Raw genomic sequence first — 144,179 nt, 5'->3', positions numbered from 1 at the left:
TTTTTGGGGTTACCGGTCTTTTCGTCGTTTCACGTTTTTGTGGGGGTGGGGGTATCATTTTCATACAAACTTATGATCCCCTCCCTTATGACTGTGCTTATCCGTTTGGTATATTTTATACCAAAAAAAAATATTGTCCAGCGTTGAAAAGAATTAATTATTCTTCTTCACAATTGCAGACTTATACATCATAAAAGGTTTAGATGCCTGTGAACCACATCATATAAGTAAGTATTTGTATTAGTATATAGTGATTTTACTTAATCAAGTTATGTGGTGGTTGTAGTTTTTTTGATGATTACTTATACATTTTTAATTTGAAAGGCTCTTTTTCGGCTATTCTATAACGTTTTGAAATGGTAAAGGTTTGAGTTCAACACCTAGAATCTGTATTATGGCAAAGAACATTGTTTTTCGAAAATATGAAATTGCACAGATATTGTTTATGGAGGAATAATTATCAAAGGTACCAGGCTTATTATTTATGCAGTCAGACAAGCGTTTTGTCTATATAAAAATCATCAGATCAAAATAGTTAGAAAGCAAAAACAAGTACAAGGTTGAAGAGCATTAATGACTCGAAATTCCCAAAATATTGTACCAAATACGGCTAAGGTAATCTATGCCTGGAATAAGAATATCCCTAGTATTTCGAATAATTCTTTTCTTACCTCCTATACATTTCTAAGAAAATTATTGGTTAAGAGCAGCCGCGTGGAGAACGTTTATATTCCATATTAGGTTAGTAAGGTTCCATATTAGGTTAGTAGTGGAGTTGAGTCCCTTTATACAAACAAGACGGCGGTGATTTCAACACACAATTAAACGGATAATGAACCTTCAATACATTTAAAGCTAACAAGTTGTTATTGTTGGCATATGATTTTGAATAGACCTATGGAAGTTGGTTCATAATAGTAACAGTATTGAAGACTTGATCACTTTTATAGGCCACTTGTCTTAATATCACATGTTAAGATACTCGGTAAGATAGATTCGTTAACTAGTGTGCTAGTGACCTAATACGATATATATTTGGTCAGTAAATCCCATATGGGAATTCTAGCTACGGTCGCACCCCATATGGAATTTATTGACCCCAATGTATAATAATATTAGGTTACTAGCGCACTATTTAACTAAATATATTTTTGCAACAGTACATTTATAAAAATTACCATACAGTTGATACTCATGTCAAATCCGAAAACAGCAAATACAGCGGATAAATGTATCAGATGGTCTTCAAGCTGGCCTTTATAGTGTTAAGTGATAAACTACTATTACAAAAAGGAACAAATTTAGAACAGTATGGGAACAATTAGTCCAAAACACATGTTAATCTTTTGAATGTTTACGTCATTTTGGAATAGAAAATAAATATAAGCATAATTATATTGGTACACTTGTGATATAAATTTGAAACTATTTTGAGACGTGTTCATCGACAACCTTAATTACCTTTTAAAACTTATAGTTCGGTAAAAAGTAAAAATCACAAAATTATTAAAATTCCTTAATCAAATGGCAGAACCAAATGTTCAAACATATCAAACAAATGGAAAACAACTGTCATATACCTAGCTTGGTACAACCATACAAATTCCAAATGTTTTTATCCAGCTCATTACGACATAAAACGACGTTACATACAGTTACTTTTGGAATGCTTTACATTATACCTACAAAAATGTACATTCAAATATTTTTTTGAAGAACAAAAAATCTAGTTATTTTATTTTTGCTTTCGTCCTTCTGTACTTGCATTGCAGGTGGTGGTATTATGGTATCTTTATATACTTTCTCTATCTTTAACAATGATATTCTGTACCAACATCATCACATAAGTTGTACTGAAGCGACTAATTATTCTACAAAAAGCTGAATACAAATCAGTATTCAACATCAGCATATTAAAAACAAGTTTCTCTTTGTCATCTTTTTGTTTCACCCGACTCTTCTATGTGTTTTGGCTCTAACAGACAACCGTATATATTTTCACAGGTTGGCATCATCTGCAGGAGTTAACCAATACCAACTGGCGTTGTCGAGAGAACATAATCAACGTAATGTCAGGTACACTGTCAAACAAAATCTTTGTCAACAACATAAAGATATCGTGTTAATAGATTGTAAGAAACAGATTCTATCAAATAAAGTAGGTCGTTATCTTATAATTACACAATCGAACATTTACTTTCTAAATTGTTTTATGTGCTGTAATACTATTTGTATCGTCAAATGAAATTGTTCAGTAAAATTCATAGCATTTATTAAACCAGTATGTGTGTTTAAACTATGTGTCTTAAAGCAGCTCATTTTGACACAATTCGACAAATAGCAACTGTAGATAATTTTTTGGTTAATTATAAATCAGTCCAACTAGTTAGTTAACGAATTTTCTCTTCTCTTTGTTAAACATTTTCGGCAATCTGAAATTTAACCTGATCGATTTTGATAAAAGCTCTGAATGCTTATCCAATAATATATAAATAAAGGCAACAGTAGTATACCGCTGTTCAAAACTCATAAATCCATGGACAAAAAACAAAATCGGGGTAACAAACTAAAACCGAGGGAAACGCATTAAATATAAGAGGAGAACAACGACACAACACCGAAACGCAACACACATAGAAACGGACCAAGCATCAGACAAAATCCCACGAAAATAACACATATAACATCTAAACCAAATACAATAGTGTATTATACAATTTTTGTTTTGTTTTGCCTCGACGTTTTTTTATTGGTTAGTTCGAGAGAGAAGCATAAACAATTGTTACCAGCTGAGTAGAATTGAACCCTCATATTTACCTATAAAATCTGTCATTTTATTATGAGGTATAATTAAAACCACGTATATAATTGGCTATTATAGACAGATATGACCAAGGCAGTACGGTATCACAATACTGCAGTTGTAAACCCTATGTGTGGTCAGACAATGGACAACTAAAAGGTAAGCAACTAATTAAAATTATAATCTAGTGTATGTAATTCATTCTCTAGCTGTAGATGTGGAAAAATAGACCCAACATGCACAATTATTCATCAAGTAAAATTTTTTTAGAAAAGTATACATTTGTAGTAATTTTATCTTAATTGTCACATTTTGAAACCCGTCTACCACATAAGTCAGTAATGGTGAAACGTAATATATAGGTATTTAACCGAAACCAAATCAAATTATGCACTGGTGGACATTTATTCAAACTATCTCATTGAACACGTTTGTATGTAAATTTAATCGAGCAGCTTTGAACTTGAGTTAACAAGTGCAACCATACAGGTAATATGGTTGCAATTGCCTGCAACGTTTATAGAGAGGGGTGAAATATACCTGAGGGACATTCAAACTCTTAGATCGAAAATAAACTGACAACGCCATGGAGAATAATTTCAGTTGTAGTCTTTTATTTTACATTATTGCTACCAAAAAATGTTAGAGAAATCGATATCAAAACCTTGTGACAAACAAAATTGGACATGTGAAAAAAGAAACATATTATTGCGTTATGGTTGTAAAGATGTATGGTTACACCAAGATAGAAATTGTAAATAGAATGAAAGGTAGTTTTGTCAGTGAAATGAATGCTTGTTTCAATGAGTCATCAAAGTGTAATTTTTATAGATATATACACGATCCAGATACATTCATGCTTTACAATTTGCCTACAAAAACCTGAAAACTATGTGTTTAAGCCATATATTAGTAGATATAGATTGTCTGCACACTGCCTTAACATTGAAACCGTTAGATTTTGTAATATTGAAAGAGGAAACAAATTATATAATATGTGTGATAAAAACATGGTTGATTTTTTTTTATTGTTTTTTGGGGAAGTTTTTATTTTAACATTAACAATTTATTTTGCAGTATCTAGTTGTTTACTGTCCTATATATTATTTCTATTCTATATATGTTTATCATCTGGGTTAATCGTCAAATAAACCAAGAAGAAAGTGTGTATAGTCTTCTTTGGTAGAGTAAATTAGATTTGCATTATTACATTTATTTCACGAATATCCTACAATTGCTTTATCATGACAAATGTTTCCTTTATATTTCTTCTGCTGAGTGTATAGAAAAAGAATCTCCTAACATATTGAAATTGAAAAAAAAACAAGTTATCACAGGAACTTCAAGAAATGAATCCATGCATTTATTATATTTTTTTCTAATTTATTGGAAAATACAAAATTCGACCAATAGCGTCGAACTATTAAAATTTTCGGAAAGTTAAGCAGCCACCATTTGATGTATTTATCAGTTAGTCGTCATAGACACAATTGGTAAATATAGATAGAACAGATTGTTTTTGTTTGACATCATATATATAAACATAGTTTACCATTTCAGGTGCTTCGAAAACAACAAAGAAAGTGTTGGAAGGAGTAGCACCAGGTAATGGATTTTCTTATTGTAACTATTAATGAAAGAAGCACCTAATGCTGCACGTCCAAAACATATTTATTAATACGTATCTTAAAAACAAGATTAACAGAAACAATATGAATACCTTTTTATTAAAAACAACACTCTAATTCAACAATGCTGGCGAATTGATTTTCTTGAACTAAAGTTTTTCGACATTTTCTAAGTTATTATTGTACAAATAATGAAAAGTGATAACATCAGATACGATTTAACATATAATATATATATTGAAATAACCAAAACGTTCTTATGTCGTCTTTACCATCTTTATTTCGACTACTGAAAAAATGCTGATCCAAGTGTGCTTTTATAATTTTGTAGAAAATCCTTAAAGACAGGTTCATTTGTTATGCCAACATGCACGATCGGGTCAAATATTTATCTCATATTCATTGTTCTCTCTATAATTTTCAGAATGTTTTAACTACAAAGGCTGCCAAGGTATGATTCTATATATTTGTTAGTAACAAATGCTACCCTTTCAACATTTATGTGTAACTGACAGAGGAAACAGAGTATATCTAATGTCTATAGATAATTTGCGTAAAACTGTTTCAACATATGCATTATATTATTTTATAGTAAAAATACATGCTACTAGTGTGACAAAACAAACCCCAAAATATATTGAGCTTCAAGGTATTTAAAAAGGATAAATCCTTACAACTGTCTAAATCAAACGTTTTTAACCAACGGAACGAGCCATACGCCTGACATGATACAGTCATGTTTGAAGAAATAGGTACAAAAAAACAGTTGTTAAGGTTAAAAACCCACATAAAACACGGAGTAAAATTCTCAGCTTAACCAATGACAAAAGTCAGCCAGATAGACCTTGAATTGAATATTCAACTAATCAGAATAAAATATTATAAAAAAAAAACATCTGAATTTTTCCAAGGATTGCTGGAGGAAGGAGCAGAATCTTGCCTAATTATTGACCTGTCTTATCTAGTAAGAAATACGTCTGTTGGATTAAAGTTAATATTAGTATATGTTAATCCAAACAGAATTACACAGTTCAAACTTTCATATCTGCAGCTAACATAAGCAACATCGATAAGAAACGAATAGATATTTTTCAAAACAAAATTTAAGCTTGATTGGTATTTACTAATCAATCACGTACATCTAGAAATTGACAATGAGGGTCGGTTGAAAACAAAACTTTACGACAAAAGAGATGACTTCAGCTTAACGATTGCGAACTTTCCATATCTAAGTAGTTACATTCCAGCAGTACCTGCATACGGGGTATATATTTACCAATGGATACGATATTCCGGTGCATCCATTTTCTATCATGATTATCTTGATAGAGGATTGCTGCTCACAAGGACGCTTTTAAATCAAGAGTTCCAAATGGTGAAGTTGAAATCATCCCTTCGTAAATTTTATGGACGCCATCACGAGTTGGTGGACCGTTATGGAGTGACCGTTTCACAATTGATATCGGATATGTTCCTTACGTCGTAACTACAATCCCCTTCCCTTTCATGAATGTGACCTACCGAATTAGACTATAAATTTGTTATCACATAAGCAACACGACGGTAGCTCCTGTAGATATACATAAACATTTAGGTATTATTTTTAGTAGTGACTGTAAATGGAATAAACATGTTGATAAACTGATAGAGAAGACGTCAAAACAAGTAAATGTACTGAGGAAACTAAAATTTAGACTAAAAAGGGAATATCTTGAAAAGATTTATATGATTTTTATTCGTCCTATTTTGGAATATTCATCTGAAGTTTGGGACAACTGTGGGCAAATTAATTCCGAAAGGTTAGAAAAGATTCAGATTGAAGCTGCACGTATAGTTACCGGTTTACCATGTTATGCTAGTATCAACTCTATTTATAGAGAGACGGGATGGGAGAAATTAAGTGTCAGAAGGGAAGTTAAAAAACTGACCATGTTTTATAAAATTGTAAATAATCAAACACCGGATTATTTACAAGAATTGGTTCCTCCGTATGTATCAGATACTAATACTTATAACCTTCGAAATAGACATAACATTAATATACCATTGAATCGTCTATCAGTTTATCAACAGTCTTTTTTTCCTTCTTCTATTACATTGTGGAATGAATTAGATTTGCATATTCGTCAAATTCCTACATTCTTTTCTTTCAAGTTACAATTGCAACAACTGTATTTTCATAATGTAAAACCTCCTAGGTACTATTTTTATGGAGATAGACTGCTATCTGTATTACATGCAAGGCTACGCAACAAGTGCAGTGCACTGAGCGCAGATTTAAACAAGGCCAACTTAGTACATGATGCATATTGTGCATGTGGGTACACTAGTGAAAGTGTTGAACACTATTTATTATATTGTAATAACTTTGCATCGCAAAGAAATGTTATGCTTACTGAACTGACCCACTTGGACATTCCTGTTACAATTGATTTGTTATTGTTTGGTAATGACAACTTAGATACAGAAGACAATTTTGTAATATTTTCTGCAGTACATAAATATATAAAAGAAACTCAACGTTTCTCACTCTGATAACAACCTTGCTGGTTATTGTTTTATTTACTAGTCTAAAGTACAGACGATGCATTGTTCGAATGATTGATTTATTGTTCATAACGGTAACATAATGTTTCGCCTCAATGGATTTCAATTATTGGAGTTAAAACAAAAACGATACTTACATTAAATCTTTGTTCTTGTCATCCTTTTATCCGCATTTTTAACGGCAGAATTTAATGTCCGTATCACAATTATATATATTCACAATATTGCATGTTACTTTTACAACTTATACAGGTAAATAGTATAGAAAGTCATTTAAAACACACACTAATAACAGTAGGTGTTTTCCCTTTAGACTAATCGTTTGGGTGTGTTTGATTATTTAAAAGAAGAACGTTTGATATCCATTGAGCCGTTTCTATTATTCTTTGTGTATAAATGTTATAGTAACAATAGTTTTGATTTATTTAATTATTTTTCATGCCTTCATGCTTATTAGAAAAATACAAATTTATGTAATGTGCTATATAAATATAATGTATATTCATGTATATTATGGAGAAGACGGAACTAAGTTGGAAAACTTGTGTCTAATCCATTTGTTTTGAACAATAAAATATGTTTAAACTAACACGACGGTTGCCACATGTGGAACCGGATCTGCTTACCCTGCCTTTCATGTTGCTCAGTCTTTAGTTTTCTATGTTGTTTCTTGTGTACTATTATTTGTCCGTTTGTCCTTTTTATTTTTAGTCATGACGTTGTCAGTTTATTTTCGATTTAAGAGTTTGACTGTTCCTCTGGTATCTTTCGTCACTCTTTTAAACTAAATACCAGGTCATTATCCACAATGAACAGATTTTATATTGACTGAGTTACGTGTTAAGTTAAAGAATACATAAGTAATCTGTTATTTCAACAAGTCGGAAAAGCCAGCAGATTAACCACACAGTATCATTGAAAGTTTATGTTTTGATTTTTTTTCAGAACTAAAGGTGTTATATGAAAACGATACATGTGCTGTTCACGAAATAGGTCTGTATGAATCAAATTTGATTAAACATTTTCGGCTGGTTTATGTTTGTTTTCTTAAATTTTATGATTCGCTTAAAGGCAAAATCTGAAGGCTGTCTTTATAGTATAAATTTAGTTACTAGTAACACTTGTTGATTTATTTTAATCAACTCCCATCTACGATGAAAACGTAACATACGAGTTTATTATAGTTTTAAGGGATAGTAAAAATCCTATCTGTATTAATTTTCAATTTATAATTTATAATTGTAGTGTGGGAAAGCTTGAAAAATTGTCCTTCAGACATTGATGTGGAAGGACAACCCGTATCATGTCAAGCGACGATCGTGAAAAAGATGTATGGTAGGTATAAAACTAATGAACTTTTTTTACACAGTTGTCCAGAAAAGTGCTTCGCACGCATGAAATTATTAAGCGTGTTGTTTTCATTTTTTGTCAAATGTATTTTTACCGTTGGTATTTATCAAGAACATAATAACATAAGTGGGTTGGATCTATATTTGTCATTTTATCAAGATGTAAAGATAAGCCAATGTGTACTGCACGACAAACGGGATTCCATGAAATAGCCTTTTATAATTTAATCAGACTTAAAGTAAAGATGTGTGCATACATAGGAAGCAAAGAAGACAAAACGCATACACAAACAGTAAAAAAAGAAATTCAACGATCCATCATACAAATGAAATGCATGATGGGTACATTATGTTATTTTAATGGTAACTTAGTTTCTTACTACGTTTTTTTTTAAAACTGTTATAATAACCTTATTGCTACATCTTTTACTAACTAGATAACGTGGTATATAAATATATTTAAGATCAGGGTGTCTCAAAGACAAGATCACTTTATGATTTTTAGTTAACTACATAATTTAATACAAACATATATAAAACTTAGAGTTAATAAAGAAATAAATTACAATTCTATTATGCGTTGGACTGGAAATGACAATTTTATTTTGCGTGTTCTTAGTATTTTCATAATTTATGCATTTATTTAAAAAATAATTTCGATTAAAAAAAATGAAAAGTATAATCACGATTTCGGGTTTGTTTTTCAGATAGATTTAATGGTTCTTTAGAACAATACGAGAACGACAAATGTTTCTGCTATCCGTCTTTCGGACTCAAAACAGGTATGGCATATTTTTTTCCCAACACAAAGAGAAGAATTTACAACACCAAGACCAATCGTAAAACTCAAATGTAGAAACCAACATACCCTTATTTGGCTTATGGTCCTCTTTTGTTAATTAGTTTTGTAACAAAAAAAACCCCAACAAACAAACAAACAAACAAATCGAAAAGACGTACATTACAAAAATATTTTTTCAATAAAAGGAAACATAACCAAAATTTTTATCAAAAATAAAGTAAATGCATTTACTCTCGAAACTGGAATTTCTGAGCAATGGTATTCCTCAAAAGGGGCTTGCACACTAATTATACAGCAAACGCCCTTTTAGACTTTAAAGTTTTCAATTGCATACACAAAGACAAAATCGGCCTCACAAATACATTATCGTTCACATTGCAATATTAATCCAAACAAAGACAAGGACATTTCATCAGCGACAAGGTTTTTTAACGTACATATAGTGTGCCAGTATCCAACTATTTATATGACTGTTTTATTATAGAGATATATGACATTATTGCTTTATCATGTTTATGGCATGTCCATTTCTACAATTTTTGTGAATTCATTATTCATTAGAAAAATTGTTCTTTTCTCCATTGTAGTTCCAGCCGATTGTACTAAATATGGTGGTTTTAGCAGTAAGTATATGCACATGTCATACAACACTCAACATTGTACACGAACGATAACGATGTTACTTTCGCACAAATTCTTATTTTCTCATCATTTCATAGTCTGTCCGTTTGTCAATACGTATTATGTCGAAAGTAGTTTTATTTCCTTATTACTTAACTATACTCTTAAAAACACTTTATGGAGAAATAGTAGGCGGTATATCCGATTTTACGTTACAACGGCAAAATAAGTCACGGGAATAGTATAATATAAGTACTAAAACTCGTTTTAAAAGCCACTGACCATACTCAGTCTCTTAAATGAAAATAAAACGGAAAAATATAACTCGAAATTTTTATACAAAAAAAACCCCCACATATTCAAAACAATAAAACAAATTTGAGCTCGTATGAGATGTCACTGGAATTACAACTGACAGTTACATTTTAGATGTCATTGTCTATGTCATTTAAATTCTGTAGATAATCTGACAAATCACTTTTACGTGAACAATATCCCTTCAACAGTTTTTTTTGTTAACACTTTTTACTTATTACATAAATCTGCGGAACAAAGAACTTAAAAGTTCGTGTATTATAACAAACTCACACTTCAAGAAAAATACAAACCAAAAAAAACCCTCCAAGTATTAATAATTACGTAAATAAAGGCAATAGTGATTTCCAACTAAAAACTAACTGTACTGTATTTTGAACTAATTATCCTAATTTACACAATTTTTTAAATCCTTATTGATTTCAATCATTAACTTCATTTGATCTGAAATAACGTCATTAAGATTTTGGTGATACATTCGATGTTTTACTGAATCACATAAAAATTATATTATTATGCATATTTTAGGGGCCACCTGAAGGACACCTACGGGTGCGGGAATTCTCGCTACATTGAAGACCCATTCGGCTGTTGTCTGCTCTATGGTCAGGTGGTTGTCGCTTTGACATATTCACCATTTCTTTTCTCAATTTGATTATATGACAATTTCACTTTTTGAATTGCTGACGAAAGTTAACTTGAGATATTGACATTTTATATTAGCTACCAATGGGTACAGTAAAACTTCACTATTATCTTCTTTCTCTCCACAGGATTACATGTTAATGGATTGATTCCAAACAACTGTATGACACATTTTTCAGGTAATATTGTGTCAAAGCCATTTGCTTTTAGTGACAGAAAAAAAACACTTTTATTTAGAAAAATATGGTTTGAACATGTATTTACACAGATTTGAACACTTACAGAGTTAACAATCAGAAGTTTATTTCGTTACACTATATATACATTTTTTTTTATATATGATGTTGATAGAATTCATGTACTGGACGATCTGTCACCATCGAAGCTAAATTGTCTATGACAATTTAAATCAAACTCACGATCCCTGTTAGTGGAAGAACAATTTAACGCGTCAAGACATCTTCTTTACAATCATGATGAATAAAAAACGTATAGCGTACGCTCAATCCATAGTCAACTGTCTTCAAATACCACGACAAATAATGTGTGAAGACATAATTTTCCTTCATAATTTAATAACAGATGAAGCATTGGGAATTAATCTTGGATTATTTAAAACCAAAAAGTTCCACTTTGGTACAAAAAGAAAATCAATGTTCATACGTATATCAAGTTATTATTGTATCATGTGAAGTAACCTCTTTAGAAATTTGTTTTTATAAACTTTTTTTGTTTTATTTTGTCACTTGCATATTAATGGAGAGTGTCTTTGTTCTATTCTCAAATTGTGAAATTATTCATGAAATTTTTAAACAAAATTTTTATAACATTTACAGTGTGGAAATATCTAGCAACACAACCAGCCGTCTGCCAGGATTGGATTATAAACTTCATGTTAGGTAGGTTGGTGAAAGATGTTCACAATTAAACATACGTTACAAAGATGATTACTGATGATTCCCAGCTGGAAAATCGGAATCAATTACTCTGTTGAAAAGTGTTTTTTTCGTCATTGTAAATGTGTATGTATAGAGCAATTTAAAAATTTGACTTATCTCATTATCTTTAATATACATGTATAATATTCTATGATATATTTTTTTTACATAAAACAATGCAAAAATTGTTATGACTTATATTTTATGGACCATAACAAACGATGTACACTTTTTTCAGATCAGTTAAACGACGATTTCAGTTGTGATTGTCATTACTATAAAGAACCTCCTAAAACTGGACATGGAGTTAGTTTTGTTGGTCGATCTCTAAATAAAAGAGGTAACAATCTATTGTGTACAATTAAGAAAGATTCACTGTTTAACACCTTTTGAATTGCAAAATAGCTGTACACAAATGGTTCTATTCTTAAATCTGCACATTTTGAGACGAATTCGCTATGAATGTGCATGTTTTCACAAATACAAAATACATTTTTTTTGTTCTTAAATATTTCAAACATAGTCGTTGAAGGGAAGATGGTTTTTTTATTTGGAAATATTAATGAATTGTCTATTTTTAATTGTAGAAAGAGAAAAAGTTCAATTTAATTTCTATTTCCAAAAGCTTATCATAAAACTTTTCTCCTCATATTTTATTTCAAAATTCTATCTCACAGATTACTTTTTGTTTACAAGCTAATGTTTTTCCTCTGAATATAGAGTAATTCTGGGTAATTATGCACAAATTGTTGACAGAAAATAGCACGGTGATCCATATTATCTTTTTGAAAAACAACAGGGTTCAATTTGAATTTTGGGAAAGTATAAAAAATTCCCATCTATATAAAAATCCATCGATGATCTGATTTCACCTTGACAAGTTTGATAACATGTGACATAATCATATGACAAGGAAGCAATTCAAACATGACATATGATAAAAAAAAAAGTATTTATTCAAGTCATTTATGCTTGACATGGCTATAGTCTCCAATACTTATAAGATCAATGATATGCTGTTATCATAAATTTTGATTATTACAAACATACTTTTACTTTGGTGAATAACAGCATCATTCATATATATTCTGTTTAAATTAGATATGACTTTATTTTTACTACAGACACACCTTTCTTGCCGTCATGTGAACACGATTCTCAGGGATGGAAAGGTAAGTCAAACGATTTAACAAATACAAAACATTACTATTTATTAAGTTTTTATACACTGTGACTGTCTTTTTTTATTTTGTTTTCATGAAGTACAGATGATATCATGTTTGACAGCATGTTTAAACTTTAAAAATGAATAAAGAAAAGTGTTAACTTGTTCAAGGTATACTCAGATAAGTTTGGTAGTTACTAGGTGGACCCTAAATCAACAGTTCCTACATTTACGGTTTACTTAAAAAGTAACAGTTATAATTACAAGCTACGCAATCATATGAAGAGAAATTGAAAACAAGATTTGTCGAACAAAACGTCTGAAACCCGGGATCTCAGTATTTAAAGTAGAGTTTAAAAGAATGTACTTCATTTTATCTAAGTATAGGTCTTGCTCAGGTGTACGTTATTGTTACAGTTTAAAAATATGCATTAAATGACAATAATGAAAAAGGCATAGTTATTTTGCTGCAAAGCTATTTTGCTTCCTTACCTACTAGATCTGTTGACTAGTGTTCTTAACTATTAATTGTCAAACCCTGTAAAGTGTGGAATTTAATTAAAGATCAATGACGTGTTCTTGTTTGACTAGTTAGTTGAGTTTGTTGTGACTTCTTGTTGTATCAAAATGGAATTTCGATTTTTTTTCTGGTGTAAAAAAGTAAGTCGAATAAAGTGCTGTTTGGCTAAATTTTGTTTAAATTTGGTGTTTTAAGGTATCTCGAGCTCCAAAGTGAATACAATTTATTTCTGTTAATCATTACCCATAACTTTTTTTGTATTTGAATTCCTTTTGTGTTTGAATTGTTTTTGCTGCTTTTTTGTCAAATGAATACTCTTTATTTGCCTTTCTCATTTCAAAGTCGAGCCTTGTTTTCAAAATCCAGGTATTTACTAGGAGTTATCGTCTTTGGTAATGAAGTGCCAAACTGAAGACAGGTACCAGCGCTATAAAATACACACAAGTCTGAAAATTTCATAATATGAATCGCAGGTTTTGAAATAAACTTTTCATTTGGTGACACTATTAGTATATTTTAGGTCTTATCATGTAAATACTAGTTGTTTTGTAACAACATTTGAACATAATTCAATGTTTAATTTTTCAACAGTGATGCAAACTGACTTCCTGTCAAATGTATGCCGTTCTCATTGGTACAGTAAGTTTCGTCTTTTTTTTAAATTTAGAAAGTCTTCTCAGCAGTATCTTCTCTTTTAATAGTCATCTCCCACTCCCTGGTCGAGCATATCAAGGTGTTCTCGAAGTTTTCAAAATCGACATCGACTTTTAACTTCTTTTGGGGGTTGAACAATGCAGTGTTCCTATACCATGTATACTAAATAGTACATCGAGTTCTTAAAGACTTGAAGTTTAAATTTCTTCCTTTCTGAATACGTGTTAGAGTTTGTATTTCAAAATATTTTCATGAAAGTCAAACATTAAGTGTCCATTTCTTCTGCTACATTTTTTTTTCTCAAATAGTACTTATAATTTTTATGGTCATAACTTGTTTTGTTCTAGTTTGGAGACATCTTGCAGACACTCATGGTCATTGCAGACGATATTTGATTAACGAAATGTTTGGTAAGTTTAACGTGTAGTTTTAAAGTTTCTACATAATTGCATGTAAATTAGTATTGGTTGAAGATCTTAGATATAATATAAGATGCTTGTTAATAGTTATGTTCTGACAAAAGTCATAAATATCACTTCTTCTAAAGATTTCATCAAATTCAAATATTTTTTGGTTTATCTTTATTTTATTTAGCAAAGTTTGCGTCAACCACGCCACATTGTAAATGCGATTCGAAAATGATGTCAACGCCTACACCACTACCTACTACTACAATGCCGCCACGTATGTATTTAAAGAAAAAATAAATCAAAATAATAGTAAGGGTATTGTTGAGGGAAAAACACATTATTCCATTCATAAAGAGTGGATTTTGCAGACTTGATCTTCTCGTTCTATTAAAATTAATATATTATATCTTTTTGTAAATTTATGTATGAACATTGTCTAACTGTAGTCCAACAATATATAGTTCTGTAAAGTGTCATCAAATGTTATTTTCCTTCACTGAGATTCGAATTACTGCTTCTGGATTAAGATGTGAGCTTAACATATAGCTTTCGTTTTTCTAGTAACGCATTTCCTAGTCAGCTTTATCTAACTTTACCAAAACTCATCAAGACACGTAATTGTTTACACTAAACGAACATTACGTATACAAAAGACTCACCAGTGCTCGAATCAAAACAGTTGGAAGGTCAAATCAAATACAAATTAGAAATCGACGATTCCGAAAAGTTGTGCAATACAGCTTAGGGAGGCTATGTATTGGGAGTAATAAGGACAGTTTAATAAGGTGACAATGTTGAAAATCCTTTACGTTTTTGGGGATGATATTCTTTTTTTTACAATAAATATACCTCCGTTTACAGATATGTGCAGCCAATGTAATGGAACCAGTTGTGACACAACTAGTGGAAGCGTCACGTGTGGATCTAACCAGAACTTCTGCATGACATCTATAATTGATTACAATGATAATAATTCTGGAAAATTGGAGAGACTGATTGAGAGAAAGTATGAATTGACGTGTCATACATAATTTTCAACATAAAATGTAACAAATGAAAAATATTCGACTAAATTAACGATTTACGAATTTTGAAAAAAATAAAATAAAATAACATTTTAAATCTTTTCGTAAAAAAATCATACTTGAGATTCAAGTTTCATGTCTGCATATAAGAGTGTTCTTAATGTCTTAAAATTGAAAGGACATTTTTAATCTATAAAAAATAACGCTTATTCCTTACAATTCTAATACAAATGATGTTACTCTTAGTTTTTTTTAAAACCCCATTTTGATTCTAACTTCATGTTCATTCTGATGATTCATATAAACCTTTTCTCTAGTTTTTAATAATGACTTTTCTTTTTACAGGTGTGCATCGAAGCAGGAATGTACGGACAAAGATCAGTCTGGTAATATGTTTTGTCTTCAGTTACCTCAGGGAAATCTTGGCTTCCCATACACATGCAGATTTTGTTGTGTAGGATCAAGCTGCAACAACCCGCCAGCTCTTATACCGGCACTATCAACTCGATTTTCCTCCAATTTTCCATAGACAAAAATATGAAAATAAATATCAATTCACAAGCGTTTGACTGCTGTATGTCCAGTTAATGTTATTAAACAATATAACCTAATATCAGGAAGTTATTATGGGTTTTATTGTTGAAAAAGGTTTGTTTTGCTTCTTTTGAAGCTCTGAAAGATTTTTTTATCGGTCCGGGTAAATCATTTAGGAAAAACCAAAATCGACTGCTTGTGATTTAGTATTTTACCACTTGTCGAAGAAATTACAAAATTGATAAAATCATGTAAAAATTACATTATTTTTTTATTCAACTTTGGCCAAAATTACACCAAAAAGAGTTACACTACATATATTGCTTTCCGTTATGGTGGCCCCAATTCAATGCTTTGATTTTGATTCGTCTTCTAATTTTATCCTTTTTTATTTTTACATTCTCTATTAAAATATATTAAAAGTGGCGCGCAGTAGCAGTCAAGCAGACAATATTTTTTTTCAGGGGTAAACAGGATACACGTTACTAATATTAGTGCCAACTTCAAGGTTCTTATAAGCAAATTTATGATTGCGTACACGTTTTATCTAAAGCTTTATGTCTGATATTGTATTCTAATTCTAAGTATTTCACCTATTAGTATGTCACTATTAGGAAATATGTTTTGAAGATTCCATATACAATAATGTTTAATGGTCGTTTTGATTCAGTGTCTAGTTAATTTATATTATTTAGCGCTATCTGCGAGAAATAAATCATTTTTCTGATAAAGTAACTAAATTCAAAACCAATATAATTATAGTTTGCATATATATTTTATTTAACCATAGAAGTTTATCAGAATGTGAATGACAACATATTTGTTTCTCTTTCCAATGTTAATAATTTCACGTTATGTTACATTACGAATCTAGTATCGTCAGAACTGAAGTAGAGAAGGGCCTTACTAGGTCTAGGGAACAGACCAGGTAAACTGGTCCGACATCCCATCTTAATCTCCGCACCGAAGTAACGGGTTGTAGCCAATGTCACCTCGGCATTAATTGGACCAGTCGTACAAATTCAACGATACCATACGAAATTTACCAATTATATTAACAAGAACTTTTGACAACTTGATCTTATATGTTAAAACAAGGGATGTCAAAAGATCTAAAATTTAATTCTCGGATACTCGGTTAAGATATTCTCGAGTTCTCGAGTACTCGGATAAATCTTAAATTGATAATCATAAGTTAAAACTTAAGGTGGGATGCGAAGTTTTTGTTACCACCTTTTATAGACTTATTAATGAAGACAAACGAATTACAAACATAACTTGACTCTGTGTCATTTAATATTGATTACCGATGGCCGTTTCTACAAAGAACCTATCATAATAGCAAATACTGTGTATGAACGTGTTCATGAACCAAATTAGAAACATGCCCATAAACCATAATAATTGCATATATTAGACAAGAAACCCTGTTATTGCGACACTTTATGCCATGTACTAGTTTTTTATCTAGAAAAAAAGGAGGTCACAACAACGTTTTTTTTATAAATCATTCAAATTTCTGTAGAAGGCCGGAGAGTTATTTTGTAGTGCATTTCTTTAAGACAAAAAGGTCGCACCTGATCTATCCTACAACTTTATCCCCACACCAGAACCAGTACAAACGACCGTATGATTGCATATTTAATGCAAAAAAAAAGGGAAGAAACCGACCTTAGCAAAAGTTGGTGTATCTTGTTTATAAATGTTTAAAATAAAAATACTGTAAATCAAATTATTTTCGCGAGCGTTTGATCTCGACGTTTTCGCGTTTAAAAAAAAAGCGCGAATATAAATCATTTTAAAATGCGTAAAATTTGAATCTTGTAATGTTCATAAACAGATAGACACTACCTCAATACAGTGTGAAAATTTATGAGTTATTCCATTTAAAATATCATGTTTCTCTAAACACAATGTCAGTTTTTGACGGGATCACCAGTACAACATAAGATGCGTGTACGACGGTCTTCGTAACTTAATCACATCTAAAAGTATCTCGGCAAAGCTGATGAGCAACGACCAAATCAAATACCACAGTACCGTTGATAACTAGTGAACATTTGTTTCGAAAAGTATTTTGGGCAAAACTATTGGAGAATGTCAAATTTCATTTTGAATTATATTTTAATGTACTTTGTAAGAATTTCGTTTGATCATCCCTGTGTTACCTATTAGAGATCAAATTATGAAGATAATTTGTATTTTTCTAATAAAAATTCATCATGTACTACCAAGATATTGGTTTGCGTTGTTTGATCAAGCAATTGTAAATGACATAAATTCATATCAGTTTAATTGTTATTTTAAAAGTTTACAGTAATAGGAAATTATCAAATAGTATGAGGTATTTTTCATCTTGCACATTGACACAATTGCACTTAGTATCATGTTATTTAGTGTTATAAAATGAACCGTTGCTGAACGATAAACAACCATCAATAAGACGTCCGAATACCGTATACTAAAATTCTAATATCACATGCCTTAAATCATTTCAGGTTTGAAATGTTTTAAACGTGATTTATATCAACCGTTGTTATGTCCCGTCTATGATCATAAGATAACATTTGGTTTTCTTTTCTGTGTTTTCGTTTTCCCATTATTCCATCCATCGCTTATTTCGTTCATTCTTCTAGTATCCGGTTACAGGTTTTGGTTAAGTTAGTTCAAATTAGTTATGGTTACAACAACTAGAAGCGTAAATCATATTCCTAATTACTATTGTGCGGTTAACAGAGAATTAAAATGGGATAGAGAAAGAGATACCGGTGTCGCACGGATTCATATTCGTGTTTTCTCAATATTTGTCAAGTTATATACATAGCAAGGCTCTTACGAATTAAGATTTTTAATGCATCGAAAACGCGTAGCGTTTGAGTGCATTAAACATTTTAATGAGTAAGGCGTGACTATATATGGTTTGTAATATGACCAATGAAAATGATATATTATACATACATTAAATATGTTAAATATTAAGGCGTGGTTAAATGACGTTATTCCCGCTAAAATTTTGCACGAGCTCTTGTTTGTCAAGAAGCTTCAAATGTTGGAGGCAATGGTTGAATTTTTAGGCGACGATGAAGAAAACTTTATCCTCTCTCAAATCTCCGAACAAGATGCTACTGGAAGATTTATAAGATTCGTTGGTCGAAACAACACGACGTTCAAAGGAGGTTCAGGCGATTTACGACTGGATAATAAAGATATCAAACACTATGCAAGAGGTAAGTGTATACGTATTTAAATTATTTAAAAAAAAACCAATGTTTTTAAAACGGCAATTAGCATATTACGTTTTATGTATTTTTGAAACAAAAAGAATGACAAATCCGTGACTAATTTGTTTCAGGCTAAATCGTATAAACTTGTAGAAATCTGAAGACTCCAATATTAAAAGCACGTGGTTTCTCTTTTTTCACTTTGTCCATCCGTCCGTCCGTTTGTTTGTCTGTCCGTCCCTCAAAAGCTGGTTATTGCGGGCGCTTCATCTCGAGAAAGACAGGATGGGGTTGCTGACTGGCCTATATCATTTGCTGAATCTTCAGCTGTTTCCCATAAAAAAAAATTGCCGCTTACTTATCAATTGAATTTCTAGTTTTTATATTAATTTTAAACTTGTTAAATAGATACCACTTGTTATTTCTTTCTGTTTCTATACATGCAACATAAGTTTAGCGGAGGAAAATACATTTTAAAGTTCATAATTCTTCTTTTTTATGTCCAAGATGCATAGTTGTACTATCGTAAACCACTCATATCTGATGTCCAAGATAAGCATCGCTACGGAACGTCCGCGTTAGGAGTGAACAAGTTGAATGGTTGAATGCGTGAAATGTGTGAAAAGTGAAAAGGGGGGCTTGGTTTGCAACTAGCACTTGGGGGAAAAGAACATGTGCTACTGCGCTATATCAAGCAGGAATAATGAGCAACAGATTATGGAAAGGACTGGGCACCGCTCTACGAAAGACGTTCGTACATACAAGACCGCTAACAGAAACATCCAAAAGCAAGTATCGGATGTCTTGAACCCCCCGTCCGTTCGTGATATGAATGACAGTTTACAGGAATCCGATCAAACCAAAACTGCTGTGGCCGAACCGTTTGAAAGGAATTTGAACGAGAAACACTTTCTGTGTGATAGTACAAATACATGCCGTTTGAATGATTCTGGTGCCATTACATTCTCAGATTGTAACTTTAATTTTCATTGAAAATATGTTGCCGAGTTATTGACTGACTAACTTTGAATTTGTTTCATTTAATGTGACGCATAACGGTGGGCTTTTATATATTTTCACTTGAATGTATAAATTACAGTACTTGTCTATTAATTAAAATTTCATTTTATTCAGTTTTTGCTATTTTCAGAGATATTCCCTGTGAGGTTCTACACAAGAGTTTAATTTAGTGCGAATCTTAGAAAAAAAACCCACACTATTCTCTTCTTTCAAGTAAAAGAAGTTTGTTTATGTAAAAAAAGAGGTGGAGTCTTACTGTGCACTTCCAGTGAAGTAAATGCACTGCTTTTTGGCTCCTCCCACCAATGGTTTTCTAATGGGAGATTGTTGAATAATCATACGACAGTTCAATAACGTTCTAATCGGGAAGTTAATGCACTCCTTTCCAAAACATCAAATTTTAAAGCACGCAAAAGATCAAAGAAATTAGTAAAAATCATATTACAACTTTATATAAGAGAGGCAACAGCTCTTAAGAGACATTTAAATCATATGTCGAAAATAAACTGTAAACGTCAAGGTTAAATACAAAAAAGACCAACAGTCAACCAACAGTGCACAAAACAAAACTTAGCATATAAAAGTATTTATACTGCACTCGTTCCATTTGAGCGGTCAAAATGCATTGACTGTATATTTCTTTGTCATATACAGTCACTGACCCGATGTCACTTTTCCTCATGAATATTTAAATATAAATTTCCGAAATAATATTGAATAATGCATATTACGATGCGTGGAACGACTCCAATTTGTTTCTTTTGCAATTATTGGAAAAACATATTCAATATGATATTTTTTTTTGTTTGTAACCTATAACTCATTATGTTTTATGCATATGGTTGATAGTCTAGTCCATACTCAAACGATTTCGTTTACACTCGAGTGTTGGTTTCAACAAGTAAATGTAAATTTCATTGTTTTATTAATTTCTCCGCGAGCATAATGTGAGGCCTTTTTAAAGGGGATTTCCCCCAATATTTAAATCAAATAAATAACCTTAACGCATTAAACAGCAATTGAAAATGCTTTTTTATATTGCAGTATCAAAATTTTTCTTTTACTGGGGGGGGGGTGTCACACAATGAAAGTGTTTATGTCTGTCAAGTAAATAAATTGTTGACGATATTGTAAGCAAGTGTGCAATCTCTTTGATGATTTCTGTCATTTTAAAATCTTTGATAGCACCAGCAGGATGCCCAATCTCTAATTTGAAGTGTATATAATCACTCTTTGTTATGGTTCATTATCCATAGGATGTGAAAATTTACAACCAATTCATAAGATTAACAACTGAATAAAACATAAAAAGTTTCTGAACATGCAGTGGAATATGTTTATTTCAACTTTCTAAAGTGTTAAAATCATGTTGATGATATTTATTAGGATAGATGTAGGACTGTTACAGGTGTGTACATTCTAAAATCATTTGATAATTACATAGATATTTGATTTTGTAAAGCATTTCCACATTGAAATGAAATTGAATGTTCTTATAATAATAAACCTATATACATGATATATATATATAAATATAAGCTCCAAAATAATGTTACTGTATATTCATATTTGAAGCAGGACGGACCAGAACCATAAGTTGCACTCCCTAGAACTATATGATTAGAAAATTAAAGTCCACGAAACATTTATAAAACTTTAAAATTAAAAAAAAAGGCATTTTCCTTCATTCTGTACACGAACATTTGAGTTAAATTCTGATCTATATTTTTTTCATTTAAATGCTTATTTTGTCTTTTTTTCTTCTTGCATGTGCATGTATCAGAAATTCGTGTTTCAGGTAAAAAATCTGAAAACAAATCGATGTGATATTTCATGAATTCAGGCTGTTTTATTCAAAGTAGAATTAAACTGAATAATATTAACCAAAATCAGTTCCATCAGATTCAAAACAAAGAACATTGAAGGTCATGATGAACATAAAGGGAATATAAAATTACCTTATAGTTTTTTTTGCTTTATCCAATAAAAATATTTCAAAATAAAGAATATCAGTTATTAATGACTGCTAACATGCAGTCAAACTGAATTATCTTTATCAAATTAATAAGTTAAAGCTATTTATACTAAATAATAGAAAAGAGGGACGGAAGATACCAGAGGAACTTATAATTGTAGAATGTAATATAAAAAATCTGTACATAATCGAAGAAAATGACTGCAATCAGGGAAAATCTCTATCTGCCATGCATACTCGGTAAGAGATAGTGTCAATGTCCAAATTCTTCCCATAGTTATTTGCCCACTGTTTATTAATAGGGATTTTTTTTAGTAGGGGGGGTCATACTTATGAAACATCATTTTAAGGGGGGGGGGTCATTATGTGGTTCATAAAAATTATGGGGGGGGGGGGGGGGGGGGTTGCCAACATAAAACTTTTTGATGTGAAAATTTGAACGGACCCCCTCAGCTGATAAATAATGACTGTTCCCTAATAGAACTTGAAATGTAGTTGGTTTTGATACGACATTATCGATATCGAATCGATTCGTTCTCGTGATGTCATAGTATAAACGTGTCATTTTTAAACTGTATTTAAAGACAACAATGCATTTGCTTTACAACTCAAGTAACTGTTTTTGTTCAATTGAATATGGTTATTTATACACCAAACACTAGGTAAGTTGTACTTAATAGACTGCTTACATTGATTAGGAATTCAAGGTATTGTAACGTTAAAAAAAATCACATGAAATAAAAAGCGAAACAACAAAAATACCGAACTCCAAAGAAAATTAGAACGGAAAATCCCTTAACAAATTGGCAAAACCAAAAGCTCCAACACATTAAACGAATTAAAATAACTGTCGTTTTCCGGTCTCGGTACAGGCATTTCCTTATGTAGAAAATGGTGGATGAAACCTGGTTTTACAACTAGCTAAATCTTCCATTTATATGACAGTCGCATTTGTGAGCAAAACAACTAAGTTCATTTATTTTAAATAAGGATGGAGCAATCAAACTTGAGTAATAATCTTGAGCACTATAAAACAAACAGCTTTTTCAACAGAGAAAAAAAAAGTTGCATGTAGACACTGTAAAAACAATGCTCCTAAGCAAATATGAAAGCCAATAATGCAAAAATGACCATTACACAATAACACAATGACAGGATGTATAAATATCGAGCCACGCCATAGGATATTACCAAAAAATGGACCAAACAATAAATGTACAAAATATACAAATACAATTTTTTTTTAACTATAACACGTGCTGCTGTACCACTGTGACTGTGAATCCCGATTCTAGAATGTTTGCTTTCAACAAACAGTGTTTATAGAGAAACGGGTTATTTTGTTGGTATACAAAACAGTTCATATGAAACAAAAAATAATGCAAATAATTGCATTTTACTTATATTACAAAAGGATTATTGAGTTTTAGTAATAAAACATCAACCTCAAATACACATTAATTTTGTTGTGTAAGATCTATTTTCTTTCTTTTCCATTATCAGTAATGAATCAGTAGATAGCAACGTGTTGCATTTATTGTCAATAGTTAATAGGAGTGTAATTTCTTTATTGTAATATGCTTAAGGAGGCTCGAGGGTATAAAAATTTGAGAAAAAAATTAAACCTTTGTTTTTCATTACAAATTTTATTTGTTACCTTTTGTAGTTGTTACTTTATCATATGGTACAAAAATCATTTAAAACAATCAATTCGTGTTGGCCCCAGATGACTTTTAAAATGTATACATCATTGAAAAAGTTCCGAATTATCTCCCTTTGGTGGAAAAATGCCATTTTTAGGCTATAAAACTGAATATCTTTTTCAACTCATCGGTGACCTATATTTTTTAATATAATTTCCATATAAGCTGTACTTAAACTAAATTATTGTAAAATTTGAGCGATTTCTGTTATAAATTTCTTTTTTTATTTCGATGTTAACTTTATTTCTCTTATTACTTCAACAGAAAAAAAACACTTTTGCAAAAATGTATGCTTCTTTCGAAGGCAAATTGTGAGCGCAAATGAACGGTGACCCCACTTTTTTATTTTATTTTTCTATTAACTTTAAGATAAAGTTCATTTATAGAAAAATATAGAGAAATCCTATATAAATGATTTAGACCCGCGAACCCCCTTAACAAAGACAATAAACTATACTAACATATGTTGTAGAAATGAAGTATAAAAGCAGCGCAGCATCATCCTCTTCGAAACTTATAACAGTCTTGGTGTATTTAAGTATACTTTTTTCAATATCCAGCGTCTATCATGAAAGTATTTGCAGCCTTGTCGATTGTGGTTGTGTTAATGTTTAATAAGCAAGTCTTAGGTGTCTACGGTGAGTAGTGGCTCTTGTTATTAAAATGAGTAATGCTTATTGAATGCATAACTTCTTTCATTTAAATGAAACAACTTGTCTTTTACTTAACATCGTTACTTTATTTCATTAAGCATGGATATCAAGTCGCAATAAAAAAAAAATGTACGCATAATTTGTACAATAAGGGACTAACATCTGATTATTTTATTTTCACAGAAGAAATAGAGGAAATCCCTACGGCAAATTGTGTCAGAAAATGCGAGGGTAAAGGTAAATTTCTTTTCTATCACGTACAATTATATATTGTATTTCATCATCGGTTTGTGTTCAAACGTCTGTAAACCAAATCAATTTATAAAAAAATTAAGATGTTAAAGAAAAAGAATTATAACGGAATTCAGGAAGACAAATCTGGCACACAAAAACTTGTATGTGCGTATTTGTGTGCTTCTTTAAAACATGCCTTAAATTAAAAGGAATTTTTGAATGAAGTAACTTATGTATACATAGTTTTGCATTTGAAATGTTATCTCATGCAACATGGTTGTTCATCAACCAACAGATGTTTATATTTGCATGTTACAAATGAAACTTTTATCATATTTATCAGTGTTTAGAACTTATTAATTATTTTTTTTCCCCAATTATTAAGACATATAGGGGTAAATTTGCCTATCGCTTTTGCAGGACGTGTAAAGGCCGAATGTATTCGTATGTGCGATCGTAAGTAAATTTCTCGTTTAGTTTTGTTAGGTTTTGAAACTTGTTATTTTATTCGTAATTATTCTTTGCAAAGATCCAGTTGAATGATTAAGAATAATTAGACTAAAAGAAGAGCAGCACAATTCATTGTTTATTATTTCAATCTGAATTGATTCTTTGAGTCTTCCATAACCTTTTTTTAATTTATAGAAAAAGAAGTATATAAACATCTCATTCATTTATCAAATGGCATAGATGTTAACAATATTAACACACATGTTTGATTTCACTTTGATCTGTTTCTTAGAAATGTATTGATAATTTTGAAACGTTTAACCTGTTATAATTGGATAATCCTGGTGAATATGATTTGAAAACAATGCGGCTTTGAAAGATTATACGTTTTTTGTTACAACAAAACTACTATATTGTCTTACTCGTTGAAAAAATGCTGCAATGTTGACTATATTAAGGTGGTATGGGTGTCTTTCGCCATCTTGGATTGTAAAAAACAGGGAATCTAAGGTCCATATTTTCTATCTAGTTAGCAAAATTTGATGCAGGAATGCAATATTTAATGTGAATTCTCATTTAAAAGAACCAATTTATAAGAATATAACTTAGAAATATTAAATTTTTACAAGTGTAGATTATTTTTGGTTGTTTTTTTAATATTTTCAAATTGGCATTTTAAGGGGAGGTAACTCTAAAACAGTGCATTTTCTGAAGGACTCTACATGAAATTTTCCTATTTTGTCTTTTAGCCGGAAAAAACGTACGGTGACCCTATCTTTTCTTTTGATATTCTAAAAGCATTGTCTGAAAGCTTTCTTTTCCTAATTTATTATACCATTCTATCATTTTGTTTAGTTTCTATTCACAAAATGGTGCTTTTTCCTGTATAATCCATACAAAATTTGTCATTTTGTCACAACCTGTAGCTTGAGAAAATGCGCGGTGACCTATCATTTTTATAACATTTTTGAACATGTATCAATAGATACTACATTTTGACAAAGTATGAACAAATTCTATCATTTTTATTTTAGACTCCCATACCACCTTAAATCCATTTCAGGCATTCAAAATTTGGTGCAGAGTTGTCTAATGAACACTTAAATGCAATTATTAAATCCATTTCATTCAAACTTTGGTGCAGAGTTGTCTAATGTACACTTAAATGCAATTATTAAATCCATTTCATTCAAAATTTGATGCAGAGTTGTCTAATGTACACTTAAATGCAATATCTTATTATATATTACATAGTTTACATTTATGTTGATGTATGATGACTAATAATTAAATATAATGTGTTTTTTTTAAGCTGTTCCACTGAAAATGTGCGCAGAGAAATGTAAAGAAAACGGTTTTACTGGTAAGCGATAAACTTTTTTTTTACATTGTTTTTTACTTATGGTATTTTTTTTGACTCAGTATGTAGTAAAACAGATAGAAAATGATCTCACTGAGCACGATATGTTTAAAACAAATCGACGAAGGCGTATAAGTGCAGGATAATTTTGATTTATTGTAAGAGTTTAATATTTTAAACTGATGAAATAATTTTGGAATAAGGAATATATCTCCCTCATGCACAGCTCTGATTTGTGTTCATGCGTTGGCTATACTTTCGGTTCCTTTCGTAAATAATTGTTCTGAACGTTTATATCATGTTTTTGATTTCGACATGTATACCACAAGTATCACTGGGAAGACACTAATTGTCCAAAAGAACATGTTGTGCATTTATTACAGTCTAAAGCAAAATACGATGTGCCGTGGCAATTGAAGAAGTAACCTGGTCATACATTTTCCTGTGACAACTTCAAATATTTTTAGTACTATTTGCATAAAAAAAAATTCATTGAAATTTTTAAGGCTCGGGGAAAAGCAGATAGATTTACATTGATATCAACTTAATTGCAAATAAAGACAATATAATGTAAATTTCAGGAAAACATCTTCACGGTTGCACTGAAGATTGCATGCGTAAGTTTCTTCTATTATTAAATGTCCTGTCAGCTCGTGGATATTTTTTTTAATGATCGCTATAGTGTTCAATATATGTTTCAAAATAATATAATAAAACTACATGCCATTTGAATATTCTGATATTAAAACGGTGGTTGTCAGTGATAAATATGCAAATTATAAATTATAATTTATACATTGTTTCCGGATTTGTTACATCGAATTCGTACACTAATTTTTGTTAATGTTACAACCAATCACCGTAGCTAAAGGAATTAAGTAAAGATAGTTAATACTTCCCTTTTGATGGACTCACTGTGGCATTGAGATGAAGACAGCAATACAATCATAAATTGATACACCATATCCTTTGTTTTACTCTTAATATAGATTTAAAATGCCAATGTGTTATGATTTCGCAGTTATAATTGATTAACAGTTTACACCTCTTATTGTGATAATGTATTCCGTAGATCTTTACAGAATATCAAGGAGGTCATATAACCTCCTTCAGAAGACGTGCGGTTTAAAAAATTCAGACTCGTATAACAGTTATGGTACCCACTTTGAATTCGTTAATTATTGTTGTTATTTACGCCTAATATTTCTTTTCAAGCATTTTAAAGAGTTCTTGTATAAACAGTACAGCAACATAATTGTCTCAATAAACTCATCATAGATATCAGGATTCAAATTTTGTATTTGCGCCACACACGGAAATATACATTTTATTTATACCCACTCTCAACAGGATAGTGATGCACATTTTAAAGACTTTCGTATTTTTACACACTGTACATTTTTCCTCGAGTTTCCCCGTTTTTACATATATAAAGCTACTATCATTGTTATAATACATTGTACAGTTTTAAAATATTTTGTTTGATTTTAATTCAGTATATTTTTTTCCAGTTATAGCTATCTACTTTTTATCTTTTTAGCTACCCCAACAGATACCATGATTGATGACAGTGGAGATGGGTTTTCCTTTGATATGGCTTTTGGCGCCTTTTGTTCATGTTCGAAAAAATTATCAACAAGAAAATAATAAATGAGAATAAACTCTCCATATGAAACATTTTAGTGGTTGTCGTTTTATACTTTTTGTTTTTAATTTTTGAGAATCAAATAACCTTATCTGTTGAATAGTTTTAAAAAAAAAGTACAGGCGGTATATCAACACCTTATCTTAAAAAAGAAAAGCAGCAATTTTTAAATGGCATGCTTCTGAAGCGTTATTCTGGATTAACCTTCTTCCAGAGCGTCTCGGTGTAATAGGTGAAAGTTAAGGATTGATTATAACCGAAAAATTAGTTACATTAATGTTTCTCGTAAACAAGTATAAAAACATAGAATTAAAATCACAAAAATACTGAATTTAGAAGAAAATTCATACTGGAAAGTCAGTCCCTAATCAAATGGCAAAATCAAAATCTCATACACATCTAACGAATGGATTACAACTGTCACATTCCTGACGTGGTACAGGCATTTTCTTATGTAGAAATGGTGGATTAAACCTGGTTTTATACCTAGATAAACCTCTCACCTTTTTTACTGTCGCATTGAATTCCATTTAATTGACAATAGTTATTTCTCACAATGGCTTATATTTCAACGTTGATAATATAGCTGAAACACTGTAAACATTGTTTTATCTCGAAAATTTTCTAAATCTTAAACGTACGGTATTGTTTGGTCATGGACTTTAGAATCGAATAAAATGGTTTTCCATTCAAGGTGTGACGAAATGAATACCTTTAGTATGGCGTTCATTATCACTGAACTAGTATATATTTGCTTAGGGGCCAGCTGAAGGACGCCTCCGGGAGCGGGAATTTCTCGTTACATTGAAGACCTGTTGGTGACCTTCTGCTGTTGTTTTTTCTATGTTCGGGTTGTTGTCTCTTTGATAAATTCTTCATTTGCATTCTCAATTTTATTTAATGAAACTTCCTTAAGTTTATCCTTGCATTTTTCTTTATAAATTTGTTTCAATATTTATTTTGTTTGCACACTTTTTATTAAAAAAACAAAGACCCATGCGCGAGATCTAGAAGAGAAAACCCCTACACACTCAGTACAATACTGTTGATAAAGTTGCAGTAGAAACTGATTTTTCTCTTTATCTTGTCTAGATTGCGGTGCACATTCGCCTGTACATTGTACTTTTATATACATGTATGTTGTTGTTTGCAATTTGATGATAGTATCAAGAAAAACGTAAATAGCTGAGTGACAACTATAGATTTACTTTTATTTCCATGATGACCAAAGTGAAAATATATATACATACAACTTTAATATTAAACCAGCATAAATTAATGCTCGTTGTTTTAGTATTATTCAACTAGGAAAGTTTTCGCTAAAATGGGCTACCGAAAATACAGCTGAATGGATTAATCAGGCGCTTAAATGGGCTCTAATTTCTGCGCTAAAACGTCCCCTAGTAGTTTTTCGCTAATATTATCTGCGCCCATCTGTTTTCTTGTTCATAGTTGAGATTAAATTTATTTTATGAAATTGGCAAATTTGATTAAATTAATTTTATTGTGATTAAATTTTGAATTTGCTTTCAACTGTTGATTCTTTTAACATTTAATACAGGCGATGAAACAAACGATTCAACTAATAAAAAATTTATTCGGAAATTATTAAAAGCGGCTAAAAGTCTTGACACCATTTGCGAGTATGATGGTCTTGTGAAACAGCGAAAGTCCGTCGGAAGGGGGCGATAAATGACTGACCCGTGTTAAGAGAGAGAGCAATGTCTCTTGCACATAAAAGTGAACCTTTTAGATTTCGAAAAGAGCAGGCTAAGGCTACAAGGTCGCACTCGAACCTTCAAAGTGGAAACGGATTAATATAAGTTGTAATAACTTGTTTCCCAATCCACTATAAATAAATATGTTAAAACTAAAAGAAAAAGCAGCAGAAACTATATTTGCTCCAAGGGGATACTAATTTAAATGAATATCATGTTTCCGTTTTAATTTAACTGTATTTTTGAAAAAAATATATGTACCGCTTTTGCATTTCGGTTCTATACGTAGCAAGTCAAGCAAACCGCTCATGCGAGTTGTGCTGTATGATTGAGCTGCACGAAATAAAAAAAAAGTACGACGTTATTTATACAATACATGAAAAACAACGTCAAAATAACGTTACCAAAACTAACACCAACACTGTACGCGACGTCTAAATGAAAGCATTTATTTAGTCAGAAAAAATACATCAAATATACTATGATAACTTTCTTTGAAAAATGTTAGAAAATTTGTGTCTGACTGGAGGAACACATGTGTCCACATCGGCTGTGACGGAGGGACATATGTGTCCACATCAGCTGCGCTGGAGGTACACATGATATGTCCATGTTTTAATGTATGCAAGCTTCTCATCATTGCTGTATTTCTTTGTATTAAGAGATCGAAGATTAAACGTCGTAATATTTTTGTTCAATGGGTCCCAAATGTAACGGTCATTATGGCGTGACGTCATATGTTGAATGTCTTGGACATGTGACGTCACATAAGTCTCGAGCTGTCACATTTTCTTGCACACGAAATGCATCCTTGAAAAACTACTGGCAGCAATCAACAGCTGTCACTTACTTAGATAGCTTCCTGTCGCAACACTTTTGACCTGTTTTATAAATAATGGGACGTTTTGTATTTCCTTGTATATATTAATGGTCAGTATGTTGGTTAAATATTTGGAAGTCATTGGAAAGGACTTGATACTCAGTCGGAAAGCAAGCCCTTAGAAACGACCGTTGTTGCTACTTTCTTAAGACAACAATGGAACTGATATTAAAACCCGCCATTCTGAAATTGCGTTAATTTCGCGGATTTTTTTTGGCGCCAATTTGGTGGTTTATCCTTTTTTCAGTTTCCTACTTGCCATTAGGGTCTGAAATAGATTTATTTCGATTTGTTAAGCATGGTTTTTATTATCAAAAGCCGGGGAAAAAAATTCTCAAACATGTCAAATTGGCCGTCTTTTAAAATAACGATCCCGTAATGCCGTTGATCGTCGTTTAAAATTATTTTCTTCTATTTTCATATTTTATAACAAAGACTTTATGTACTATACAAACAATTAATAATACGTATTTCAAAATAAAAAAAAAGCATCAAGTATATCGTTCTATCACCCCTTGGGAAACCCCGTTTGAACTAAATTCCAAAATAAAGACATTTTTTGACATTGTAGTTTTTCGGTCTTACACATTGATGTCACCTTGCAACTAAACACAGTCAATGTACACATATTTAGTATGTTTGTTTGAAAAAGTAATGGCGAGATCAGCTGTGAATATTTGACTGGATTAATTATTCTCTTTAAGTCAGTGAATTGTATGACTGAACTAAAACAAGGTAGGGAAATCTTATACTGTCTTTGCACAACACTAACTGCTTTAGATGACCGACATAAAACTCATTTTGTGATATTAAGGAATCCTGCAAAAGTAAATGAAAAAGTATTGTCCTAAATTTGAACTTAGGCAGCCAACAACCATTTCATTTGCTGGTGGGGGTAGGGGGTGGTGGCTATTGAGTATTGATTGTTTTTGTTACCAATTTTTGGATAAAAAATAATTTGTTTTTGACCCTGTGAAAAAAAAATTGTTTGTTTTACCCTCAGCTGCCATTTAATGAAATGCTAAAATTGAAAAGAGAAGAATTGTTTTCAACTTGTCAGGGGAAAAATCCATAGTTCCCCCCTCCCTGAAAACAAATGGTTGCTGCCCAAACAATCTCTTTCAGAGTATCATTTTAATCAATCTTATTCAAAGCATTATCATACTGACATGAAGTGTGACTTAATTTTGACTAGTGATCTAAAACATAATTGTTGACTTAGCACCCAGAAACAGCTCTGAAATACTTTCATATAAATAAAAAAATGCATAGATTTTTTAATGTTTTTATTATTTTTTTCAAATAGAAAAAGAAAAATATTACTGAGTTTATTTTAATCTTATTTATTTTCAAGTTCATGATTAGCACCATTTATTTATTGGTTTAGTGTGTTATTTTTATAATTTGAGTCCATTCATTAGAACTATAACTTGCATGAAATCAATGAGACAACATTTATTGTTATATTTAGTTTGTTCATACAAGGATTGCAAACTAATTTTCCTTTTATTTAAAACAATGAAGATTTTACATTCAGAATGCTTTCATTATGATCTCTTTTAAGTATAAATGAAAAAGGTAGGACCTACTTGCAAGTGTCAGTAATGAAAAGGAACTCCTGTTTTTTTTTTATCATTTTGAAAATGAAAGGCAATATGGAGAAATCATGGGTCTCTGTGAAAAATGTTAAAATATAGAAAAAAAAAGGTTTGGCAGGTAGGTGAAACTAACATATATGAAAAGATAAATGAAAAATGAAGAGATTGATGCCCGATTTATATAATTCCAAGGCCCTCAGTCGGCTCCAGAAGCGATGAAGTAGCGCATCCATTTTGGGTGGGCAAATATCCACTTTTTGATACGGGACAAGCTGCCCCAGCTTGTCTGGCATAACAGCCGTTGGACGTCAGAGTAATCTCGGACTACAAGAATAGGTATTATGACATTGTTTATAACAAAGTTTCCAGTGGAACTTCTGTTAGGGGAACAAATATACGTTGACACCCCCCCCCCCCCGGATCCGCCAATGCTTAGATAGTTTTTGCTCCTGTGTTTGTTCTTTCAAAATAAATAAGAGCGAGACAAACAGAACCCCTAATTGAGCTTTCAGCTTTAAACTTTGAATTTCTAAACCACATTGTAAACTCACCTTACACTGACTTTAGTCCATAAAATATAAAAATGATATTATAACGGGTAAACATGGTAAAAGACTGGTGAATCACTGGTTAAATAAATCAGGTTTTCTCCCATCTCACTGTTGATACTATAATGATCTATAATATTAATTTAAAATATCAATGATAACAAAGAATCTTTGACAAGGCATATCGAATTATGAGTTGTTCTAACCATAATTGTAAAAAATAAATTTCTTTTTGTGAATGTCACTGAGACTAAAAGAATTAGAAAAAGGCCCCCATATATTGATATACATATCATATATGTTAACTCAAAACTGACAGATGATTTTTCAGTAAATTTAAACTAAGTTCCTATTCCCTAGCAAATGAAACAGGCGTTATAGACCTACCAACATTGAAAGAGGTAAACGCATTTGCTTATCCTGTTATACACAAGAAATTGAGGATGAATACCGAATACCATTTTTTCAGTCTGTCCGGGCTGTCCATGCTATACATCATTAAGGGATACCCATTTAAAAAATATTAATATACCGTATATATAATTTAATAAAAATCTTAGTTTCAATTTTATAAAATTGCAGACAGCTATAACACTGAGGCATAGGACCACACTTTTAAATAGCAGTCTGCCAGTCATTATAAAAATCATCAAATAAAATACATTAACGATTGATTTTTTTATTTTGAACATCGGTATAAAAGAGGGACGAAAGATACCAGAGGGACATCCAAACTCATAAATCAAAAATAAAATAAAATAAAACGCCATATATGCATGACAAAAAGGAAAAAGACACAGACAAACAATAGTACACATGACACAACATAGAAAACTATAGAATAAGCCGCAACACGAACCCCACCAAAAACTAGGTGTGATCTCAGGACTGAGGTGCTCCAGCCGGGTAATCAGATCCTGCTCCACATGTGGCCGACTTAACTGTATCTGCTGTATCCATTGTCTCTAGTTCGATGGGATAGATGCGTTAAACATAGTCACCAAATTTTGAATTAGCGGAAAGTAGAGTTAAGGGATGTTGCTAACTTCTTATCTTTCTTCCTAAGGGAGCTACCATTTAATTTTTATGGGGGGGGGGGGGGGGGGGGGGGGGGGCTAGGACGGATGAAATTTGAAAAAAATAGGCAGGACAGGAGTTCTGAGTAAAAAAAAGGCAGGATGCGACACTTGCTAAAAAAAAAAGTCAGGATAAAAAAAAAAAAAAAAAAGCAGGACCGGATAGAGTGAAAAATAAAAAGGCAGGACAGAGATTACAACTAAAATAAATGCAGGACAAAAAACTACTCATTTAAATACATCATAAAATATCTAAATGTAAAAAAAGTGCTTGTTATCACTGAATGGTAAAGATTGTTTTAATTTATCAGTTGGTAGTAAAAGTAAATATACATTGTATATTGTATAAAACAATGATTTAAATTGATTCAACTACTATTCTGGACGAAGAAAGATAACTCCAATTGAATATTTCTTGCTATTGCACAATATTGTGCAATTAGATATTTCTTGCTATTGCACAATACTATGCAATTGAAAATATATTTGCTCTTGCACAATACTGTGCAATTGAAGATTTTTTTGCTACTGCTGAATACTGTGCAATTGAAAATTACTTGCTATTGCACAATACTTAATATAATAATTTTGGATCATGATTTGGACCAACTTGAAAACTGGGCCCATAATAAAAAAATCTAAGTACATGTTTAGATTCGGCATATCAAAGAACCCCAAGAATTCAATTTTTGTTAAAATCAAACTTAGTTTAATTTTAGACCCTTTGGACTTTAATGTAGACCAATTTGAAAATGGGACCAAAAATTAAGAATCTACATACACAGTTAGATTTGGCATATCAAAGAACCCCAATTATACAAATTTTGATGAAATCAAACCAAGTTTAATTTTGAACCCTGATTTGACCAACTTGCAAACTGGGCCGATAATCAAAAATCTAAGTACATGTTTAGATTCTGCATATCAAAGCAGCCCAATAACTCAATTTTTGTTAAAATCAAACTTAGTTTAATTTTGGACTCTTTGGACTTTAATGTAGACAAATTTGAAAATGGGACCAACAGTAAAGAATCTATATACACAGTTAGATTTGGCATATCAAAGAACCCCAATTATTCAATTTTTGATGAAATCAAGCAAAGTTTAATTTTGGACCCCGATTTTGACCAACTTGAAAACTGGGCCAATAATCAACAATATAAGTACATTTTTAGATTCAGCATATCAAAGAACCCCAAGGATTCAATGTAAGTTAAAATCAAACCAAGTTTAATTTTGGACCCTTTGGGCCCTTTATTCCTAAACTGTTGGGACCAAAACTCCCAAAATCAATACCAACCTTCCTTTTATGGTCATAAACCTTGTGTTTAAATTTCATAGATTTCTATTTACTTATACTAAAGTTATGGTGCGAAAACCAAGAAAATTGCTTATTTGGGTCCCTTTTTGGCCCCTCATTCCCAAACAGTTGGGACCTTAACTCCCAAAATCAATACCAACCTTCCTTTTGTGGTCATAAACATTGTGTTTAAATTTCATTGATTTCTATTTACTCAAACTAAAGTTATGGTGCGAAAACCAAGAATAATACTTATTTGGGCCCTTTTTTGGCCCCTAGTTCCTAAACCGTTGGAACCAAAACTCCCAAAATCAATCCCAACCTTTCTATTGTGCGAAAACCAAGAAAATGCTTAATTGGGCTCTTTTTGGCCCCTAATTCCTCAAATGTTAAGACAAAGACTCCCAATATTAATCCCAACCTTCCTTTTGTGGTCATAAACCTTGTGTTAAAATTTCATAGATTTCTATTTACTTTTACTAAAGTTGGAGTGCGAAAACTAAAAGTATTCGAAAAACGACGACGACGTCGCCAATTTTTGCGGACGTATAAAAACAGTGTTAGTGAGGTCATTCAAACACATTATTGTCAATGTTGTCTAAATTACCCCCAAGACAATCCTTACCATCCCTTTGTGGTACATAAACTTGTGGTATAATTTCAGCAAGATCCATACAACATTCCACAAGTTATTGTCCTGAAACTAGAAAAATGCATATTTGTGCACCTTTTTTGCCCCTGATTCCTGAACTGTACGTACAATAACCCTAAAATCAATCCCAACCTTCCTTTTGTGGTCAAAAACCTTGTGTGTAAATTTCATAGCTTTCTATTTTCTTATACTTATATTATTATTCAGAAACCAACTGTCTTCGTATGATGCGGACAACCACAACTATGTGATACCAATATAAGACCGCAACATTTTTGCGGTTTTATAAAACTCAGCTTTCTTTTATAATACAATGATACTCTTAATATCATTTACATCAATTTTCTTGTTGTGTTAAAGAGCCCATTGGTGACCTTGGGCTAGTGTCTGCTCTTAAATCTGCATGTCCACTCATTCTTCATTTTCATTCTATATTCTATTGCTATTTTGTACAATATAATAAGTATTATCATTCATAGTTTTGTTCCAATAATTTGGTTAAAATTATATTGTGGATTTCTGTTTTTCAGTTTTTGGTGGATTTGTGATTAAAGATGACAAAAAAAATTAAAAGTAAAACTTACATATAATTTTAATCTTCGTGTATACAAAACCACAAAATAAAACATATACAGGAATACATGATTTCCCCCCAATCCATGAAAATAGTAAGATCCACAGTATATGTATTTATTATTTTGAGCAGTTAAAAATGGATTAGAATTGAGTTGAAATTTTTTCTTTTTATTTCCTGAAACTTGATTTGTTAGAAATTTTATAATTTATTATACAAAATTTACTATAACCTTACATGGCAGTCCTAATCATTTGTTTTCAAACATGAGGACCAAATTTATTTGTGTCACTTTGTGTTAGCATCATAACACAGTCATAGGCAGATCCAGGGAGTAATTTGTTGATTATATTTAGAATCTCTGAAGCATGACTACAGCACCCCCCCCTTTTTTCCCCTTATGAAAAAGTTCTGGATTCGCCACTGTGAGACAGACACACATGTTCCTATCAATATCAACTCTCCTTTTTGACATTTCTGGAACAAAAATATCTATAGGGTTAAAGAGGGAACAGTACCAGTATGAAAAATAGTCTTCCATACAAATTTTGTCAGTCCTAAATTCCAGATATTTTGAATACCTATCACTTTTACTTCTTTTCAGAGAGGAACAAAATACAAGTTGAAAATGGGATTAAATGAGGATTCAGTGAGAAAAACTGCTTCATTGGCAGTGTTAATTGTCATCTGTCTACTTTATATGAGGAACCTATATAAAAGTTCTATGTGTCATCAGTTATGTAAAGTTAATAATTATAATGATCTTAGACAAGTTGATGAACATTTTAATAGTTTTACAGATTGTCAGAAAATGGTATTTTTGTTTTCGAATCAAGATATTATAAGATTATGTGCCAAAACCTGTAATTTTATTTTTAAACGACGCCGAGAAGTTTTAAATTGTAAATAATAATTAAATACTTTTGTTGTATAATTTTACCATTCAGGTTTAATATTTATTATGTACATATACATATGCTTTTAAGTGATTATCGTCTCTCATAAATCTGTACAGATTGGCTTATGTATACAAAATGTATCTTTTATAAATGTATTGTGTAATTTTATACATAAGGTGAGACGTATTAAATAAAATAAAATATTGTTAAAATATTGTCTGGTAGCTAAAAAAGAAATCTGAAAATCTATCCAAGATTCTTTTTTGTGTGGCTTTAGCAGAAAATAAAAGTTATTTCAGATTCTATCACAATTTTTAGCAGAAAATAAAAGTTATTTCAGATTCTATCACAATTTTTACCTATCAAGTTTTATTTGATTGCAAGTCTGTAAGGCAATGATGAAAATGTTTCAAATAACTGGAACACCATGTAGTGATGGAAATATTTCACTCTGTTCAAAGAGATAATTATGTTTAAAATCATGCCAATAGAGCATTACTGAATAGTTTAATCATAATACATTACTATGCTTAAATCTTCATCATTTGGACTCTGGTAAATAGATGTCTCATTGGCAATCATACCACATCTGTTTTTTAATGTTGAAATAGAATAATTACTAATTTAGTACTTATTCATTAGAATATTAAGTATGACTAGGGTCTATCAACCTAGTTGTATCAATAATATGAAAACAACAACAACAACAATACTAACCCTATCAACCTAGCTGTATCAATAATATTAAAAGCTGATCATGTCATCATGTTTATTTGTTTCATCACATTTTATCAAGTTGTATTGAACATTATTATCATACTTGACTTTTTATACTAATGTATGCAATGTATATGTTTGAATTTTGTTTGATTTCTCATGATTAGGGCCTCAGGGAAGATTAGTTATATAGCTAACTGTGTTACCCTCTTAAAATAAAGTATTGTTGTTGTTGTAATAAAATGTATTCATCATTTTCATACCTATATTTGAACAATAAAAGAAAAATGCCAAAAATAAACAAGAGACCCCAAAGAGCAGGTGTCTCTCCCCTGCACGTTCAGCAATGGCCATTTTTTTTAGTAAAATTCAGCATTAAAGGGGAACAACTCCATTAAAAGTTTACTGACAATTTCAGTGATAATGACACAGTTGTATAAATTATTCTTTTCCAAGATTAAATTTTCTATTAAACTTTTCAAGATATAAGGCAAAATAAGTTAAAATTTATCATTAAAGGGAAATAACACCAATATGAGTCGACTGAAGATTACATCATTTTTAGATCTTGTCTTGTTTATCACTCAATTTTGCTTTGTACTGTTTTTATCTATCTATTTGAAATTGTAGTTTTTAAGATACAATAACAGCTGCGCCATGAGCACATGATACGCCAAACGTCTTGTGTGGAAGTTTTAGGCAATAATCATAAATAGTTTCTGAGAAAGTTTTAAGCAATAACCAAATGTTGTTTTTGAGACACGGCGGGACATGTGAAACCCCCCACCCTGTACAAAAAACTTAATATCACTAAAACAAAATTTAGAATCAAAACCAAAAAGTATACAGATCTTTAGATTAATATATCAAACAAGTGTGTAAAGTTTTAAGCAAGAGATACAGTGTGATATGTTAAAAACAAACTCCCCTGTTTAACAAAATACTCAATAACTCAAAAATAAAATTTTGAATCATCACCAAAAAGTATACAGATCTTTAGTTTAATATAACAAAGAACTGTGTAAAGTTTTAAGCAACATCATAAATTGTTTTTGAGATACGGCACAACATGTAAAAAAAAACTCCCCCGTTTTCACAAAATACTCGATATCAATAACTCAAAAATGAAATTTTGAATCATCACCAAAAAGTATACAGATCTTTAGATTAATATAACAAAGACATGTGTTCAGTTTTTAGCAATAATCATAAATCGATTTTGAGATATGGTGCGACATGTAAAAAAAAAACTCCCCCTTTTTTACAAAATACTCAATAACTCAAAAATGAAATTTTGAATCATCACCCAAAAGTATACAGATATTAAGATTAATATAACTAAAAAGTGTTCAAAGTTTCAAGCCATAGTCAAGAATCGTATTTGAGATCCAGTGTGACATGTGAAAAAAAACCACACCCCCTGTTTTAGTTACAAAGTGTCGTAACTCAAAAAGTTTAAATCTTATTTTCACCAAAAAGTATACAGATCATTTGACCATCATCAGAAACAATATATTAAGTTTCATGAAATTTTGATAAGTTGTTCTAAAGTTACGGTGCGACATGTTTACGCTGGACAGACAGACAGATGGACGGACATGTGTATACATACACCATAATTTTGAAGGGCGTATAAAAACAGACCAAAACCTAAAAAAAAATAACATTGACTAATGAACCATAAAAATGAGGTCAAGGTCAAATGAACTGAAATGATTATGTACCCATTACTTTCATCCCATTTCCACATATATTTATCCTACTGTTATTATTTTTTAAAAAGGGGGTTCCAAACCCAGAGTAAAGAGGGGTTCCAACTATATGCTCTCATTTAAATGCATTCATTGTCCAAAAAAAGGGGGTTCCAACCCCAAACCCCCACTCCTGGATCTGCAAATGAAATATAAACTTGACACAGAGATTTAAGTAATTTTGGTGGTAAAGAAAAAAATTAACTTTTTATACTTTGAGGACTGAGCGAATAATGCTGAGTGTGTGAGTTGGTATGTTTTATTTTGTTATATTTTATTTTATTATGTTTAGGGACAGTTAACTTTCTGGTATTAAGCCCCGTCATGGCCTGGCTGGGGAATTGGATAGGCAAGTGCTCACATTAATCTGTACCGATACAGGCTCCAAATGCTTCCTTTATACGCCATAACTTATGGTGGTGATCCTTACAAAGGATGCTTATAGGGAGACAAGAAGAAGGTATACTGGTAATGTAAATGTTGAAATTAAATTGCAATATTAAAACTTGTTATCTATGCAATGAAGCAAGACTAACAGATCAGGGCAAAATAAAAACACCATGGAAATGCTAATGCTTATAAAACTGTATACCCAACACCATTGACTTATCAATTGGTTCCTTGTTTAACTGTGAAAGTTTCAAAGTCCATGAACCATGATAAGTGGGATCAAATAATCTCTATGAAAATGAGACTTGCAAAGTCAATACAACTGCATACCAAATAATAGTCACTCATCTTAAAACTGATCTTATCATAAATCACATGTAAATAATGCTAAACATTCAGTCAATAAACCATGACTGAGGCTGGAATTAACCATGACGGAGGCTGGAATTAACCATGACGGAGGCTGGAATTAACCATGACAGAGGCTGGAATAAACCATGACTGAGGCTGGAGCTGAACAATCTCTATGAAATGAGATTTGTCAATCCTTAAACATCTGTATACCAAATATCATTGGTCTACCACTTATAGTTCCCTTTCACTTAATGACCTACTCACAAACTTATACATGTATAGTAAACTAATTAAAAGTTTTAAGGCGACTATGACTGAGGGAGAGATGCAAAATAATCTCCTTAGAAATAAGATGTTTCAATGCTTATATAATTGCATACCAAATATCATTGACCTACCACTAGTTGTTTTCTTTAACTTGAACTTATCAAATACATTGGTGAAGCTGCTGCTTATGGAAAAAGCATTACCAAGTCTTGTTTTTCAACTTAGTCCATACCATACAATAAATCAGCTGTGTGTTACCCTCAACCACAGAAACCCCTTCCCCCTTTTATTTGTCCTTCAGACTCAAATAAAATATAAGATAGGTTTTCTCAATTAAATTTTTATTTACTTATCTATTTAATATCATTATCATGCATCATAATATAAAATACCCAAATGAAACCAGACCCATTCTGCTCCATCAAGTGTGTACAAATACCAAAGATATTGTGATAATAATTTTTTCATAGTCCCCTTTTAAAGTAAACAGATGGAAAAGGATCTGCATCATGGGTAAAATATCATTGGTTAAATATTCCAATTATACAAAATAACTGACAGTGCTGAGGTTTCTTTTAAGTTTCTTGATACTCGAGTTCCCAGACTAGCTGTTTTAGAATTTAGAAAATCAATTCTGTTCTAATATACATTTCTTAAATTTTTATATCCTTAAGTCTTAAAGGAATATTGTTTTTGCTCAAAATTAAACCTGGCGTTAAGTATTCCATTACTTTTAAATACCAAACTTTAAAAAATTATATAATTCCATAAAATAAATGAATCCTCAGTTTGTCACATACAAATAGGAATTTACAAATATAACAAGGAATACAATGGTAAATACTAAAATAAAACATGCATAAAAATACATGGATCAAATTCATTTATGAGGTGTACTCAAATTTATTTACTGGGTTATTTAAATAAACTAATATCATGATCTGTGCAAAAATTATTAGATCACCAAGAAAATAGTTAACTGCATTTTATTCAACATTAACCACCCCAAGCTCTTATATTATATAAAGTTTCTTTATAATTCCTCCCAATTTCTAATCAAAGCCAATTCTTTATATCAAAGTAGTACAGTTATTTAACAATATAAAAAAGAAGATGTGGTATGATTGCCAATGAGACAACTGTCCACAAGAGACCAAAATTACACAGACATTAACAATTATAGGTCACCTGAAGCATGACTAGAGCGACCCCCCTTAGGTCAGTCAGTGCCCCCCCCCTTATGAAAAGTTCTGGATCCCCCACTGATAGAAAGCAAGTATATATCATCTGTTTGCTCATTCGTCTACAACGTGTACTTTGGCTGTCTCCACAAATACAAATTTACAGCCAAAATAATACTAAAAGTTATGTTAAAAGGGTGTTTATCACCAAAAAAACAACCAATCCAATTTCAACAAGATGTTCTTCAAATAATACCTTTTGTAAAATTATTCTTTCAAAATAACACCTTGGTTACAAACAAAAATCAGCTAAAATGACAAAAAAATGCAAAAAATATATTTCTAACTTATTAACTTCATAAATTCCTCTGCATTAGCGCACCCTTGTCACATATCTTAAAGATATTAAAATTAACATGAAAAAAAAAGGTTGTAAGGGGATACATGAAGTGCAGACCATACACCTTATCCCTATTTGTCCGCCATTACTGGATATCACACAGGTTCCTGTAAAATTTTGACGTCTAAGTGTACACTAGAGAGGCATTTGCTATGGTAAGGTATTTTGAAACTTTTTGCCAAAAAAAACCCAAATCAGTAAAAATTTTGCTATGAAATTTAGTGAGAATATTTGCATCGGCAGATTTGATTGCATCAACTACATGTACAAAGTAATTTATAAAATTTGAAAGTATCTCAAATCCTAAAATAACAAAAATATGGCAAAACTATATATACATTAAAATTTGCAAAAAAAACCATTTCAATAATTGAACATTTTTTTTCTTTTCTTTCTTTCTTTTTTTTTTTTTTCTTTTTTAGATTCTCCATTCCTGCTGGAAATGTTTTGACTAGACATGAGTATAAATGGAAAATAGAAATTTTTGTAATGCCAAATACATAAGTAAACCTTCAACTTCCAATAGTGTTGAAAATGGAGAATCTTTACAATTTTTTTTTTTTTTTTTTTAAATTATAATTTTTTTTTTATCATACACAAAAATAGTCTGAATTACATTCTTTGCTGTTGCAGTTATATAACACTACCATCTTATGCAGCCACAGTTATCTGAAAAAGAAATATATATTACTCATAAACATTGAAATAATATTTAATGCAAAACAATTATAATGTATAGAACATTTCTTTTTCTTTTGTTATAAAGTGATTTGTTGACATAAATTTTATCATTGTAACATTGTTTTAAAGTATAACAGGCTATGAACATACTTGATTGAATAAACATTTTGTCGTGGTGAACTTTTTAAACGAACTATACAATATAGGTTTTGCTCATTGTTGAAGGCATAGGGTGACATTTAGTTGCATCCACATCATTTGGTATCTGGTCAATAGATGTCTCATTGGCATACATACCACACTTATATGTTTTCATATATATGGGGACAACTGAAGATAACAAAAAAACTGAAATCCCAAGAATATACATTATACATTTGACATTAATATATATGCAAGATTTACATCTTTGCCCGACAAAAATATTGGGCTTTATATTGCTCTTGGATGAAAAGCGCATAAATCTATGTATTGATCCGTACCATAAAAGTCGTCTCCAATGCCCACTCCCAGCTTCAATCCTTACAGACAAGCTGTGATGCTAACCTGAAAAATAAAATAATTCATTAAAAACTTTTTAAAAGGTTCTTTGTTGGTAATATGTATGTATATTGAAAAGATTGAATGATTGGTTGTTGGTTGCTTTATTTTAGGTCCAGTGGCAAATCATTAAATAGAAATCGTCTTAAAATGTTATATACATATATGTCATGAACACATGGATGACAGCAGGCCAACAAGCCAACACGATTTTATGTAAACAATTCAGATCCTTAACTTTACTCTTTTTTGGTTTAACTGTTATAGTAATAAGAGTAGATTCCTGTAAAACATCTTTTAAGGGGGCTCCTGGGTATAAATGATTTTTTTTTCCTAATATAGGATTTTGCTATATTTTTTCTAAAATGCACATTATCATATACTTAAAGAAAAATGAAAAAAAAAATGGGGTCACCGTTCATTTAAGCTAAAATCTGCCTCTCGAAGAAGCATACATTTTTGTTACTGTCCTTTTTTTCTGTTGAACTAATAGGAGAAAAAGAGGAAATATCAAAATAAAAAAATAACCTAATATAAGAAATTGCTTAAATTTTACAATTATTTAGTTTATGTACAGCTTATTTGAAAATAATAATAAAAAATATAGGTCACCGATGAGTTGGAAAAGATATTTCAAATTTTAGGTAAAAAAATGGCATTTTTGCACCAAAGGGAGATAAATTGGAGCTTTTTCAATTTTTAAAGCCATCTGGGGCCAAACCAAATCATTTTTTGGGGTTGTTTTTTGTACCATATCATAAAGTAACAACTAATAGTGTAATAAATAAAATTTGTAATGAAAAACTAAAGGTTTAATTTTTTGCTAAAATTTTTGTTTCCACCAGCCACCTTAAGTGTTCAAATCTTGTTTTCCCATTAAACAGGACTAGGGTTTTTTGTGTGCCTGTCCCAAGTTAGGAGCCTGCTATTCAGTGGTTGTTGTTTGTTTATGTGTTACATATTTGTTTTTCTTTCATTTTTTTTAAAATAAATAAGGTTGTTAGTTTTTTCGTTTGAATTGTTTTACATTGTCTTATCAGGGCCTTTTATAGGTGATTATGCGGTATGGGCTTTGCTCATTGTTGAAGAATGTCAGGTGACCTATAGTTTTTAATGTCTGTCATTTTGGTCTCTTTTGGACAGTTGTCTCATTGGCAGTCATAACAGATCTTTTTTATATACTAACATACTGGTACATACCTTTGTATTAGCTGTATTAGACCACCAAGTCTTATTCCCACACCATGAAAACATATCACAGAAGAACCTAAAAAGAATTTATAATCAACACATTATACATTTTGTAAATTAATTTATCTGTAACCTATAATTTACAAAATATTGTTCAGATTTCTTAAAACGGGTAGACAATTGTTATAAATCATTTTTTCTAAATCAATAGAAAAGATAGAAAAGTTTAAAAAAAACTTACATTTAAATTTAACTGCATAAAAAAAATTCTGAATATTTTACAGTAATCTCCCATTAAATGCAAAATTGTGTTTAAATTGTACTGGTCTTTTCTTGAAGTTTACTGACTATTTCAAGGATTTACTATTGATATTTTAATAGTAAATCTTGTTCATGTTCTGTATCTTTAAATACTAAAATAGTAAATTAATTCATCAATGATGTTTTAAAAGCAGTATTTCAGAAGGGTCTGTTATCTTAAAAGATCTGGCTAAAATAGACTTGCCTTTTCTATTTTCTTGGTAAAGCCTCAGACTTGGTTGAAGATTTGATTGACCATCTTCGTAAGAGCTGCTATCCTGGCTGATAAGGTGGTTCTTCTCAATATCTTATTGTCAATCTATGTTGTGTCCATTTGGTTTTAGAAAATAACATAACATACATAAAAGTATCAGATGTACTTTCAATTAATAAACTTTTAAAAAAAAATCATGTAATTATTTTAAGTGATACATAATTTTTCCTAACCTAAATTTCTATATCAATAAAACATCTGATATGTAAAAAATATATGCATAAACGTGAGTATTCCCATAAATAAAAATCTAACATTGAGGGAATTTCAAGTATTTGAAGTTAAACACAGTACAATAAATTACCTCCCTTTGACATAAATTTCACCCTGTTAGAACTCCAAATCTTTGTTTTACATAACAAAAAAAAACAAAAATAGTGTACTGGTAATCAAAAAAAAAAAAAAAAGTAAATTACAAATATTCAACATATATATTTCAATAACATTTTTAGTGCAGATGGAGTAATGGTGGCTGAACGGTCAAAGTAGTTCAACTACTGTTTCACTAGTCTGTTAATTCTCTGTACCCTCACATTCGTTGGAGGATCCACCAGGGGGTTCTGGGGGTTGAAATCCCTCCTCTTTTGGCCTATCAATGCATTTGAATGGGGACATATAGTTAGAACTCCCCTTTGTCCTTAGTTGGGACCCCCCCCCCCCCCTATAAAATGCCTGGATCTGCCCCTGACATGGTAGGTGTGTTTAACATCAATCTTAATTGACAAGAGTTGCCAGTTTCTCTGTTAAAGGGAATGTTTTTACCAGGCTGTTTCCACAAATAAAAACTGGCAGCCAAAATATAGCAAATCATTCTCAAATAAGGTTAAATACCAAAAAGTCAATCAATCTACTTTCATCAAGATATTCTTCAACTATGCTCCTTGTAAAATATTCTTAAAAAAAATATATCCTTTTTTATGAACTCAGCTAAACATGACAAAGGTGAAAAATATATTACAATTTGCTAAAATGAAGTTTGTAAAGGTTCTGTCTAGCCAACTGTTAATCTCAGCCTCAACAAAAAAGAGGGAAAATATCAATAAAATATTCCTTCTCTCCATACTATCTTTTGATTGTAAGAAACTTCTGTCCAAGTTTGGTAGAAATCCACCTAAGGGGAATCCAGCCCCTCCCCTTTTCCCTTGAAAAAATTGGTTGATTATATAGGGAATCATTGAAGCATGACTAGAGAGTCCCTCCCCCCCTTTGTGAAAAGTTCTGGATCTTTTGAGTTTGATAAATGTTTGCAGACTAAATAATATTAACTGGAAATAAAACGAAGTCCATTTATAAGTAAAATACAGATAAACAGGTACACATTTTCCTGCTAGATACGTATTATTATCTCTTGATCATAAACAAGGTTCAGTCCAAGTTTGGTACAAACCCAGGATAGTTTAAGAAAGCTATTAAAAAAATTGAAAAACTTTAACCACAGAGTGAATATATTGTTTCCTGGCAGAAAGTCCAGTTATAAGTAAAAATATTTTTTTTTTTAAATTACAAAATTTACTTCTATTATCTTATGATCATAAACAAGCTTCTGTCCAAGTTTTGTAAAAATCCAGGATAGTTTAAGAATATAATTAAAATTTCAAAAACTTAAAACTACAGAGTGAATATTTATCACCGCCGCAGCAGCCAAAAGGATGAAGAATTGCTATTTCTTGTTTTTTCAACTACATTCGAAGGCTTGACACAAAGTGAAATAAATAACCAGCAAAATGCAAAGTATTTATTTTTATTTCAATGGTCTATAAAAGATTCATTTATGATAATTCTTATAATAATACTTCAGGGATTGTTGGAGTAATTAAACTATATTGGCTTGTTTTAATTTCTACAGCACTTTGATCAGAATAAAAACTTAGTGACAAAAGAGTACAAAATGGTGAAGTGATAATTTGCACTTAATAATTAATGTCAACAGGGGGAATAATAATAAATAAAAAAATAAAAGAAGATATGAAAGTAAACTTTAAAAGAATGTTAAATAAAATTTGTTGAATATTATTTGATCAAATTTTGCAGAGGTACATGCTTCCAATTGGCTTCGCTCAGAGTTACTGCCTCTAATTGGGACCCCTTAGCCAAGGGTACTGCTTCTAATTAGGTTAAGCAGACAGAGGTGTATATGAGCTGCTTCCAATCAGCTTCGCAACAAGACAGAGGGTATGTACTCCCAATTAGCTTCACTAAGAGGTACATGCTTCCAATTGGCTTCGCTCAGACAAACGTACTTCTTTCAGTGTTGAAATGGTACGTTAAGCAAGTCTGTACTACATCCAGTGTAGAAAATAGTACATAATTGCAAGTCAAATGTCGTCCAAATTTACAAAAACATTTTATTTAACATTCTTGAACCAGTTAATTTTCACATCTACCTTCACACCCTATTCATAATGTATCCTGATGGTGACATTGTGAAATATAAATTATCACTACAGGATTTTGTACTATCTTGTAGTTTCAATCCTGATAAAGGTGCCATAGGAACCAAAATATATCTTATTAAATAAACTCATCACAGATACCAGGACCAAATTTAGCATATACACCAGACACGCGTTTCGTCTACAACGCTGACATCAGTGACGCTCGATTTCCCAAAAAGTTAGAAATGCCAAATAAAGTACGAAGTTGAAGAGCATTGAGGACCAAAATTCCTAAAAGTTCTTATTAAATCACTGTAGCAATCCATAAAGTCTTGTTCTTATAAAACATTTAACTCTGTGTTTTATTGAAACCCTACTCTTGCATACATAATCCCTGGATCCACCTTACAGATTACTATATGTAATTGTAGTTTTGGATGGAAGACAAAGATGGGCAAATACAAACATTTTCCTCTTAAACATATCATTACAAATTAAACAAAGAAAAATCTTATTTTGCAGGTTCCTTTAGCTTATATTTTTGTGGGATCTGAAAATTGAAAAAGAATGCCTTAAAAGACCTGACGAAACAAAAAAATATATCACACACTCTGCATAGAGTATTAACCAATATCATTTTTTTTAACCTTTTAATGTAAATTCATATGAATAATTTAAGCAATAAACGATTGGTTGTCCAGGGGAGAGAGGGACTGTTCAAATCACACCAGAACAAGAATGTGTCCAAAGTACACAAATGCCCCACCCGCGCTATCATTCTCTATGTTCCATGAACCATGAAATTGGGTAAAAATCTAATTTGGCATTAAAATTAGAAAGATTATACTATAGGGAACATGTGTACTAAGTTTCAAGTTGATTGGACTTCAATTTCATCAAAAACTACCTTGACTAAAAAAAACTTTAACCTGAAACCCCCACTTTCATTTCCTATGTTCAGTAGACAGTGAAATTGGGGTCAAACGTCTAATTTGGCTTTAAAATTAGAAAGGTCATATTATAAGCAACAAGTGTACTAAGTTTCAGGTTGATTTGACTTCAGCTTCATTAAAAACTACCTTGACCAAAAACTAAGTTCAGCTTATGCAAGTAAGTTACTGAATATATGTGAGGGGGGATAGGATCTTTATTGGGACTCCAGGATCTGGTGTTTTTAAGCTTGGGATTTCAGGATTGACCCTTTCGGGATCTGGGATTTTTTTTTCTTCCAATTTCGGGATCTCAGGATTTCGTGTTTTTAAGCCCTGGATTTCAGGATCAGGACCCCTCCTATTCCCCCTCATATGTGGAGGCCGTCAGACCAAGCAAATAACAGAATGTAGGATCCTTATGTCTCTCTCTCATTTTCGACTAAAGCCAAAGGCTGAACAAAAACCTTTCAATAATTGAACATTTTTTTTCTTTTTCTTTTTTTTTTAGATTCTCCATTCTTAAACTACTGGAAGTGGTTTGCCTAGATATGAGTATGAACAAAAAATAGATTTTTTTTAAATTGCAAAGACCTATTAACCAACTTCTTCCAATCTTGTTGAAAATGGAGAACCTGTACATATTATTTTTCTTTATATGGTAAAAATTATAAACATTTTCTCAAACATACACAATAATAGTCTGAATGACACTCTCTACTGTTACAGTAAAATCTCATAGCCCTTTTTTGCAGCCACAGTTACCTAAAAAAGAAAAAACAGAATTAAACATTATGGTTAGAATTGAAACAATATCAAATGCAAAATTATTTTATAATAAATAACTGGTCATTAAAATCATGATTCATTAAACATTTCTCTTACTTTATTTAAGGAGGCTTGCAGGTATAAAATATTCAGCAAAAAATTAAACATTTGTTTTTTCATTATTTTTTTTATTTATTACACTTTTAGTTATTACTTTATAATTTGGTACAAAAATCACCCAAACAAATCGATTTTCTTTGGCCACAGATGACTTTAAAAATGGAAAAAGCTCCAAATTATCTCCCTTTGGTGCAAAAATGTCATTTTTTTTAAATGTTTAAATTGAAATAGCTCTTTTAACTCAACAGAGACCTATATGTTTTATCATTTTTTTCAAACAAGCTGTACATAAAGTAAGTAATTGTAAAATTTAAGCAATGTCTGTAATTAAGTTCTTTTTTTATTTCGATATTTAGGTACAAGATAAAGTTTAATCATAGAATACAATTGCAAAATCCTATATTAGAAATAAAAGTTGATTTAGACCTGTGAGCCCCTTACAGTGATTTGCTGAAATTTTAATATTAGCAGAAAAGGATGAAAAACAAGTCAATGATATATGTCTAACATATTTCTTATTTTACACTTTCTTATATTTGTATTGGTTCTTACCATAAAAGTCAGCTCCAATGCCCACTCCCAGCTTCAATCCTTACAGACAAGCTGTGATGCTAACCTGAAAAATTAAATAACATAATTAAGTCATTCAAGATTGTTTAAAAGGATAATTTTTGGTATACTGTATGTTCATTCCATATTTTGAATGATGATTCATTTGAGTGTTGGTTGCTAAATGTCCAATGAAAAATTAAATAAAAGTCTATAACTATGTAATAGAAGTTGAGAACAGCAAACCAGCATCCCAACAAACTATCAGATAATAAAATTAACTCCTTTAAAGGCAATTAAAGAAGGAAAGATTCTTACCAAACTCCTACAAACCTTCACGCTTAGAGCACATTTAAATTTTATAATACTTTTTTTTTTCAAAACAGGACTAACATTATACTGGTACATACCTTTGTATTAGTTGTATTAGACCACCAAGTCTTATTCCCACACAATGAAAACATATCACAGAAGAACCTAAAAAGAATTAAAAAGAATTTATGATTTCTTACAAAATGTACAAAAAAGTACTATCAACACAACCTTGTAAGATAAACTGTTGACAGAGATGTCTCGCCTAGCAGTGGAAAATGAAAAAAGCTGATGTTTTATAGCAACATTGCTAATTAAATCAATAATTTGTTAGTAACCCAGATAAATACAAAATGTCATTGTTCTCTATGAATAAAGCAGATAACTTGACATAAAAAAAATAAAACAAGTCATAGTTTTTTGTTTGGAATTTAACTTCACAAAAGTGATGTGCAAATTAAACAGTTAATTATCCATTGAATGATCAAATCTTGCTGTTAATTGTTCTTCTCTCCCCTAGAAATTTTAAATATTGATCGAAAATCTTGTTCAAGAAAATGGCAATTCAAATTATAAAACTTGTTAAAATTAATACATCAATGCAGAAGATCAGAGCTGGCGTGTTGTCTTAATATGCACTTCTTGTCAAATGTTACTAGAAAATGTATACAAATATTTGGCTTAAATAAACTTACCTTCTTAATTTCTTGGTAAAGCCTCAGACTTGGTTGAAGATTTATTTGACCATCTTCCTGAGAGCTGCTATCCAGACTGCCTTCAAAGGTTTTCCATCATACTTTTTTATGCTAATCAGTCCACTGAATTCATTTTATCTAAGTAATGAAACGTCCTTTCCATTGTACATCATTATTAGTCATCAGAATGTTCCAAAGCATCTCACATTATTTTTACAATCATGGAAACTGAAGAAATTCTCAATTTAAAATACTAATAATTTATTAATTCATTTAAAAAGTACTGTAAAAATTACACCAGACATGATTTTGAACAGGTAAAGGGGTATTTTGATAATTTAAAAAATGTATTCTGTACACCACAATTTCTTCCACTCATTAAAAGTATATTCTAGAACTATGTTTACATTTTTTTTATTTACAGAGCTCTAGATAAAAGATTTTATATAAGTTATCAGACATCTGATATGAAAATATTTATACAGATGACTTTTTGTAAGAAAGAAAAAAATACAGTGTAGTAATATTTATACAAATGTAAGAAAAAAAAAGTACAGTGTAGTAATATTTATAAAAATGTAAGAAAAAAAGTACAGTGTAGTAATATTTATACAAATGTAAGAAAAAAAGTACAGTGTAGTAATATTTATACAAATGTAGAAAAAAATTTACAGTGTAGTAAAAGTATAATAAACACATTAAATCAACATTTATATAATATTTTGAAGAATTGTTTAATAAAAAACATCTCAATTTTAAGGTTTACTACTCATGTTCATAGTAGTCATATTTAGTCCCAAAATTTGTAAAAGCCTTCATAGATTTGCAAACTCTCTGTGAATTCAAAAAGATATGGGTTTTTTTACCTTTGAAGAAAAATTACTTAGTTCCCAAGTCAGGAAAAAAATGAAGTTGCTAAATATTTGTACAATCATTGTGTGAAGTTACAAATATTGAGATTGAAAACTGCAGCAGTTAATGATTACACAAAATTAGTACCATCTTTGAAAATTTTGGAAAACAATTTTCAAGATCAGAATTAACAGAAAAATGGGGGGAAATTCCTCAAACAATTCCATATAAGCAGGTACACAACTTCAAAATGTACACAATTATTCTGTGAAGTTTCAGTGGTACAAGTAAAAAAGCTGAAATGAACAAAAATAATGTGATGGAAAATTATATTACATGTATCAAGCATGTTCAAAAAGAAATATTAAGAGGATATATAAATACTGATTCTTTATAATGACACTTTATTTCAATACTTTATAATTCAAATTAATTTCAAAACTCAAATGGCATGTAATACTTCTATAAAATATATTTTTACTTTTTACTTTACTTATACATTGTACTTGAAAGAAAAATAGTAGCAAAATTTACAATTGAAAAAGTAAAAAAATTTGTTCCCAGATTATTTATGAGAGCAATTTTGATAGGTTATACATTGTATCAAAATTTGTTTTATGTAAGATTACTTCCAATGGCTTTTGTCAGAAAAAAAGAAAATCACTGATATCTTGACAATAATGGACTGAGGCAAGGTAAATGCACTATCTGGAATCAATGCTTCCTTAAATGCATTTGAATTGGGATTTATAGTTGGACCCCTCCCTTTTTTTAATGGCTGGATCTGCCCCTGTGGTTCCTTAAATGGATAAGAACCAGAAGCAACCAAATTACAGACAGGAATCAGCTCTTTTTCGCTATTGGGAAAGAAAACAGATTACCAGTTAAATCTAAAAAATTCTGGTTATCTTTAACTTTTTTAGTGATTAAATACCCAAAGTCTGAAACAGGGTCTTATATAAATCTAAAACTGCTTGGTTAACAGAAATGATTGTATGCTGTCACTTAGGCAAAAATAATCACATATATAATGCCGTAACCCATGTTAAAACTACAATAAAGTATAGATTTCAACAATTATGGACTAATGGAAAACTCTTTTGAACTAATGAGGCAAGTTGGATCCCAGTTAGGAGTAAAGCTCTCACTATTACTCTTGGTCTGGACAAAGAAATGCTCAGACAATTTAATTTTACAAATTACGATGAGCAATTGTTAAACGGGACTAACAAGTAAAATTAAAACATTGATACAAGTTGTCAATTATGGTCTCATAATAATGACGTTATCACTAAATATCTGGAATCTGTGGATGAAAACTAAGTGTTGAAGGTGAGAGATGAAAATTAACCCAAGGCTGAGAAGCTTGAAGTAAAGGGAATTAACTACTGTAAGATATAGGAAATGACTCTTCACTTTGAGATGATGATACTTTCAGATAACTCAAAATAAAGATTTTTAGGATATTGGAAATCATCATAAATTTTGTTGGTCATCTCACAGGATTGATTATCTCCCTTGAGCTGGTACCGCAAAAGAGAGAAAAACTATCAAGTTGAGATGACCCATGATAATGTTTATTGCTATTTTGCTTATGATGACTTTGAAATTTACATTGACAATGGCAAGTGCAGCCTTAGTTTCTAGAGATACTTTCCATATCTTTCTACTAAGCTGAGAAAGGAAATTATCAGTAATTCAGTAAAATTATGATAATAATCTATATATCATAGAAATTTATTATTGTTCACAAAATATTAAGACTTGTCCAAGCTTTCCTTTTTTTCAGAATTAACTACCCCTGCGATTATGTTTATAGCTCTATAATAAGTGTTGATTAAACTTCCAAATTCTTTTTTGTATGGCCGAAATTTTCGTTATGGCTTGGCTGTTATAAAAATGTACTTTTACTTCTTTATTATCTTGATAGCAATCAGTGCTTTAAAGTTTAAGATGAAGATAGCCAGAATTTTTTTTGAAGAAGATTAAGTTTATTTAAAAAAACTTTTGGGATCATTTCCCATTAATTTACGAGAATATGTTATTCTAGTTTTCCATTTCCAATACATCATAGTATGTCAAATACAATTTAGATTTTGATTGAAGATATTCATTTTTTCTAAATTTTGAAAATCAGAAATTAAAGAAGGTATGAAAATTGTACAGATGCAAAGTTCAATCAGCTTTATTCTCAAACATTAAATTTTTTTTTTATGACTAGAAATATCAAATATTTTTCATTTCAGAATTACATATATAGATTCCGTTGAATAGTAAACACACCATCCTAAATACCTCAAAACCAAAGAACAATCCAAAGAACAACTGAAACAAACAGAAGACATAACCAACCATACTCCTAAAACACCAATAAGCAACTTTGTTATATGTTAGTAAAGACACGCAGCGCTCCCAGCATAATGTATTTCTGAAATGATCATTTGATATTTGTTAAGTCTACGCCAAAACTCTGAAGATAAAAATGTTTTGCTTCTGAACTTTGCATGTACTAGACTGTGAGTTTAAATCAATTTCAAGTACTATGTAATTCTATAATCTGACATTACTACAATGCATTGAAAATGTAAAAGTTTTAAGAAAATTATTATTTTACTATAAATCATAAATTTTAATTTAAATGTCTTAGGAAAGTTATTTCTTTATAAATCTGAAATTTTAATTTAAATGACATTCTTTTTTTTTAAACGAGGACAAAACAAAAATGCATTTACTTTAAAACCCATTATCTTTTGATTTTGCCATTTGATTAGGGACTTCCCGTTTTGACTTTCCCTCAGCGTTCAGTTTTTTTTTTTGTGAGTTTACTTTTTTTTCACCACAAAAAAGTACTGATAAACCTTTAAGACAATGTTAAAAAAAACATTTTAATTGTTGGATCAAATGACAGTTTGTAGTGGTGAAAATATAGAGAAAATAATCTTAACCAGGTTAAACCTCATCTCAAGTTATTGCAACTATCATCATCTCTGTATTGAAAACTTTTAATATTAAATTAACACCCCAAATATAAAGTAGGTGCTTTACCCTGGGTTAATCTCCAACTTCTATATTTTGCTTTATATGTTGTTGCACATTAATAGATGCATAATTTAACTATTGAAAATTATGGACAAATCTTTTACTGCATTCATGAAGAAAAGATAATTAGACATGTTTTGAGTACACGTACTTGGCTTTCATGGATCAAATAATTATTTGTTGTAATAAATAATATGAAAACTTTCACACTCATCATTATCCTTCAAAAATATTAGAAATTTTAACGGTGAATATTTATAACAAATATTAAAGAAACTGTTTCATATAAAAATAACTAATTCAAAAATTAAAGTAATTTTAACTTTGGTGTAACCACACATTGTACACACTCAACTTCACTAATGAAAAATAATATACCTAAATTACTTCTTTCAGCATGGTCCCCAGGCCCTTAGCCAGGAATTTCCAAAAGGGGGGGGGGGGGGGGGTATTTTGACTCATTGACCCCCCTGGCTAGGGATATGGTCCATTGGTCTTACTTTACAAATGTACAGGTCAATTGGATCTCGTAGTTCTTTCAAATTTGTAAATTAATTTCATCTGAGTTACCTCCCCTTCACTCAGTGAAATTTTTAACATGGAGGGGCATAAGGATTTTTTACAGACTTCAAGGTTATTTATTTTTGAAGCCAAAAGGAATTCAGTATAATGACTTTTTTCGTGGGAATTTGATTCACCCTTATCAGAACTCTGGAATTAATGAGGTTTTTTTTTGACTCCGTGAGTGAAAGATTTATTCTTTAACACAAATTTTGGTAACTCCTTGCTAAAGCCTCTCCTAATGCAAGATACCAGTGTTTTCATGGAGTAAGACTGAGTCATCATTATCTCAACCTGACTCACATGATTGTTAAAATAACCAATATTTTTTGTGAAAAAAGGTCGATCAATTTAATAAATTTTGGAGAATATTTCTTTCAAGTTAAATTGAAGTTCAAAAATTTCAAACATGAAGATATTTCAAAATAACAAACAAAGAATACTAATTTTTAAAAACTATATTTGAAAATTATGTGCTATCTTTATCTTGTCACACTTAAAATTAAAGAAAGAATGAATGACAAAAAAATACCCTTAGCTTTATCAATTTGTAGATTTGTTAACATATCAATTACTTACCAACTTCTGTCCTGTACTGGTAGTAAGACACCTATCCAGTAGATGTACTTTTGTCCTCGGTCACCTAAGTTCATCCCCTCATCTCTGGTTGGCTTGATGTTGTGCATTTTAAGTTGTTTGAGTTTAGTGTTTTGTATACTTTTGTCTGTCATTTCTTTTGGTGCCGACTTCCTGGATCACCTGAGTTCATCCTTGGTCTTTGATTAGGTTGGTGTTAACATTTTTTAGTTTGTGTATTGTTTTGTATATTTTTGTCTGTCCTTTCTTTTGGTTATGAGGAAGGCTGTCTTTCTTCATCCATACTTATAAAGGTATTTAACTTCTTTTCATCTGTGTGTCATATCCCATTGACATTAATACCACATACTACTTCTTTATGACAAACTTACAAACAGGACCAAAAAAAATTAAAAATACAGTATACCTATATTCTCTGTATAAACGCTGTAATGAAAACAGATAATAAAGATTAGTGATATGTTTTAGAAATTTTTTGTCAATTCCATTGAAGCAGATCTCTAATCAGCCATATTCAAGGTTTATGACTGAATCTGCCGCTAGCCCCATCTGTAATAAAAAGAAAATTTATAAATTAGTAGTTTTGGAGAATGTTGGCGTCACTTCTATCAAACAGGCCCTTTAACAATCTCAGAGTAGAATGAGTTTGTTACTATTGTATAGCGTTGCGAGAACTATGCGCTACCCTCCCTAGTCTGCTACAACGGAGTCCATCCAAGGTCTGTGACTGAAACATCCTCCCAGCTGCATCTGTAACAAAAATAAAATTGGAGAACATTGGTGTCACTTCCATCAAACAGGCCCTTTAACAATCTCAGAGTAGAATGAGCTTGTTACTATTGTATAGCGTTGCGAGAACTTATGCGCTACCCTCCCTAGTCTGCTACAACGGAGTCCATCCAAGGTCTGTGACTGAAACATCCTCCCAGCTCCATCTGTAACAAAAATAAAATTGGAGAACATTGGTGTCACTTCCATCAAACAGGCCCTTTAACAATCTCAGAGTAGAATGAGCTTGTTACTATTGTATAGCGTTGCGAGAACTTATGCGCTACCCTCCCTAGTCTGCTACAACGGAGTCCATCCAAGGTCTGTGACTGAAACATCCTCCCAGCTCCATCTGCAACAAAAAGAAACTTTATAAATTAAATGTCTGTGGTTTACCTGTAAATGAAATAGAAATACATATAAAACATTACACATAAAAAACATAAAATAAAATGGATCAACCAACCTTATTTCAATTCTTTGAAGTCACTTTACCCCCTGAAATGAAATATAAATATTTGTTTTACCTTAGTTATCATTTTCTATATAAAAATAAGTACACAATATTTTGACTTACAAGCTTTTAACTATTGGATTAGTCAAAATTTTCCAACTATTGGACCTCGTTGAAACTATTTGACTGCAAGCTTCATCATATTTTGCTGGATTTCCGATGCAGCAATAATGGAGGATTTTGAAAATACCAGGAGTAGTAATTTTTACCCATTGTATCTAGGGTTGACATCAGTGCAATACATAGCCTTAGCATTTCAGAATATTTATGAAGTTATTGTTGGGTTACTGCCATTGCGATAGTTGAGTTATCACAGCCTTTTGTTGTCTGTTGTCTTTTTCAATATAATAAAACACTAATTGACTGGATATGAGGGAATATTAAGTTAATTGTCCCCTCAGATACAACTACTGCCCTCGGCTACGCCTCAGGACAATAGTTTTATCATGAGGAACAATAAACTTACTATACTCCATTCATACAAAGTCAATAGGTATACATTCTTATACCTCAGTTATCATTTTCTAAATAAAATAAGTACATGTACACAATATTTTCACTATTTTTCTAATTACAAGCTTTGAACTATTGGACTTGTCAAATATTTCCAACTATTGGACCCGGGTGAAACCAAGGATTTGTAGTTTATAGTCTAAATTTACAACTCCTTGGTGAAACTATTTGAATGCAATTTAGCCTCATTATGTTTTGTGGAATTTTAAATGAAGCTACTTGATTGGAGGATTTAATATCAGATTTTTACTTTCAAAGAAAATTTCTCTCAAGCTAGTAAAAAATGAAAGCATAAAAATTTTAGTATATGCCTGTGAAATAATATTTTATAGGGACCAAATTAGGATGCTGATTTTTGTGGTTGCTTCTTTTTTATATCAAATTTTGACATTTCTTTCCTTTAAAGAAAGATCTGATCATGCTGTATATATGTGCAACCATCCACTACTTTTGATCAATTTAAATGTTGCATGCAATACAGACCAAAATGAGGTTCAATTTTTTACTTGGAAAAAAATAATATATCAGCCATGTTTTTTACCTCAATCTTACAAAATTTACTTAAGTGGCTGCTTAAATCAAATTAATATTACTTTATTATTTTCGTTAATGTTAAAAAAAAAATCCTGTTACCCTTTAAGGGATAAATATTTTTAATGGTTTTTTTTTCCAAACTTTACAAAAGAGTGGAAGCTGGTTATAAAATACACAAAATAATCAAACATTTTTTATAACCATTTCATCTTCAAAGAAACAGATAAGTCTTTCCTCAGCGTGCCTCTTGCTTAGATTTACAAATTTGTTCGTTAATATTTTTGTTGAGGAACAGTGACAACCTCTTTGTCCAAAAAAGATGACTCTAGTGCATAAACCCTCAGCCTTGCTATCAAAAGTAAAAACATTAAATTAATGGGAAATTGAAATCAAATCTTTTCAAGACTTGGAATATATAAGCTGGGTTTTGATCAAACTCATTTAAACTCTGCAGACACTAATAATAAGTCTTCAGTCAAAGTCAATCATATGTCTGACAGTTATAAAGCACTGAACATTTATATGAAACATTGGAACATAAGTTTCTATGTGAGATCTCATCTAAAAGATCAAAGCACTTAAAACTACCATCAATGATAAGAGTGCTTTCCATGCCTCAAACCCGGTCGCCAATGTTGCATTAAACTCTATTGAGTACAGGTACTTATTTGTCAGAAGTCTCTGTGCATCAGTGTCAGTGCTGGTGAAATAGTCTCTGCAGAGTAGAAATGAGTAAAATATTTTAATAAAAATTCTTTTTTAAAACTTGAATATTAACATTATCAAATGATATTATGAAGTAGGATACACATTTGACATGTTAGTGTGATGATGAGGGTAACAATGCTGTGGTGTTTTGTTAGATTATGGCATCCTACATCATTGCCTTAAATTGATTTGAAAAACTTTCGTCAATACGAAAACCCTTTCGTAAATTACGAAAGTGACGAGCGCTAGCAAAATCACTGGCCTTAATTTTGTGGAAAATGAAGAATAATGTGTTGATGTATTAAAGCAAGGCAAAGGGTTATGTTATACAGCGGCGAATCCAGAAATTTTCATAAGTGGAGGCCCACTTAATGCCTATGAAGGGGCCCGCTCCAGCCAAACTTCAGTGATTCCCTATGTAAGCAACCAAATTTTTTCCAGAAAAAGGGGGGCACCTGCCCTCCTAAACCTCCTCTGTTATGTAACCAATTTCTGTAATTTTACTCTTCAGTTATTAATTATGAATATAAAAAAACATTACCAATAGGAACAACTGAGAGAAGAAATTCAGTTTCTTTTAAAAATGAAATTTTGCTTCATTTAAAAACACATAAGAAAAAGATATCAAAGTTACTTCCCATTTATAAAAGGTGATTTTCATCAAAACAACTTCCATTCACTTGTAAAAATTTGAATAAATTAAAGTACCAGAGCAATTCAAAAATTAACAAAGTTAAAGACCAATGATAAAGTATTTAAAGAAAATAACAGGATTGAATTTTTCTCTTGGTGTCATCTAATAGATTTTCAAAAATATTTAGTTGCATCTGGTAGTTTTGTTTAAAAGAATATAAACTAGCATATCTAAACCTTGAAGCCATTTAGAAAAATAATTATTGTTTGATTTAGGCATTGCACAAGTTTTCATATCAGCAGGTCTAAAAATTTGAGCACTTTTCAATTCATTTTTAAGGGTGGGATTTGAGACATGGAAAAATACTTTTGTTGGATTGCTGCTTCATTGATGTATACCTGCATCCCCTTTTTTCCTAATGAGGATCTAAGATAAAAATTTATAGTGTAAATATGCGTAATTTTTAAGCAACAAAAAATAACTTACCATGTATAATTATAGACCAGGTTCTTACCCCCACTCTTTGGTAACTACAAAGATAGATATCTTACTGTACACGTTGCTTACTCTTCAAGGTCATTGCTCAATTTTAGGGTTCCTGAAAAATATTTGAAAGGGAGTAAACTTTATTTCTGCATGGTTCCTTACAAAATTTCAATCTTAGACAGTAATCATGTACATATGTTTTCTTTGATACTCATCCCCTTGAATCATTACTATTTTTCACTTTAATCGAATTTTATTTGTTACTGACATTTTTGCAATGTTTTTATTATACAGGATTTTCTTAATATCACAAATTTCAAAGTCAATAAACTATTTGAGGGGGTGGGGTCAGATCATCTCCATGGTAATGAGATGTGCCAATGCTAATACAACTGCATACCAAACAAACATAATCTCAAACTAAACCTGAAAACTAAGCAAAAGTTTCAGTCAATAGACCATGACTGAGGGGGCAGGGAGAAATAATCTCCATTGAAATGAGATATGCTATTGCTTATACAACTGCATACCTATTTTTATTAAACTACAACTAGTGGTTCCCGATGAACTAACCTAATCACAAACGAATACATGAAAACTAAGCAAAAATTACAGTCAATAGACCATAACTAAGGGGTCAGGGTCAAATAGTCTACATGGAAATGAGATATGCCAATACTTATATAACTGCAGACCAATTATCATTAACCTACCACTAGTGGTTCCCCATAAACTAGACCTTATCACAAATTAATATATTACTGAAGCCATCCCCGCAGAAAACAGCATACCTATGTCTCGCTTATTTACTCTATCAAGCGAGACAAAAATCATATCCTGGAATCTTAAGTTCATATGCACTATTATTACATTGGTTGCAATGAATTACATTGATTTCCCAGTTATATAAAAACCGATAATTTCACATGTGAAATAAACGTGGTTATTTCACTCTCTGACGTCATACAACAATAGGCGTTGTCAAGATGTCGATAACATCGAAACAAAACATGCGTAGGAAAAACATATAGTTCCTTACATTTTCTACATTATATCATTAAAAAAAACCAATTTGACAATGTAATAAAAAGTATAACTAATCGCCGTATTTAAATATAAAAAATAAGACAACTTGTGACCGAACGCCGCTATGGATTAAACTCGTGCTGTGCACTCGTTTAATCCATGCGTCGTTCGGTCACGCGTTGTCTTATTTTTATATATTCAAATATGGCGATTAGTTATACTATAATTATTCTTTACAAAGTTCAAAGCATAGGGCTGTGCAACACAATTTCAACATGTTTATGCCTTTCAAAGCCTTTTTAATAAGCAAGGTAATTAATATTGTACTTTTCATTTCAATGTTGAAAAGTGAAATGGATAATGTAATATTCAAACAATAGATACCTTATAGATGAACACAACTGGCCCATTCTTTTATATTGTTGTATATACTATACAGCCTAGATTTTCGGAAGGTATTCTTCAAGTTTCTGCGGTTAAACAATTCATCAAAATGAGAAGATTGTGGATAGTCTTGTAAATTCTCTGAAAGACAAAATTAAATTTACTTTTCCATATATAGATGCCTTTTTAGGCTGCAATGGTTTTTCTGTGATCAATTTGCTGTAATATTTTAAAAATCATACACAAAAACATTATTATGATTGGTTACCATAAAAAAATCTTAAAAATGGAAGTTAATCAATGATGTAATGTTGTTGTTTTTTTTGGTGTACAAAAGAGGGAATAAAGATACTCAAACTCATAAATCTAAAATAAACTGACAACGCCATGGCTAAAAATAAAAAAGACAAACAGACAAATAATAGTACACATGACACAACATAGAAAACTGAATAAGCAACACGAACCCCACAAAAAACTAGAGGTGATCTCAGATTACCCATAGTCCTTAAGATTTTAAAAATGAACAAGAGTGCACACGCTGGAATGTCTCGCCTTCTGTACTAATCATTGATTTTATGTTAATAGTCCTAAGTATAAAGCTTTATTACAACTGTCACATAAACTTAACATTTTTAAAATCAAGATAACTAAACAAAGACCAATGAACCTTGAAAATGAGGTCAAGGTCAGATGAACCATGCCAGGCAGACATGTACAGCTAACAATGTTTCTATACAGCACATATAGTTGACCTATTACTTAAAGTTGAAGAAAAATAGACCAAAACACAAAAACTGTGCAATGAACAATGAAAATGAGGTCAAGGTCAAATAAAACCTGCACGACTGACAAAGATCATAAAATATTTCCATACACCAAATATAGTTGACCTATGGCATATAGTATTATATAAAAAAAAAAAAACTCAAAAACTTAACTTTGACCACTGAACCATGAAAATGAGGTCAAGGTCACATGACATCTGCCCGCTAGACATGTACATCTTACAATCATTCCATACAACAAATATAGTAGACCTGTTGCATTTAGTATGAGTAAAACACACCAAAACACAAAAACTTAACTATAACCACTGAACCATGAAAATGAGGTCAAGGTCAGAAGACACCTGCTAGTTGGACATGTACACCTTACAGTCCTTCCATACACCGAAAATATAAGCCATATTGCTTATGGTATCTGAGATATGGACTTGACCACCAAAACTTAACCTTGTTCACTGATCCATGAAATGAGGTCGAGGTCAAGTAAAAACTGTCTGACAGACATGAGGACCTTACAAGGTACGCACATATCAAATATAATTATCCTATTACTTATAATAAGAGAGAATTCAACATTACAAAAAATCTGAACTTTTTTTTCAAGTGGGTACTGAACCATGAAAATGAGTAGCCGCCGCCAGATCACTATCCCTATGTCGAGCTTTCTGCAACAAAAGTTGCAGGCTCGACAAAAATTACATTTGTTACATAAACACAGACAACTTTGCCAAATGATTGACTAATACAGGGACCTATAGGTAAAATTTGTGTGTCATTTTGGTCTCTTGTGGAGAGTTGTCTCATTTGCAATCAAACCACATCTTCCTTTATTTTTCTACATAAAACCAAAGTAAATTACATATAATAAGCTTTCCAAATAGATATCATGGTCCCAATTAATCATAATACTAGTATACTCAAGGAGATTATGTTTATGACCTCCTTGTTTCATTAAATGTATAAATTTACTGACCTTTGTGGCATTTTAAATAGCTTCTGACAGTACAATTTATTTATTTAAAAAATATATATCGATTTTAGTTGAAATGATAGGACATTATTTTAGTTGGAACTCACTTTTGTTCTGTGACTGTATATAAACTCTGAGTCTAGCATTGTTGAAAATCTATATAATGGCTATAATGTCTGGTTTTCCTATCCAATACCAATTTGGATGACTATATTAAAGTTCCTAGAATCCAAGAACTGAAAAGAAACATTTAGTGTATATTAAAACAAGTCAAAAATGGTTTACTTCTCAAGTAAATAAACTAACATGAAGAAATGGTTAAGAGTCATCATTGTGTTTCCAATCCAACCTTATTCTGTATGAAAAAATTGTGAAATCTTTAATTTCTTCAAGGAATTTTCTGGAACTAAAAGTTTGAAATCCAGAACAGAATACACTAAAGTAAATAATTATTACTACATTAAATACCTTTAACTTGTCTTGAAATTTTAAACTTTTTCATGTCTTCAAAAATTTTCAAGAAATAATGCAAGTCTTTGTCCATGTAAAGATCAAACTAATTTGAATTTAAATCCTAACCTGTAAGTCACATGATCATACGTACAGGTAAAAATCTTAACCTTGAAATCTACTCACCACATGAGTAACTAGCTGGGTGGAAAATTATAAAAATGAAACCTTACACAAGGTGTTTCACAAAATATGAAACAGAATTTTGATCAGAAAATAAAGCATTCCACTAAAGGGAAAATGGACAGTAAAATTTAACCACTCCAATAACCTGAATAATTTTAGAAAATTTTGCATGTTATATTGTGTATAATTCCACCTCATGTAATAATGCTGTATTTTGATTGGATGAGAGACATGGTATTTTTTACCAATTTCTATTTATTGAGATTTTCTTTTCTCTGCCGGGAAATTTGTCATTAGGGAATTCCATGTGCCGAGGTATTTGCTAGCAAATACCATGGCAGATGGGGAATACCCTAGCAAATACCATGGCAGAAGGGGAATACCACGTCTAAAAATAACCCAATGCATTATTTCTATTCTAATATGACAAATTCATGGTCATTCTAAATATACGGTGCCAGATGAAATATTGTAGGATAAAAAGCATCATCATTGAATGACGTAAAATTTCCGCGAACCTGTACTTTTAATGACGTCATAAATAAAACTCAACGAAAATGAATTGTCAACCGGTCACATAAAACTGGAATCCACTAGTATTACGTTTCACTCAAATTGATGAACTAAGTGTAGTAGTCAGCCGAGAATCAGCATATTATCATGAAAAAGGTCAGCTAGTGACTATACATAAAAATATGATAAGAAATGATTATACGGTCAATGCAATTTGACTACGCAAATAGCACAGCTGCAGTGTATACAACCAATATACATTCAAGTAGAAATTCCATATGATACCTAATTATAATAAACTCACTAAGGTGGAACATTCGGTGGAATTAAACAATTATATCATGCTTACAAGGGGTATTTGCCAAAAATACCGGTTTCGAGGTAATCAAATTTTCCTCGCCTATCGGCTCTGGAAATTTGTACCTCTCAACCGGTATTTTTGGCAAATACCCCTTGTAAGCATGATATATTGTGTAAAAGCATTTACATGAATACATACCTAAACACTGATAATTGGGTTACTCAGTTTAATAAATAAAAACGTTTTACTTTATTACAATATGTACAAAGTTAATTTTGGACCCTTTGGTCCCTTATGTTGACCTATAGTAAAATGCGGATGAAAAAAAAAGAACTTGAACAATGTAATTTTTCATGACACTGTACACCCCAATGTGGTCCAATTTAAAACAGGGTCAAAAATCTGAATACAAGAGTAGATTCAGCTATTTTTCTTATGCGTGTAGTTTAAAGGTTTGTTAGCTTGCTTGCTTTGTTTTTTTAGACTAGAACACACCCGCGAAATCGCGGGCATATAAAGCTTGTAAACTGTTGTAGGATGATTTTTTGTAAAAGATATTTTGACTGGAGAATTTCATATAAGGTATCAAAAAACCCTCCGTTATGTGTTTCCTTTCTGTTAAATTCGATTACTTTTTTGTGTTTCTGGCCTTATGCTACAATTATTCTTCCTCTTTGGTACAATGCATTGTTTGGTAAAAGTCAAATTAAATTAAAAATTTGCACCACTTCAAACTTGAAACAAATGAAACTGCTCAAGTTATATACCATTATTAGATAATAAAATGTGCTTGTAGAACAATACATCAGTGCTTTTCCGTTTGCAAGCCCTATTAACATGCCAATGGTAGGATTTGAATCTCGTATAAATGACTAACGCTCATTTGAGGGATGATCTGAGGGGGCCTGATTCTGAAATCCCGGGCTTAAAAACATGAAATCCCGAGGTGCGTATTTTAACGAAATTCATATCCCGACATCCCGAAATAAAAAAAAATATTCCCGCATCCCGTAAAAATCAGTTCCGAAATCCCGAGCTTAAAAGCACCAGATCCGGACGTTCCAAATAAGTCTTGTCTCCCGCTAATCTCTACCCTACTTTCATTTTGGCCAAATCACTACTTTCACTTTCAACAATAAATTAATTTGTATGCCCCATCTATGGGAATTATGTTTTCTAGTCTGTTCCTCCGTTCGTTTGTTAGTCCGTCCTTCTGTCCGGCTTCAGGTTAAAGTTTTTACTCTCAACAATAAATTTTCCTGCCCCATTTATGGGAATTATTTTTTCTAGTTTGTTCTTCCGTCCGTCTGTCCCGGTTCAGGTTAAAATTTTTGTCGAGGTAGTTTTTGATGAATTTGAAGTTCAACCAACTCGAAACTTAGTAAATATGTTCCCTATGATAATATGATCTTTCTAATGTTAATGCCAAATTAGAGATTTTACCCCATTTCACGGTCAAAACATAGCAAATGATAGTGCCGATCGGATGTGGCATCTGTATACTATGGACACATTCTTGTTTTTCTTAGGGCCTGTGTCGTTAAATCTTAAACAAAACATGATAATATAGGCTATGCATGTGTCGTTATTTATGTGACGATAAGTGAATGACAAAATGATTGTGTTTATTTTCACACGGCCTGGGTCGTTGCTTACAGTTGGGATTACGAAAGAGGCTTGCATGAATCTTAAATAAACATGGGGCCGTAGTGATAGTCCGACAGCTCAATAGTCCGACGGTTCGATGGTCCGACAGCTCGATGGTCCGACGGTTCGATAGTCCGACGGTTCGATAGTCCGATATATCACACCGGATATGATATAAATAGGTTACACTACAGACCTGAAAATGGTCCCTTCATTAAACTAAAATTTTTAGGAAATCCATTAAAGAATTAAAAAGTTATTTTAGTTTTAATATATCGACACATATACGGGCCCAGGTCATTTCATGTCCACTTTCAGGTCGTTGGTGTATCCCGATATGGACTTCTTAGCCCCTAAGAAAGACCGTATACAATAAAGATCGACTTGTTTTGGAAGAGAAAGTCGCTTAATTACACCACATTCGCCAATTAGTTGAAGCGTTAAATAAAGAAAGATGCTTATTAAACACAGGGTACATTTTATATTTCAAAAACATTTACAGCTATAGGTATATTCGACGTTCCGAATCCTCTAGTCCTATTAAATAAACCTTCGTAGATATATATCGTCTTCATTCGACGTTTTTAATCGGATCTTTTTTACTATCAATTCTGAACGGGCCCCATTCTGAACCACGAGACTTTTGATTGTTAAAAAAAATTCCGATAAGACAGCTGTGAACGGATCAAGTGACGAGAAGACGGACCATTTAGGACGAACGAACAAACTTATATTAATACTTCTGTGTCTTAACACAAAACCGGAAGTTAGATTTCTACTTCTAATCGAAGAAATCATCTTACTATAAGCACAATGGCACAAATCGACAATTCTACCAAAATAGCTTCCTGCGGGAGCTTATAAAAGCTCCTACATTTGAGGGAAATTCATTGTTTATTAATCAATATTATAAGTACCATCCAAATTTAGCTTAGCTATAAATGTTTCAGTATAGACCTGTGCGAGACGTATTGATTATGATCATTCTATTTGGTTAAAGTTGATTGATGTATATGCAGGTGCTTACCCTTCCGGAGCACATAGGATCACTCCGGTTTTTGGCGGCGTTCGTGTTTCTCAAGTCTTCAATTTTTCAGTTTTCTATGTTGTGCTTTGTGTACTATTGTTTGTCTATTTGTCTGGGTTTTTTTTTGTAGCCATGGCGTTGTCAGTTTATTTTTGACTTATTAGTTTGAATGTCCCTCTGGTATCCTTCGCCTCTCTTTTATGAATTGCTATTTCATTTTTATGATTGTTTTTTCTTAGATGTTCAAGACATATCTCCAAGTGATGTATTACTGCAAACACGATATGGGTGCGTATGTAATATTCGATACAGTGGTACCTGTATGATACGACACCTAAGTTAAATTACACAATTTGTCGGACTAAAAAATAATTTCTTTGTATATATTCTTGTGATTCCTTACTTACTCAGTTGTTATTCATTAATATTGCTTACTAATTATCAAGGTTTACGCTTCATATTAAAATAAGACAATGTGTTTGTGATTCCCAACGACACAACTCTCCATCCAAGACCACATGTCGTTAAAGTAAGCAATTATAGCTGGGTTACTGTATGATCTTCAACTTGGAGAATCGGATAACACTATAAAGCAGTTGGGGGCTTCATAAAGGGCCCCTAAATTACCAGTATGACCAGTATAAAACAATTCAGATGAGAAAACCAATAAAAGAAAAACAAGCGTGAATATACATCAACAAACAAAAACCACAGCCGGGTTAAACATTTTTCTGGATCCAAGATTCCCTTAGACAGTGGTGGTATACAGCACGATACAAATCAGTTGAAAACGACAAAAAATCAGTTAAAAACGACCAAAAATCATCAAATTGATATAGGCCAAATAAACATTTAACAATTTTAATTATATCAAATAATTTGATAAAAAATACACAATAAAAACATACAGTACCATGAGTCCGTTTCCTGGTGTAAGTGGTATAGCGTTATCGCTAACATTTCTTTTGTTCTTTGCATTTATTTTTTTTGGGGGGAGGGGTAACGGCATTTAGTTCTTGTATTTGCATTAGAAGAAGAATGTGTTACTTATCCGTTTGTGCTTTATTTTTGCATTTGTTGGTGATGAATTTCATTAATCAAATATTTTCATGCAAAACACTATAATCAAATTTGGAATTATTTACTAGTATCTTTGAAAAATATCACAAATTGTCAGCAAAAATTCAGTAGTTTTCATAACTAAATAGTTTTATCAAAAAGTTCACTTTTAAAATTACACAATGTTTAACGTGTCAAAACTGAACCACTCCATAGCACACTGCGTTCCAGTATTATATTCCTCATCCGTGCTTCTAGATTTCGCCATTTTCTTTTTCTTTTCGTGTAAGTAGTCTGTAGTGTAACCTATTTAAATCATATCCGGTGTGATATGTCGGACTATCGAACCGTCGGACTATAGAACCGTCGGACTATCGAACTGTCGGATTATCGAACCGTCGGACTATTGAACCGTCGACTCGGACTATCGAACCGTCGGACTCACAGGCACTTGTCTCAGAATTTTTTCCCCCCTATATACCTTATTATAACACAAGGTATACTTAACTTGCATTTTAGAAACATGTTGGGTGGTGACGAAGTTCCGTTATATGCCGCTTTATATGCTGTTAATCCCACTAAAGCCTGTTTTGACGTAAATCTAAATTGATTTATCTTTACAATGGTGTATAACATGCCTACTTTTATTGTCGGAATCATCCGTAGCAATCCTACCAAAGTATGTCAATCGTAACAATTTTTCAAACCGCTGAAGAATTGGCAATTAACGCGTCATGCTCCTTGTATATCTCGGTTTCCGATTGGTCAATTCTATGGGAAAGTCTAAATGATTCTCGGAGTTATCTGATCTTGTTTCATTTCATACGTAAAGTCAAGAGAGAGTCTGCAAGACATAATTGACGTCATGGGAAAATTTGTAACTTAGACATACCACAAACAACACTTGTTAGATTTTTTCACGGTATATCATACATTTTTACTAACTGTATGATAAGTTCTATTCATACGAAAACTAACAGTTTTTTTTACAACAATTATTATAATAAATCATTTACTGCGGCCGTTTATTGCCAATTCTTCAGCGGTTTGCAAAATTGTTACGATTGACATACTTTGGTAGGATTGCTACGGATGATTCCGACAACAAATGTAGGCATGTTATACACCATTGTATAGATAAATCAATATAGATTTACGATATAACAAGCTTAATTGAGGTTGACAGCCTATAAAGCGGCATATAACGGAACTTCGTCACCACCTAACATTTTTCTAAAATGCAAGTTAAGTACCTTGTGTTATAATAAGGTATATAGGAAAAAAATTTTCTGAGACAAGTGCCTGTGTTCAGATGGTACATATAAGACCTGAATGGTCCATACATTATTGTAAAAATCGTACAAATTATATTTTTACCATGTCGCCCCACGCTGTCAATCTGGTCGCCATCTTGAAAAATAATAGCAGATTTTCTGAAAATAGCTTATTTTCAAATCAATTTGGAAGGGACATGATAGATCATGATAGAAAATTAAACTATTCTATATACGATATTTCAAATATTTATGAATATAATAATAAGCACAAAGACCCACATATTCCATCTGTTTTGTTTAAATCGCAATTTTAGGTTAAAGACGACAGAAAATCCAATATTTATCGTAGTTGTATGATTTAACAGTGTGGACTATCGAGGCAACAAGACAAATTTTCAAACGCATTTGGAAGGGAGAAGATCAAAATTTAAACTATTCCAAAAGGAATATTTATATTTCATAATATATGAGGAATTACTATATAGACCCACACTTTTAGTATCATGAACTTAAAGTAATGTATTTCATCGATTCCAGAAAGCCCCTATGCATTTCTATACATTTTACTTGGGCTTGATACGGGTGATGTGTGACGTCACTCAAGTCACGTGATGACTGCTATAGTTGGATATGTGCAGTGACTGCTTAATAAGGGGGTTAAAGGATGAAATTTGAAAAAAGGCAGGACAGGAGTTTTGAGTAAAAAAAAGGCAGGATGGGCAACATGGCAAAAAAAAAGCAGGATGTCAACTTATGTAAAATAAGTAAGGATAAACCCCCTAAAAATCAAAAGGTATCTCCCTTAGTTAGCTAAATCTATAAATGATGTAAATAACACAAAAATATAAAACACTTGTTTTTAAAATTCACACTCTTACCTGTATTTAAATATAAATTTCAGTACCCCACCACACTGTAAATATCTTATTAAGTAGCTGTCTGCCTAAGAATCATGCAAAATCAAAAATTAGTGGCAGACCCATTATTACATATTTCACTGAAATTGGCTGTAATATCAAGAAAAAGATGTAATAATATCATTAAACTTAATAATTCCTACTGATATGGGTCGATTTGGTTTTTATCAGATCATTCAGTTCATGGATTTTGAAGAAATGCACTGTTGTTTCCTTTATAAATTTTACATTTTTAAATTGAAATAAAATCTTTTATCGGTTACATTCATTAAAAATCTTTATAAAATCTGAAAGATAATTGTTTTACTATCCAATTTTGAAAAGAAAATGATTTGGAAATAAATAAATTAATTTGCTAAAATTTAAAGAAATTTGTATTGTAATCAGTGTATTGGTTGCTAATGGAAGCTTCAAATTATCTCCCCTTTCGTGACTCTCCAGTGTAGAAATACAATTACCCTACAGTTGTATAGTAACAATATGGCTGAGGAAGTAGACATCTCAGAGCAGACTACACATTTATGCAGCCTTTCTCACTTTTCTAAGACTCCATGTTCACATGTTTCAACCTCAGAAAATGCTTCAAAGTTAATTTATTTGAAAGAATGTAAGAAGTCAGTATCAAATCACTTACGTTCATTGAACATTTCATACGATGAGAACATTTTGACAGAAGGTCTTCTTATATGTTTACGTGTTGGTATATTTCGTTTAATGCCACATTTTACTGTTTGCCCTTATCATCGGTCATCTTTGGGGTTGAATTGGAAGAGGAAAACATCATGTGTATTTCCTGGCCATACTGGAAAGAGTAAAGGGGATAGACCGATATCATACAGGACCAGCTACGCTCTGATTTCACAGGGAGGAACATTCTTGCCAATAGGATCAGGTAAGTTATTTCAGAGTTTTGAAATAATTATATTCTCATAAATGGTTGTATCTTTTTTGTCATTGATGCCCAAATAATGGAGTTACCATTTGATTTGTAAAAAAGGGGGGGGGGGGGTAGGATGAAATTAAAAATAAGCAGGACAAGAGTTTTGGTAAAGAAAACAGGATTAGCAACTGGGTCACAAAAACCAGGATATAAAGAATATCACACTCGGAGAAAATAAATAAAATTAATTCCTGCAAAAAAAAAATCAGTTTGTAAGCCAATTTTATTGACAGTGTATCCCAAGATCTTATAATTTCCACAATTATGTTCTAATTGCTGGAAATTAAATTGCCATATTCAAAGTAAATGGAAGAAGAGATATAACACAATATAGAAACCATATATAGTACTTTGTGCATTTACATGAAAACTCAGAACATTTACATTAAAAAATGTCCTACTATTTACTTGCTCACTTGTTGGTACATGTATAGTCTATGAATGGGTAGCTTACTCAAAATGATCTACATTTTGTAGCTACAATGTTTAGCAGGTTATTCGACCGTTATATCTAATCGAGTTTGATCTTTAAAAAAAAAAATATGCCATGAATGTCATGAATGTTATTAGCTTTTCAGCATGTTTAGTATACATAATACATTTGAAAATAAGAAGATGTGGAATGATTGCCAATTAACTAATGATGGGACAATTAACTCTCAATAAAAAAAATTAATGTTTGCAAGTATAGGTAATTAACTTATATGGCATTCAACAAAGAACATTTGCTTACTTTACATAGAAAGCTTTAATTGTTTAAAGGGTCAATGCAAGATTTGTGTAAAACAATCCAAACAAAAACAAAACATGCTGATTTTGTCATTCTTTTACTGTAGCAAAAATCAGGACCCTGTAATTCAGCTGGTGTCTTTGGTTGCTGTTGATTTTCATTTTTTTAATGGCCATTCATTTAGTTGTCTCTTTTCCTATAGTTTCTTACTCATTTTGGTTAAAAAGGTTGGACAAACTATTCATTGATATGCTTGTGGGTGTTTCATACAATGTATATTCCTAAAAGTTAATAAGGATTCAATTGAAAATAAATGTGTTATATTTTTATTTATATTGTTATATTTTATTTCAGCTATCTGTAAAGTCTGCAAAACAAAAACATGTAACATCCTAGAATTATTTCCTGATATGGTAAGAATAAACTTACTTCAAGTAATTTTTTATCACATGTCACTCAACTGTATACAAAATAACATGTATGATTAAAGGCTTCCTTTATAATAAATGTAATACAGGATAGTTTTTATATTATTTATATATAGTCAAACAGTCAGTGTCTCCTTACAAACTTATGGAATGTGGATACTGACAATGTATGACTTAGGAGGAACATAAAAAAAATAGTCAATATTTATAATATGTACATGTATAATTATGCATTAAGCATACCAATCCAAACCTGACAGAGAAATATTTCATGCTACATTCATTTCCTAAATTGATAATTCAGAACTATCTATTTTTTGTTGTTGTAATTATATTTTTTTTTTCAATTGTTAGATATGCATAATGATAATCCTTACATGTTTTATATAAACAAAAACAGATGTGGTATAATTGTCAATGAGACAACTCTCCATACAAGACCTAAATTAGTAAATATAAGCAATTATAGGTTACAGTACAGCCTTCAATATGGAGCCTTGATTCACATCACAGGTATATTTTTAAAAGTAAACACACTACCAGTTTGTTATTTATTATTTTCCTAAATGATTTTTGAGTACAACATGTATATATATTTATCTTTATTTTAGATGGACATTATTCCTGGTGATGAGAATTCAGGAGAAATAAAAATAAATGATCAGGTATGGATATTTATTTAGTTTATAAAAAAGTATTTCTATTGCAATTATTGTACATGTGTATCAATGATTTTGATTGGATGACAGGTTAACTCAATTTGTGTCAGTAAAACTACAGATTGACGTCCGCAAAGTTTCAAATATAATACAGTTATCTCTTAAATGTGGTATGGGTGCCAATAAGACATGGCTCTATCCAAGACGCAATGTAAATTAAGAAAGAAGAAGATTCACTTTTCAATAATATAGCATTTTTAAAAGCATAATTTAATCTTTCTCAGTAAACAGCAATAATTTAACATGATCTATGCAAAAGAAATTGACCACCAAGACAGCACATTTTTTGGAGATGTCTAGACACACTGAAATACAAAATACACAACTGAAAAATGGTTTGAACAAAATTTCACTGGAGACTCAATCATCTTCTTTTTGTAAAACATCCCCCAATTTATATTTTGAGAGGTAAAAATCCCATTTTGGTGGTCAAGCAATCACTTTTAAAACTACTTGTATTCTGTATACCAAACTAAACTTTAGTTTCAATTTTAGGATACATATATATATATATTTTATTCATTTATCTTTTAGATGGACATTTATCCTTGTGATATGGATTCTGATGGTCATTATTTAGAGCATAAGGTATGGATTTTTGTGTGATGTTTTTGCTATATATTTGTAATGTGCCATTTAGTATTATTGATGATTTAACAGGAAAACCTCTTAAAAAATATCATAATCACTTCCATTCAATTATAAATAAAATGTGTTATGATTGCCATTGAGACAGCTCTCAAGCTCAGACATAACTTTACATTACTACAGAGTCTTCAACATGGAATAAAAGCACAAATCCCATAGCCAGTGATCAAAGATCTTCACAGGACGACTGTCAGTTAAAAGATTTACATAGTTTTTTACATACAGAATTCATACCAATTATGATTTAAATTTAAAAAATGGGTATAAACATGGTTTTTATTTAGGATGTACTGGATGAAAAAAAAATTAAACAAATGTACATTGTATTTGCAAAAAGATAAATAATATGATGAAATGGTGATCCAATTCATATTATCTTTTCTATTCATCATCTCAGTAATTCTGTTTTTAATTACTCTGCATTTTACTGTTCAAACTTCTTTGTTTTTATTAGTTTTCAGTAGTTGAACAGAACCAGACAAGATATAAGGGCATGCAGTCAGAAGATATGACAGCTAAGGAAGAAAATGACATGGTATGAACATTAACACATATTCATAAATAAGAAAAAATTAACTGCTTTTTAAAAATAAATCAACTATAAAAGTTCAATGTCATAGAATTTAACTACCGGTTATATTGCTTTTATAATACCACTCCATTTATACTTCCTGTACGAACTGTGACGCCCGTATATGACACGGAAACCAGGCGTAAAAATCATACTTTAACCTGGCGGCATTGCAGTGTTTACAAAATGCATATCCAGGCGTCAACCAGGCGTCAACCAGGCGTAAATTAGGCGTAACTGAGGCGTAAACCAGGCGTAAAATTAGGCGTAATATTTAAATGAGTACGCCTGGTTCACCAAAAAAATAGGCGTAATATGCAAATGAGTACGCCTGGTCAATAAATTAACCAGGCGTAATATCCTTACATAATACTACACTTATTTTATTTCAGTGTATTAACCTAGCTGTGTACTTTTGTGTAGTTGATACAAACTTCTGTACTTTCTTATTGTTTGACAAAAAACTTGAAATATTAACCATTGAAGAAGCTAATATAGAAATACATACATTTCATGAAGACAATGGCTCAAATAAGTTTAAGTCTAAATAAGAAATATGACCATTATATTTTCTTGAAATAAAAGTAGCATTTTAACTAAGTTGTTTTTGAAAATTATTGTCTTTTGAACTAAAATATAAATGATAATACTACAGTTTAACTTAAAGTAAAAGATTTTAATGTAATTATCCAAGGATAAAGGTTTTGGGATTTCAAAATTTCTGATAGAACATAATACTTAATTATACTCACATTATTATTATTTACCATGTATTACTACTTTCCTTTTATTTCACAATTTTCATTAATTTATTTGATTCAGTATTTTCAATTTCAGATTCTTCCAAAAAGCACAAAACAAGCAAATTATCCCTAAATATATGAAGCTGCCATGTGTCCAACTCTTGCAAACTAAAATCAAAGAGCCAAATTTTGAAAAAAAATCCCATGATCCTTTGCACAAAGCATTATGGGTATTTTTATTTATGCCATACCAGCAGTTTTACGCCCGTAAGAAAATTTACGCCTTGCTTATTTCTATTTACGCCCGTAAGAAAACTTACGCCTTGCTTATTTCAATTTACGCCAGGTTAACTTCTTTTTTCTACGCCCATCAGGACTACAAATTTACGTTTCCTGCTCCCTTACGCTTGGATCTAGACACGTAACTACCACTTACGCCTGGTTTACGCCTTATTTCCAGGCGTAATACGCCTTATAATTTCGTACGGGTGGTTAAATTCTTATAAATAATAAAACTTATTTGTGTCAATAAATGAACTTGTGTTTTTATACGTCCATCAATTTCAATTTTGACAGGAGGAATTATGGTATTCAAGTGTCAGCCGTCCGTCCTTCCGTCTGTCCATTGTAAACATTTTGCACTGTAACTAGAGAACAATTTACCCAAATTTCTTCAAACTGAGCATAGTTGAGTCTTATGATAGTCAAACGATCTGTATACCTGAAAATGAGACCGTCAGTCTGTCCCATGAAATTTTGTCACATTTTTTTTAGATCCTGTTTTTTTCAAATTTGGTATCCATGTTCATATATATATTAGAGCTATCTATACCAGGTGCTATGTTTTCAGATTCATCACTAAACAAATTCCTGTTTACCCTGTTCCTTTTTTGGAATGAGGATGAGCAAGATATAATTAAAACATATCTTGTATTCTTCTTGCATGTATTGCACACATGTATGTTTGTAATTAGAACCTGAAATAAATTCCTCTTTTCAGATAAGTGAAGATGAAGCATCTATATGGATTTCACAGTCTGATTCAGAAAATTATACGGTATTTTTTTTAAAGAATTACACAATAGAAAAAAAGGATATATATATAGATTCATTATACAAAATTAAAACAGCCACATATAAGTTATAACATATATTGATATATCCTCATAAACATTTCCTTGTATGAAGTATTTTAAGCCTTTTTATACCTTGATAGTTCAGCTTTACTAACTCAATTTCAGTAAGTTGTTTAGACCCCCCATCTTTAAAAAAAAGAAGGAAAATATATATGCCCTACCAAGAATCTAGATAAAAAAATGTAGTAAACACACAGTCAATATGGACCCACAATCAAAGTTTTGGGGGTATATAGGAATCACCCTGTCAGTCTATATAAAAAAGAAGATGTGGTATGATTGCCAATGAGACAACTCTCCATAAGAGACCAACATGACACAGAAATTAACAACTATAGGTCACCATAGGGACTTCAACAATGAGCAAAGCCCATACCGCATAGTCAGCTATAACAGACTCCTAAATGACAATTTAAAACAATTCAAACGAGGACACTAACATCCTTATTTATATAAAAAAATTAACAAATTAATAACAAATATTTAACACATAAAAAAACGACAACCACTGAATTACAGGCTTCTGACTTGGGACAGGCTCATACATATATCTTGTAAGTGCAACTCCTCCCAAACAAATTGACAGATACTAATGAATTTTTACACAGTTGCAGTCAAAACCTGAGGATATACATGAAGAAGAAAAAAACCTGGTTCAAAATATTTAAAGGGAGATAATTGAACTTACTTAGTTTGATATTGCAATATGTGGTAACAGGTCTTGTAAGCGCAACTTCTTCTTAAAGCCTTGATGGATATTGATGAAACTTGACACACTTGCAGTACATAATCTGAGAATGTGCATGAAAGACAAAAATCCTGGTCCAAAATATTTTAAGGGAGATAATTGAACTGATTTAGTTTATTGGAAGTGGGGGTATCCTTTAGTGAGTTAACTCACAGTTCTATGCAACTCTTGGAATGTCAGATACAATCCACTCTCGTTTCATTTTATTTATATCCCTCAAACAGAAAATGAGTTATGACGACCCCAACAATCTATAATTTCACATTAAAATTTTAACCACCCCAACAGAAAAAAAATCTTTGGCGTTCCATGCCATTGCCAATGATTCAAGACAGATGATTTAAAAAAAAGCAATCTGAGTTATATGTATTTAAAAAAATGAAATCTATTGCAATTCCTATTTTTTAAAGGTTTCTCTGCCATCATCTCAGATATCATCATGGAGTGCAGAAAATGACATACAAAGAAACACATTAGAGGAAATAAACAGTGCACTGAACATTATTGGTGGGGGGAAAATCAGTCCAATTACATACCAAATAAGGAAGGATGTTAACAAACTCAAACCAAGAACAGTGCGCAGCCTGAAGAGAAAAGCATCTGCTACGGTTCATGAAGCTCTTGACTGTCTTGCACCATTTCAAGCAAAAAAAGTTTGGCAACTCATAGATATGGACATGGTAAATATACTGCCCTTGAAACAAACTATTTTTGAGATTAATGTAATATATTTTATACTTGGCCTATGTAAAAAGTATTTGCAATTTGAGTAAACAGTCACAAGTCATAGAATATAGAATCTAACCCCCTAACATTATTTGTCAATGATGAAATAAATTAGTCTTAGCAAACAATTTTGATTTAAATGTCTTCCCAAAGGTCATTATAAAACATCTGCTCTGAAACCATTTGAAACTTCTGGCAATTATTTGCTATCACATGTGTTTGACCTATTTATATACACATTTTGATTTGACAACTGTTTTAGGAGTTATAGAATTTTCACATTTCTACTGGGTATTTCAAAATGCTGATTGCTTAGCAGAGAAGCAGCAAATACCAATTTCAAGTCTTTGGTTTTACCAGGCTGAGAGTCGAACTCACAACCTACCGCACTCAAGCCGATTACGCTAACCATTACATCACTGAGGCAGATACCCTTATTTGAGATTATAATTTAAAAATATAACTTAAATGTTAATTTTTGAAATGTTATTTCAGTGTTCAACACCATCACCTAAAGTAAATGAGCTGGTTGTTCAACTCTTCAAAGAATCAACTGACAAGTGTACCAAAAAGCAGTTTCTGTCAATGATCTCATTAAATTACACAAAGCAGCAGCTGAGAGACATATTTCCTGGCATTAGCATATATGAGATTGACCAAGCCAGAATACATGCAAAGACTTGTGGAAAAGGTATTACACTCTTCATAATCAGTTCTGTATGTATCTCTTAGGATATTACACCCACTCTTTGAAATACCAAAGTTACAAAAATGACAAATTGAGGATTTTTTTGTAAATACTGAAACCATTTATTTATAATATTTTAAAAGTACATGTATCAATGTCATTTGCAGTGATTATGAAAGGACACTGTCAGTCTTTGCATCAAAAAAATGTAAGTGGTACTTTTCTCTTGGCCAGACACAATCAAAGCTTGTATTTTAAAGAGTCCTGTTTGCTTGATTTCAGATTTATTTTTACATTCATAGCTTTTCATTAGCATCCTTAGATTTGGTTAATTTTGTTCTTAAAAGCAAGTTCTACTGAGTAATTGATTATACATACATGGCTCTTGAACTTACTTTTTACTAAAATGTATATTTGTTGTATCATTTGTGAGCATAACATCTATTTGATATATTTCAGGTGTTCCACCTCCAATTAAAGAAAAATGTGTTCGCCAAAAAATGAATAAAGATAAGCTTGATCATGCACTAGATTTCTTCCTGAATCCTTCATTTCATCAGGTAAATATATTTTCATTATGTTGCCTGTGAGCATGTGGAAAGATCACCTTCTGTCGTCTTGCATCTGCTTCGTAGTACATGTATGTGTGGTCTTCACAAAATTTTCTCAACTAGGTCATGTAGGTATCAGAAGCTTTATCTTATGTGCTATACTGTGAGAAGTGATTTTTTTGCGGCTGCTCATTGAACTCCTGCTTAAACTTGCTGTTTCTTAAGGACATACTTCTTCCATGGAAGCCCATCTAATCAATTTGTAAAATTTTATTTATTTTACTAACTAACTTTGAAACCATTTGTTTTTTTTGAATGGTCATGATCTGCTAAACTTCAAAATTTTAAAATGATAATATTGATAAGATGAATACCTGAAATAATTTGCATAATCAGTATTTCAGAATGTGATAGATTATGAAACATGTGTCCTAAGTATTTGTCTGTAATGTATTTATTTTTCAGGTAACTTCAGTTGGCACTAAGCAGATGCATTTACGAAATGGAGAAGTCATCACCATCCCACAGGTTGTAAGGACAGCATGTCACTCAACACTAGTGACAATTTACCAATCATTCTGCCAAGAAACAGATTTCTCACCTTTGTCCAGAGCCACTCTTTTCAAAATTTTGGCTGCATGTCCTGCATCAAAAAGAACTAATCTAAAAGGACTGGATAATGTTGCAGCAGATGGTGCTTTGGGATTTGAGACTCTATTATCAACTCTGTCAAGCATTGAAAGATATGTGTCAGATAATGACAAGCTAATACAAGTTAAGGAATGCAGAGAAAACCTGTTAGCAGCAAAGCTTTACTTGAAAACAGATTTCAAGGCTCACATTAAGCAAAAGGATAGATGTGCTGATCACTGCATTAGTTTTGCCCTTTCTGATCCTATTGATTACTTTTTACAGTCTATACAATGTCCTTGTAAATTCAGTTCTTGTTTATAGAGAATTAAAGTTATTGTGACTGCATGTATGTATAAGTAAATAAAGTACTGAAAATATTTTTGTCATTGATATTTTTATGTACAGATGGCAAAATTTGCAAAGTTAAAACTGAAATTTGTTTTGGCTCCAAGTAAATAAAAAAAAAAATGACTTCAAATAGATTTAACTATACATATAATTAGTATGCATTTTTCTAGGCTTTGTAGAAAGTTACTACTGCCCATGATTTGATTCTAACTTTAAGAGACTACAAGTATATTATGAAAGAATATCAAAATCTAAACAAATCAAAATTATTGGCAAAATAACCCCCCTTTTTTTAAAGAGAATTCTTGCTAATATTGCCTTATAAATGAAAAGTCAATGTCTTTGTCATATAACTATTGAGTTTTCAGTCTGGACACTTTTTATATTCTATTTAAAAAAAAATGAATGGAAGAATAGGGGTTTCAGAAAGGAAAAGTTAAACACAAAAAATTAAAATGTTGATAAATTGTGGAAATTGTTCCAAATAAATAGGGGTCATCTGATATTGCAAACAATAAGTTAATACAATGCAGATGAAAAACAGATTGTCAAAAGACTTGATAAGTAAAATCATGTGCCAAAAAATATTAAAATTGTTGTTTTTTGGGCTAGAAAAATGATGAAAAAAAATCCCATTTTTTTGTTATGTTGCTATGGAAAATTTTGTTACTATGGTGACTGAGGAAATTTTAAATAGTTCATTTACTCTTTAAACATTACATAGTGAATATGGAAATGTGAATTGATAAGATATTAAGACATATTTTAAATTTAAGTATGTAATAAATGTATGTTTTGTATGGTTCTGTTTCCAATAACTTGAAAAATGGACCATTTTATTGTTGCCTAGCAACGGCAACCCTGTATGTTTCCGACTCATTTGAATTTTGTTTTATGAAGTCAAAGTACCAATAGTTGTTGACATATGCATGATATTAAATGATCTTTCAGATAACTTGAGAAAAACACCAATGAATATGTTGTAAAATTTCAAAATTGTCAATAAATTCTAAGAATCAAAACTATGTAATGCTTGGCTAGCAGTCAAATTTTTTTTTGAGAATATCTGTCTATGATATATGCCTAATGTGTTATGCTTATATGTATCTTTCATGTAATAAATTACATTTTTACCTAAAGCATGAATTTTTTTTTCTATTCTAACTTAAAAATTAGTGATTTTTCTGATTTTGCCCAAAATTTCAAACCAAGTTGCTATGGAAACTAAATGGCTTCATTTTGCCTAGCAACGAAAGACTGACGAAAGTTTTATTTTGAATGCTAACTTAGACCATCAATATGAAGTGTTATGCAAATTTTTATCAAAATCTGAGATCATCAGTATGCCACTGTTTGCATGATTCTTAGGCAGACAGCTACTTAAGCATTAAATCTATATCCCAAGATGGAGTGCTCCGATATATAACGGAGGGAAATACCTGTACAGAAACAGAAAAAAATCCGTTACATAAAACTGGTTGCATTCCCCTATCCATTTACTCCCCAATACAGAAAATGACTTCGTCGACAACTTCCTATCAAAAGAAAATACAAGTTTCTGTCATAACTAATGTAACACAAACTCAGTTTGTCAACGAGATTTATCCTAAGGTAAGAATATCTCTCATCAATTCACTTTTTCAAATGGCTAATTATATTTAAAACTGGCCAAGGTTTACGATCCAGTCCTTCGATCCAGTCTTCCCCTTGACTCTGCCCTGTGAAGAGCCGAGAGGTGACTGGATAGTAAACTTTTGCCAGCTGATATGGTCATCTTTGATGTCTGGTAAATACCCTTTTGCTGAGGAACATAACAATCACTTTTCCTTTGTGGGGTCAGATATCTTGTTTTCTGATGTCAAAATTTTACGGGAACCTGTGTGATATCCAGTAATGGCAGACAAATAGCGATAGATTCAAGATTCAAGATTCAAAGTTTTATTTAGAGTCGATATTCAATAAATAAACTACATAACACAAGCTCTAGTGAGCTTTTCAAATCGACTTAAAAACAAAAAACAATACACACACACAATACAATACACACATACAAAAAAGACATGAAAACAACACAATTCTAACATATAATGCATAGTAAGATACCATAATGACATATATAAGTTAAAAGCATATAATACACTTAAAATATAGCACAAGTTAATAATAAGATTGCACAAATTAGATAGTTACACAAAAAATAAAAATAAAACAGGTTTAAACACTAAATGCATGCACTGCACTGGCATGAGCTGTTACTTGGATCCCATGTCTGTACCAATTTTTTGAATTGGTCAAAAGATGTTTCCACTCGACAATGGTTTGGTAGCTCATTCCAGATTTGTGCAGCATTATAGCCACATGATTTTAAGCCATACTTAGTAGTTCGAACTCTTGGGAGTTCTGCTGTTTCTTGTGATCTTAAATCATACTTATTAATTTTTATATCAATTTTAAAAAACATGAAGGTAGCTCGGACTTTTTTGGTGAATTATTTTAAATGTTTCTATTGCAATTGTTTTTATTCTTCTTATTTTTAAAGATGGTAATTTAGATTTTTCTAGTAATTTTTCGTAAGGAATATCATAATCTTCATAAATGAATCTTAGAGCTCTTTCTTGAATTTTTTCCATTTTAAAAGAATTTTTTTCACTACAGTAGTGCCAAATTACTGGACAATAGTTAAAGTTCGAAAGTATGAATGAGTAGTATGCTGTTAACCTACCTAGCCTGTTTAAATATTTACCCATACGTTTTAAAATATTTAATTGTCTTGATGCCTTTTTACATATTTCAGAAATATGATTGTTAAAATTTAAGTCCGAATCTATAGTTATTCCAAGAAGTTTAACATTTTCCTCACAAGAAATTTTGTTTCCATTTAAATTAAATATTAAATTATGTTTATTTGTTTTTTTCCCAATGGCTATAGCCTATAAGGTGTATGGTTGATGATATGACTCAGTAGTTTGTGTCACTACAAGCTGCAAACTCATATAGCACATAATCACCCGCCATATCATGAACTTACAATGCAGATCACCATTAAATTCTCTGTACCCATTACAACATAGCTTTGGCTCTAAATGATCTTGCAAAACCCTATTTATTGTATTTGTAGGCAACATCATTAACACCATGAATGCAGGTAAACAAACAAACTCACAAACTCACATACTTATTATGAATTTCTCCAAAGCATTTGACACAGTCACAGTCTCCTCATTTATTAACTTGAAAAAAAATAGGAGTTATATGAAATGTCAATAGGATGATAGGTACGGTATTAGAGCATGTTACAGTATTCTCCCCAGATATTTCATTTCGCTTTCTGGTTAACAGGAAATTTGAGATACCATCTTGTTTCTAAATATTATAGCATCACATCCATAACACAATCTATTAGAAAACCAATTCAGATAGCATCACATCCATAACACAATCTATTAGAAAACCAATTCAGATAGCATCACATCCATAACACAATCTATTAGAAAACCGATTCAGATAGCATCACATCCATAACACAATCTATTAGAAAACCAATTCAGATAGCATCACATCCATAACACAATCTATTAGGAAACCAATTCAGATAGCATCACATTCTTGAAATATAGCATCTCATTAACTTGGTGCTAAAAGCCCCTGGGGAGAACAGTGGTCCAATTACTAGCCTCCTGTCACATCATATACAGCTATCAGACCACCAATAAAAAATCCCTATCTGTTAAACCAAATTTAGTAATTTTCACAGCTTTCAAAATATTTTACCTTAAGTTTAACTTGGTATATTCTGAATCACACAGACAACGATCGACAGATTATCACCATTCTGCATGCTAATTTTCAACATACATTTTACCTTTTAAATCTTAAAGGAAGCAAGAGGTCTCCTGAATAGACGAACATGTACAACTAAAAAATAACTCTGGTTTTTCTGGAAATTTTAAATTAGTATACTATGGAGCACATTAATCCTCAATGTTGGATGCAAACTCATAGACAAGTAAATTTTAACTCAAAAGGGTCTTTATATATTTTTCTTTCACCAAAAGTTTCATTTCTGCAAATTTGTTGGTAAGTTTACGAAAACAATGCATATGACATCAATTGCACAATATTTTAGGCCTACTTTCACATATGTTCCAAATTGGAGGGAGTAATAAGGGGTCTGCCACCTACACTACAGCTCAGGTGGATTTTGCTTTGTCCACCTGTCCACAGTGGGAGTGGGAACCAGGTGGGCAAAATTTCTAGCTTGTTTAATCAAAAGACTTGCAAACTTACAGTCAATTGAAAAAAGCAGGGGGGGGGGGCTGTCCACGGTGGGCTGGTGGAAAAAGCAAAATCCACCCAGGGTGTTGTGTACAAGCAGTAGTAGTTGATGGAGAGAGCTCGTCACATTATAATATTAACTAACAAAGATTAGAATGACCTATAATAATATCTAAATAAAAAGCTACTTAAATTTGTACACAGGATACCAAATGGAAAATGGCTTTCCACCCAGATAAGTGCAATGTACATATGTACTTTACCTTCAGTGGAAAAAACTACAATTGCAACATCTTACATGTACAAGGTTCTTGATGTTATCCTGAACAACATATACAACATTTAGTAAAAAAGCATGCATGAACATTATGAATGACATCATAGCTTTTACATGTACATGTAGGACAAAAGGATCATGTGAGTGCCAAATAATATTTGTACTTCAAGAACTCACACCAAGTAATAATTACAAAGAGTAGGAAATACCAAACAGGCATTCAATGAGCTCAAAATTGTGATTTTTGTGTGATTTTTTGACACAATACCTAACAAAAGATTTTCAAAATGAAAGACAGCATCATCTTAATATACATGAAGTTGACATTTATACAGGTTAAGAAAAGTCAACTATGTTATAAATATAAATGTGATATTTACTTATATGTCAGTCAGGGGTACTACTGGTACATGTTATTTTTAATTACTTGAAGAAGTAATATAAATATACTTATATAAGTAAATATGTAGGATAATTATACAAGTGAATTTTATTTACTTGTATATTTGAAGAAAAAAAAATGGCTGAGTTATGTCCCTTAGACATTCAGATTTTTTACTTGTAGAAGTAAAAAAGTCATCCTATCATCTTTTATTGAATTCTTATGATTCCTTTGCTCTAATAGAGTTTAAATTATCTGCTCTTTGCAGATGTCTTTACTTATTATTTAAGTGTAATTTCAGGGACAATGAAAATCCCATTTGTCTGTTATCTTCAGAACACTGCTCATTTACAAGCCCCCAAGGAGCAATTTTTGAAGGCCCTGCACAAATACTTAAGATCTTTGGGCAATCAGTTTCTTTGTTGAATTAATGAGATGAAACATATAAACTCTAATAAAAAAAATTGTGCAAACCTGGGAAAAATCATTAAAAGCATGAATTAACATTTTTGTGGGATTGTAAGAAAAAATTACTTATACAAGTATTTTTTTAGAAAATTAAGGGGAGATTATTCAAACATTATTTATTTACTTGTGTGTATTTATAAAATAACTTGTACAAGTACTGTATGTATTGTATTTAATTTGCAGAGACTGCCAGTAATTTTAAGGGGACAAGACATTGGACCATGCATTGATTGTTGGAAGTCCATGGAATATCTAGGAAAGAAGGGAGGAAGTAAAGAAGTCAAAATACATGTATCACCAACTCCACAGATGGATTTCATCAATAAAAACTTTTTGTACAGGTAGATTAATGAGAGAGTTGTATTGTATCATGTGTACACTGCATAATGAGTTTAAACAAGTTTTATGTAGTCTACACTTAAAATAAAAAACAGTTATCTCCATAATAATGCAAAGTTAACAGGTATTTAATTTAAGGCATAATTTTAGTGTTAGAATTATATACAGTTAACTCTAGAACTCGGTTGATTCGAGATTTTTAATGTGTTGAAGTTTTCACGTGGTCTAGAACTTTGTTCCATATAAATGTATGTATTTCAACTCCTGATGAGTTGAAATTTTGGTTGAGTCGAACTAAATTTACGCTCCCAAGGTTAACAAAAGCATTTAAAATTCATCATTTATCTCGAACTAATACAAAATATGTCAAAACATGACCTCTGGGTATTTTAAAGGACTGAAGAGTTAATGTGATAATACCAAGTAATTCCAGTCACTGACCACTGTATTGATGTATGACATGCTATTTCAACGAGTGTTTACCTAAGATTATCTTTTATAGATTGTTTATAAATAATTAGTGATACATTGTTAATGTTCATGAAAAAGTATTTAAAATGTTTACAAAAACAATAAATCATAATCTACACTTAAATGAGCTTGGGTGTGTATAAAGTGAGGATTAAGACTTCCTTTGATGATCACCTAAAAACTACTCAATCGGTGTCTTTAATCTTGTTGCTTTTTCTTTTGAAAAGAGTGTGATGAAACAAAATGAAGAGAAATCTAAATTTTCTAAATCCCTTGTATCTGAGAATAAATAATTTTGTCAACTTTAATCAACCTAAATAACACTGAGATAGATTGGAAATTACTCTCTCAGGAACATATTGTAATTGAAACAATTGAATAAAATTATGTAAAAATAATGTTATCATAATAATGAAAAACCATGAGATACACTATTACAAATACATCCATCTGATATCAGAATATCGATCCCCTTCCCATATTCATCCGGATTTATTTTTGCTTTACCAAGCTAAGCAAGAGTTGTATCCCTTGGTTCATCAAACTTCTGGTTTTTTTTTAAGTCGAACTACATGTATCTCAAAGTATTTCTCTGGTCCGGCTGACTTCGAGATAACGAGAGTGGACTATATATGTATATTGAAAATTCTGCAAAATATTCTTTTCATCTTTGGAATTTTATATATGACATCATCAATATGAATCCAACATCAAATGTAGACAATAGACAATTTTGGGCCTAATGTCACATCTGAAAAAAGAAAAGAAAACTTCTGATGATTGTACTGTGAGATATTTTGTTTATTATCAAAGAAATCAGAGAATTCAAAATGGTGATCAATGCTTTTTCTGCGCACTCTGGCTTCCTCAAATAAAAACTGGCTGCTTTAAAAGTGGCGTTATAATCCCAACAATCAACCAATCAAAATGTGGCCTCCCTAATTAGTTACACACTGGTTAACCATGATATTTACCTCCTCAAAAAACATTGGAAGATTCAATTATATTTGGAATTACATACACATATTGGAAAAATGTAATAATATATTATCCAACAATTTGATTAAATGTATCATATTTTTTTTTTTAGAAAAAGATGAGAATTTATGATTTTATGGACACAGTCCCCATAAGTAAAATCTAGAAATTTAAAGTCCAAAAAGTAATTATATTCAAAAAGGATGCCAAAATAATACAGGGGATTATGAAACAGTTATTTGTATGTATTTCAGATCTTTGCCTTTTAATGAATTAGTAAAGAGAGCAGGAACAGATAAACAAACAGAATATTTTATATCAGATGTAAGGTATTTATACATAAAAGGAGATGTATTGTTATACATGTGGATTCATTATTATTCATAAGATACATGTACCAATTTTTGTGGATTTTTGTGGATAGGTGAATCATGAATTTTAAACTTCAACTAAATTTCTAATGGGTTGAATCCAAACTTTGGAAAAACCACAAAATCAAATGCCTACAGAAATGCAAGATTTCCTCATTCCACTAAAATTGGTGCACAAAAATAAATGAACCCACAGTATACCTTCTTTTCCTGTATTGTAGCTACATTGAAGCTAGAAATGGAAAAGTGCATTGCACTAATTGAGGACAAGGCTTTTATTGGTTTCAATTTTGTGTTTAGGGAGGGTGAGATAGAAAGGGTACTTTTTTGGCATAATATAAGTTTTTCCTCAATATATTTCAAATAACTCATTAATATGATGATAGTTTGAAAATGAAAATAATAATTGATGTTAGACCAATTTCCTTTATTTGACATTTTTGTATGCTCTTCACAAACTCTTCTACAATGTTTAATATAAAAATGAAGATGTAGAATAATTGTCAATGAGACAACTCTCTACAAGACACCAAATGAAACAGAAATAAACAACTATAGGTCACGGTACGGCATTCAACACTGAGTAAAGCCTATACTGCATAGTCAGCCCAGAAATAACAAATGTAAAACAATTCAACTAAGAAAATTAACAGCCTAATTTATGTACAAAAAATGACTGAAAAACAAATATGTAACGCATCAAAACTGTTTTGATATCATATTGATATTGCAACTCTTACACACAATATATGATAGGACACATGTACATATTTATTTCAGACAGAGAAGTATTATCTGAGAGCTGTTGGAGATAATCCAAGGACAGATATAGCAGATATAAATAAACAATTTCCAGAATTAGCAGAAGACATCAGTATTCCACCATTCTTCAGTCCAGATCGCTTTTTCTCAAGTGTTTTCAGGATATCATCAAATGGTATACAGTTGTGGACTCATTATGATGTAAATACTATAATTGGTATTTTGCTTTGAAAATATTTCTTTTAATGGGTACCAATTTCGCTGGATTGAGTGAAACTAATGTTTTAGCAATGCTTGTACATGTGTACAAAGCAATAGAAATTTTGTTATTCTTTGAACATTTATATTCATGGTTCAGCTGTTCCAATGAAAACCACGAAAATAAGTATCCAACCGGTACAAAAAAAGTAGTCATGAATCCACAGTACCATTTTGTCAATATATAGAGAATAATACATGGCAAAATCCGTATCGTATGTCATATTATCCCGAGACATCAATATCAGCCCAAGGGCCTTTAGGCCCGAGGGATGATATTGGTCGAGGGTGATACGGCATGTGATACAGATTTTGCCATGTATTATACACTTTATCATATATTTCAACAGAAGAGTAGTATATTATATGAACTGTTTTCTGATCCATAGCACTGGGCTACCTTCAGTTCTGCTTTTGTCTTGTGTCAAAGCCTTAAAAATAACTGCCTAATTATTTATACGAAGCACCTGGGTTACCTTACAATTTGCGTGCAGTTGTTTTAAAAGTATTTTGTTTATTATTGTATTTATTTGAGTGTTTTGTATTTTTTATAGTTGCATTTTGTGTGCCAAAAAATATGAAAACTTGATGTTCGTGACGTCACATACAATATGAAAACTTGACGTTCGTGACGATGACGTCATTAAAAAAATTGACTTATTTTGATGAAATAAAAAAGTATGCGATACAGGTTTTACCATGCGATACGGGGTATGCGATACGGGTTTAGCTATGCGATAAGGGGTATTCGATACAGGGTAGGTGATACAGACCGGAAAAACGAACCTTTATTAGATATACAAAATAGCTGTATTTTGTACTAAATATATGATAAATATATTTATCATATATTTAGTACAAAATACAGCTATTTACATAAAGTAAGTTATTTGGCTTTAAGACAAAATTTCCTCAAAATAGGTCATTTTTTTAATGACGTCATTGTTTGGTATGCGTCACGAACGTCAAGTTTTTATATTGTATGTGAAGTCACGAAGATCAAGTTTGCAAATTTTTTGGCACACTAAATGCAACTATAAAAAATACAAAACACTCAAATAAATACAATAATAAACAAAATATTTTTAAAACAGCAGCAGGCAAATGGTAAGGTAACCCAGGTGCTTTGTATAAGCAGTTATTTTAAGGCTTTGAAACAAGACAAAAGCAGAACTGAAGGTAACCCAGTGCTAATCTATGGATCAGAAAACAGTTCATATAATATAATACTCTTCTGTTGAAATATATGATAAAGCGTATAATACATGGCAAAATCCATATCACATGCTGTATCACCCTCGACCAATATCATCCCTCGGGCCTAAAGGCCCTTTGGGCTGATATTGATGTCTCGGGATGATACGACACATGATACGGATTTTGCCATGTATTATTCTCTATATAACACTCACAAAAGTGTTTTTACTTTTACATGACTCAAACTAAAATAACATTAACAGGTTTAGTATATGACATCAATACATATTTAATCTATATTTTCTAAATTGATTAATTTTACAAATTATGTTCCATAACACAATAATCAGAGAAGTTTCCAAATTCATCAAGAACTAAGAAATAAGATCAAATATTTTTTGGTTGTTCATTTAATTTCTAGGGATAAAATTTAGAATTTTCATTTTTTTTTGTGTATTTGGTGCATTCAGTCCATATACAGCTGTGTCTTTCATCTGTATGAAAATCTAGCATTCAAAATCCATTAAAAATGTTACTGAAGAAAATGTGCAACAAAATGTAGAATAATTTATCTAAATATAGAAAGAAATATCTAAAGAGTACAGAATTAGGCCTTTATGGGTTGTGTAGATGAGTGTTAATTTTAAATCACTTAAGGAGGCTCGTATAAAATTTTCAGAAAAAAATCAAACATTCATTTTTCTTCACAAATTTTAATAATCACCTTTAGTAGTTGTTACTTTATCTTATGGTACAAGAATTTTTCAAAAAAATCAATACATGTTGGCCCCAGGTGACTTTTTAAATTTAAATATCATTGAAAAAGCTCCAAATTATCTCCCTTTGGTGCAAAAATGCCATTTTTTGGCTAAAAAATGAAATATCTTTTTTAACTCATCGGTGACCTATATTTTTTATTGTTGTTTTCGAAAAGGCTGTACATAAACTGAATAATTGTAAAATTTAACCAATTTCTGTAATTTAGTTCTTTTTGTATTTCGATATTACTAATATTTCTCCTATTAGTTCAACAGAAAAAAAGGACATTAACAAAAATGTATGCTTTTTTCAAAGGCAGATTGTGAGCGTAAATGCACGGTGACCCCATTTTTTTATTTCATTTTTCCATTAGGTATAAGATAAAGTTAATTTATAGAAAAATATAGAGAAATCCTATATTAAATAAAAAAAATTGATTTAGACCCTCGAGCCCCCTTAAGTTGCTTTCCCTTCTCTAAACATCAGTTTCAAATATTTTTCATTTGGATATTTTCAAATACTGTTGAATTTATTTGTTAACATGAGTTATACTCTTGTCTGTAATCTCTTCAAAATTTGTATACCCAGACAGTCAGGAATTAGTTGAGTATTTATTAGCTGTTGTAATTGTTTACTTATAAAGTCAAATTTATAGAAATCATTTTTTATTTATATAACTTAGTTTTTGAGAGGAGGGAGTGAGCCTAGTAAGTCACTCATAAGTTAAACTTTCTTTTGTTTTAATGATAAATTCACAGTTGTAGCTGTTTGGAATAATTCGTGTATCTTGAATGGAGAGTTGTCTCATACCACATCTTCTTATATCTATAAAGATGAGTTTATTCTGTTATATTTGACAGGTTATGGATAATATTTTAATTCAAGTGACAGGATCAAAAAGAGTTGTGCTGTTCAGTCCACAAGATGCTAATTATATGTACTTAAATGGTGAGCTGAATTATGTCCAACACAAATATTTTGAAAGATATATTGTTATTGTTCTGTCTAAGTATTTATCAATAGAAAACTATTATTGGTGAGATTGATATTTGTTTTCAAAGCGACTTTCCCATTTGTCATCACAATACAGTTTTATAGAATGCAGAATTACTTCATAAAACCAATGACTATGTATCCATATTATTTTTACACCTTTTCCTCTTTCTTTAAGGTTTCTCATAGATAAACACATACATATACTTGACTGTAAAAGGAGAGGTTCAAGATAAAATAAAAAATAGTTGTTTTTACTCGTGGTAGGCTAACGACATTTGGTATGCAGTTGTAGTAGCATTCCCATATCTCATTACAATGAAAATGTACCTTCAGTCATTGTTCATTGATTTTAAATAATTGCATAAGTTTTTATTAAGTATTGTTGTTTTAAAATTTCAACATGCACTTTGAAAATAGGAAATAGACAAGACATACCTATGTGAGAACAGTTTATTATTTTTGTTTTGTTTTTTGTAGGTGACAAGTCAGAAGTGTTAGATATTGATAACCCTGACTTAGAGAAATATCCAAACTTTATCAATGCTACTCGTTATGAAGGAGTTTTACAAGCTGGGGATATTTTATTCATTCCAGGTAAGAATGTAGATTAAAATGAAATATTGATGTCTGTAATTTTAATTGCCTACTTATACAGAACTTATTGTTCTATTTTGTAAAAATGAAATTAATTATTTCTGGGGTGTAAAAAGCTTTTTGGATGTTTTATATAAATTTTGTGCTATTAATGATCATTTCAATTACTCTACAACTTGTAGCTTTTTAACTCTCTTCACTTTACTTTCACTCAATTTTATTAGAGACGAGGTTAATTATTTAATCAAATGGTCAAGGGATGTAATCATTAAAGGGACACTAGCTATGAGATATATAAAAAATATATTTTATTTTTGCTCAATCATTAATAAAATGCAAACAGTGAAATAATAATTCTCTTTTAGCACTAAGTATGGTTCAATTATGTCAAAATAAGCTATAGAACAGTAATTATGAATTATTCACTTGCAAGTAAATAATTCGACCTCGTTGAATCCATATTCATGTGAACTTCAATTCAACCCTTCAGCTTGAGATGGATAACAAATAATGAATTGTATGTGTAAAGTTATTTAAAGGAAAGAATGTCAACATTGAAAGTGAAACAAAGGTAAACAATTTGATTGACTGATTTGATCCACAAAAAAATCCATCTTATACAGGTTTGAAATGATAAACATTTATTCTTCATCTATAATATTAAATTGAATAGATCTAGAATAATCCAACAGCATGAGTTTGCTTAATCTATTTATATCTATATTTATGTTTACATTGCTTATATGGTCATCAGATGACTTTGGAGGTCAACTCAATAATTAATTAGATGGCGTGAACATGAATTTGACAGCTAGTGCCCCTTTAACAATATTAATTGTCAAATCATATCTCAGGTACATTGACTTGTGACCATTTATTGTGGACACAATGGTTAGACAAAATTAACTATCAAGAAACTTATAATATTTTTTAAGTTGCTTCTAAGTCTGTCTGTAAAAACAAAATATGGAACTGTTGTTTCACTCCAAACAATATCTTACAAATCATAGATGAGTAAAAGCTAAAAATATACTGGTTACCTAGAATTGGATCTCATGCCAATACCTATTGTACCAGTTTTGACAACTACTTGTTAGTATAATCTTAGTTTATTTATTATCTTTCAGCACTATGGTTCCACAATGTAATAGCATTAGAATTTGGTATAGCAGTGAATGTGTTCTGGAAACATTTAGATGACAATTTGTATGATAACAAAGATACATATGGTAACAAAGATTTAACGCCTGCTAGTAGAGCCATGCAGATCATGGACAGAGCTATGAAAGCACTGGAGGAACTACCTGACAGTTATAAAGATTTCTATGCTAGGAGACTAATTACAAGAATAGAGAGGAAATGTTTACACAAGTCGTTTCCACCTTAACTAAATAATAAAAATATTTTTAAAAATGTTAAATTTTGTTTTGATGGTTCGTGATGGATATTCCTTCACCCAATACAATGTCCTTTTTATCAATTTTTTGCAAGTTTTATAGATTTTACCACTGCACAAAAAGGATGCAATATTTCTTCATTCATGACAGTTACATTTTCACTCTGGCCTTCGACCCCTATGTTAGATATATGTCCTATGCATAATTTGTTGACCTTTGACCCCTATGTTAGATTTATGTCCTATGCATAATTTGTGTACCATAGAACATAAGTTGACCCATATCAGATTGGCCTATTAATAGCCATGTACCGATTAAACACAGAGGAAATGATTATATAAAAAGAAGGCTGAAGAAAATAAAAATATAATTTAAGTGCCTCAATTAAAAATTTTACTACATTAATTAAAATTTATGTACTGAAGAGGGTATTGGTCCTACTATGGAAACAGCTATAGTTGAAAAAAGTAAATGAAATACCTAGTAAAACACACTTTGACATGTTCAGCCCATTCCCAGTCTGTATGTACCTGTTCTTAGTTAGGAGTCTAATTCAGAGGTTGTCCCATGTTGGCATAAGTCTACTTTGTTTTAGGTTAAATGTTTCGTATGGAAATCCGGTTTTCTTGTTTGAATGGTTTTACATGTGTTAAGGGCTTTTATAGCTTGCTATGCAGTATGGGTTTTGTTCATTGTTGAAGTCAATGGGGTGACCTAGAGTTGTTAACTTTCTACATCATTTGGTCTCTGATTGAGAGTTGTCTGATCTGGAATCATACCATATGGGATATTTAAGAGGACATCCCTGTGTTTCTTTTTTGTAAAAATTATACGAGATGAAAAGAAACTTCTGATAGTTAAAATTTTAATACAATAAGATCTAAAAGTAATTTGGTCAAGGAGGTCGACTCTTCAATTGACCTCTTTTAAAATCATTTTCATTGTAAAATGATTTTTGTCTGGCCGGCGACTTTTATCACAGAAACTTGACATATGGATACAGAGCTGATGCGGGGGCATTAGCTTACTTCTTAAAAGCTTTATATTTTAGAAGGTGGAAGACCTGGATGCATCATGCTTTGTATATAGATGCCTCCTGTTACGAGGTTTCCGTCTGTCACATATTCATTGTCCTTGACCTTATTTTCATGGTTAAGCCACTACTAGAAAAATAGTTAAGATTTTTGGTAATGTTAATTTCTCTCTTATTATGAGTAATAGGATAACTCTTTTTGGTATGTACATTCCTTTCAAGGTCCTCATTCCCGTCAGACAGTTTTCACTTGACCTCGACCTCATTCCACGGATCACTTAACAAGGTTTAGTTTTTGTGGTCAAGTCCATATCTCAGATACTACTAGTAATAAGTCTCCTATATTTGGTGTATGGAAGGACTGTAAGGTGTACATGTCAAACTGACCTTGACCTCAATTTCATGGTTCAGTGGTCAAACATAAGTTTTTGAGATTTGGTCTTTTTTTCTAATACTATATGCAATACCGGTAGGTCAACTATATTTGGTGTATGGAAATATTCTAGTATGATGTACATGTCAGTCTCCCAGTTTTATTTGACCTTGACATAATTTTCACGGTCCATTGCTCAGTGGTTTGGTAAATTTTTCTTAAACTATAAGCAATGGGTCAACTACACATATATTTTTGTTGTATGGAAGAATTTTAAGCTGTATATTTCTGCCTGTCATGATTCATCTGACCTTGACCTCATTTATTGTTCATTGGTTAATGTTTAGTTTTCTTGGTTAAATCTTTTTTCTTAGAAACTAAGCAACAGGTCAACTGTATTTAGTGTTGAATGATTGTAAAGTGTAAATGTATTTCTTGTTTGGTTTATATGACCTTGACCTAATTTTCTTGGATCCTGTTATGTGTATGTGATAGTTGTAGTTAAGATTTATATTTAGGAATATCAACATAATATCAATCCTTACTAAAGAAGGTGAGACATTTCAGTGTGTGCACTTTTGTTAGATATATTTGCAAAAAGTATAGAAGATAAGAGACAGTGTATAGTAAAATTATTCAACACAATAAGATCTTCAAATATGACAGTATGGACTAAATTAACAACAATCTCCTTATAGGAATTATTGTCCCTGAATATATATTTTTGTCCTTTTGAATTTCGGTATGAAAAACTCCACTGAAATAACTTTATTTTGAGGCCGGAATTTCTATCTCTTATTCTTAAGCTATTGATCCAAGGCAATTGAAATGGTCTTTTCCATAATTTGTGCTTGCGATTCTTTTTTGGTTTTAGAAATGATTTTATATACAATATCTATTTTTACTGCTCACATTACATCAATCAAAAACTTTACTCTGTGAACTAAAATGTTATTTCGATTCCATTTCTTCGCAAATTCTGAGTCTTATCTGTGGAACTTGTAAGGTTTTAATGACACTCGACAATTAATTTTCTACTTCGAAAAGAAGAATGCTTTTAACACATATTCAAGGGAAGTGTTGAAATCCAAAAATATCATGCAAAAACTCCGCAATGATTTGTAATTTAATAGGTAAAAAAATCACAAGAAACAAAGGTCGGACCATACGAACACCATAACATTTATCATTTTGTCATAGTTTATAAAATTTAATGCGTGAGCTTTTTCGAAAGCTCACGTAATGTTTGTATAACTCAAGAAAACTAACAAAATAGCCGGGTATAATTTGATTAAGTCGATTTCTTATCTTTTAATCAACTGTTTCCGTTGGATAGGTGACAATACAAGTAGAGCTCGTTAAATTACACAGTCTTACTTCCGAAAATAAAGCATAATACATCAATGACAGTGATACTACAAGGATTTTTTTGTTATTGGCAATGTTTGTATACCGATTAAAATCTGCTACACCTTTTTAGCAGCGAATTGCAATATCTAGTCATGTTGAGACGATGAATGATCCTCTATATACCAACATTATGAGAGAATTTCACGACTGCTTTGTTCAAAGACAATTCCTTCATTTCGGTCAGTATACGCATAAGCAGAATACATAAGTGGTAAATCGCTGCATTTTGCTGTTCGCTATGGTGATGGATTCCCTAAAGCAACGGAATGCTTGTTGATAGTTGCCACTCACATAATAGCAGTACCCAAGAATGTTATAAGCACGATATCTTTGATAACCATTTACTATATCTTCAACAGTTGACTGTAAACTGCTCTAAAATGTTTTGAAATTCTTCTTGGTCTCCAATTTTATGATATCCAAATCAAAGGAGGAATTGTGCGTACACACATGGATGAAAAAGAATAGAATCGTAATATTTCTCTTCTAGATTTAACTGTGTTACAGAACATTGATATCCTACAGGTATTGGAACGCAATATATATCATACAGAACATTCGTATCCTACAGGTATTGGAACGCAATATATATCATACAGAACATTCGTATCCTACAGGTATTGGAACGCAATATATATCATTTGGAGAAAATACAACATCAAACGCATGAGGCATCATTCCTTCCTTGTTTTTTCTGATATTTGGTCCTTGTTTTGGAATTCCTTGCAATGTCAACTGTATATGCCTATGTAGAGAACAAAGTCCAGGATACACTAAGATATTGTCGGTTTTCAGGACGGACAAAACAATTTGGTTTGAAGTGGCAAAATTACCTTCGGTTATGTTTATTGAGGCAAGATAAAGTTTTCCTGACATTTGATCGATTAACATTCCACGTTTAAAAGCTACGTCTATTGTGACAGGAGGGTTTACTATATTTTCCTGATTTATATCTGGATTTGTAGGAGCTTTCATATATCGATATTTTATCATTCCAACTCGCATACTATAAAACGACCATGCTGCGCCGTACAACATTCCCATTACTGAAGTATCTTTCAATTTTATTTTCTCATCCAACGTCTCTAAATCGGTTGCTATCGTACCTGCAATTTCTTTTTCATCGTATTTTAAACTACTCAAACATATGTCAAATACGAATCTGTGCATGTTAATAGTGTTATGCGCCTCTTCAGTTGCTGAATAAAGTTCGTTCAGAGCAGGAAGATTTTGACATTGTTGCAAAAAGTGTGTTTCACTCGTCCGACTCTTTGTCAACATTGCTGCAAGGTCTTCCATTTCATTCAAACATTCCAGCACACATGTTTGAACGTTATTCATGATTTCCTTTATTTTTTTAAGTACAAACTTTCTGTCTTTTCCTTTTTTTAATTTATTCGCCAACAAGTTTCTTTGCCTGTGGAAATAATGCTCTAATGCCTCATTTTCAATACAATCTAACACCCTTTGAAATCAATCGCTGATACATTGTAAAAGATTCTCTGATTTCCAAATAGCCATGCCTCCCTCTTCTGATTGCCAAAAACACGATAGTTTTTAAATGGTAGGGGCTCAGCTCATCAGAGACAGCTGGTTCGATGTATTTTTTCATCAGTTTTTTCATTAACAAATAGCACTGAAGTTGTGTGTCGTTACAACTCCAAACTAACTCCCTTTCTTGCAGGAGAAAAGATATTCGCCACTGTAGAGAGTGAAATGAAGAAATTCTATCGCCCACAGGAACGACGTGACAGCTTTGTTTCTTGATTATTTCTTGTATTTCAGCTGTTGGCCAGTCATGACGTTTTCTTTTGAACCATTCATTGGCCCCAATAGGCCACTCCTCGCATACAAGTCCATGAGCCCAGTCTTTCTCCCCTTTACCCCACCCGCTGTACCTTTTAAGCGTACAATTAACCTCGGACATTGCGCATGGACCGTGTCGAACATGAGAAGGCACACAAAAACCAAGACGTTTCCCTAAATTGACAAACACATTTACAAACTTATCGCTAGAAAGAAAATTTCCATCGTTTTGTTCCTCAATTAAATCTTTGATGCTGCTTTGGCAAGCTTTAAAGTATAAGCATTCTTCGTCAGCTAAATGATGTAGTTGAAGTCTACAATATCCAGGTTGGCTACCGATAGCGTTTAATTCGAAAACATGTCCACCAAGAGGCGTCGCTTTTTCATTTGAAATACAAACAGTTATACCGGGTATAACCGACATTTGATCAAAATGACTCTCTTTTGTGTCAGTCCCTTCTGTTAGACTGCCAGCATAAATAGTTTCAATCCTGTGTTTATGTATGACCTCAATGACCTCTGTTTTACATTTTGAAAGGCGTGTTATAACTTCACTAATGCCACTAAGACTCAGCACTTTGCTAGCGATTTTAGAAATTTCTTTCGAGTCGTTGTTTGACATTGCGATAATCTGAAATGAAGAACAAAAAGAGTCAAATCATTTTTTAGTGTTAGTTAAAAATCTTATAATCAAACAGAAAGCTAGAAGTTTGCTACTGACATGAGCAGAAATTTAAAATGAAATGAAGGAGAATTAACAAGAAATCCTATGATTTAGACAAGAATTCACATTTTGAAAAAAAGAAAATCAAAATTGATCAACTAAATTTTAAATAAAGTAAAGAAAAACTAAATCGTATAAAAACAGGAAGGAAACTGTACATTCGAAGGTTTAAAAACACCAGTTTGCATTTTTAATATCCAATATAGGAGCAAATAGGATAATTTTAGTATATGGAAAGCGCAAACTATATCTAGAGTCGAAAAAATCAACTATGAGACACCATAGCTTATAGATACAATATAAAACCTCATTATAGAAATATCAGTTTACAGATCACATTCCCATATCACTTAACAATGGTTCAGTGAAATGTTGTTCGATATCATCTCAAACCCTGTTGTAAGTTTAAACTTTAATACATCGAATACCATCAAACCATTCTACCATATCTTAACGATATTTGATTTCATTGTCATTCAGAAGTTTGTCGTCTGTGTTCTAAATATAACGAAACCGATAAGAGTATCCTTTTTATTTTTCAAAATTTGTATTACTGCAATTCCTCATTGTGCACAATGCGACTATAATTTTCATTTGATAAAGCTCAAGGTAAAGTTAATATTCAGATAAGGTAGCATTGCTTGTTTAAGATCTGAATTATAGTACATAAGAGAAGAAATGTAAGACAATAAACACAGAAGATCCACAAGATTATTATAACAAATTAGATAAATCAATCAGAACCTACTCTTTTAACAATAATATATGTAGAAGGATCTGGTTTTTATCGACAAAGAAGAGGAGAGAGTCCTATGCATGCTCTTTTTTGGCTGTGGAAGCGGCGGCAATAATTTGTTTGTGATTAGTTTTTTCCCAATGGAAACCACTTAATCTAAGTCATTTATATTTTGTATGCACTTGTATTATCATTGGTACATGCTATTTCCATGGACACATTTGGTCATGTCCATCAGTTATGGTCTGTTGACTTTGAAACTTTTGCGTAACTTACATGTTTAAAAAACATAAACTACTCATAAACTACGAGCATTATGTCAACAATATATGGTATTTCGAGTGATTTTGTTAAGTTGTACATGGTTATCCCACATTGACCTCATTTTCACGGCTGAGCAATGTAAATATCTTGTGGTTTGGTCTGTTTCTCCAGATTCTATAAGCACTGGGTCAACTTTATTTGGTATATGAAATAATTGTAAGCTCTACATATTTTTCTAGCAGGGCTCGTCGGACATTGAACTCAGTTAAGGTTATTGATCACTCTAATGTTTTCCTTGTAAGTATATTTCTAAAAAGTATCAGCAATAGGTCAACAATATGTGCCCTTATTTTCACTGTTCATCTGTCAATATTTAAATTTTCTTGTTTTAATCTCCTTAATACAGTGTCAGGCACTACCGCAGTAAAATTACTCATGACATCTTATAACTTCCGCTTCGTTTCAAGTTGTGTAAATAGTCTATTGTGTACCCCCTGCTCTAATCTAGGTATAATCAAGATATTGATAATACTATTGATGCTCATTTTGGAGTTAATAAGAAATATTTAATCACAGGACTGGTTGACAGTTTATATCTAAATGGCAGTTTATGGAGTAATTTTTTTTCGTTATTTTCTCAACATTGATTTCTGTATATTTTTAAGAAATACGTAATTAAACTCCCATTTGTATTTACTTTGATAGCAATCAGAAGGCTCATGGTTCCTTTTACCTTCAATGATTGTAATACTAGTATTTATATTTGTAGGATGAATCCTTGATTTAAACCTTTAAAAAATCGGTCACGAATTAATTCAACATCAGCTTTGTGTTTAAAGAAAATTGTCTATTTATTTTTAGATTTAAAACTTTCGGTCCGATCAAAATACGAGTATCTGTGTGTATTTTTTATAGAAATTTTTCCAGATAAGGTTCAGGTTTATATTTCTGTGAAGTACGCAGAAATATTTTAAGTATGTTCGTTTCATTTGTCTTCTGAAGTAAATTTATATATAGAAAAGGCACACGAGCTTTCGCCACTCATCGAGGTAAGAGCGTTGACTATATCATTTACATTTTGTATTAAGTTGTAAATTTTCTAGACCCAATTATTTTCACTTTTATCTATTATGTTTCTTTGGGTTACTCATCTCAATTGGTCAATGTAACTGACACTATAAACAACTATTAAACAAGTGTTAAGGTTAGCTAGCTTTAAAACCATTTTTATTTTTAAAGAAAGCCATGTAACAAGTCTGGAATATGACATTTTTTTGTACTCGTTCTGATGATTAATAACGTTTGATTTTCTCAGTTTTTATGAATGTCCCCTTATTGATTTTTTTTTTGTAATTAATATTTGTTCATTTGATATTTTTTTGTAATATCTTTCCTTATTTATGAAGACCACGTGAAACATATGAATATCACGGTGTATTCTCCATTTATTTGTATGATATCCTTCAAGAGACGATATGAAATTTATACCATAGATTGTTTTATGTTCGATTAAACTATAGGTAGTAAGTACATATTAAATAGAAAATATATATGATTTTCGTAAATGATTGCATATATAAGTGAACAAACATGTTGACATTTACTAATTGTTTACTAAGTTATGAATGTGTCTGTCCCAAGTCAGGAGACCGTAATTAAGTGGTAGTTATTTGTGGCTGTCTCAGGTATTTGTTTTTTGTTCCTTATTTTGTACTTATATTAGGCCATTAGTTTTCTTGTTTGAATTATTTTACAATGGACATTTTGGAGCTTTTTATAGCTGACCATGTGGTATGAGCTTTGCTTATTGTTGAAGGCCATACTGTGACTTATACTACAGTTGTTAATTTCAGTGTCACTTGGTCTCTTGTTGAGAGTTGTCTCATTGGCAATCAAACCACATCTTTTTTTTAAAAATTTACCAATTCAAAATTTATCAAACTAAACTTGTCATATGAATGGCTGAATAAACTCAAACAATAGATATAGGAATGTGTGGTATGAGTGCCAATGAGACAACTCTCCATCTAAATAACAATTTATAAAAGTAAACCATTATAGGTCAAGCATACTTTAGGAATAATAAATGTTGTTTTTACTTTTCAGTACAAATACATATACAATTATTTTATTGGCACAAACACAATTACAATTAAAAACCAATTGTTCAGAGAACAATTGAAGGTCTTTCCATCAAAACAATGTATTTTGATATGAAAAATTGTGAAACTAAGTTTAAAATGTCATTTCAATCGTCAAATGATAGCTCCTAGTAAGCTGATTCCAAAAATATATTGTTTCCATACATTTTTTTTTAAATAAGGGAGATAATTGGTTACTTCCGGTTTAAAAAATGTTACTTCCGATTATATTTGATATTTACTTGACACTGATTGCAAAAATATCTGGTTCTATATACTTTGATATTAATAAAGTACAAAAAAATAGCTATTTCCGGTTTACAAAAGGTCACTTCCGGTTGTTTTTTACAAGGTTAAATGGTTTGATACCTTTTTCTAAAAAATGTATATTTTTATCATGTATACATATAGAATAAAAGCAAAGGTCAAAATCTAGAACGTCAAATTAAGCTATGACCTTGAGATCAATTTCAAGGTCATAAACCAAGGACCTCAAATCAAAAGACCATAGGTCTTTATTATATTTAGTTAATGAGTTATATCACCAAACGCGTATTTTTAAATACAAGAGGGGAGAAAACTCCCTTTTACATTCAACGTACGCTTGCAATCAAAATTTACATCTTACGACATGTCGCAACTAACAATTTAGTAAAAATAGTTTGTTGGTATCTTATACAGTCTTTGGATATAAGTAAAAATAAGCCAAATTCAAATATTAGAATATGACCTTGACCTTTGATCTTGACCTAATTTTCATTTTTTGGGACCAAGGACCTCAAATCAAAAGATCGTAGGTCTCTATCACTTATGATTTATAAGATAGAAATTCATATCACTTATATCAGATGCATAAGGGGTAATAACTCTCATATGGAGCGGTCATATCGCTTTGGTCAAAATAGGACAAATCATGCGAAGGATATAACGAGCAATTTTGTAAAATAAATTTGTCATAATCTTTTACGGTTGCGAAGGAGATGCGCTAACAAGGAAAACAGTGTTTGGGGAGATAACTCCTACAAGGAAAAGTATTCGTTTACGCAGGGTAAATTTCAAAAGCGCATAAACTGTTCGATATCATATACCAAATATCTAAGCGACATATTGCGAAACAAATGTTTATCGCAAGAACAAAATTAGGCGGAAGAAAAAAAAAAAAAAAAAAATAATCAGAAGAAAAACAATAGGTCTTTCCACAGAAAAGTGGAAAGACCTAATAATTGGCAATGGCCCATACAACTGGTATACAAATAGTAATAATGCATAGAATATCAATAGGCATATTTCGAACAATATCATCGAACGATATCAATATCATCAACAATAAATGTTTAAGAAAAAAAAATATATCAATTTATACATAGTTGGTCAAACATAATAAGTATTGAAAATAATGACAATATTAATATGTAATATTATGAGCAATGATTATGAATTAGACATATTGACAATTTTTGTCGAGCCTGCAACTTTTGTTGCAGAAAGCTCGACATAGGGATAGTGATCCGGCGGCGGCGGTGTTAGCTCACTTCTTAAAAGCTTTATATTTTAGAAGGTAGAAGACCTGGATGCTTCATACTTTGTATATAGATGCCTCATGTTACGAACTTTCCGTCAGTCACATGTCCAATGTCCTTGACCTCATTTTCATGGTTCAGTGACTACTTGAAAAAAAGTTAAGATTTTTTGTAATGTTAAATTCTCTCTTATTATAAGTAATTGGATAACTATATTTTGTATTTGCGTACCTTGCAAGGTCCTCATGCCTGTCAGACAAATTCAATTGTCTTTAATGGACACAACTCGACTTTTTAATTTACACGAATCATGAACAACGATGGTTATGGTAAAGGTTTTAAGTAATTTATGGTAACGAAATCCCTGTAATTTACCAGTGATGCATTGATTACGTTCGTTAAAATCTATGACATCACTACACACATGGGCATATCGAACGAGTTTGGATAAATGAACACCGCATGATTGAGCCAAAGGAACATCGTCGTCTGAATAAGGGAAAAACCTGCATATATATAAATATATAATTAGGAAAATAACTGCCAAGTCGCTAGCCAGTGTAGATTTTTCTAAAAAAAAATCATCGGAAGATACCAAGACCTTGTTAATAGATATCCGTATTAATGACCATTGTTTCATCATAGTTCGTTTCTCTGTGTGTTATATTTCGGTGTTGTGTCTCTGTTGTGTCGTAGTTCTCTTATACTTGATACGTTTCCCTCCGTTTTAGTTTGTAAACCGGTTTTGTTTTTTCTCTATCGATTGGTGAATTTTGAACAGCGGTATACTACTGTTGCCTTTATTTAACTTCATAAATAATAAACGTTGGCCTTGAATTATAGATTATAGGTATTGACTTGACTTTTGCTGTTAGCCTATTTTTGGCTCGGTGCTTGTGCATCCTGTCGTTGTGTTACGGTGCTATGGTACATTTTTGTATTCTTGTGTTTTTGTTTTTGCTAATTTGCTAATATATATGCAATTTTCTTTGTCTTTGTTGACATATTTGTTTGTTTTTATCATGTTTACAGTGATTGGGATAGTGAAACTATGTTTAGTTCTGTACCACTATTTTTGTTTTACATTTATACCTATTATGTCTGTTTGTTTTGCTCATACATCGTTTTCAAGATGATGGAACATTGTGCGACTGTTGTGCAGGTCGGGGTTTGGCGAGCTATAGGTCCAGGTTTGATCAGCCCTTTTATGTTAAGTAGGGTGCCTATGTCTGGTGGAAATGTGATAGTTGTTGTCCGTCCGTTTGATGTGTATGCGTACTTTTGATTTTGGTATTTGCTTGTGGATTTTCCGTTTGGAATTGTCCTCAGAGTTTGGTAATAAGGTCTTTCCACCTTTTGGTGGAAAGACCTATTGACTTTGTTCTGATTATTTTTTTTCTGCCTAATTTTTTTTCTTGCGTAGTATTGTTGTTTCAAAAGATGTCGCTTAGATATTTGGAATATGTATATTTTATACGCTTTAAAAATTGACAACCGCGTAACAAAATACTTTATCTAGTAAAGAGTTATCTCCTCAAACACTGTTTTTCTTGTGACCACTACTCCTTCGCAACCTTTAAAGATTACGACAAATTCATTTTACCAAATTGCTCGTTACATCTTCAGGATAAGAATATATATTTGGACCGAAGCTATACTGAGACTCCATATGAGAGTTATTCCTCCTTTTTCATTTGATTCAAGTGATATGTTTCTAACTGGTAAACCATAAGTGATAGAGATCTAGGGTCTTTAGACTTGAAGTACTTGGTCCTAAAAATGAAAAATAGGTCAAGGTCAAAGGTCAAGGTCATATTCTTAATTTTGATTTTGATTTATTTTCACTTATTTTCAAAAATCGTAAAAGATATCGACAAATTATTTTTATAGTTAGTTGCGACATGCCGTAACACTTGAATTTTGATTGCGAGGGTACGTTGACCGTAAATGGGAGTTTTCTCCCCTTTTATATTTAGAATTATGCGTTAAATGGTATAACTTATCAACCAAACATATTAAAGACCTAGGGTCTTTTGATTTGAGGCCCTTGGTCTGTTACCTTCAAATTGAAGTCAATGTTATAGGTTAATAGGACGTTCTAGATTTTGACCTTCGCTTTATATTCATATTTATACATCATAAAGCCATTTTAAACTTTTGTTTTATATTGTAATATCAAAATAGATCTTTACTGGTGGAAAGACCTTCAATTGTTCTCCGAACAACTGGTTTTTAATTTTTGTTATTTTTGGTAAAAAGAAATGATGCAAATAATATTTAGTCAACAATATGTATAGCGTAAATTATAATTGTCATCAAGGTAAAATTGAGAAGAGCCTTCATATAGAAGGTGTTCAAGGGTTGTATACCGAAAAAACTATAAAACAACTACACTTCTTCTAGACAATGACAACGACTAGCCCAAAGTCAACAGGACGATTGAACAAATGAATACAGAAACAGCAATGAAGCATCGAAAATGTGAAAAGTGAAGAAAAATCAGCACCTACAGCGATACTGAAAATTACTGGCTACAATATTAATGCCTGGAAATTATCAGCAAGACATCAAGAAGAAAAAAAGTTTATTTTTATCTGAAAAAGTTTCTGTGGTATTTTCTTTATTCCAAAAGCTAGCCTACCAACCCGAGAGGTGTGGCTAGGTGGAACAGACATGCTTGATGAAGGCGAATGGATGTGGGCAAAAACTTTCCAAAAGAGACAATTTCAGGTGGGCACGAAATGAACCGAATAATGGCGCTGCAGCAAGTAACCAACATTGCCTTGATATGGAAAAAGACCAGGATTTTAAATGGGATGATAATACATGCACTTAACTAGCAGTACCACTATGTGAAAGACCGTAAGTTTGTTTTACGTTTTTAAGTATACTTTGCATAGAACGTAATTTGACCAAAAAGGATATTACAAAACGTAGATATAATGAAATACCACATACATTCCAAAAGCTCGGTTAATATGTCGTAACTACAATATCGTTCCCTTTTCACGAATATGACCTACCGAATGAGACTATTTACAAGATGTGTAATAACATGAGCAATACGACGGGTGCCACATGTTGAGCAGGATATACTTACCCTTCCAGACCACCTGAACCCACCCCCAGTTTTTAGTTAAGTTCGTGTTATTGCTGTACCCCTATTTGTGACACTTTGTTCACATATCGATGTCAATATAATAAAATTTGATGAGACTGTCGTACAAGTGGGAGGTTTAGCGCTATAAAACCAGGTTCAATCCACCATTTTCTACATATGAGAATACCTGTACCAAGTCAGGAATATGACACAACCGCCTATATGTTTGATGTGTTTTATCATTTGATTTTGTCATTTGATTATATAATTATGGACTTTCCGTTTTGAATTTTCCTCGGAGTTCAATATTTTTGTGATTTTACTTTTTACTCTTAAACTGAGTATGTATATCTTGCAAGCTGATATATTACTTCAAACGTATAGCTTGACATAATGTTCGAAGTGATTATTGCCTGCTCACTATTTGTTTTGTATTGACAATTTTATATCGGTAAATACCAGGCTTGGATTCGAGATTTATGGTTTGGTGCTTTTGATGCATAGAGCTGATGAAGATAATAATATTGATAATGAAAAAATAATAATAATGCATGGTGTAAAAATGAAAACATGCTCTTCTGCTTTCAGGATAGATCTTCCATGGGGAAAAGAGACAACAAATGCTGAACAGATAATAGGATGAATGCGAAAAAATAAATTTAATTTTATCCTAGATTTCAATAAAATGATTTCAATAGTTTATAATTTGGAAAGATGTCTGTATACACCATTATGAAAGAAATCTTATAGAATTTTGCATCGAAAAACTCTTTTCCGGATTAAACTTTATCAGGAACTCTCATATTTTATCATGAAACATGTATCTAATGTTTTTATAACCACTTGAATACGTAACGAGGTCTATGGTAAAGAGAAAGTATAGTCCAAATCCACCATTGATCTACTATGCATGATGTAGTTGAATACCATAGGTTCTTTAAAAATTCTGAATACATCAATAGATTTTTTTAGAAAGTATCTTATATAACGTCATGTCAGTATACTACTGAGCGGATGATACCATTGAAGACAAGCTGTCTACTATAGTAATCTCATCAAGTAAACATTTAAAGACGACAACAAGTGTTCTTTATATTATTTGGTTTCAGGTAGATTAAAAAAATGTTTGTTCATGAACACATATGAACTGTTTGCATGTTCAGCCCTTCCATTTATTCATATGCCATGTTAAAAAATTACATTATCTTACTTACAATTAGATTTGATTCACACTTACAATTTCAAAGCAAATATGTTATTGCCATTTTGACACGCTTTTTCATGCTTTAGCTAGTTGCTCGACTTATATCATGACTCAATACCAAAACCTAAAAAATGGAGACAAACTTACGTAAAACCTTTTCATATACTTATGTTGAGTTATGGAATTTGTAGTTAATGTAATGTTCTACTTCACGCGAAGTTAAGTGATATTTCATCGCCTCTTCAAAGTGAAACTTCACTATTTCTGTAAATTATTTTATGACTAGTAAGCAGTTTGCAATCCATAACTATTTGTTAAAATCATTAAAGTTATGTAACATATCAACGATTTAATAATAAATTAATAACAAACTACGTGGATGTGTACTTATTGATAATTTAGTCTTAGATGCATGATTTTATTAATTAGTTGTTAGTGGCTTTGACATGGCTGTCAGTAACTGCGAGTACTCTCAGATCTGCACTTAGTGTCTTTTTGTTGTTGGGATGTACAAGTACCCGTCAACGTCAACGTGTTTGGTTAGATGTATTTCTATTTGTATCCATCTGATGAGGTAATATAAAAAGAAGATGTGGAACATTAACAAATTTCAACTATCATAGGTCATCGAACGGCCTTCAACAATGAGCAAATCCCTTATCGCATAGTCAGTTATAAAAGGCTCCAAAATGACAATGTAAAACAATTCAAACGAGAAAACTAACGGCCTAATTTATGTACAAAAATTTAACAAAAAAACAAATATATCCCTAAAATGGGATAGTTATATAACAGTAAAACGTAAGAACGAACTATAAAATTTAGTTGAAAAAGCCTTAACTCATCAGATGGACAAAAATACAGGTGGACGTGGCCAGGAACTTGTACATACCAACAACAAAAAGACACTAGGAACAGATCTGAGAGTACTCGCAGTAATCTGACAGCTAGTTCAAAGCCACTAACAACTAATAAAATAATCATGCATCTAAGACTAAATATCAATCCAAACACATCCAACATCCTTTTCAACTGATTTTTATAGTTCGTTCTTATATTGTACTGTTATCCCACTGTCCCAGGTTAGAGGAGGGTTGGGATCCTGCTAACAAGTTTAACCCACCACATTTTGTATGTGTGTGCCTGTCCCAAGTTAGGAGCCTTTAATTGGTTGTCTTTTGTTGATGTTGTTCACATTTGTTTTTCGTTCAATTTGTGTACAAAAGTTAGACAGTTAGTTTTCTTGTTTGAATGGTGAACATTTGGGTCTTTTTATAACTGACTAGGCGATATGGTTTTTGTTCATTGTTGGATTCCTCACAGCAAACAATAGCTGTTTATTTCTGTGTCATTTGGTCTACGGTGGAGATGCATACCCCATTTTTGTTTTTACATAATTGCGTTTATATATACAGACGACTAACGTAACTATACTTTTTCTGAATCCAAGTATAGCATGATTATGAGTTCGGAATGCCCAGCCCAGTTGATTTCCTAGATTTGACAAGAATGATGATTTTGTGTTTCTTATGCTATGTTGGCAATTTAGCTTCACATTTCATTCTTTTATTTCTATCGTCAAATCAAAGAGGTACCTAATCGATATTTCTGAATTCTTTATCTTGTGGAATTTCAATGTCAAGAGTAGTTCTACGAAGCACAAAATATTTGGACCTTTAAACAATATGGACAAAACAAGAATAACAATAGCTGCTTTAAAAGATAATTTTAACATGATAGAGTTGCATGTGACGATATTGACTGCAGGTAGCAATAAGAGATTTTTTTTTTAGACAGTTGAATTGGTACTACAGTTTTATCAAAATAAATTAAGATTTTGTTTTAAAGTGCTACTGATGACTGAATAAATTACAAAAAATCATATGCAACACAAAACATTATAGTATCGTCTAAAACGACATTTAAAAGACATGTAAATTAATTTGATGCACTATGTTTGCCTTTCCGTAGTAAAATAAAAGCCTATGTTTTGCGAAGTTAAAACCCCACAAACCATTTGGATAATAATAATGTAGTTATTATAAGACACCGTTATTCTTCATAAACGCTTCATAACTTAATGATAACAATAGTCGGGCAGTTTTAGAAAGCTACTGTGTGATGTCTGATCATCAATTGCTTGATGCAAATATAATTAACGTCTATATGCAACGAAATTAATTTGACAGGTGCGAGTTATTTCCTAAAGTATTTAACACGTTAGGAATTTTAATCCTTGTTAACGCTGCCAAATGACTTTAATGTAAAGCTTCATTTTGTCGAACACGAAGATGATGCATGGACAGATAAACAGGTAAGATTGTAGATTCATTTAGGGACGACATCAAAAGATCAATGAAGAATAAAAAACTTAATTCAAATAGTTTGGGGGTGGGGGGTTGAACTGCTGCAAGATTTGGTTATCCGACATTGATTTTTTACATGTATCCATATGGGTCAATCAATTTTTACCAAATTAAGTTAAAAGGGGGGGTAGGGGGGTCAGTGAAAAAACTATGTGAATTAAGATTTTTATCCTTCATTGATCTTTTGATGTCGTCCCTTATTGTGTCGTTTTCATTAAAATTAATGGAATACTGTGTCGCCTAATTAAAATTTATGAAATATTGTGTCGCCTTTATAAAAAATTATGAAATATTGTGTCGCTTTAATTTAAATTTAATGAAATATTGTGTCGCCTTAATTAAAATTTATGAAATATTGTGTCGCCTTAACTAAACTTTATGAAATATTGTGTCGGCTTTATGAAGATTAAATGAAATACCGTGTCGGCTTAATTAAAATTTTAATGAAATATTGTGTCACCTTGATAATTTAATGAAATAATGTGTCGCCTTTAATAAAAGTTTGATTAAGCTCGGTTTTATTTGTAGCATTTATTATATTTTCTTGACCAAAAGGTTGAAACTTAAATAAAATACAACAACACTACTGAACACTGTTGCGCTTTTTAACATTTTATAATGCTACCATATTTTCATTAACATAGAATGGGCGAGATTACCAAATGGATTGGCGATGTGCAGACATGTCATCATCAAACATTAAAAAAAAAGAATGTGGGCATTATCTCTGGGCAATATCCCTTCATATCTAACATAATTGAATTTTAAGTTAAATTGTTACACCTTGCATACAACTATTACTCAAGCTTAAGTTAATATCATGAGATATATAGGAAGATATGGTATGAGACAATTCTCCATCCAAGTAACAATTTATAAAAGTAAACCATTATATGCCAATGAACGGCCCTTCAACACAGAGCTTTGGCTCACACCGAACAGCAAGCTATAAAGAGATATAAAGGGCCCCAAAATTACTAGTGAAAAACCATTTACTATTTGATATGTTTGGTCTGTAGAATATATTGCCACGTGTTATTTTTCCTTATTTAATTTTGCTACAATACTGTGTTATCCCTCTCTATAAAGAACCAAATCAGTTTTGTAAAATGATTAATTTGAACTTACAGTAAGACAAACACAAAGACTTGCTGTACAATATCTGCACAGCTATTTCGATCACCATGAAGTGATACTTCTGTAAAACTTCAGTACTTATCTAAAGGGGAGAATAAATCAAACAATTAAACTAGCCCTTTAATCTTTTGTCAGACAATACTTTGAGGCTCAAGGCGAAGAACTAAACATTGTGAAGTCTTTGCATTCTTTGTAATGCTTCAAAGCTAACAGACACAATTCACTAACCATACACTTGATTAGTAGAGTTGAGAATTACAATGTTTCTAGAATGCAAAACATTATTTTCTCTTGTATTTAACCAGTCATCTACTGTAACAATTAATTTCCAACTCGTAGCCTGCTTCTAATGATTGGTATACTGTTTATTTTCGTCTGTCCGCGCGTACAATGTAACCCCTTTCTGTCGCATTTTCCTCGCAACTGCAAGTTGTAGATTCTTGAGACATGGCACCAAACTTCATCTGGTAATTTCATACCGTGTGAACCTTCAGCCTTTAGAAAACTTGTATCTTAAGTGTCATGCCCATATATGAAATGCTTGTCTCGTTTAGTCAACAGCATTGAGCTGGGATGCACTTAATAAGCAACAGCGCAGAGTACAGTTACTAGTTACACTGCATCATTTGATTAGCTATCAATACTTTTGATTTAATCTATATTACATATACAAGTCAATTGCTGTTACACTAAATCGATGCGTTTAAATAAATTGTTCGTTTGAACATTTTCCCCGAGAAACGTCGAGTACATGAACAGACCATCTTTTTAATGCACGCGGTCTATAGCTTACAGCATGAATCAGGAGCGAATTGAACAAGCCATTTATTGTAAGAGAGCGAATCAAATAAAAGAAACAAAAGATACAATTTATCACAAATAAAAAGTTGAAAAAAATTTAACGTAAATATTGATTGATTAGTAACGACACTTTCAACACTAAAATCAAACTCCGGTAGGAAAACTCACAATCCTAGTCAACTAAGTCGTGTGCAGCTCCCACGTGCGGAATTCGAACTCAAACACTCGGTGTTGGCAGACTAGTGATAGTCTTTACAAATTAATCTGGGTATGAGGATATCATAAGTGTACGATCTAGCTTTAGTAATCATTTCCCTGCTGAACATAAAGCAATGTATGTTATATGCAATTACGCTGTAATAGCTCAATGTCGTTTATTAATGGTTACGTTGTAAACCGAAGTGTTCTTATTTCCAAGTTTTATCGTGTAATGAAAGGGTTTTTGCGCAAAATAGGGTGAGAGAATCCTTTGAAGAATATTGTTATTGTTAAAGTAATTGCAAATAATTATGCAATTTATGACATTCCACTCGTGGTAATGATTTACAAATAATCTTAACTATCCAAAAGTAACATATGTATAACGTACTATGCAAATGATGAATACTGTTAGTAAAGAAATCTAAGTAACTACAAGGTATTCTTACGATTAGGCATATGCAATTTTAGGCTGTGATCCCGACTGTCACCTCCTATTTGCGTTTGTTCATTGTCAAGCAATATGCCTTCATTATGGAATACAAAAAATGACGATTTTCATCTTTTTCTATCCTAAATCAGATGTTACAAAATCATAATTAAATATATGATAGCCACACTCTCCCAAAAGTTCTTGTTCGTTTCAAACAACAACCATCAGAAATAGATCTCGCAAAGAGTGTATTCACATAACAAAAACCAAAATACTCTGCCATCCATTAGCTTATATAACAGAGAAATACGTGACTCTTTGTGCATGTTACCGATCTCGGGATCAAACCCAATATGAAAATTCAAGGTCTACTTTTAAGTTTTGCACTCAGCGTAAAGTGATTTTTTCATGAACGGTGGCTTATTTGCTAGTATTACCAGATTCAAGCCCGGCTAATTTTGGAAACAATTCCGGTTAGATTTTTAGTCTCTGTGTTACAGATCCCAGAATCAAACCAGAAATAAAAACTATTCTCTAATATAAAAAAGAAGATGTGGTATGATTGCCAATGAGACAACTGTCCACAAGAGACCAAAATGACACAGACATTAACAACTATAGGTCACCGTAAGGCCTTCAACAATGAGCAAAGCCCATACCGCATAGTCAGCTAAAAAAGACCCCGATAAGACAATGTAAAACAATTTAAACGAGAAAACTAAAGGCCTTATTTATATAAAAAATAAATGAACGAAAAACAAATATGTAACACATAAACAAACGGCAACCACTGAAATACAGGCTCCTGACTTGGGACAGGCCCATACATAAATAATGAGGCTAATGTCAATTTGGCACCAAAGAAGTATTAACTTTTAAAATAGGTCTTTGCTAGTGACGAATTATACAAGACATTGCTGTCTAGTATGTTTAAGTAGGGCTCACGTGGAGACACTAGTCTTTATTGGTATGCTGTCTTATTGGCATCTACAGTGTTTTATTCACGTTGATATTATATCTGGAAATACTATGTCATCTTATATTATTTATGATCAAGGATTAATTATTTCGCACACATTACATAAATTCTTATCCAAATTGTCAATGAAGGTAATTACTCTATAAACTCGTATCAGACAGACAAAACAGATAACTTAATGCTTTACAACGTTTATCTTGCATACCTTGGCAATTGGTGCTAAGTAAGCATTTGATGACGTGAAAGACATACTTACAAAACAGTTACGAACAAAATTCATATCTCGGTGGTTAAAGTTTTTCTCTCATTAACAATATACAGTTTTACACTTTGCTAAAATTTATGAGAGTCATGCATGTTAGTTTGCCAACTGACAAACGCTGTAACAGCATTAGTGTTTTACGGAACATACATGATTCAGACGCAGGAGATTATGATTGATCGCGCTTCAAATCAATGAAACTAATTTTAATGCAAGTCTGGCGTTATTTTGTATTTTAAAAAATTGTATTGGAGACATCGCTGATTTTCAATGGTTGGACTGATACTTACGTATTGTTCCTCAAACTCCATACAGCGTTATCGTTCGGGTCATACTTCCCTTTCTAAAGAAGCGTAGCCAGATGTCACCACTGTTTCGGAGTTTGATTGTTCCTATGATGTGTTATAACACCACTGTCCCTTGGGGAGTGTTTAGCGCTAACAAACATGTTTAGCCACATTATGTATGATAAGCTTGCCCCAGGTCAGTTATTCAGTGCATGGTTGTCGTTGGTCTGTGTCTATCATAGTTGTGTTTTGTTAATTCTATTGTTATAAGTTAGGCTGATTTTTTCCTTTAAATCATTTCATATGCACTGGAATTACGATTATCCCAATATGGCGACGGCAGATATAGGTGAAATCTTTACAGTCATTTTTCTCAAATGTAACATGTTTTTGTGTATGTATCATACCTTTTATAGTTGACAGTACGTATTTTTTTTTTTTATTATTGTAGAATACCTATGAATTGCTTATATCTTATATCGACACAATTTTTACTCTATTAGGCCTATAGGCGGCTGTTGTCTCAATGGCAAAATGTAACCTTACCACATCTCCTTCTTTTTTATTGCAAGATCTAGAGCACCAGAGGCGGATTTAGGGGGCCCGGCCCCTCTTTTTTGGGATTCGGTTGCTTATATAGGGAATCACTGAAGCGTGACTGGAGCGGGCCCCTTGTTATGTCAGTCAGTGGGCCCCCACTTATGAAAATTCCTGGATCCGCCACTGAGCATGCACTTTGTGAGCCCATTTCAGATCTAAACTTTGAATATAAATTACTGTAAAGTACTTGCTGCATGAAGAAGTTGAACTGATTCTACGTTATGATTGTGTGAGATTCAAGATGTCAAATTGATGCTTTGGGTATGCATTATATGCGGTTTATTTTTTTCGGATGATAAAACTAGTAACGAGTCATTAAGGACTATAAAATTGATAATAGAAATGGGGAATGTATCAAAGAGACAACAACCCGACCATAGAAAAAACAACAGCAGAATGTTGTTATGTTAATTTAATATTTTCCAGATGGATTTTCCTTTACCTAGTTGTTAATATGATAGTCGTAACCAAGTTGTTTCATCTGTTTTCTCTTATACGGGATTCTCATGAAGAGATGTGGAATGGTTGCTATTCAGACAACTATCTACCAAAGTTAAAATAAAGAGACAATAAGAAATCCAATGAAAGGTCACCTTCAATAATAAGTAAAATAGATGGTACTGAGTTATATTTTTTACCACAACGCCCGAGCTTGAAACTTAAAATTTGAAAAAAATGGAAATTAAAAACTTAAAACAAACGTTGAAGAGATGATACAATCGAAAAAGTACGGACAAGAATATTTCATAAAAAACAACCAACAAAAACATTAATCATTCATGAAATGAAATGAATTTATTTTAGCTGTTCTAATCAATCTCCAGAAAAAAACATAGTAACCACTTGAACTAGTAGAAAGTATTAACATTCTTCGGTCATTTCCATTAGTGGGGATTCCATTTCCCAATGTATTCAGAAATATGCATTTTAAATTTTTAAGTGAAGTTTTTCCTAGTGTGAGAATAAAAACTATGTTATGTCATATTTTGAAGTTAAAGATAAGACTTTAAATCTAGTAGGTATTAAATTTAATTATAGAAAAAAAGTTACTAGTCAAGGTTTAAGCTTGTATCAGTGGTAAGTTTCCATTTCTAAAACGTTTAAATAACGAGTAATAACAAAATATAAGACTTGTCTGTTACTAGACACAGCATTATATTAACTGGTTTACTGCTGGAGGATAAATGCATAGATAGCTCCTACTTCGGTAAGTCTTTAAAAGTATAACACTTCTATATATATATATATATATATTACATACTTTCCAATTCACTAGACCCTTTGAAGCCATATTAGTTAGTTGAGTAACGTTTAAATAACCAACTTCATGTTTTGGATCTCAGATAGATTTCTATAAATTTAACAGCAAATAAACTATCACAACGGGGACACTCCAAAATAAACTGAAATGGAGATTCTGATCATTATTCTAAATTTAAAGTGAAATCGTTGCATATGCGGAACATACAGCTTTGATTTAAAAGATTGAAAGCATGTTCATCACGATATAGATTTGATAACAGAAGAATTACTAGTACTATATCATTTTCAATGAGTCGTATCCAGTCATTATCATTACATATTCTTATAGCTACATTATATCTTATATCGATATTGAATGCACTGTGGTTGACCATCTGATTAAATATTATGGTTTTCTAGTTTTCCATCTTCAAAGAAGTTGATGAGTATTTTCCCTACTATTTAACTATTGTAGTATTATGATGCTGTGTGCACTGACGACCCCCATTTGAAAGAGGGGAATGGGGACAGACACTTGCAGAATCCGGCGGGGTTTAACATATTTGCTGACAACTAAGCAGTTTTTTTAACCTGGAACAATAGTGTAATCACAATTTACAAAAATAAACTATGAATATCAATAAAAAAATATTTGTTTCATCAGATCGACACAAAGTCCTTAAAAAAAAAGAAAAAAAAAAGACGTAAGACACATGGTACCGACTTGAGGGTGTTCGCCAAAATAATGTTTCTTAGACTTAAATATGAATAACTGTTCATTAAATCTTTATCTAGCTTGTTAGAACTGCCGAATGATACATTTTGGTGGCATACGATTCCAAAAATTCGATAAATATTAATCACAAAAATGTAGCGCGTTATATAGTATCATCATCAGCATATCTTAAGATCAACACCCGGAGATCGTGATTATCTAATATACTCAAATTTTGGATGCTATTCAATAAATATTTAATTTTTTGTACAATATTTGAATGAGATGAAATGATTAGATGACGATAAGATAAATTTCCACTTTCATTACAAAGTAATTGCATATCTAATATGATTATGTATGCTAGAGTACAGTGTTAATGCCAGACTTTAGAGAACACGCCGTGTTGTTTTAGTGCTATTGTATGTTTTTGTTCAATAATGTCCCAGCAGGTACATCTGCATAGTTAGAATTATTTTCTTCTGAGAAGGTTTTCGATTAGACTACAAAAGCAGACCTATTACTGCTTCTTAAACTGACTCAACGACCTCTTTTTTTTTGTATTTCACTGTAATGTTTTGTGTGGTATTTGTCATCAAAGCTAAGTAACAATTCTATATTGGGGACAAATTCGGCTGTTACGATACAGTGTATGCCGTATTGAACTTCCAGAACATGTGATAGATTCATTGATTGATTTATTTGTCATCAGTATTTTATCAATATTTTGTTTTGCGTTGCATGGATTTACAGATAAAATATATATTTCAGCTCAGCTGATCCTAATTTCATGCCATCGCTTGGCGTTCATCGTCGTCTGTCGCCCGTCGTAAATACTTTCAAAAATCTTACCGAATTACTGAACTTTTCAAACAAATTCTAGTGTGTTAATTCGGTTTATAATGAAACACCAAAAATGACAACCGATGCTAATATCAATTTGAGGTGGCTGATTTTTATGCCTCATTTATGGGCATTATGTTTTCTGGTCTGTGCGTCCGTTTGTTCGTTCGTTCGTTCGTCTCGCTTTAGGTTAACGTTTTTTGTTAAGGTAGTTTTTAATGAAGTTGTAGTCCAATCAACTTGAAACTTAGTACACATGTTCCTTGTGATATGCTATTTCTAATTTTAATGCCAAATTAGAGATTTTACCTCAATTTCACGGTCCACTGAACATAGAAAGTGATAGTGCGATTGGGGCATCCGTGTACTATGGACACATTCTTATGTTTGCTTTTTTTAGCACTATCAGTTGTTTCTAATGAACAGAAATTTCCCTTCGATGTGCTATAGCGTTAAAACCAATATGGGTATATGAAGGAGAAGGGGGTTCAATTGATTATTACTGCACCCACCCTATTTGGTGGCCAGTATATAGACTGTCATAACTGAAGAGAAAATTTGATAGGTTTTTGATGGGTAAAATTTTACTATCTAAATCAATATGTAATGTTTTAATGACATCCGTTATTAAGTAACACAAATAATATAATATAATAGTGCACGGCATCGCATATTCTCTGCACTGTGAAATATATAACACCTCTAATGGGAAAACAATGTAGTCAGACACACTGAGACTAAAATTATGTTAAATCAGATAAAACTCAGCCAAAAAGCTTGTATGTATAGTTCGATAAGGAAACAATTTATTTAATGCATTTCGAACAAAATAAGTAGAAGATCGACGTAGAGATGTACTAACCAAAATGTGAAAAAAGAGGATAAATTAATTTACAAAATGTAAAGTAATATGTTCTATACATGAACATATCAATTTAACACAGTTTCTCGATGACAGTAAATTATCACTTAAACTATAAGTATGATTTTAATCTAACCGATACATTCAATGAAGAAAGATTGCTGATATTCTATGATTTGTAATGGATGCTTGTAGTTATGCAGATATATGTATTGGATAACCATATCTCCACCAAAACGATAGCAAATATATGCATTAAGGTCACACAAAGAACATATAAACTATGACAATATCTTTGTGCAGCCACTGTACGTCTACATGCGATTGGATTAAATGGTTTATGAGCGTAAGTTTCTCTTATTCAAAGACCAGTATAGCAAACCAATATGAAGATAAGCCATAAAACCAAAGCACAATATGCTCTTATCCATTAATACAAAACGTTTAGTTTACAATTGAAAATTTATTATATGATTACATTACATATCAGTACGTGCAGTTGTATTGTATTTTTTTTAATGATAATAGCTTAATAAACTTTAGAGAGATTATGTCTTACAGATGTTCCTATCGAATTTGATTTTCACTTTTTGCACGTGTGCTATGATCAATTACATACAAAAACCTCGTTCAAAACACTAGTTTTGGATACTATTTTTTGTAGTCTATGTGATTTGCTGCTATGTTGGTTATAAATGTACATGTAGTAATATATCAACTGTCTGAATGTAAGAGGGTGATTAAAAGCTATACGAGAACAACGGTATCTGGATTAGAAATTCGTTACTTGTCTCCTGTAGAAATATCTGCCGTCAGCCAATGTTAATTCTTCCTATACATAGACAATCAATAATGGAGTCTCAATCTCTTTGTAACTTTGTATTATTAAGTTGTCAAACACAATTCATTACATCTAAATAGTAGCCTAATTGATTGACAGAGGGGTCAATTTTGACTTAAAATGACTAAGCGATGCCATGCTTATATTCGTCGCATGTACAATTTGTGTCTAGAATTCTTAATTACTTAATGTAATAATGAAGACAAATTCTCAGGTTTGTATTTATAAAAGTGATCCTTTTCGTATGATGGTTGTAACTACAAAAAGAGTAGTATTATGATTTTATTGGTTTTCATACATAAATAAGTGTTCTTTAAAACTGAGTTTTGCTGTACGATTTTTTTGTGTTTGATTATTCAACATTGGCTAGAGGTAAAGAGAAGAGTTGAGACACACAACATGTATATTTCGGATTATTATATACCAAAGTTAGTGAGGTGTCTTTTTTGCTGAATTGGTATACATTATTGTTTAGGGGGTCTACAAAAGTCCGCCTCTAGGTGGAGCTGTTTTCTTTCTGCATGCCCTTTGGTTAGGTTGTTGTCGCGTTGACACATTCCCTATTTCCATGCTCTATCATGCTCTATTCAATAATTGTTTCAGTCTTTAAGGTATATCTTAATTCAAAAAAAAAAATATGTCATGTTTGAAGTGCTTTTTTATTTTTTTCTACCTGTTGAGATAAAAAGAATGATATACCTGAATATTCGTGATTTTTCGTTTTTTTTTATTCTTTTATTATTCAATAATTCACATACAGCAAAAGTTAAAAAAAAAAAAAACAACTTAAGAATAGCTTACGGACACTATGCATTATATTAGCCTGCATGTGGTTATCTACAGTTACTACAAGATATGTGTTTTTGGTGCTCAGATGTTGTTTTATCGTCCTTGTCCTTTGGTCTGTGGTGATTTTATGCGTCTATGGGTAGATATTTGTCTCATTGGAAATCATGCAGATTCTTCTTACTTTCATATTATAATGGTTATTACATTTCTCGTAAATGTATGTGCATCAAAGTATTTTTTTGTTTAGAGATTCATAAATTTGAAACTATTTTCAGTATAAAATGCCAATTCTATTACTTTACTCCCTGACTGAAATTTTACAAAATTGTGATATGATTTGTATGAAACAGGTGATATGTTATATTAACAATAGATAGACGGAAATACAAAGACCAAAAAACACAAAAAGAATAAACGGTTTGATTTGTGTACAAAACAAGAAACGAAAAACTACATGATATAGTATGAAGATACGTTCATTTTGATTGTTCGAGTACATATATAGTCGCGTTCATTTCGCCCTGTGAATACTAACTAGTACAAGTCTTCGCCGACTTTGAATACGTGAATATATTCAAAAGAAAGATTTGTTATTTACGCCATATCATTACATTTATCTGTATTCTTTTTATACATTTTTTTCATACATACCAGTACGCGGATAATTTGGGTGGCATATGCTGATAATAGAAAAATAAACTATATTTCGTACTGAAACAATTTGTTGTAAAAACAAAATTATAGAAATAATTTACAAAACCCCCTTATATTCTTTAGATCAAGAAATTGACAAGATTATTTAGCCTTTGTTCATTTACTGTTTTATATGTGAACTTTCTTATCAACTCGAGAATTTAAATTTAATTTGAAAAGACGACAGTTTTGGTCTCAAGTTTTATCATTGTACCATGTTTTTGCTGTAGATAAGCCCATGATAGATACCAGGACCAGACTTCAAAAAGCTCATCAGAAACGCACAAACTAAAATACTATAATAAACAATTGTTTAATCACAAAAGTGTTTATATATTTCATAAAATATTGTGTCAGGAAGGCATATACTAGTAGGTAAACTTGGTACACTGCTTTATAATGCTCTTCAACTTCGTACCCTCCCTTTTTTTTTAAAACTTTTTTTTAATTCGAGGGTCAGTGTTGAGTCTTCTGTGGACAAAACGCGCGTCTGGCGTAAATACAAAATTTCATTCCTGATACATGTATCTATGATTAGTTGTTTATACAAAATTTCTAATTTAAAGTGTTTATTACAAATGTCGTTACGATCAGAAGGAAAGATTGGAGGATATAATTTTATACTAGTATTTCATCATGTCCTATATATTTTGTGAAATTACATGGACAAAATGCTGATTAATAGTCAGTGAATGGTATAGTGATTTAAAAAAAAATATAAGTAAAAGAATCTGAGTATCGCATGTAATTCTAACTTCTTTACATATTTTGGCAATGCGCTTATAATGTTTATGCCATCAGCCTGGATTATTTTGAAGATAGAACATTTGCACTTTCTTATAAAAAGAGGACACCCAACGATCAATCAAGCTAAAGTAAACCCACATAAAATGAGTTTTACAGAAGATTATTTTAATTCATGGTGGCATGCGGCCAATTATCACACAGTGATTAACTTTTGATATAAAATTAATTACTTAAGCAATAAATGAAATCTTCATCCCACTTCAATATGTAACGAATCGAAAACCAAAAGTACCAGTGAATTCGTGCACAATTGCGAAAACAGACAGCATATACCTAAAGCGGAAGTTGTCGCTGTTGGCTCTTTCCCGCTCTTTCATGTCAGATCATCAGATGTAGATTTGTGCTATTTGTATTGGTACATTGTAACCATGCAGACGTATTGACTATTGATAAATGTCATGTGTATTTAAAATGGAATAGACGGCAAATACATTAAGGTTTTGAAAATTAATAAATTGCTGTTTAATAGGAAAGTTTGCTATCTGACCATCAGGTTCTAAGCTGTGTTATATTTAGCGTTAAAAAGTTCCATAGTAATATTCATTCAGAGAAACATTAATTGGATAACATGCTACTGATCTGATATTAGCTATTCAATCGGTTAAGGATTTCTTAATCATTTTTCTTGTGACTGTGGCTAATGTTTTACGTGTTATATCTAATATTACAGAGCTACATAAAAAGAATAATTTCTTAATCAGCAGCGAAGACAGTGATGATGTTTATTTGAAATGCAGGAAGATGTTATACTACGATGAACCAATACTGTTACTTTTTATCTTTGTTACGTTTTTACATTTGACTCTGGGAAGGTCAGTTTCGGACAATTGTGAACTTATCACAGTGAAGTTTTGTAAAAGTATGCCGTATAACTATACAAAGCTGCCGAACTCACTTAACCATCGTAACCAAGACAGCATAGATAATCTATTATCCCATTTCGACCCGTTGATACAGATAGAATGCAGTGAAAATCTACAAAAGTTTTTATGTTCGATGTACGTTCCAATTTGCAACGAGCTGGATAAATTTATACTGCCATGCAGAGATCTGTGTATGGATACGAAAACAAAGTGTGAGAAGCGTATGCTTTCGTATGGATACAAGTGGCCAGAAAATTTGGAATGTAGCAAGTTTGCAGAAAAACCGACGGAAGAGGACATGGAAAATCTGTGTATCCCATTAAAGGAATCTAATGACACCGGATTTGATTCCACTGACCTGTTATTTTCTTACAAAGATGTTGATTCTAAAGAAATTGTTGTAGGTGAGTTGTTTAAGGTTAAACTTAGTTCTAAAGAAGTTGTTGTATGTGAGTTGGTAAGGTTAGACTTAGCTCTTAAGAAGTTGTTGTAGGTGAGTTATTTAAGGTTAGACTTATCTCTTAATAAGTTGCTGTAGGTGAGTTATTTAAGGTTAGACTTATCTCTTAAGAAGTTGTTGTAGGTGAGTTGTGTAATGTTAGACTTAGCTCTTAAGAAGTTGTTGTAGGTTAGTTATTTAAGGTTAGACTTATCTCTTAAGAAGTTGTTGTAGGTTAGTTATTTAAGCTTAAACATAGCTCTTATACGAAGCTGTTGTAGGTGTGTTGTTTAAGGTTAAACTTAGCTCTTATACGAAGCTGTTGTAGGTGAGTTGTTTAAGGTCAAACTTAGCTCTTAAGTAGTTGTTGTAGGTGAGTTGTTTAAGATTAGACTTAGCTCTTAAGTAGTTGTTGTAGGTGAGTTGTTTAATTTAAGGTTAGACTTATCTCTGAAGAAGTTGTTGTAGGTTAGCTGTTTAAGGTTAGACTTAGCTCTTAAGAAGTTGTTGTAGGTGAGTTGTTTAAGGTCAGACTTATCTCTTAAGAAGTTGTTGTATGTTAGTTATTCAAGGTGAGACTTAACTCTTAAGAAGTTGTTGTAAGTGAGTTGTTTAAGGTGATACTTATCTCTTAAAAAGTTGTTGTAGGCGAGTTGTGTAAGGTTAGACTTATCTCTTCAGAAGTTGTTTAGGTAAGTTGTTCAAGGTTAAACTTAAGCATCTTTATAGTTTAAACTATGTAAGAAACCAATACGAAATTTTGTTTTTCCTTGCGGTTGAACTTTGATTCTAGCTGTTATTTAAACAATAACAATATATTTAACAGTTATGTGTACAATAAACTATAATCATGTCTCCAGTTCACCCATTTGCATCATGGAGTTAAGGTTTGTAATTCTACAAAGAACGGAAAAAGTTCTCTTCATGCAGCTCATCTTGATTGCCAATATCACAATATCTTTTCTATGTAAATAATTTTGTTTTATACTGCAACTAGTTGTGTTTAGTTTCTAAGCTATATTTTGTATAATGTCAATTTCATTCTCCACAATCGGAGGTCCATTAAGGGATGAAATTAAGTTTGACATTTGTGTTACGATAAAAAAGCTATATTATATTAGTTTAAGTTGCAGTATACATACAATATTAGGTCAATGTCATAAAAATATAAACTTTTTAGCTCACCTGACCTGAAAGGTCAAGTGAGCTTTTCTCATCACTTGGCGTCTGTCGTCCGTCGTCCGTCGTCTGTCGTCCGTAAACTTTTACAAAAATCTTCTCCTCTGAAACTACTGGGCCAAATTTAACAAACTTGACCACAATCATCCTTGGGATAGCAAGTTGAAAAAATGTGTCCGATGACCTGGCCATCCAACCAAGATGGCCGCCATGGCTAAAAATAGAACAAGATTTAAATGTCCATCAGAATAAGATCTTTCCCCTCACAAATTTTCAGATGAATCCGACAATCCGTTGTTGGGTTGCTGCCCTAAAATTGGTAATTTTAAGTTAATTTTGCAGTTTTTGTTTATTATCTTGAATACTATTATAGATAGAGATAAACAGGAAACAGCAATAATGTTCAGCAAAGTAAGATCTACAAATAAGTCAGCCGTGATGAAAATTGTTAGAGGACCCTTAAGGAGTTATTGCCCTTTATAGTCAATATTGAACAATTTTTCGTCATTTTTGTAACTTTTACAAAAATCTTCTTATCTAAAACTATGGGCCAAATTTAACCAAACTTGGCCACAATCATTACTAGGGTATCTATTAAGAAAAAAGTGTCTAATGACCCCGCCTACCAACCAAGATGGCCGACATCAGTAAATACAGTAACAGGTGAGCGACACAGGCTCTTGAGAGCCTCTAGTTTGTACTCGGCGCAAAACTGGGAAAGGGCTCGATAGAACCTCGTCCTTCCCCAGTTTCTCAGCCTCATACAAAAAAGTTTATATTTTCTGACATTGACCTAATACTGTATATGAAAGGTTCTACCGAGCACTTCCCCAGTTTTGTGCCGAGTACAAAAAAGTCATTGATAGCTTTTTAAATCGTTACACAAATGTCAAACTTATTTTCATCCCTGATTGTGGGGAAAGTGTTCCATGATGAAATTAACATTTTACAAATTATAGCTATGTTAATATATTTAATTAGGAAATAAACACAGCTAATTGCAGTAGTTTGAAAAATTAGATCCAAAAAGTAAATTGTATTTACTGTGGATTCATTAATATTCGTTGGAGACCAATTTTCGTGAATTTCGTTGGTACATTGAATTTAAATATTCAACGAATTGCAAATTTTCTAAAGGAATTTATGCAGACTTAGCCAAAACCACGAAATTAAATATCCACGAATATGCAAGTTTTCCTCAAACCACGAAAAATTGGTATTCACGAAAAATAAATGAATCCACAGTATATAAAAGTTTAAAGCAAAATTTAAAATGAAAATAACGTAAACTGTAAATCTTTTGAAAAGAGAAGTAACATAACAAAAATGAGAATTAGCGACCATAATTTAATGATAGAAATAGAAGACATTTAAAAATACCTAGAGAAAAAAAGACTATAATGAAATGATAGAAAAAGAAGACATTTAAAAATACCTAGAGAAAAAAGACTATGCTCATCCTGTAATACAATGGAGGATGAAGCTCATTTTATTTTATACTGTAGACAAAAATTCTAAACTAAGAGATAACGTCATAGAAAATATAATTAAACATATGCCAGATTTTATGTCCTGGCAAGAAAATGAAAAAAATAAGTATCTTCTTTGTCCATCAACCTCAAAAGAGGTAGAAAGCTTAGGGTCCTTTTTAAACAGGCCTGAACTGAGGACAGGGTAGTACTACTCTTGATTTATTTATAAAATATATTTATATATCATATAGATAGATTGTTTTGCTTTTTTACTTTTTATGTTTTCTTATGGTTTTGTTTGTTAAATGTATTTTGTGTATGTTGATATTATATGTCACAAACTTATTGTTCCGAGTTTATATGACAATCAATATTTGAATTTGAATTGAAAGTATAAATATTCATATTTACAGATACTACCTTCAGTGAACCTATAATTTTGCTTTTATCAACATGGCATCAGATTTTACTGTATGACATACCTATACGGGATACGATCCCATTACACACAGGATTAGGCCAAGGAGCATCCATTGATTTTTATTACAAAGAAAAGTTAATATTTTGGGCAGAGGAGGGCGACGGCAGAATACAAAGAGCTGCACTAACTTTAGACGGTAAGATTTATGCTGATCCATTGTCATCTTTTCGTTTCCACTGTCAAAGTCGGATAACCGTTTAAAATATCTCATTTGACCAAATGTAGTTAAGGTTATCGTCATCACTGTGTCAAATTGTGTCGTGTTTGCTTTTATTCCTTTGATGCTAAAAGTAGGAAATCGTCTAAACGGGTGGCAAAATAGCGTTTCTGGTCCTCTAGCCAAACCTGCTTTTTGAATCAGTAAGTAGTGAACCACGATCCAAGGCTAAGGGCCGTTTCAACCAGTATATTTGCAACTGATTTTTATGTCATAATTAATTGAATTTATTTAAAATAAAAGAAAACGTTTAGCCGATTTAACGTAACAGTCTCTTAAAACAGGTAGCAACATCTTTTCACATGAACCAGTAAAAACATTTTTACTTTTTGAAATACATACGTTTATCTTAAATTTGTACATGCAAGAATCATTCCAAGGTTAAGGTTAAGGGAAATAAAAAAGGAAGATTTTTTATATAACAAAATTAAAAGTGATGAATATATAAATGGTAGAAAAGAAATGCTGTGATGTTTTATGAAGTGTTTGAGCGTCCATTAATATAGGGAATACCCAGCATGACTGAGATAATAGTATATCTATTAACACGTATAACGCTAAAGAGATAAATTACTTTTCGCTCAATTTACGACAAACGTCATTAATACCAAAGGCATTCGCTGCATGCACGTGCAGACTACCATTGCACCTGAGATAAATTAGTTGCAAAAAAATAATACCACTTAGAAAAATAATTGGATACAAAAAAGAAATTTGATAAAGTGCGTTCGATCTGTTTGAAGTTTAATTACGACTTTCAAACTTGCAGGCGATGATTGATTATACCTCCATGGAAAGATAGTTTCAAAACTTTTTAAAATATTTTTTATGAAAATAGATTAAATTGATTTTATCAAATATATTAAAAGTACATTCTGCACCTTCGTTACCGTGTTAATATTTTAAAATTACTAGCTTGCTCAAAGCTAAATTAACACATGTCATCAACTTCTCCAGATTAAATACCGCAAATATCGTCTATAACATGTAATGTATTTACCAAATACTGGTAATAATATCAATAGAAACTTTTTTTTTTAATAAATGATATTTTTTTTTAAGAAAGTAAAAACGTATATCACTAAACAGACTTGTTTTGACTTCAATAGAAATTTTAAAAAACTAAAACAATACAAAAAAAACCCAATCCCCTACAACTGCTTAATATAACAACTATTCAAAGGCAGCAATTGATCCACTGAAGAAGGCGGACACTACACCAGCAGAGAAAGATAATTTGTGATTCGGAGTTTGAAATCCAGAATAACGTATCTTATAAATCTTGAGATTGAATTTTATATTCGAAATGAACTCAAAAGTGTCTTACACATTTGATCAGTTTAGCATCATGCACATGCATCAATGTATACGCATCTTTAACATATCAATCTCCCAAATCTCTCACACAAAAAAGCAAAAGGAGTGATCCTGGGGCACTGTAGGAATAAAAAAGAGACGAAAAGGCACAATTATTAAAAGGTCATTAATCGAGAAAAAAAGAAAAAGACAAAACAATGTAAAAATTCAACACAGAAAGACAAACAACAGTCTTCAAAATAACAAAATCTATTAAAATACAAACAAAATCTTATGTTTTTACCAATTGAATATATTCCAACACTTGCACTATAAAGTTAATCTCAGTAGAAAAATATTATATATAAAAAGATGATGTGATATGAATGCCAATGAGACAACTCTCCAGAAGAGACCAAAATGACACAGAAATTAATAATTATAGGTCACCGTACGGCTTTCAACAATGAGCAAAACCCATACCGCATAGTCAGCTATACATTTAAACTGTTTTGTTTATCTGCATCACCACAGCTTTATGGACCTATAAAGCAGATCCGCCTCTTCACCTCACTTTAATAGATATATTTGCAAAAGACGTTTTGTAAGTTTATTTTTGAATCTTTAATGTATTTAATTGACATTAAACGATCCTGTTATACAGTACTAATGTCTTACTAATTAAACATATCAGTTTCACACTTAAATTCAATATAAAAGTCTGTTTAAAAGTACATTTTTATTTAACAGTATTTCGAGATATACGAGAGATAGTAGACGCGAGTCCAGCCAATATTGAGAGTATAACCGTTGATTGGATAACTCGGCATCTATTATGGTTAGAGTCTTATCCAGCAAGTCTGAAGGCATCAAAATTAGATGGCAGCGACCCAACAGTAATATATACATTTAGTGATGTGAGGAAAGTTCCTAAATTCCTCGTTATAGATCCAATAGCAGGGTAAGGTTACAAACGCTTCACATTTACAGCAGGGTAAGGTTACAAACGCTTCACATTCACAGCAGGGTAAAGTAACAAACGCTTCACATTTACAGCAGGGTAAGGTTACAAACGCTTCACATTTACAGCAGGGTAAGGTTACAAACGCTTCACATTAACGTTATTTGAAACACATCACTTTAATTCTATAGGATTGAAAGAGATTGGAAAATTTCTCTAAAATGATAAAGAAAATGATAAAGTAGAAAGAAAGAAAACAAGATGAAAAATTATTCCACAAAAAGTCAATTAGTGCAACGAGAGAAACGAGAGAGACTATTGAACAGTTGGTATAGGAGTAAATTTAGTAAAAAAAAATCTCACATTGACTTTAATGTTGATATATATCTTGAATTAAATTCATTTCTGATTTATCTTTAGAAATTAGGAGCTTTCATATAACATTAATGAAAGTACAAATGAACATGTAGCCATATCTTTTGCAACAATAAAACGTAGGGTCATGCGGCATTTTTAACTACTATCTTGAAATCTATAAAAGATAGATGACCACTTTAAACAGCAAAAGTGACCAGCCACACAAGAACTATAATAAAGTAATTTCGTTACGAAATAGTTCACTCTATTTAGAAGTGATTGTCAAAAAGGATATTTTTTTACGTTTTTTTTGTGTGTTTTGGTTAAAAACAAAAGAAAAAAATGTTAGAAATACTATTTTAGTTCACACTAATAGAAATACTCCATTGTTAAAGATGCTCATAGACCCAAGCGAGTAACACATGTTCTTGAGAGCGTCTTGTTTTATTGAAAAAACTAAAAACTTTTCTCCATGTATATGTTTTAGGTATTTGTTTTGGATAGATTCTGAAGGTGACCTCTATGCTCCAGGGGCATGTATAGAACGATTCAATCTAAAGAATAATGAAAGATCTACAATATTTAACATTTCCAAGGACGAGTTACACAACATGGGTCGACCCAAAGGCCTCACATTAGATATGAAAGCACACAAAATTTACTGGACCGATGCTCGGTAAGGTATTTTTATGTCCCATTTACGGGCATTATGTTTTCTGATCTGTGCGTCCGTTCGTTCGTTCGTCTGTTCGTCCGTTCGTTCGTTCGTTCGTCTGTTCGTCCGTTTGTTCGTTCGTCTGTTCGTCCGTCCGTCCGTCTGTCCCATTTCTGGTCAAAGGTTTTGGTCAAGGTAGTTTTTGATAAAGTTGAATTCCTATCAACTTGAAACTTAGTTACATATTCCCTATGAATTGATCTTTTTAATTTTAATACCAAATTAGAGATTTTTACCCATTTTCACGGTCCGCTGAACATAGAAAATGATAGTACGGATGGGGCATCCGAGTACTATTGACACATTCTTATTTCATTATTAAATTTACATACATATGAATAGTTATTCAAAGTTTAAATTGACAACTACAGTCTTTAGATGGATATGTCGATCTGTTTTAATCAAATTGTAGTCAAATATTCTCTGGCACTTAACTGGTTATCTTTCAAAATAGGATTTTCATGAGTTTGACTAAAAAGACAGGATTCGTAACAGACTTTAATGTGTAGTTCATTCTATGTATTTCTTTAACCTTAGAAATAAATGTATCCCAAATATTTCCCAAAGGCGATCATGTAGAACATGCTAAGATTTTAAGTTCTATGAGTAACCGCACTTTATCGTGTTACATTAACATTTAGGGAAAATGTGAATGAAAAAAATAAAATAATTTCGTTAAACCAATGAAAAATGTATTTTTACTTGTATTTTTAACATTTATAATCTATCTGCATCGCAAACAGACGAAGTACGTCTTATAACCACTCAACTCCGTCCGTCCGAATTATACCAGGAAACCTGTTGCATCCATCACGTGTGCACTTATCTAAACTAAGACCTATATAAAAGGGGATGGTATTGAATTGAAAAATTAAATCTAAAACTTATTTTCTAATTTGCTTCAAATAATTTAAAAACATTTATACTTTGATATTTAAAAAAACAATTAAATACATTTGTTCTTTGATATGTAACACAAAATTTCAAAAACTTTTATATACAAAAACTTTTTAAAACAAGACATAAATTATAATAATTTGAATCCGGGTCATTAACTTTTTTTAATTTATCATAAATGTTATGATTTCAACTGCAATTTATATATAAGTAAAAAAGTAACGATGAAAAGAATAAATTATCACAGATATAAGATCTTTGAAGGAGCATTTACGTTATGTTTTTTTTTCATCAAATATTCAAAATTTGTCAAAACAAATTTTCAACAAATAAAGACATTTAATTTGAAAGTGCAGGTTCACATGCACTAGTTTAATACATGATTGTCAAATCCAAATTTTTATGCTAGCTAATTTAGAATTTGTCGTCAATATTTCTTTTTAATCTGAGTGGCTTTTTATTGATAAATATTTGGGTAATTGTGTTTTTTTATCTTTATGTTTCAAGTGTAGAAATATCAATTCGTTGATAATAAGTTCGTGTTCCTCAGTAGATATTTGTTCGTTAGAAATATTTTAAATCTTGTTGTTCTTCAACGGAACCGACCATAATATATCGAAATAAAACTAGATGTAATATTTTACTATGTATATCAACTTTAATGTTTATTTACAGATCCGAGTCTCTCCAATGTACTGATTATGATGGCAAAAACTTCCAAATTTTAGTTACTAACCCGAATTATCTTGGAGAACCATTGGCTTTATCGATGTATAAAACAAATCTGTTTTGGTCGGATCGGGACACAAAGTCTATAGGCAAGGTATATTATTTATATGTCGTGTACAAGTTACGATTTTGTACAGGTTATAACATGTACAATTTTTTTTTACAGGTTATAATTTGTACAATGCAAAAACACAAGTTATAACATGTACAAAAGTACCCCATACATGTTATAACATGTACACAATATTGCTTAAACATGGTTTTAACTTGTTCAAAATTTGAAAATAAATGTATGCTTTTATTTTACAACATATGCCATTACCCTCAATAACATTTTCATCATTTTTTTGTTTTGTCCATTAATGTTAGTGTGCTACTTTTCTGATACAGTTAATGACCAGATAAATATTTATTTATAATTACTTAAAACCTTAAACACTTTTAAAATACACATGTAGTCAATAAGTAAACATTTTTCGGTATTCTTATCTGGTATTCAAACAGAAGAAGACTTTGAAGCAATATTTGAAGCACGTTCTGTTTCCAATAATACTGATAGAGAAGACCTTTTTACCGAGACAGAACATTATACCGACACTAAAATTGCTAGTACTAACTACTTATAAAAAAAGAAGATGTGGTATTATTGCCAATGAGACAACTATCCACAAAAGACCAAAATGACACAAACATTAACAACTATAGGTAACCGTACGGCCTTCAACAATTAGCAAAGCCCATACCGCATAGTCAGCTATAAAAGGCACCGATAAGACAATGTAAAACAATTCAAACGAGAAAACTAACGGCCTTATTTATGTAAAAAAATGAACGAAAAACAAATATGTAACACATAAACAAAGGACAACCACTGAATTACAGGCTCCCGAGGCCACTTGATTCAGTAGACAACGATGAACAAACAATTGAGTTAAAAACAGAAACAATGGTAATTGAATAAAGTGATGCTTACAAAGTTGGTAAGGATGTATCTTATGATATACTTCTTCGAAAGAGGGCGCATTCTGGTGGTGATACTCCTGCTGTCAATATCAGTGAGGGCTGGGACTATTATACTTACTGTTAGAGTATAATAGTCCCAGATGAGGGTTTGTCTGATATTTTAAATATTGAAATCAAGCCTGCACGAAAGAGGGCCCTTTCTGGCCAGCAGATACAAGCTGATGCCTTGACAAAATACTCAAAAGCTAGATAAACTGTTCTCTCTCAAGGTGATAACATTATCATTCTTATTCCTTCCATTGATATGGGCCCTGCCAATAATAAAACTATAACGGCGTATTTGGTAGTAGGACTCTTAGATGAATGTGAAGGAACATGGCCGCTATAGAATTGGATCTAAAGACTTAATTTGGACAAATACAGGGACACTTGAGTAGAAACCAGGTTCAATTTCTTACAAATTCAACATTTAATGTGTCTTAAGTCCCAAAGAGTGATATGAGTGAGAGAGATGGTGCCTAAGATATCATTAAGTGAAGGGCAAAGTTTTGTGCATTGGCAGTGTTATAAAGGCAGTTGTAAGTCTGGTAGGTGTAAATGTAGAATGAAAGTTTTGTGCAACTCAAAGGTGTCACATGTCGCTGTCTTGTAGCAACAAGTAAAAAGCATGTTTCTAAAATGTAAGAAAATGAAGTATTTTATGCATGCTGTAAATAATGCACCTTCTTTTGCATTTGATTATTGTTCTTTAATATTTGATAAATTTCAATTGTAAATGTATATTCTGCTTTATTATTATTTTCAAATTTTTAAGCAATATTTTGTACATGTTATAACATGTACGAGGTACTTTTGTACATGTTATAACTTGTATTTAGGCATTGTACAAATTATAACATGTAAAATATTTTTGTATATGTTATAACCTGGACAAAATTGCAACTTGTACGCGACTTATTAATTTCATTTTTATGTTTCCGCAATATTGTTGGAACTTTACAACGGTAATATACATGGACAGTCAAAGTATATTTATACAAAGAGTTGTTAATGTTAAGGTTGAAGGCATATCTTCATAAATCTGGCGGACGCAGTTAGGACTTCATTGATCCTTACGTTATATTTATATCAAAGCATATTGTGTTGTTTTTTCCTTGCTTGCGTTGTCCAACTTCATCAAACTGAATTGATGTTGTTTGTCATTATGAGTAGTTCCGAAATCCAACAGTTTTCCTTACTTATTTTGTTACGGTTACATTTAGTGAGTCAATTTTGTTGTTTGGTGAATTACAGATGGCGTCATTACTGATCAGTCCTTTACTATTTTATGATTTAGGAATTCTAGATTTTTTCGTTAAATCAGTATATATTAAGTTTATTGTCTGTTATTGTATGTAAATACACCTTATGTAAGAATCCTGGGGTGGTGTTCTCGAAAGTATCCTAAGATTCGTCCTAAGACACATCTTAGACCAATTTTAGGATGGACTTAAGATCAACTTAGGACACTCTTTAAAAGTTGTGTCTCGAAGCTATCTCAGACGAATCTTATGTTAGGACGTCCTAACATATCCTAAGTCGAAACTTTAAATCGTTAAAGATATTTTTTGATAAAACATTTATTAATGACGAAATTATTTAATAAAATTGTTTACGAATTTTATAATAACATGTACAGAATTAAATGCATAATTATCAATGTAATTATATAAAAAAATTGTTATTTAAACTGAAAAACAATTTGTTTTGAAATGAGAATTAAATTTGTAGTGTAATCGTATCGTGAAACACTAGGTTCAAAGTTTAAAATCATGCACAATTTCTTTATATACGAGTGCGTTTCATTTCATGTTCATTTTCACGTAAAATAATGAGCAAAAATGAAATCCAAACTTTATTACACTGAGATGAAGATAGGATACTCTTAAGACACCTTATTGGGTGTCCTAAAGTTAGGACGAAAAATGAGATATATCATAAGTTAAGAGAGCTTCGAGAACACGACTTACGACAAAGACTTGTCATAAGATAGACTTAGAACACGTCCTAATCCTAAGATAGCTTCGAGAACACCACCCCTGGATTTTGATTGGTTGATAGCCAGTGTATTTTTCACCAATTTACTGTTATCAAATGAATATCGTTTTTTTGTAAAGAAGCCGGGGTATATGCAAAAAGGATATGCCTTTTTTTACCCTCTCTGCCGTGGTATTTGCCAAAAAATACTCTATCCAACTAGACTCTTGTAACGTCATGTTCATCAATGCGTTTTTGAAGGTTAACATTCGGTGTAATTAAACAGATTTAGCATGTTCTTGAGGGGTATGTGTGATAAATACCAGTCTTGAGAATGAACCTCCCTCGCCTTACGGCTCGCGAAATTTAACTTTCTCTCGACTGGTATTTTTCGCAAATACCCCTCTCACAAATACCCCTCCTTAACATGATATATCTGTTTAATATTGAATAAGGTACAATAGTTGATATTTTATGTTATCTCGATACATATATTTTATGTAAAGCTTCTTTGTAACTTATGTAGGAATGATTCAGAGGTGATTCACTCTTGTATATATATGCGACTGTTTGTGTTTCTTTGGTTCTTATAACGTGACTCTGTACTTTAAAAGATCCCGTCATTATGTTATTGTTCTATCCTATGTCATTATGTTATTGTTCTATGATAAATTTGAAAATACTTTGAATGACAAACGACAAATTGTTTGTACTCGCGTAGTGGTACTAACCATTTGTAGATTCTTATAAATTCTTAAGAACTTCTGGACAATTTTTAATCTCAGTCTATTTCTGAAATTCATTCTTACATAACTCTTGATTTTTAAAACCCTGTTTACCATCATTCTGCATGTGAAATTATAATTGTTTTTATATAAACATTGAACGACAAAATTTCTACGTATACTGAAGTTTACATTTTCTTACGTCAGCTACGCGAAGTAATGAATGTGTTTGTTAGTTTGATAGATGCTTTTGTGCTGTTTTTTGTAAATGATTATGTGTTTTGAGATTGTAACACAGTTTTGACTTCTGTACCTTTATTTTGACCATGTTATTTATTGTGTCCGTTTTGTTCACTCATCGTTGTAAATACATAGGAATTTGATGTGGCTGTCATATAAGTGAAAGGTTTAGCGCTATAAAACCAGGTTCAATCCACCATTTTCTACATATGAAAATGCTTGTACCAAGTCAGGAATATGACAGTTGTTGTCCATTCGTTTGATGTGTTTTGTCATTTGATTTTGCCATTTGATAAGGGACTTTCCGATTTAATTTTCCTCGGAATTTAGTATTTTTATGATATTACTTTTCCGTACAACTTTTGTTATATAGTTTATACATGTTAGTATTATATGCAATTAAGATAATCAAAATTCCCTTATCAGTCAAATATAAGATATAGGAAAAATACATATTTGCTACATAAAATGGAACAAAAAAAATGTTTGTTCAGTAAAAATAAATCAAATAAATAATCACAAAAATACTGAACTCGGCGAGGAAAATTCAAAACGGAAAGTCCCTAATCAAATAGCAAAATCAAAAGCATTTAAATATATAAGATATCATTACATACACATTTTTCCTGCACGTTTTTATTACAGATTGATTTAAAGAACGGGAAGAAGCCCTCATTTATAGAATCATTGATTGAATCACCTGCTACCGACCTGAAAGTATTTCATAAGGATGTTCAACAAAAAGGTATAACAGTGCATATATTTTACGTAAACTGTTAAAAAAATATATACGTCATGCAATGCATTAAGATAAAAAATTTCGGAAACAAATAATTTGTTTATAAGACATTAAAATAAATAACCACTTAAATAAAACTAAACGTTGAGAGAACTTTTCTTAATTTACATTATTTAGGAACGCGTAGGAACATATACATACATTACAGTTATATGATCAAAAGAGAAATTTAAAAATTATTGCCCTATTTTCCAAAGTAATCTTTGTGTGGTTGTTGGAACCTAAGTTTCTTTATAATATCTATATTTTTTTCAAATTAAAGGAAAATTAAGGAAATGTAGGTTAAATATATTTGTTTAGGGGCCAGCTGAAGGACGCCTCCGGGTGCGGGAATTTCTCGCTACATTGAAGACCTGTTGGTGACCTTCTGCTGTTGTTTTTTATTTGGTCGGGTTGTTGTCTCTTTGACACATTCCCCATTTCCATTCTCAATTTTAAAAAAACATTTACGTGGTACTATTCAGGCTTCTTAAAGTAAGACAAACCTTGCCTTATTCCCTATGCTAGATAGTTTGTTTAATATTGTTTGGAAGGCAAAAATGGTGACATAACATTATATTTTAAACTTCTTCTCTGAAACTATTTAAATACACTTTTCTGTTAAATTTACAAATAAGAATTATCATAATGATTTTGATGAGATGAAAAATGTGTCTGCTACAGATATTATACTATTCGAATTATAGAATTTAAAACATTGTCCTGTTTATTGTGATTATCCGTTTAGATGTCGCATTGTTACTTTTTGAAACACATCACAATAGCATTATGTAGAAATAATCCTACAGACACTTCCAAATTAATATATTATATAAGTAGACTTTTATTCACACCGTCATGTGCTAATTCAGAAATTACAAATAAGTACATATACGCATTAATTTTGCACTTTTTCAATCGTATGCATGGGATTTTATTTTTGCTGGCAGTTGCATAGCAGATATTTGATCAATTTCAATTAAAACACCTCAAAATAATTTGAATTCACTAAAACACGGAGAACGAGTTAGTTTACAGAAATTTATTTATATTCGATTGGGAAACACGTTTTGCAACTTATATTACTCCCTTTCAACTTTGCGGATGCAAGTGCTGCCTTGTAGCGCCATTAGCCTGCTCTTTTTCGAAATCTACAAGGGTGTCTTTAACTTGCAAGAGATGTGGCTTTCTCTTACCACGGGTCAGCCATTTATCATCCCCTTTCGACGGACTATCATCGTTTCCGCAAGACCCTAATCGCAAATGGTGTCAGGGAGAGCTTAAAATTCAGTCCCTGAAAATTTCATCCCGGAAATGGAATCGAATCAGGAACCTTTGTGTTAGTAGTCCTATGCCCATACCACTACACCACGTCCCTCTTAACGTTTTCTGAGGAATACATATGACTTTAAGCGGGTGTTTTGAAACTGGGGTAAAAACTTATCAAATATATGAGGCTCATAATATGAACGACAAAAAGGCGTTTTGTATACACCAGACTGACTTACCAGGAAAGTTCATATTTAAAAAAGTTGGAAAGCCACATTAAATGAGAAGCTGAAGGGTATTTAAGAACGAAACAATTGGAAGACAATATCGAAAAAGTATGCTTCCTAGCTTTACTTTATTTTTTGGTGTGTTTGTACATGTACAAAGATGGTTTCTGAATGCTAATTCATTTTAATTTATTTCAGGCAAACCGCATTATACCATTAAACTGGAGAAATCGAGGAAACCGGAGAAATCGAGAAATCCAAACGGAGCTTGTGTTTCCTATGGAAACTGCATACCGATTTTAACAATTACTATGCTGCTTATTATTTGTTTTCGTTGAAAATTTACCAAACATCAACATATCGTATTTTCAATATTGTACAAAATAAAGTTTTAAACATGATTATCTAATTTCTTTGACGTTCCTGAAATATGTTATTCCTTTTGGTGAGTCCATTCTTTGGATTTGAACCCTTGTTTCTTTTTTTTATCGATTTTTGTAATATTTTATCGTGTTTTTTTTTATGATTATGAAAATTTACAGAAATATCAGGGAATGAAGCTCAATAATCGTTAAAAAAGAGGGACGAAAGATATCAGAGGGACAGTCAAATTCATAAATCGAAAATAAATTGACAACGCCATGGCTGAAAATGAAAAAAAGACAGACAAACAAACAATAGTACACATGACTAAACATAGACAACTAAAGAATAAGCAACACGAACACAACCAAAAACTAGGGGTGATCTCAGGTGCTTCGGAAGGGTTATATGATCCTGCTCCACACGTGGCACTGTTCGTGTTGCTCATGATATTATCAGTCCGGTAAATAGTCTAATTCGGTAAATAACATTCATGAAAGGGAAGGGGACTGTAGTTAAGACGTAAGAAACATATCCGATATCAATTTTGTTGAACGACTTCGACTATAGAATTGCACGAACGCTTGCTATGATACAAGTGAATTCATCAGATTTTTCATTAGCTCACCTTTCCTAAAAGGAAATGTGAGCTTTTCTCATCACTTGGCGTCCGTCGTCGTCGTCGTCGTCGTCGTCTGTCGTCGTTAACAATTTTTCAAACATCTTCTCTGAAACTACTGAATGGATTTGGATGAAACTAAGCATGATTGTTCCTTAGATTATTCTGCACAAAGTTTGTGCTTCGATTTTTGATCCGTCAAAAAACATGGCCACCGTTACTTAAAATAGAACATAGGGGTTAAATGCAGTTTTTGGCTTATATCTCAAAAACGAAAGCATTTAGAGCAAATCTGACATGGTGTAAAAATGTTCATTAGGTCAAGATCTATCAGCCCTGAAATGTTCAGATGAATCAAACAACCAATTGTTGAGTTGCTGCCACTTAATTGGTAATTTTAAGGAAATTTTGCAGTTTTTGGTCATTATCTTGAATATTATTACAGATAAAGATAAACTGTAAACAGCAAAAATGATCAGCAAAGTAAGATCTACAAATAAGTCTGACCAAAATTGTCAATTGACCCCTTAGGGTTATTGTCCTTTAATGACAAATTTGCACAATTTGTTCATCATATTTGCTAACTTTAAAAAATCTTCTCCTCTAAAACTACTCAACCAAACTTCAACTGAATGATCAGTAGGGTGTATACAATAAAGTTTGTGTTTTATTTTCTATTTCGTCAAAAAAACATGGCCGTCATGGCTAAAATAGAACACAGGGTAAAATGCATTTTTTGGCTTATATCTCAAAAACTCCAGCATTTAGAGCAAATGAGTTAAAGTATTTATTAGGTCAAGGTCTACCTGTCCTGAAATTTTCAGCCGAATTGGGTAACTGGTTTTTCAGGTATAATGCCCCTGAATTGATGATTTTAAAGAAATTTTGCAGTTTTTGGTTATTATCTTGAATATTATTATAGGTACAGATAAACTGTTAATAGCAAAAATGTTAAGCAAAGTAAGATCTACAAATAAGTTTATTTGATCAAAATTGTCAATTGAACCCTTAAGGAGTAATTGCCCTTTAAAGATTTTTTCACAATTTGTTCATCATGTTGACCTACTTTAAAAAATCTTCTCCTTTGAAACTGCTGTATCAATTTCATCCAAACTTAGGCTAAATGAGTTTCAGAGTATCTAGTATAAATTTTATATTTTATTTCCTTGTATCTCAAGAAACATAGCTCCTATGGCTAAAATAGAACATAGGAGAAAATGATTTTTTTTTGCTTTTGAAGAAAATAGGACGATTCAAAGAACATTTAAATAAATTGAAAAGCCAAAATAATCATTGATGAGAGATTTAATCAAAAAAATTAAGGTGAGCGATTCAGGCTCTTGAGAGCCTCTTGTTTCAATTATATCCTACTAACTAATTTCAAGGTTTTTTAAAGCTTAGACATATTCTTATCAAAATCAGATGCATTTTCAATAGTAAGGGTTATAATGAGACTGATAAATCATAGCAAGTAATATTTTGTTGTCTAATTTCCAAGTTGCGACATTTGGTAACGCACTAAAATCTGTATACGACGTTGTAGAATTATTTATAAATTTGGAAAGTAACGAAAACAAATTATGTTAAAACTGTTACTTATTATGACGACACGTACTTGGTCGTACCTTTTTTCGTGTTATGTTGATTTATAATAACTTTTATAATTTATATAATTATTGCAATAAAAATAATACAAATATGTGATATTTTACTTACCTCCATGGAAATGCGTGTTTCTTAATTAATTTCGCCACTTCAAATACTAAGTATGATTGAAAGATAAAATCCTGTTACATTTGATAAAAAAAGCTTTTAAAAAAATTTAACAACGAAAAATGTTAAACGACTCAATATAATTTATTTGTTAAAAGAAAAAAGTCCCTTTCCGTTATGATGAAATTGATCATGGATATAAAGATTAAATGCATCAATAAAACCCTAACGTTTGACGCTATAAAATCATTGGATTTAAAAATCAAGCTTCAATTTGATAAAATTAAAAGTGAGAATATACTCGTCTTGGTTTACACTTCCAAAAGAAAAATAATGCGACTACAATTGGTTCAGATATTCTTGACTTGGATACATTGTTGTATCTCAATAAATTTGACGAAAGATACTGGTATAGATCGACAAGGTATGTACTGCAAGGATGTATCTCATTTGCGTTATCATGTAATCTTTGAAATTGTTTAAATTCATCACAAAAAAACCGAAAGATTTCAAACACTTAAAACGATAAATATATATATTTTTTTTTAATGAAAATAGACCTGTTTAGAAATTAATACAATTAGTACAATTGCAGTTTCTGAGGATAATATTATGTTTCAAAAATAAAATAGCCTTGTTTAGAAATAATTTTTATATTTAATTCAAAGTTAGTGTACACTTGCAGGTTCTGAAGATAATAATTTTTTAATGAAAATAGCCCTGTATAGAAATAATTTTTATATCTTATTCAAAGAAAATATACAACTGATGATAAAATTTATTTTATCTTGATTAGAATTAATACAAATAGGTTGAATGCACATAATGTAACAAATTTTCGGACTCACTTAATATTTTACCGTGATGAAGTTAATACTAAAACAAAAAAGCCCTTTATTCTATATTACACATGGTATGTCACACTCTGCGTTTATCAATCATACCATCTTTTAAAACAAACAAGTTTAGGAATTATTCTTTTTTTGATTTTATCTTTCGTTTTATATTACTTGACTCATTTTTATATTCATCCGTTTTGAATTTTACCTTAAACTTCTCTATCTATGTTAATAGTTTTTGGTAAAGGATATAATCACACTGTTGTGATTTTTTAGTTAACATGAACACATTAGTTCAAAGTTCGAAACAAGACTAAAAGAGTTACTCTGGTTCAGGAACAAAATCGTGTCTAACAGTGCAACGGTTATATATGTTGCTTTTAAGAATAGCCGCCAATGTTGTAAACGTTAGTTGTTGGGATATTTGTTTTGATACGATACAATTGATACTCAATGTTTATTTTTATTTATTTTAGCGGTTTTTAAGAGTTAAAAGTGTGCTCTCTTTTCTGTTTTCAATTTTCTTTTTTCGTTTCCCTCTTATAGTTGGTATATTAACCTCAGTTTTAGTTTGTAATCCGGATTTATTTTTTCTCAATCGATTTATGACTTTCGAACAGCCGTATACTACTGTTGCCCCCACTTTAAAAAAAAATTAATACGAAAAGGTAGCTCATATGGTCGTTGTGATGTATTATAAAATTTTAATACTGGTGTCTACGATGAGTTTATTTATTGCGCAAATTATTAATAACAGGACCTAGTTTTGAAAAAAACTTCTCGTAATTTCCTTATTAGCTATATGGTTTCTTGGGTTAAGTTTCGTTATGTGATTTCCCCAGTTTCTGTTTGTAACCTTTAAATGTATCTTCCTAATCGAATAACTAGAGTTAAAAATAGATTAACTATTGTTGCCTTAATTTGTTCATGATTCGGATTCTTTGGTTTTGTATGAATATTGAACTTGATATTTATCTTTAAATCATTTACTTTGTTGCCCGGCTTGTACCTTAAGATATTATATGTTGTTTTCTGTCTTTTAAACGAATCGCACGATCGGTTGGAATCCACATTAAGTCATTTGGTCCGTTAGAGATTTGCTTTCTTGAGGTATATATTTTTTGGCTTTGGTCCGTTAGAGATTTGCTTTCTTGAGGTATATTTTTTTTGGCTTTAATTTGTTTTAATAATTCTCATGTAAATTGGTTGCATGCATCGTCGACATGCGGCTGCTATTAGATAAGTGATCCTGATTGTTTCAAGCACCCACTGGTGATGTCTGATAGAAACCACCTCTGAGAAAATATTATGTAGAAAATGGTGGAGTGAATCAACTTTGATCAGACACATTCGTTTTTTATTATGATGAATCAATATCGAGAGGGAGTCTAACTAATAATTTTTTTTTATTGTAATAACATTATTATCACAAAATTTAATTGAAATTAAGAGCCATATACCATTGAACTCCATTACTAGGTGCGATAAAAAAAAATCATGACATTTAAATGAGTGAATAAAGACACGATTAGTTATATTTTTTTATCTTAAAGCACATACTTACAAGGATTCGCACCTATGACCAATTGTCATGACTTAAGTAGCCTAAACAAAGACGGTACATACTAGAAGTCAAAGAATAAAATAAGATGTGGAATAAAGGGAACTTTATGGCAAAGGTAATGACAATTGCTCTCGTGTGAAATAAAATCAGACAAAGAAGGCCTTATTTTTGTAATTTGTTATTTCTTTCCAATTATTTGAAGTGAATCGTAACAAACTAAAACCCACTTATTAAATTAAAAACTGACAGGATATCTGTAGTTTTTTTTAAATATCGAAAATGTACAAAGTGGAGTTGATTTTCGAATCCGGATATAAATTGATTATTTTGATTAATGATGATATTTCACGTCATAGCTTTAATTTAGTAGATTAAGAAACAGGATGAAACGGTGACTTCAATGGTTTACTTTTAAAAATGTGACTTAGAGGGAGAGTTGTCTCATTGTCACTTATACCACATCTTCTTATATCTAAATATGATAATGCATTAGTATCAAAAAGTTTTAATAACAATTTTGAAATTTTATTCTATTCCAGTAAGTGTAAATAAATTTTTTGTATTCATAATTTGTTTCTAAATTTTAAGCATCATAAAGCTTTAAATAAAGGCAATTCTTTGGTTCAAATTTCGAAAACAATGAGCTACTTCACACACATATTCCTTCTGGTTTCATCGTTTAACTTCAGTATTATTTCAGAATTCAAAATGATTTTGATGACATACCAATATATATTTTTGAAACACGAATGTATAGATCTTTTAAAAGAGATGTGATATATTTATTGTTTCTAAGTTAGTTGAAATAAAGCGGAGTCCCATTTAAACAGGGTTGCGTTTGATATACAATACAAGTTAATAAAATTAAAAAGGTTGTACAAGATTCCGGTAACACAGATGTGCTTTTACTATCTTTGTATGATCACATTTTGATAAAGTAGGTCGCTGGGC

The 144,179-nt window shown here is 31.4% G+C and overlaps 5 protein-coding genes and 1 long non-coding RNA gene across 10 annotated transcripts in view; 4 read left to right on the top strand and 2 right to left on the bottom strand.

The window, feature by feature from the left end:
* The window catches only part of LOC134694589 (uncharacterized), a 19,611-nt gene extending 3,627 nt beyond the window's left edge, over positions 1-15,984 (top strand). Inside the window, exons 5-22 of the mRNA XM_063555614.1 lie at positions 180-227; positions 2,005-2,076; positions 2,882-2,962; positions 4,364-4,408; positions 4,856-4,882; positions 7,924-7,971; positions 8,224-8,313; positions 9,035-9,109; positions 9,717-9,752; positions 10,839-10,889; positions 11,547-11,609; positions 11,887-11,988; positions 12,773-12,820; positions 13,925-13,972; positions 14,335-14,397; positions 14,582-14,671; positions 15,259-15,403; positions 15,768-15,984. Coding sequence (XP_063411684.1) covers positions 180-227; positions 2,005-2,076; positions 2,882-2,962; positions 4,364-4,408; positions 4,856-4,882; positions 7,924-7,971; positions 8,224-8,313; positions 9,035-9,109; positions 9,717-9,752; positions 10,839-10,889; positions 11,547-11,609; positions 11,887-11,988; positions 12,773-12,820; positions 13,925-13,972; positions 14,335-14,397; positions 14,582-14,671; positions 15,259-15,403; positions 15,768-15,951 — 1,316 coding nt within the window. The 3' untranslated portion in view covers positions 15,952-15,984. The remainder of the gene's footprint in view (positions 1-179; positions 228-2,004; positions 2,077-2,881; positions 2,963-4,363; positions 4,409-4,855; positions 4,883-7,923; positions 7,972-8,223; positions 8,314-9,034; positions 9,110-9,716; positions 9,753-10,838; positions 10,890-11,546; positions 11,610-11,886; positions 11,989-12,772; positions 12,821-13,924; positions 13,973-14,334; positions 14,398-14,581; positions 14,672-15,258; positions 15,404-15,767) is intronic.
* Positions 15,985-45,444: 29,460 nt separating this feature from the next.
* Positions 45,445-64,202, bottom strand: LOC134695212 (uncharacterized). 3 transcript variants are annotated; one of them, XR_010102735.1, is made up of 10 exons: positions 64,099-64,202; positions 63,738-63,866; positions 61,873-62,013; positions 60,463-60,574; positions 57,540-57,571; positions 56,288-56,731; positions 51,257-52,404; positions 50,660-50,726; positions 50,253-50,316; positions 45,445-49,577 (listed from the first exon to the last, which is right to left on the bottom strand). It is a non-coding gene; the product is annotated as an uncharacterized LOC134695212 (long non-coding RNA). The 3 variants fall into 3 exon arrangements; XR_010102736.1 differs by lacking the exon at positions 57,540-57,571; XR_010102734.1 differs by having other exon boundaries at positions 56,288-60,574.
* A 5,314-nt stretch (positions 64,203-69,516) lies between these two features.
* Positions 69,517-94,150, top strand: LOC134694747 (tRNA wybutosine-synthesizing protein 5-like). 3 transcript variants are annotated; one of them, XM_063555796.1, is made up of 7 exons: positions 69,517-69,735; positions 86,202-86,359; positions 88,061-88,130; positions 88,958-89,140; positions 92,014-92,101; positions 92,627-92,743; positions 93,871-94,150. In XM_063555796.1, the coding sequence occupies exons 2-7, from the start codon at positions 86,262-86,264 to the stop codon at positions 94,128-94,130; spliced, it is 816 nt and encodes a 271-aa protein (XP_063411866.1). In that variant the 5' UTR covers positions 69,517-69,735; positions 86,202-86,261; the 3' UTR covers positions 94,131-94,150. The 3 variants fall into 3 exon arrangements, with proteins under 3 accessions (XP_063411866.1, XP_063411865.1, XP_063411864.1); XM_063555795.1 differs by lacking the exon at positions 69,517-69,735 and adding an exon at positions 69,826-69,923; XM_063555794.1 differs by lacking the exon at positions 69,517-69,735 and adding an exon at positions 82,076-82,227.
* On the top strand, positions 71,022-80,589 carry LOC134695259 (uncharacterized). Its single transcript, XM_063556477.1, has 10 exons — positions 71,022-71,899; positions 73,032-73,090; positions 73,717-73,770; positions 74,359-74,412; positions 74,927-75,007; positions 76,787-76,843; positions 78,081-78,350; positions 78,892-79,087; positions 79,544-79,644; positions 80,101-80,589. Exons 1-10 carry the CDS (start codon positions 71,488-71,490, stop codon positions 80,587-80,589), a joined length of 1,773 nt encoding a protein of 590 aa, XP_063412547.1. The 5' UTR covers positions 71,022-71,487.
* Positions 94,151-98,403: 4,253 nt separating the features above from the next.
* On the bottom strand, positions 98,404-99,384 carry LOC134694148 (uncharacterized). Its single transcript, XM_063555145.1, has one exon. It carries the CDS (start codon positions 99,382-99,384, stop codon positions 98,404-98,406), a length of 981 nt encoding a protein of 326 aa, XP_063411215.1.
* Positions 99,385-110,527: 11,143 nt separating this feature from the next.
* Positions 110,528-138,531, top strand: LOC134694832 (low-density lipoprotein receptor-related protein 8-like). Its single transcript, XM_063555900.1, has 8 exons — positions 110,528-110,765; positions 122,977-123,573; positions 126,673-126,876; positions 129,004-129,214; positions 130,059-130,247; positions 131,859-132,006; positions 136,502-136,601; positions 138,329-138,531. Exons 2-8 carry the CDS (start codon positions 123,048-123,050, stop codon positions 138,466-138,468), a joined length of 1,518 nt encoding a protein of 505 aa, XP_063411970.1. The 5' UTR covers positions 110,528-110,765; positions 122,977-123,047; the 3' UTR covers positions 138,469-138,531.
* Positions 138,532-144,179: the final 5,648 nt, after the last annotated feature.

Source organism: Mytilus trossulus, chromosome 13 (genome assembly GCF_036588685.1).
Source record: "Mytilus trossulus isolate FHL-02 chromosome 13, PNRI_Mtr1.1.1.hap1, whole genome shotgun sequence".
Taxonomy (NCBI): domain Eukaryota; kingdom Metazoa; phylum Mollusca; class Bivalvia; order Mytilida; family Mytilidae; genus Mytilus; species Mytilus trossulus.
The sequence above is the reverse complement of the archived record's forward strand: the minus strand, read 5'-3'. Positions and strand labels throughout refer to the sequence as shown.

What these genes read in the sequence shown, in the direction of transcription:
- LOC134695259 (XM_063556477.1), top strand. Translation starts at nt 71,488, where the DNA reads ATGGCTGAGGAAGTAGACATCTCAGAGCAGACTACACATTTATGCAGC. An exon ending in AACTCATAGATATGGACATG is followed by an intron (nt 78,351 to 78,891) that starts GTAAATATACTG and finishes ATGTTATTTCAG; the next exon opens with TGTTCAACACCATCACCTAA. An exon ending in TGCAAAGACTTGTGGAAAAG is followed by an intron (nt 79,088 to 79,543) that starts GTATTACACTCT and finishes GATATATTTCAG; the next exon opens with GTGTTCCACCTCCAATTAAA.
- LOC134694747 (XM_063555794.1), top strand. Translation starts at nt 82,132, where the DNA reads ATGACTTCGTCGACAACTTCCTATCAAAAGAAAATACAAGTTTCTGTC. An exon ending in AATAAAAACTTTTTGTACAG is followed by an intron (nt 86,360 to 88,060) that starts GTAGATTAATGA and finishes TATGTATTTCAG; the next exon opens with ATCTTTGCCTTTTAATGAAT. An exon ending in CAGAATATTTTATATCAGAT is followed by an intron (nt 88,131 to 88,957) that starts GTAAGGTATTTA and finishes TATTTATTTCAG; the next exon opens with ACAGAGAAGTATTATCTGAG.
- LOC134694148 (XM_063555145.1), bottom strand. Translation starts at nt 99,384, where the DNA reads ATGTCAAACAACGACTCGAAAGAAATTTCTAAAATCGCTAGCAAAGTG.
- LOC134694832 (XM_063555900.1), top strand. Translation starts at nt 123,048, where the DNA reads ATGTTATACTACGATGAACCAATACTGTTACTTTTTATCTTTGTTACG. An exon ending in AGCTGCACTAACTTTAGACG is followed by an intron (nt 126,877 to 129,003) that starts GTAAGATTTATG and finishes TTTATTTAACAG; the next exon opens with TATTTCGAGATATACGAGAG. An exon ending in ATTTACTGGACCGATGCTCG is followed by an intron (nt 130,248 to 131,858) that starts GTAAGGTATTTT and finishes GTTTATTTACAG; the next exon opens with ATCCGAGTCTCTCCAATGTA.